Source organism: Catharus ustulatus, chromosome 4, assembly GCF_009819885.2.
Source record: "Catharus ustulatus isolate bCatUst1 chromosome 4, bCatUst1.pri.v2, whole genome shotgun sequence".
Taxonomy (NCBI): Eukaryota; Metazoa; Chordata; class Aves; order Passeriformes; family Turdidae; genus Catharus; species Catharus ustulatus.
In genome coordinates, this window is record NC_046224.1 from 1,407,675 (window position 1) to 1,532,306 (window position 124,632).

At 46.2% G+C, this 124,632-nt stretch overlaps 10 protein-coding genes across 18 annotated transcripts in view; 5 read left to right on the forward strand and 5 right to left on the reverse strand.

Annotated features, from left to right (window-relative positions):
* Positions 1–1,206, reverse strand: part of ZC3HC1 (zinc finger C3HC-type containing 1) — a 19,354-nt gene extending 18,148 nt beyond the window's left edge. For both annotated transcript variants that reach the window (XM_042779194.1, XM_042779193.1), the window contains exon 1: positions 857–1,206. In XM_042779194.1, coding sequence (XP_042635128.1) covers positions 857–996 — 140 coding nt within the window. In that variant the 5' untranslated portion in view covers positions 997–1,206. The remainder of the gene's footprint in view (positions 1–856) is intronic.
* Positions 1,207–1,391: 185 nt separating this feature from the next.
* Positions 1,392–17,270, forward strand: KLHDC10 (kelch domain containing 10). The gene is made up of 9 exons (XM_033058121.2): positions 1,392–1,521; positions 9,373–9,594; positions 10,296–10,450; positions 11,126–11,274; positions 11,777–11,861; positions 12,424–12,490; positions 12,976–13,023; positions 13,847–13,986; positions 15,832–17,270. Exons 1-9 carry the CDS (start codon positions 1,392–1,394, stop codon positions 16,039–16,041), a joined length of 1,206 nt encoding a protein of 401 aa, XP_032914012.2. The 3' UTR covers positions 16,042–17,270.
* A 570-nt stretch (positions 17,271–17,840) lies between these two features.
* LOC116995412 (low affinity vacuolar monovalent cation/H(+) antiporter-like) lies at positions 17,841–25,411 on the reverse strand. Of its 4 annotated transcripts, none has more exons than XR_004417720.2 (21): positions 25,292–25,411; positions 24,422–24,568; positions 24,223–24,344; positions 24,018–24,126; positions 23,821–23,937; positions 23,642–23,709; positions 23,456–23,569; positions 23,123–23,308; positions 22,946–23,048; positions 22,718–22,859; positions 22,458–22,641; positions 22,269–22,368; positions 22,073–22,191; positions 21,912–21,964; positions 21,285–21,397; positions 21,054–21,202; positions 20,849–20,943; positions 20,612–20,690; positions 20,254–20,362; positions 19,463–19,963; positions 17,841–17,886 (listed from the first exon to the last, which is right to left on the reverse strand). XR_004417720.2 is itself a non-coding variant. In XM_033058119.1 (21 exons), the coding sequence occupies exons 1-20, from the start codon at positions 25,350–25,352 to the stop codon at positions 19,890–19,892; spliced, it is 2,244 nt and encodes a 747-aa protein (XP_032914010.1). In that variant the 5' UTR covers positions 25,353–25,411; the 3' UTR covers positions 18,208–18,425; position 19,889. The 4 variants fall into 4 exon arrangements, 3 of the variants coding, with proteins under 3 accessions (XP_032914010.1, XP_032914011.1, XP_032914009.1); XM_033058119.1 differs by lacking the exon at positions 17,841–17,886 and adding an exon at positions 18,208–18,425 and having other exon boundaries at positions 19,889–19,963; XM_033058120.1 differs by lacking the exon at positions 17,841–17,886 and having other exon boundaries at positions 19,425–19,963; positions 21,912–21,949.
* A 4,355-nt stretch (positions 25,412–29,766) lies between these two features.
* TMEM209 (transmembrane protein 209) lies at positions 29,767–40,983 on the reverse strand. The gene is made up of 15 exons (XM_033059052.1): positions 40,889–40,983; positions 39,884–40,023; positions 39,720–39,778; positions 39,007–39,138; positions 37,274–37,509; positions 35,648–35,852; positions 33,660–33,835; positions 33,428–33,499; positions 32,923–33,019; positions 32,097–32,222; positions 31,375–31,472; positions 30,516–30,630; positions 30,337–30,434; positions 29,994–30,067; positions 29,767–29,889 (listed from the first exon to the last, which is right to left on the reverse strand). The coding sequence occupies exons 1-15, from the start codon at positions 40,976–40,978 to the stop codon at positions 29,835–29,837; spliced, it is 1,773 nt and encodes a 590-aa protein (XP_032914943.1). The 5' UTR covers positions 40,979–40,983; the 3' UTR covers positions 29,767–29,834.
* Positions 40,984–44,923: 3,940 nt separating this feature from the next.
* Positions 44,924–51,674, forward strand: LOC116995668 (carboxypeptidase A2-like). Its single transcript, XM_033058544.1, has 11 exons — positions 44,924–44,988; positions 45,818–45,899; positions 46,715–46,849; positions 47,248–47,343; positions 47,774–47,872; positions 47,984–48,085; positions 48,778–48,888; positions 49,159–49,249; positions 49,514–49,713; positions 51,171–51,255; positions 51,464–51,674. The coding sequence occupies exons 1-11, from the start codon at positions 44,924–44,926 to the stop codon at positions 51,649–51,651; spliced, it is 1,254 nt and encodes a 417-aa protein (XP_032914435.1). The 3' UTR covers positions 51,652–51,674.
* A 3,506-nt stretch (positions 51,675–55,180) lies between these two features.
* Positions 55,181–61,724, forward strand: LOC116995673 (carboxypeptidase A1-like). The gene is made up of 11 exons (XM_033058555.1): positions 55,181–55,245; positions 57,675–57,756; positions 58,067–58,201; positions 58,351–58,449; positions 58,901–59,002; positions 59,657–59,758; positions 59,862–59,972; positions 60,806–60,896; positions 60,972–61,171; positions 61,379–61,463; positions 61,537–61,724. Exons 1-11 carry the CDS (start codon positions 55,181–55,183, stop codon positions 61,722–61,724), a joined length of 1,260 nt encoding a protein of 419 aa, XP_032914446.1.
* Positions 61,725–62,503: 779 nt separating this feature from the next.
* LOC116995680 (carboxypeptidase A1-like) lies at positions 62,504–65,121 on the forward strand. The gene is made up of 11 exons (XM_033058566.1): positions 62,504–62,568; positions 62,733–62,814; positions 63,059–63,193; positions 63,267–63,368; positions 63,454–63,555; positions 63,637–63,738; positions 63,823–63,933; positions 64,077–64,176; positions 64,417–64,607; positions 64,729–64,813; positions 64,934–65,121. Exons 1-11 carry the CDS (start codon positions 62,504–62,506, stop codon positions 65,119–65,121), a joined length of 1,263 nt encoding a protein of 420 aa, XP_032914457.1.
* A 593-nt stretch (positions 65,122–65,714) lies between these two features.
* Positions 65,715–79,649, reverse strand: CEP41 (centrosomal protein 41). Of its 3 annotated transcripts, XM_033058969.1 has the most exons (12): positions 79,563–79,649; positions 79,207–79,270; positions 78,578–78,625; positions 74,848–74,909; positions 74,218–74,287; positions 73,793–73,890; positions 71,937–71,965; positions 70,761–70,912; positions 69,014–69,081; positions 68,778–68,892; positions 67,626–67,841; positions 65,715–67,208 (listed from the first exon to the last, which is right to left on the reverse strand). In XM_033058969.1, the coding sequence occupies exons 1-12, from the start codon at positions 79,593–79,595 to the stop codon at positions 67,060–67,062; spliced, it is 1,104 nt and encodes a 367-aa protein (XP_032914860.1). In that variant the 5' UTR covers positions 79,596–79,649; the 3' UTR covers positions 65,715–67,059. The 3 variants fall into 3 exon arrangements, with proteins under 3 accessions (XP_032914860.1, XP_032914861.1, XP_032914862.1); XM_033058970.1 differs by lacking the exon at positions 71,937–71,965 and having other exon boundaries at positions 73,764–73,890; XM_033058971.2 differs by lacking the exons at positions 78,578–78,625; positions 79,207–79,270; positions 79,563–79,649 and adding an exon at positions 76,515–76,904.
* Positions 79,650–79,822: 173 nt separating this feature from the next.
* On the forward strand, positions 79,823–89,903 carry MEST. Of its 3 annotated transcripts, none has more exons than XM_033058579.2 (12): positions 79,823–79,894; positions 81,661–81,815; positions 83,022–83,101; positions 83,474–83,551; positions 83,922–84,058; positions 84,278–84,336; positions 85,814–85,854; positions 85,995–86,065; positions 86,546–86,647; positions 87,794–87,870; positions 88,239–88,302; positions 89,296–89,903. In XM_033058579.2, exons 2-12 carry the CDS (start codon positions 81,662–81,664, stop codon positions 89,411–89,413), a joined length of 981 nt encoding a protein of 326 aa, XP_032914470.1. In that variant the 5' UTR covers positions 79,823–79,894; position 81,661; the 3' UTR covers positions 89,414–89,903. The 3 variants fall into 3 exon arrangements, with proteins under 3 accessions (XP_032914470.1, XP_032914471.1, XP_032914472.1); XM_033058580.2 differs by having other exon boundaries at positions 89,083–89,334; XM_033058581.2 differs by lacking the exon at positions 89,296–89,903 and adding an exon at positions 88,854–89,006.
* Positions 89,904–90,042: 139 nt separating this feature from the next.
* On the reverse strand, positions 90,043–121,470 carry COPG2 (COPI coat complex subunit gamma 2). The gene is made up of 24 exons (XM_033058578.1): positions 121,365–121,470; positions 119,999–120,051; positions 119,566–119,646; positions 119,279–119,350; positions 118,234–118,313; positions 117,327–117,402; positions 113,834–113,926; positions 113,096–113,182; positions 111,961–112,118; positions 109,289–109,422; positions 108,183–108,250; positions 107,586–107,774; positions 105,354–105,449; positions 104,028–104,271; positions 101,884–101,959; positions 101,134–101,237; positions 99,198–99,323; positions 98,633–98,695; positions 97,767–97,906; positions 97,471–97,642; positions 94,979–95,076; positions 92,860–92,998; positions 92,659–92,757; positions 90,043–90,434 (listed from the first exon to the last, which is right to left on the reverse strand). Exons 1-24 carry the CDS (start codon positions 121,399–121,401, stop codon positions 90,304–90,306), a joined length of 2,616 nt encoding a protein of 871 aa, XP_032914469.1. The 5' UTR covers positions 121,402–121,470; the 3' UTR covers positions 90,043–90,303.
* Positions 121,471–124,632: the final 3,162 nt, after the last annotated feature.

The following is a 124,632-nucleotide window of genomic DNA, read 5'->3' on the forward strand; positions in this document are numbered from 1 at the left end:
GTCCCCAGTGCCCTCCCAGTGTCCCCAGTGCCCTCAGTACCCTCCCAGTACTCTCCCAGTGCCCTCCCAGTGTCCTCAGTACCCTCCCAGTATCTCTAATACCCTCCCAGTATCCCCAGTGCCCTCCCAGTGCTCCCAGTGCCCTCAGTACCCTCCCAGTGTCTCCAGTACCCTCAGTACCCTCCCAGTATCCCCAGTGCCCTCCCAGTGTCCCCAGTACCCTCCCAGTATCCCCAGTGCCCCCCCAACGTCCCCAGTGCTCTCCCAGTGCCCTCAGTACACTCCCAGTATCTCTAATACCCTCCCAGTGCCCTCCCAGTGTCCCCAGTGCCCCCCAGTGCCCTAAGTACCCTCCCCGTGTCTCTAGTGCCCTCCCAGTGCTCCCAGTGCCCTCAGTATCCTCCCAGTGTCCCCAGTACTCTCCCAGCACCCCAAGTGCCCTCAGTGCCCTCCCAGTGCCCCCCCAATGTCCCCAGTGCTGCCCCAGTGTCCCACGATCTATTCCCACTGCTGCCTCCTTGTCCTTCCATTAATCCCAGTGCTTCCCAGTATTCCCAGTGCCCCTTAATCCCACCAGTGTCCCCTCCCAGCACCCGCCAGTTCCCAGCGCTCCCAGCGCTTCCCAGCCGCTCCCAGCCCTTCCCTCGCTCTCTTTTCCCGTTATCCTTCCCCAATAAAAATTCCCAGCACCTCCCAGTCCCCTCCAGCCGCGCTCCCGCTCCAACTCCCCCCGCAGGACCCCAAATAACACCGAGGGGTCCCCAATCCCCTCATGAGTCCCCTCCCCTCACACAGCTGGGCCTCCCCCCACCGCCAGCCCCGGTACCAGCGAGGCCCCCCCATCACTGCCCCTCACCCGCCGGGCCCGGGCCCCTCGGTGGCGATGCCGCCGTCGATGAGGTCGCGGATCTGCCGGGGGGTGACGGGGGGCGGCCTCCCTCGGTTCCCCCCCGCCGCCGCCGCCGCCACCGCTCCCCCGGCGCTGGGCGCCGCCATTTTGGTCCCTCCCACCCGTCACGGCCCGGGAAACGCGGGGCCCTCACGAACGTTCCGCTCGCGCACGATCGTTCCGCTCGCTCCGCGGGGTCGCTCATGGCCCCGCGCGACCCCCGCACGGCCTCCGGAACGTCGCGGAGGAATCGTGGGGGCGACGACACCCCCGTAAAAGCCCCCGCGAATGTCCCCATGAGTGCCCCCGGGAATATCCCCGCGGCCCCGCTCTCGGCGCTCTATTGCTCTAGCCTGGATCGATCGCTCAGCTCTCCCGACAGCGGCGCTCTCGCCGCTGCCTCCCCGCACCTGCCAACAAGCTCGCAGCTGATTGGCCGCTGCCCAAGAAGCTCGGCGCTGATTGGCTGCTCGCGCCGCGTCCCTCAGGCAGCGGACGGGCCATGTCGGCGGCGGCCGCGGCCCGGGACGGGCTCGGGGAGGGCGCGGGCGGCGCCGCGGGAGGCGGCGATGGCGGCGGGGGAGGGATCCTGAACCGCTTCGTGCAGCTGCCGGGCAGGCCGCGGGCGGCGGGTGAGTGGCGGCCGGCACCGGTGATGACCCCGACCCCAAGGCCCAGAAGGGATTCGGGACCGGGACAGCTCCAACCCTGAGGGGTGTGGGAGCAAAGCATCCCCATCCCAGGGGGAGCGGGACCGGGGCACCCCCATTTGTGAGGTTCTGAGGGATTCGGGTTTGGGCAGCCCTGGATCTGGGAGGTCGGGGACTGGACACCGCTGTCCTCATGGAGTGTGATCCCCCTCCCTGAGGATCAGGAGCTGGGACAGCTCCATTCCCTGGGATTGGGAATTAGCCATTCCCACAGTGCTCGGGACCGGGCCACCCCCATTCCTGGGGGTCTTTAATTGGGGCATCCCCATCCCCACCTCCAGAGAGGTCTGCTCACCCCATCCACGAGGTCCCAGGTGTCCGAGACGGGAACAGGGACACCCGAGGGGCAGGACAGGGACACCCGAGGGACAGGACAGCTGTCCCTGGCTGTGGGACATTCCTGGGGGAAGCTGGGGTACCCCAACAAGCCGGGAATAATGGGGTGACCCTGTCCCCAAAGCCCGGGAATGCTGTGAGGAGAGCTGGGATATGCAACCTGGAATCGGGGATTGGGGGTGAGTTATCCTTTTACAAATGGATTTAAGGTCACCGTGTCCTACAGCCACGTGGGTGGCAGCTCTTCCATCCCCATTCCAGTGTTTTCCAGGTGTTCCATCCCCATTCCAGTGTTTTCCAGCTCTTCCATCCCCATTCCAGGGTTTTCCAGCTCTTCCATCCCCATTCCAGTGTTTTCCAGGTGTTCCATCCCCATTCCAGTGTTTTCCAGGTGTTCCATCCCCATTCCAGTCTTTTCCAGCTCTTCCATCCCCATTCCAGTGTTTTCCAGGTGTTCCATCCCCATTCCAGTCTTTTCCAGCTCTTCCATCCCCATTCCAGTGTTTTCCAGCTCTTCCATCCCCATTCCAGGGTTTTCCAGCTCTTCCATCCCCATTCCAGTGTTTTCCAGGTGTTCTATCCCCATTCCAGTGTTTTCCAGCTCTTCCATCCCCATTCCAGTGTTTTCCAGCTCTTCCATCCCCATTCCAGTGTTTTCCAGCTCTTCCATCCCCATTCCAGGGTTTTCCAGGTGTTCCATCCCCATTCCAGTGTTTTCCAGGTGTTCCATCCCCATTCCAGTGTTTTCCAGCTCTTCCATCCCCATTCCAGGGTTTTCCAGGTGTTCCATCCCCATTCCAGTGTTTTCCAGGTGTTCCATTCCCATTCCAGGGTTTTCCAGGTGTTGGGAGATGCTTGGATGCTGTTCATCCCCATGGATGTGGGGATAGGGTTACCCCACAGGGATCAGCCCTGTTTGAGTCCTCCTGGAATCCTGGATAACCCCTGGGATAACCCCTGGTGATCCCCCCACTCTGCAATCCCAGTGTTTTGGGGTTTTTTGGGGCATCCCCACAATCCTGGGGTGGGGAGTCCTGGCTGGGATGTGAGATCTGCTGGGAAAGAACCACTTTTCCCTTTTCCACCTCTCTCCTAACAAGGTTCCTGAAGGATTTCTGGATGTTTGGGTCACCCCAACACCCCCCAGATATCCCAGGAGGAGGCTGAGGTTACCCCAGGATTGGGAAATTCTGTGATATTCCCACTTGCTGTGACAATATCCCATTTTTCCTTGTCTCTGTCACTCCTCACGACCTTGAGCTGGACATCCCAGGATCAGGAATCCTTTCCTGCCACTCACAGGGCTGGGAACACCAACAGCAGCTGGGAAGAGATTTTCAATCCACATTCCCACCTCTGAAATCTTCCTCATTCTGGAGTGCTGGGAATTTGCTGAGTGGCTCCACACCTTCTATTTTTGGGTAAAAGCTCATCCACATTTCCTTCCTCCCGTGGAAAGGCTCGTTTTTGGCAACACAGGCCCCTTCCTGAAGATTCTCTTCCCCTTCCTGAATTTTAATCATTGGGAATTTGCATCCTCCTGATCCTGCCTGGATTCTGGACCTGCACAGGAGCAGCCCAGAGTGAACCAGCCCTGTCCAGCTCAGCCTTGGCACTTAAACCAGCCTAAACAAACCCCAAAAAATGGAAAAATCCTGGATTTTTCTCCCAGATTTATACCTGTTAAAGTCCTATTTATAAAATTCCAGCAGCAGTTCTTACATAACCATTGAGAGAAGAATTTTCCTCCTCATTCCATTTTTTCCCAAGCTCCCAATTCTCTTCCAGAGTTTCCAGGTTTGTTTTTTTAGCTCTCAATTCTCCACCTCCCAGTTTTCCTGCAGAATTTCCAGGTTTTCTTTTCTCACTCCCAATTCTCTTCCAGAGTTTTTAGTTCCCTGTTCAATTTTCTTCCAAACTTTTCAGCTTTTCTTTTCTTACTCCCAATTCTCTTCCAGAGTTTCCATTCTCCCCCTGCTGTGTTTGTAAGGCTTGGAAAGATGAAAAAAAAAAAGTCAAATACAGGTGGTTTGTTCTTCTTTTTTCTGCCCACATTTTTTAATGTTTTTATCAGATTTGTGGGATTAAGGGAACAATCTGGACACTTAAATGGATTTTTTGTCTCTCCTGGCTCAGCATTCCTACTCTTACCTTCAGCTGTAATTTTCCCATCACAGAAGGGTTTGGGATTTTTAATATCTATTAAAAAAGAGCAGAAATTCCAGATATCCCAACCCCCTTTCATGTCATGGAGAATTTTGTATTTGTGTGATTCCTTCATGGGATTCCAGGGCTCAGGGGAACCTCCCTGGGGTTTTCCAGTCCTTAAACCAGAGAGGACAAGGAGCAGTGAGGACAGGAAAGTTCATTAAATGAGAAAAAAAAACATTTTTTTCCATTCCCTGGGTGTGGTGGAGTCCCTGGAGGATTTCAGGATTTGGTTTCTCAAGGTGCTGAACAACCTCATCCTGAATCCTTTCCCCACAGGACATTTTATGATTTTCATCCTCCAGAATTCCTTTCTTTTCCTTCATGCTTTTTGGAAACAACCAACCTGAGGATCACTCAGAGGTGTAAAAATCCTTTAAAACATGATTCTAAAGGTTTTAAAAATAAAACCTGGGAGAACCAGACCTGTTCTCAAGATGATCCATTCTGGAAACAATTTTTATTTTTGCTTTTCAGAAATCTCTTGGCTGACCTGCAGGTTGTGTTTGGATGGATCCTGTGGCTTTTCCTCTTGGGAATTTTTCCACTTGGGAATTTCTCAGCTGTGGGATCTGCAGGGGCTGAACAAACAGCTTTTAAACCTCACTCTCAGCCATTTCCAATTCCAAACATTCCTCAGGGGCTCCAGTTACTCCAATTTCCAAACTCACTTTGAAACTTTGAAGATGGCAAAGTCAATATTGACTTGTGTCCTTCTTGGGTTCAGCCCTTGACCTAAATGCCCTTCAGGATTCCTGAAATGGAAAGGGAGAGATTGAATCCTGCTGTTGTGGGTGTTGAAAAACCAGGCAGGAAGAAAAATAAAACCAAAATCATCTTCAGAAAGCTTTAAAAAGCAGAGAAAAGGACACACCATGGGATACTCACCATGGATGTGGCACTTGGAGCAGAGAGGATCCAAAGCCACACTGGATTTGTTGGTTTTACACCCTGTACTTATTCCATTTCTGTTCCCAAAAATAAAGATTTGAAGTAGAAGTTGTGCTGCTGGTGTAGCACACACCTCAAGGGATGGAAATCATGGATTGATGATTGGGGACACCCTGATGGGTGCTGTTCCAGGAATAATTTAAAGATTCTCAAAGTGCTCATAGATTAAATTAACTTGGGGAAAAAAAGGGAATTGATAAAGGAATGTACAATTGTGGGATCTCAAAGCCCATCCAGTGTCACCCCTGCCATGCTCAAGGGACACCTTCCACTGTCCCCAAGTGCTCCAAACCCCTCCAGCCTGGCCTTGGACATTCCAGGGGCAGCCCCAGCTTCTCTGTCAGTGCTCCATCATTCTCAAATTAGAATTTTTCCCTCACATCCAGCTGGAATTTCCTGAATTTCAGTTTGTGCCCATTGTCCCTTCTCCTGTCACTGAGCAGCCCAGCCCCATTCCTCTCCACACCCACCCCTGGGATATAAATGGATTTATTTGGGGTTTCTGGCACTCCTAAGGATGGTTTCAACTTCATATTTGTGGAATTATGGGATTGTTTAAGTTGGAAAAGGTCTCAGACCACTGAGCCCAACCTTTCCCAGCACTGCCCAATGTCCCCAAGTGCCACATCCCCAGGGCTCTGAAATCCCTGAAATCTGAAATCCAGCCTTGCCCTGAGCATTTCCAGTGCCTGACCCCAATTTCCATGAAGGAATTCTCCCTAAAACCCACCCTGAGGCTGTTCCCTCTCCTCCTGTCCCTGGAGAAAATCCCAAATCCCCCTCCTGGCAGGGCCACCAGGTCCCCCCTGAGCCTCTTTTTGTCCAGTGTCACATCTGGAAACCCCTTCCTGAGAGGAGTTCAGTCAGGAACAGCTTGGAATCATCATTCCAGCAGCTCCCAGAGCTCATGGGGTGAATCAATGTTCAGCAGGGAATTTAGCTCAGCCTCTTCATTTGGATTTTCCTTAATTATGTCCCTCTTGTGATGGTTCAGCCTGGAATCAATGAATCCACTGAGCTTGGAAAAGCTCTCCCAGCCCATCCAATCCCCACCTTGTCCCCAGAGTGCCACATCCAGGAATTCCTTGTGCTCCAAACCTCTCTGAGCAGTTTTTAACAATTCCTTCCATGAGGAAATTCCTGCTCATGTCCAACCTGAGCCTCCCCTGAAGCTGTTTCCTCTCATTCTGTTGTTGAATTTTATTCTGATTGTGGAATTTATTCCCTGAACATTTTCCTGTTCCCATTTTTCCCCTCAGGATTCAAGAAAATGAGTTTGTAAATTCACCTCCTCATCTTTCCTGCTTCTCTCTGCAATCTTAAACTGGGATCCATCCATTTTAAATCCATTTTAAACCCATTTTCCATAATTTTACAACCTCCTCCCCACAAAACCTGGTACCTTCCATATCCAGCATCAAGGAATTCACAGCAGGATTTGATGAATTCCAATTTTTCACAGGGGGTGAGGCCTTTTCTGAACACAGTGATGAAAAAAAAAAACTGATTTCTGGCAAATTCTGGTGCCTTCCCTATTTAATTTTAGATGGCAATAGTGTTTCTTCATTTATTTTCTTGGAGTGACTCCTCTCACCTTTAGTTTGTATAAAACTCAGCTTGAATTTCTTCTTTTCCCTCTGGAAAATTTTCATGGCAAGTGTGAGAACTAAAGGGAAATAAAATCTCTTTTAAATATAATATCTGAACTCATAATTCCTTAACACCTTTTAAATTAAAATAAGGAATATCCCCCTTTCCTGTGCCCCAAAATCCAGATTTTTTCCTTTAATTCCTTAACTTTTCCCCTCTTTTTTCATCCATTCCTTCTTAATTTTCCAAGTGGGAATTGCTGCAAGACACAAAATTCCTGGAAAACCCCAAATCTGTCAAAACTTTGTCTGAATTTTGGACCAGAGTTGGAAAGGATTAAACAAAGCTCCTTGTGTATTTGGTCTGGATAAATCAATTTTTTTTCACTTTTCCTGTAGGAAAAATGCTTCATACCTCCTTTTTTGGGGGGTTTTTGTTGGGGTTTTTTTTGGTTTTTTTTTTGTTTTTTTGATTTTGATTATTTTTTTGCAGTGTTTGATTCACTGCTGGTTTGTTTTGTCAGCCAAGACCTCAATTTCTGTTATCTAAGAATATTCCTGGTTAGTTTTTCCTTGGCTGAATCAATTTTTTAATTTATTCCATTTGAGAACTGAGCTGGATTTGTCCTCCCTGTTTTTATTCCCATTGATTGGGAATCTCAGCTGGATTCCCTGCTCCTGCCCAATAAATAAATTTATTTAGGAGATTTTCCCTGTTCTGTCAGACCTGTGACACTTTAAAATTTAAAATTCATCTTGAGATCCAAGGAACAAAAAAGGAAAAATCACAGCGAGGTTTTTGTAGCAGGCAAAACAAATTTTTAATTTCAATCTTTAATTTTAATCTTTAATTTTAATCTTTAATTTCAATCCTTAATTTTAATCTTTAATCTCTCTATTGGGCAGTGTTTTTCTGTGTTGTTTCTAGATTTTCCCTGTTCTGTCAGACCTGTGACACTTTAAAATTTAGTGACAAAATCATCTTGAGATCCAAGGAACAAAAAAGGGAAAAATCACAGCGAGGTTTTTGTAGCAGGCAAAGCAAATATTTAATTTTAATGTTTAATTTTAATCTTTAATTTTAATCTTTACTTTAATCTTTAATTTTAATCTTTGATTTTAATCTTTAATTTTAATCTTTAATTCTGATCTTTAATTTCAGTCTTTAATCTCTCTATTGGGCAGTGTTTTTCTGTGTTGTTTCTGGATTTTCCCTGCTCTGTCACACCTGTGACACTTTAAAATTTAGTGACAAAATCATCTTGAGATCCAAGGAACAAAAAAAGGAAAAATCACAGCGAGGTTTTTGCAGGAGGCAAAGCAAATCTTTAATTTTAATCTTTAATTTTAATCTTTAATTTTAATCTTTAATTTTAATCTTTAATTTTAATCTTTAATTTCAATCTTTAATTTTAATCTTTAATCTCTCTATTGGGCAGTGTTTTTCTGTGTTGTTTCTAGATTTTCCCTGCTCTGTCAGACCTGTGACACTTTAAAATTTAAAATTCATCTTGAGATCCAAGGAACAAAAAAGGAAAAATCACAGCGAGGTTTTTGTAGCAGGCAAAGCAAATCTTTAATTTTAATCTTTAATTTCAATCTTTAATTTCAATCTTTAATTTTAATCTTTAATCTCTCTATTGGGCAGTGTTTTTCTGTGTTGTTTCTAGATTTTCCCTGCTCTATCAGATGTGTGACACTTTAAAATTTAGTGACAAAATCATCTTGAGATCCAAGGAACAAAAAAAGGAAAAATCACAGCGAGGTTTTTGTAGCAGGCAAAACAAATTTTTAATTTCAGTCTTTAATTTTAACCTTTAATTTTGATCTTTAATTTTAATCTTTACTTTTAATCTTTAATTTTAATCTTTAATTTTGATCTTTAATTTTAATCTTTAATTTTAATCTTTAATTTCAATCTTTAATTTTAATCTTTAATTTTAATCTTTAATCTTTAATTTTGATCTTTAATTTTAATCTTTAATTTTGATCTTTAATTTTAATCTTTAATTTTAATCTTTAATCTCTCTATTGGGCAGTGTTTTTCTGTGTTGTTTCTAGATTTTCCCTGCTCTGTCAGACCTGTGACACTTTAAAATTTAAAATTCATCTTGAGATCCAAGGAACAAAAAAAGGGAAAAATCACAGCGAGGTTTTTGTAGCAGGCAAAACAAATTTTTAATTTCAATCTTTAATTTTAATCTTTAATTTCAATCCTTAATTTTAATCTTTAATCTCTCTATTGGGCAGTGTTTTTCTGTGTTGTTCCTGGATTTTCCCTGCTCTGTCAGACCTGTGACACTTTAAAATTTAAAATTCATCTTGAGATCCAAGGAACAAAAATGGGAAAAATCACAGCGAGGTTTTTGTAGCAGGCAAAGCAAATATTTAATTATTTTTTTTCTCTATTGGGCTGTGTTTTTCTGTGTTGTTTCTATTTAAAAACAAACATTTGGAAATTTCCTGAGTGAAAATAAAGAGGGATTTGATCCAACCCCTCAGAAATGTCCTGGAAGGATCGCCGCAACAACCCAGAGGGGTGGGAGATGGTGACACACAGATTTTCCAGCCATTCCCTCCTGCTGCACAGGAATTCTTTATGAATTCCCTATGGATTCCATACATCCAGGCTGCACTCCTGCCCCTGGAGTTTTTGTGGAATTGTTTTTTCTCCTTTTTTCTCCTGCAGGTCACCGCTGCCCCCCCGCCCGGAGCGGCCATCGCTGCGTGGCCGACAGTTCCAACCTCTACGTCTTTGGGGGCTACAATCCCGACTATGATGAGTCTGGAGGGCCAGAAAATGAAGATTATCCTCTCTTCAGAGAGCTCTGGAGGTACAACTTTGCCACAGACACCTGGCACCAGATGGGCACTGAAGGTTACATGCCCAGGGAACTGGCCTCCATGTCACGTACGTATGGAAATGCAGCTCCTTGTGTGCCAGCTCCTGCTATTTTCATCCTTTGCTATTTTAATCCTGGAATTCTGGATCCTGATTTTCCCACTTGTTGGGTTGAGTGGTTTTTCCTGAGGTTGGGTTGAGTGGTTTTTCCTGAGGTTGGGTTGGCTTTGGGATTTTTTTCTTTTTTTTTTGCTCAGTTGAGGTGGAGGGAATGAAAAAAAATGGGGAAGCAAGAGGTGTTTTCCAGGTGTTTTACCTTGCTGGCTGTGATTTCAGCAGGGTGCAGACATTTCAAAGCAGCCAAAAATAGCTGTCTTTGTTCACTTCTCGAAGCAGCCCTTTGGTTACCATGGTTTTGGTTGGGATCCTTTCTCTTTTAGAGCCTCTCAAAGCCGTCAGTGCACGGGGTGGGTTGTGGGGAATTGGAGCAGCACTGAGCACTGCAGAGCAGGAAAAGATGGAATGGTTTGGGTTGGAAGGAAGCTTAAAAATCATCCAAAAATTCCATGCCATGCACAAGCACTGAGCACTACAGAGCAGGAAAACATGGAATGATTTGGGTTGGGAGTTTAAAAATCATCCAAAAATTCCATTCCATGCACAGGAACACCTTCCCTAGAGCAGCTTCCTCCAAGCCTGGAAAAATCATTCAATTCTGGTCTCCCAGCAATAAACATCCCTGTTTTTCCTCTCTCTCTCTCTCCCCCCAGTTGTTTTACATGGCAACAACCTCCTGGTTTTTGGTGGCACTGGGATCCCCTTTGGAGAGAGCAACGGCAACGACGTCCACGTGTGCAACGTCAAGTACAAGAGATGGGCCCTGCTCAGCTGCCGTGGCAAAAAACCCAACCGCATCTACGGCCAGGTGGGGAGCTCAGGGCAGCCCTGAGGGGCTCACAGTGCCAGCAGAGCACCCAAATCTCTGCTCTGCTCCTCACCAGGGTTGTTGTTTCTGGGTGGAACCACGAGGAAAAGCGAGTGGTGTTGGTCGGGAAATAAAGCGGCTTCGGTTGTTTGGGATTTTAAAGGAGGGTTTTTTTTCTCCTGGTTAGAGAGGTCAGGGTTTGTTCAGTTTGCTCTCTGTTGAAGGGTGGAAGGAAATGCTGGATTGTATTTCCTAGGAGTGTTAATTGTGCCAGTAAAAGTAAGGCAGGAGCTGGGAGATGCTTCCAATCCACCAGCAGGATTTTACAACCGCTGAGTTGAGAACTTGGGCAAAGCTGGGGCTTAAAATCCCTGCAGCTGAATGAAAAAAATCTGATTTAAGGAGTAGGTTGGTAATCAAAAACATTCAAAACCCAAAACTCAAAATGAAAACTTAATTTAAGGAGTGGTTTGTAGTTAAAGCTTTCAAAACCTAAAACTTTAAATGAAAATGTGTAGAGTTCTTTTATATTAGAATTACACTTTCCATCAGGGAGACAAAGAGATGGATTCACCCTCCCAGCAGGACTGACCCTTTTTGCTTTAGAAGAGCAGGAAATTCCCTCTTTCCCAGCCCCAGGTGTCCCAAATCCTTTCTCACTGGTTTCTCTGGCAGGCCATGGCCATCATCAATGGCTGTCTCTACGTGTTTGGGGGAACAACTGGCTACATTTACAGCACTGACCTGCACAAGCTGGACCTCAACACCCGGGAATGGATCCAGCTGAAACCCAACAATATGTCCTGTGACATGCCAGAGGAGAGGTGAGCACCTGGGCAGCCTCTTTTGGGAAGGGGAAGCCTTGGGGTACCTTGTTCTTGTTGGAATTCCCAGCCCTCCTGTGCCTGGTGGCATTTTCATGTCTCTCATCCATGGCTTGGTGTCCATCTGAGAAGAGGGAATTGGGAATGGAAGAATTCCTGAATTGAGTTCTTAGGAATCTTCAAATAAATCCAAATCCACCCCCCTGCCATGGTCAGGGACATTTTCCACTATCCCAGGTTGCTCCAAGCCCTGTCCAGCCTGGCCTTTAGAAGGTTCTGGAATATTGATGGTGTTCAATAATCCTTGCACTTAATTATTTAACAAATCAGAAAATACCTTTCAGACTTTTGGGCTCAAGAAAACTCCACATTTCCTGAATGCTCCCAGCCTGAGGGAGCAGCAGAGCCAGGCTTGGGAGATTCTGCTCAAATCCCTGCAATCTGATGGTGATTTCCAGAAGGTTTTTTTGTTGTTGCTAATTGTGCTGCTTTGCACCTTCAGGTACAGACATGAAATTGCTCATGATGGTCAAAGGATTTATATCCTGGGAGGTGGAACTTCCTGGACAGCCTATTCCTTGGATAAGGTGAGCCATTGGAACCCTGGCCAGGAGATTTTCCACACTGAGGAATAACCAGCACAGCCTCCTCATCTGGGTGGTAAAAAAAAATAAAAAAGATAATTGGGAGCAGAGCAGATTGTTCTCCTATTTCTGTAAAACCTGCAATGTCCTGGTGATGAATCTGTGGTCACTTTAAATAGTGCTCTGCTCCCAAAAAAGTGGAGCCTGCAGCACTTAATGTGACATTTTGTCTCTCCATTGTCCCATTTTTCTCCCTTTGTGCAGCAGCAGAAAGGTATTTCTAAATCCTTCTGAGAACTCAAGGGTGTGGATTTTAATTGGTCCAGCTCTTTTAAAAAGCAATATTCTTTTCTTTGCTTTTTTTTTCAGCTGTGGGGCTGAAATAGCAAAGCTGGGATGGAGCTTGCAAGGTGATTTCAGACCTGCTTAGTCACTGCCTGGGATCAGCTATTTTTGGGTTTACACTTAATGGAAAAAAGGGATTTATTTCTAGAGGGTCAGAGCCTGCATCATCCTGGTGCTACAGTGCCAGGAGAATCTCATGGCTCCTCTTTTTTCCCTCCAGATCCATGCCTACAACCTGGAAACCAACACCTGGGAGGAGATCACCACAAAACCCCACGAGAAAGTCGGTGAGTTTGGAATTTCCCTTCTTTCCCTGCAACCCAGAGTGCTCCAGGTGCAGTTTTCTTGTTCAGTGTGTGACTTTATGCTGGGTTTGAGGTGCTGCTTGTGCTTCAGCACTGAGGATTAACCCATCCCAGGGAATTTGGCAGCCTGGCTTCCTTCTCTCCCTGCTTGGGAAAGGTGACAGTGCCTGGATCTGCTCCCAGAGGATCCAGCTCATCCCTGCTCCCTTTGGAATCTCACATCTTGCTTTTCACCAAGCCAGATTTGAGATTGGAGAACAAAATTCCAGCATTTTTCTTCCTTCTTTAATTAGGAATCAAACCTGAAACAGCTGCTTAAAGTGACATCTTTTATACTTGGGATTGCAGGCAAGCAGAACCTCTGAAAAATTAAACTCTGTGATTAAATGTTGAGACAAAATCAACACTTGCACAAGCACTTTGAAGCAATTATTGCTGATATTTGATATTAAATTTATTCTCCCCAGGCTTCCCAGCAGCCAGAAGATGCCACAGCTGTGTTCAGATAAAAAATGGTAAGATTTGCCTCTGGAAAATTGGTATATCTTGTACAGCCAAGAGTTGGAGAGAACTGCAGGGAACATGTGGCTTTTCTGGAAGAGGATTTTTCCCTCCCTGCCTAATTGTCACCACTCTGAAATAACAGTTACAACCTTGATCCCTCTTTTTCCAAACCCTTCAGGTTGGTGGCTGAATGCTCTCTGTTGAAGGGTGGAAGGAAATGCTGGATTGTATTTCCTAGGAGTGTTAATTGTGCCAGTAAAAGTAAGGGAATTGCCAGGCTGGAGAAGGGAAGGATGCAGGGAGAGCTTCCAGAACATTCCATGCCCTAAAGGAGCTCCAGGAGAGCTGCAGAGGGACTGGGGACAAGGGACAGGACACAGGGAATGGGGAAAGGGGAGATTGGGGAAGGAATTGCTGGAATTGCCAGAGAATCCCAGGATCCCTGCAGTGGCCAAGGAAGGATTGGAGCAGCCTGAGATGCTGGGAGGTGTCCCTGCCATGAGCTTGGAGCTCCCTGCCCAGGCAAGGCAGGCCAGGATTGTGGGATTCAGGACACTCAGAATCCATGCAGAGGGATTGGGATGGAAAGTGGGGATAGAAAAGAGAGGCCCAGGCAAGGGAGAGCCTTGATGGTTTGCTGAGATTGCAAGGGAAGGCCCTGGATGCATCAATTCCTTGGAGAGGAGATGGATCCAATGTCAGGTTCTGGAGAGCTGGGAATTGCCAGGCTGGAGAAGGGAAGGATGCAGGGAGAGCTTCCAGAACATTCCAGGAAGGGGATCCCTGACCTCTCTGCTGTGGTTCCTGGCACCTCCCCACTCTCCTCTCTTGCAGATGTGTTCGTGTGCGGAGGCTACAACGGGGAGGTGATCCTGGGGGACGTTTGGAAACTGAACCTGCAAACCTTCCAGTGGGTCAAGCTCCCAGCTGCAATGCCAGAGCCTGTGTACTTCCACTGTGCTGCTGTCACCCCAGTAAGTGACTCCTGACTCCTTTTGTTCCTCTGGAGCTGGGATCCTTCATCCAAGCACTCTGAGCTTGGTGATGCTCCCAAGGACGCTCCCTCCTCTGCATGCAGCAGATTTTGGGAGGCTCTTCCTCCTGCTGCTGTTTGAAGAGTGCTGCCACACCATAGATTTTGATTTCTGAAAGAAATGATGCACAATTTGAGCTTTTAAACTTCATGTGGGAACAGCAGTTCCTGCTTGTAAAAGAAAAAAAAAAGTACAAATACTCCCTGAGTAAAGTGATTTTATCCTCCTGAGAGCAGCCTGAGGTGAAAGATTTTGTGAGGTTGATTCCATCCCTTTGGAAAGCACTAAGGAATGTTGGAATTGCCACAGCTTTTGGCCATAAGTAGAAGGCTGGAGATTGATAATTAACAGGCAGCAAGAAATGCCTTTGGCTGTGCCTTCACCTCCTTCAGCTCATCTCCTTAGGGCAGAGATCACATTCCCTGCTGTCACTGCATTTGGGGAATGTTCTAAATGCAGCTTTTCCTGGGAAGCCTGATAAAGGTGTTTCCCAGGCAGCTCAGTGACTGCCTGGACAGCAGGAATGTCCTTTCTGTGCCAGCATATGGGGAAAAAGAAAAGGCACTCAGCAGCTGAGGTTTTCCCATCTCTCTGTGTTCCTGTCATCCCTGGAGCAGGGTTGTGCTGAGCCAAGGGAATGCAGGATGTCTGTGTGAGGTGGGTGTAGTTTAAAAATACAACATTTTCAGCTGAGACAGTTTGCCACGCTCCTAAAATGGATTTCTTGGGCTAGAAATCACCTAAAATTCAGAGCAGAGCATGCTGAGGCGGTGGATGGGTGGTAATTTCATGATTATAAGCTGCACCATTCTGACTAAAATTTTGGTCTGAACCTGAAGTGCGGCTTATAATCAGGTGTGGCTTATATATGGACAAAGAAGGAAAAGTTGCTGTTTTAGTTTGGAGGACAGGTGTCTGCTGAGAAAGGCAGGAGCTTCTCTTTGAAATGGAGAATGGAAACTCCCTCCCTCCAAATTATTATAATTTTGAAATCAAGGGGCTCTCAAGCAAAGATATGGGAATAGGAATAACAGTTCTTTACTAGGGAAATTAAAATAGAAATACAGCACTACAAAGAACAAACCCCAAACCCTGACACAGTCAGAGTACAGCCTGACACCCGTCAGGCAGGGTGTTGGCAGCAGTCCCATCCCATGGTGGCTGCATCCTCCTGCAGTGACAGATGTGGCTCAGCTGGAGCAGTGCTCCTGTACAAGGTGCAGTTTCCCTCTAAAGCTCCAGTGGGGATGTGGAGAAATCCGGTTTTTCCTCTGGAGTCCAGTGGAGAAAGGGGCTCCCTTAGTGTCCCAAAACCTCTGTTTTTATCTTGGTAAGAAATGTTGGGCTCTTCCCCCTGGCTGGAGCAACTCCCAATGGGATGCAGTAATTTTATCAGTGCCACAGTGGGACTCAATGGCCATGAGCAGAAAATGACTGGCTGGAGGAAGGATGGGTTGTGAAAAGATAAAGAACACTGCCCCAGCTGGTTTATAAACCATGGCCATGAACAGGAGATATCCCATGAGATAAAGAACACTGCCCCAGCTGGTTTATAAACCATGGCCATGAACAGGAGATATCCCATGAGATAAAGAACACTGCCCCAGCTGGTTTATAAACCATGGCCATGAACAGGAGATATCCCATGAGATAAAGAACACTGCCCCAGCTGGTTTCAATGGATGCCCATTAGCAGAATATCTCCCATGAGATCAGGATCACTGCCCCACCCTCACAGATGTTGATTTCCTGCCCCTGTGACTCCTCTCCCCTTTCTCCCCCCAGGCTGGCTGCATGTACGTCCACGGCGGCGTGGTCAACATCCACGAAAACAAACGGACTGGCTCCCTGTTCAAAATGTGGCTGGTGGTGCCCAGCCTGCTGGAACTGTGCTGGGAGAAGCTTCTGGAATCTTTCCCTCACCTAGCAACTCTCTCCAGATCCCAGCTTTTGCACCTTGGACTGACGCAGGGACTCGTGGAGCGACTAAAATGAGAACATTTCCCACTTGTGTCCAAGTCTCACCACCTTGAAGAATTCCCCCTCCCACCACCCCCCTATTTATGGATTCCATGGATGGTCTTGCTAAGAACATGGAGGAACCTGCTCAAGGCCTTACTCAGCAAATACATCAATGCCTTTCCAGACATTGTTACTTTTAGTCATTGGGGAAAAAGAAAAAAAAAAAAAAAAAAAAAAACCACAAAAAAATCCCCTTTTTATTTATGGAGCTAAAGTTACACCACGAATCCAAAAGTATTTTCTGAGACTTAAGCAGCCAACCAGCAACCTGTCATCAGCACATGCTTGCTAATTAATTGGGGAGCTTAATGAGGTGTTGAATGGCTGAGCCTGTGCTTACACCTGGCACCTTCACCTTGGTATTCCCACCCTTGTATCCAACATTTGCTGCAGAACAACCACCAAACCTTCTCTGGCTTTGGATAACCCCTCCCTCCCACCCATCTGAGCTGTCCCATGTCCAAATCCAGCCCAGTTCCTGCAGCCCTGCATGTGTTCCATGGAATGTCCCCAGCCCTGAGCTCCTGGAGACGGCTGGAACGTCCCCCTGCAGCTTCCCTGGTGCACTGCCTGTGTCCTCCCCTTTCCATTCTCACAGGTTTGCTTGCAACACTGGGAAAAAATTACCCCTTAAGGGATTGCTGTGTGGTTTGCTGGGGGTGGGGAGGGTTTTTTGAACCTTTTCAGCTCACTTTGCACCCAGAACAAGCTGCAGCAAACCCTCAGAGTTCTGAGTTCTCGGCATCTCCCAGCTTTTGGTTTTCCTTCCTTCTACATGTTCCAAATTGGCCTTTTTCTTCTTGTTTTGGGTGGTTTAAAGCTGGTTTGGGGAGTGGCTCTGTGGATTGCTCAGCCCAGGATATTCAGCATGCAAAAAAAAAGGGGAGAGGGAACATCTCTCCCTCCTGCTGGCAACAGGGATTGTCTCTGCACAGGAAAGGGGGACTCTGCTCCTCTTCTTGTGCTCTCTACACTGAATTTAAGTGTCCACTGAACTCAGCAGCTCCAGGCATGAGGTTTGTGCAAAATCCTTTTCAGTTGGAGCCCATTTTTAAGTGCCTTTTGTTTTTAAAATCAGCTTTTCTCAATGCTTTCCTCTTCATCAAAGGCAGAGGTTACACTCTGGGGTTTTAGTTTCTTTTTAAAAGATGGCATTTATGTTTAAATAAATCATAGCATTGTCTTCATGTTGTTAATCCAAAGGTGCTGCCTGCTGGAGTCACTGCCCTCCACTTAGGGAACCCAGCCCTAAGCTTCCCATGGTTTTGGGAATAGATTTTCCTTTTTTTCCAGCTGTTTTTGTTCCCCCCAAGGCTCAGAAAACAAAGGCTGGGCATCACAGCTGAGCCTCTCTCAGGTGTTTGGATCACAGGAACTGCTGGGAGCTGCTTGGAGCTCTGCTGTCTCCATCCCCTGTGTTGAATCTTCACAGGAATTGTGAATTTTAACCCCTCCCCAGCTGCTGAATCCAGATCCTGCTGTGGGCTGGGGAAGGGCTCCCTGCAGGAACATTTCTCCAGCTCCTTCTTCATCCCAAACAGGCTGAATATCCACACTTCCATCTTGGGACCTCGATCCTGGAGCAGCCTGGTCATCCCTGTGCTGGTTTTTGTCTCACCTGCTTTAAAGAACATCTCCCCTCATCCCCAAGGTGACACTGGAACCATCCAAGCCTGGATCTCTGAGGTTGCACAAAGCCTCTCTGGATTATTTTGGAGCAGTCTTGGGACTCTGGAGAGGTCTCAGAAAATGGGAAGCTGGTCCCAATTTTCAAGGAACAATGTTGGAAACCACAGGGATGTCAGTCTCACTAAAATCCTGAAAAAAATATTCTGGAAAGTATTGAAATAATAACAACACAGACATCAGTCACAGCTTCAGGAGAGGGAAGTCCTGGCTTGGCCACCCTGATTTCCAACAGCACAACCCACCTGGATGATCCAGGAAAGGCAGGAGATGGAATCTGCAGCAAAGTGCATCCAGGACAGGCTGGGGAGCAGCTGTGGGAGGGGACCTGGGGAGCTGGATGTGAGTCAGCAGTGCCCTGGAGCCAGGAGGGGACATCTGGGGACAGCAGGACAGCAGCAGGGGAGGGGATTGTCCTGCTCTGTCCTGCTCCCCAGGGAATGGGCACAGCCCCAGAGCTCCAGGAGCCAGGGGAGGGCTTGGGGTGTCCTGGATCCCTCCATCCCAGCCCACAGGAGCTGGGAAAGCATCTCCAAGAAAACCACAAAGGATTTAATTTTGGCTGATAAAATCCATACAAGCACCACCCACTGCTGGATTTGCCTCTTTTCCATCCCATCAGCTCCACTGGCTGCTCATGAGGGACACAACATCTTTGGGGGCTGCTCTTCCTAAAAAAAAAATCACTTGGTTTAATCACTGAGCTCACAGCTCCTGCTGAGGGGCTTTAAGTGCTGTCTGTGGATAAAAACTTTAATTACATTATTAAAGATAGATATGATTACATTCTAATTTAATTTAAGGGAGAGGGAAAGGATCTGCAGCAAGTGATGGAGAGGGGATAAGCATCCACAGTGGTGCCTGGGGTGGGGACAGGATGGAAGGAGACAGGGAAAGAGCAGAATTCCTGAGCTCAGAGCAGAATTCCTGAGCTCAGAGCAGAATTCCTGAGCATCCCTCACACCCCAGAAGTGGTGGTTTATTAAATCTCAGTAAAATTACAGCACTGGGCAGGTTCTCCTACAGCTCTCCCATCCCTTTTCCATCCTTCCCTCTCCTGCCATCAACAACTCCAGCTACTCACCCAGCAAAGCTCCCAGACTAATGACAGCAGGATTGGCAGTGCTGATGCCTCACCAGGAAAACAAAAAGGTTTAATGAAGCAGCTTCATTAATCCCTAACGAGCTGCTGCCTTCCCAGGCTGCTTCCTGCCTCTCCCAGGGCTGTCCATCCTTTCAGACTCTGCATTCCTGTGGCTGCACTCCCTGCTTTTGTGCTGAAGGAGATCCTGGTGGAACAGGGGAGGGGAAAGAGGCACCAGAGCCTCCTTGCCTTGTTAGTGGAGCTGTCAGTGTTTTGCTTTGGGGCTGTTTTTGTTTTTAAAAGAGAATAAATCAATCCAAGCCCCAACTTTGTACTCTTACCACATCCACCAGCATTTCCCTGCGTGGAGGGAGATGTCCACAGGGTGTGACAGGTTGGGGACAACACCAGGAGCATCCCTGGCCCTTCTCTCAGGCCTCAAAGCCAGCAGGACCAAGGACAGCCAGACAGGAGCAGGCTGGAAATGAGCTGGAGCTTTTTGGAGAGAGCTGGAGCCCAGAGCCACCCCCTCTGGTTCTGTCCCTGGGTGAGGGGACCAAGGCTCATTTAAGGAGAAACAAACTTGTTTCTGATTTGTACAAAACTGCTTTAATGACAAAATACCTTTGGGTGCATTGCTGGTGCCATCAAACATCCCATGTGCAGTTCCCAGGCCCCTCTCCCAGGCCTGGGAGGATGAGGGATTTCTCAGGCACCTCCTTCCAGTGCAGCACATCCCCAGGGAGGGCTCTGTCCTCCAGACACCAAAATCCCCTTCAGGACCCTCCACTAAGGACAGTTTTCCTTCCAGCCCCTCGAGTGTGGGCTCTGTGACGTGCTCTTGGCTTTGAGGCTCCTCATTTTGGGAACAATTCCATTGCCACCACCCTTCCCATCCCTGAAGCCCCACCAGGGGAGCCCAGCAGCAGGAGCTTCAGGAGACAGCACTTCCAGGCTGGAGCCAGCCCAGCCAAGTCCCTGAGACACTGGAAAAGGTCTTGATGGGTGTTGATCCCAACAAAGGGCTTGGAGGGAGGAGAAAATCCAAACCTCAGCAGCCGCTGGGCGAGGGAGCGAAGAAATACACGGCCAGCAGGATGAAGTAAACCATCACCAGCACCGTGCCTGGGGACACACAGGAGCAGGGAGTCACTCCCTGGAGCAGAGTTTGAGACCTGGTGTGGTCTGGGTGAGCCCCCTGTAGAGGGTTTTCTACAAAATATTCGTTAAAAGGGAGCTGAAAACCTTTTAAAGGGGGAAAGGGAGTGATCCCCCCCTGGAGCTGCTGCAGGGGATGGACCCCAGGATCACTCACACCCAACAAGCCCAGGCTGGGCTCAGGAGCTCCCCATCCCACATCCCAGGCAATGCAGGGATTCTCCAGGCCCCACAGCAGCCCTGAGGGAGGTGCTCACCTTGGAAATAGTCACATTTGCCATCCATGAAGATGTAGTTCATGAGCACCACGCTGAACATGCTGGCGTAGACGTGGAGGTCGCTGAAGACCAGGGTGAAGTTGGTTGGCTGCAAGGAGAAGAGGATTTGGGGTTTGTGGCAAGCCAGGACAACCCTGTGTGACAAATCAGGACTTGTGTGTCACCCCTTAAACCCCCTTGGCATCCCCAGGGTGGGGACAGTACCAGGAGACTTCTGACCCCACTTCCCCTGCCCTGAGCACAGGGAGGCACTGCCAGGCCAGGTGTCCTCCCATGTCCCCCAGAGTCCCCAGCCCTCCTCAGGAGGTCCCCAGGGCTGTCCCCTGGGGCTACTCACGTAGAAGATGGTGAAGAGCACCAGGATGGGGATCTGGAGCATGCAGACCTGCACTGCAATGCAGTTCCCAATCTCGATGCTGTGGAGGAAGGACAGCTTAGGGCTCAGTCTGTGGGTGAGAAAACCCCAAAGCACAGAGCCCAGCCCAGACACCATTTTTTGGGTGACCAAGTCTCCTTGAGGACAAGCTGACACAGATCTGACCCACCCCAGAACTCCTCCTTGGAGCCACCTCACCTCAAGCTGAGATTGTTCTGCAGGGCAAACTGGATTCCATTGACAATCTCTGGCAGCTCGGGCACCATCGCCAGCACGGTGACACCGATGAAATACTGCAGGGAAGAGGTGACATCAGCCTGGCCAGCTGTGCAGAGCATCTCAGCAGCTTTTACCCCTCACTGCAGCCAGGGGAGGGGACAGCTTGGGGACACAGCCAGCTCACCTGTGAGATGGTGGAGTTGGTGAGGATGGGGCTGATGTGCTCCGTGGCCAGGTCAGCACAGGCCGACATGCACAGGGTGGAGAGCAGGAGGATGAGCAGGGCCCGCCAACGAGACCAGTGCACCACGGCACTGTGGTGGTGGCCAGGCACTGAGGACAGAGCAGAGAGGTGTGGGACACTCCAGAGCAGTGCCACAGCCACCCTGCAGCCAGGACATTTGGGGACACTCACTGTGGCAGTCGCTGATGTGGATGTCGTAGATGTGGGTGTGGGTTTTGAGGGTGAAGAAGAGCCCGATGAGGTAGGCAGCAGGGAGCAGGATGGACACTGTGTACACCAGGGGTCTGTGGGACACAGGGGACACTGTCAGTGCCACCAGGAGACCCCAGGGGATGGAGGATGGCACTGTGTACACCAGGGGTCTGTGGGACATCATCAGTGCCACCAGGGTATGGCATGGAGACCCCAGAGGATGGAGGATGACACTGTGTGCACCAGGGGTCTGTGGGACACAGGGGACACTGTCAGTGCCACCAGGGTATGGCATGGAGACCCCAGGGGATGGAGGATGGACACTGTGTACACCAGGGGTCTGTGGGACACAGGGGACATCATCAGTGCCACCAGGGTATGGCATGGAGACCCCAAGGGATGGAGGATGACACTGTGTGCACCAGGGGTCTGTGGGACACAGGGGACACTGTCAGTGCCACCAGGAGACCCCAGGGGATGTCCCCTGAGGCACTGGATCATTGGGGGTGGAGAAGGACTCTGGGAGGGATGTAGGGACACTGCCAACCCCAGGAGGTGCCACCCCAATGTGGGGACAGCCCTGTCCCCCCCGCAGTGGACACTCACTGGACGTGGCTGTAGTAGAGGGTGCCGTTGTTGTCCATCTGCAGAGAGAGCACTTGTTAACAGGGATATGGGGACAAGGGACAGCCCTGCTGCCACCACCCAGCACCAGAGCCAGGGGGGCTCCCAAATCTCCCCTGTCAGGGCTCCAGGTCCCCACTCACCAGGTCAAAGTGACAGCTGTGGCACAGGTAGTGGCCCAGCGGGTTCTGGGTGACGTTGTGGCACTCGCCGCACACCAGCTTCCCGTACACCTTGGAGAAGAGCGTTGGGGCAAAGACACCTGCAGGGACAGGACATGGAGCACACAGCCACCCTGGGGGGACCCCCAGACAGGGGACAGCCCTGTCCCCAACTCACCTCCCACAGAGAGGAAGAGCAGGGCCGAGCTGACGCCGGCAGAGCGGCTGTTGAACCTCTGCTCCTGGTGCCGGATTCCCCCGATCACCATGCACAGACCCTTGGGGACAGAAAACCCCCCCCAGAACAAATCCCCCATCAGTGCTCCGCCCACAGCACCCTCCCAGCTCTCAGTGCCACCCATCTCACCGGCACAAACAGCACACAGCCCACCAGTGTCCCCGTCAAGGCCGACTTGACCACCTCGGCGTAGCAGCGGTTGCCCTCGCGCGAGCCCTTGATGAGCGCGGTGATGTAGAAGGTGAGCTCGGTGATGGAGCCGAACGTGGCGTTCACCACCGCCCCCACCGCAAAGTTACTCTGGGCTGAGATGCTGCAGAGCAGGATTGAGGTGTCAGCAGGGCTGCAGCGTCCCCACTTTGCCCCCAGGTGTCCCCAACGCCGCTCACCTGGCGATGGCCATGCCGATGTAGTAGGAGAGGGGCATGATGGAGAGCAGGGCCAAGGAGAACTTGACGGCAGAGCCCGTCAGGTGGTTGGGGCTGTCCACATAGCCCAGCACCAGCGTCACCAGCACCAGGGGCAGCAGGTCTGGGGTGCTCACAGTCAAGGACACAACAGAGGGGGTGGATTTGGGGTCACTCCCCACCCACCCCGCTCCAGCTCCCCGAGGATACTGACAGCAAAGACGTTGATGCCGTCCACGGCGTATTTGTAGTAGTAAGGGTTGGCAGCGCGGTAGCAGCAGAGAATCACCTCTCCCTCCAGAGGCACCTCTGTCTGCACAGGGACAAGAGGGTCACCCCCTCCCTGGAGCAGGGTTGGGGACCCTCACCCCGCCCAGAGTCACCCACCATCCTCAGGCGCCGGATGAGCACGCGCCGCGGGGGCAGCAGCAGCACGCGGGAGGCGGCGCGGGCGCTCAGCTTGGCCGCGGGGATCAGGACGATGAGGAGCCACGCGGTGACACACACCAGCCCGTGGGCCAGCAGCAGCACTGGGTAACCCAGGCACAGCCACGCTGCAGTGCTGGCATGGTGCTGGTGATGGGAGGGCAAAAACTGAGCCCAAAACTGAGCCCAGCGGAGGGGAGGAGCCCGTGGGCCCCTTCCCCACCAGGCTGGGGGCTCCAGGGAAGGGTCCCTTCCCCACCAGGGGTGATGGTTCTGGGTCCTGCAGGGGCTCACCCAGTATCCAGTGCCCAGCCAGCACCGTGGGCTCCAGCGGCGCGGCGCGGGACCCCCGAGCAGGGCTGAGCTCTCCCCCACGCCACCTTCACACACCTGCTGGGATTTGGGGACCTGGGGAGAGGAGGGACATCAGGGGGTGCACAGAGCACCCCAAGACCCCCCCCCACCCAGGAGCATCCCTACCTCCACTTTCTGGATCACTTTGCCAAAGGGCCAAAGGAAATACCCGGCCAGATCCCAGCAGAGCCGCCCTGTGGGGACACAACCATCAGTGTCCCTGCAGCTACAGGGACCCCAGCACCCATCAGTGCTGTTCTGAGCTCATCCAGCCCCCACACGGGGGTCCCACACTCAGCTCTCACCATAAGGAGCCCCCATGACAGTGAGGAACATCACAGCAGCCACCAGGACGTAGAGCAGCGAGAGCCACCAGCCGAAGAGCAGCAGGTAGAGGACATTGCCACACGTCAGCGTGGACCCTGCAGGAGGGAAGGCACCAGCTGGCACCACTGGCACCTGCAGCTGTCACCAACCAGCCCTGTCCCCAAGGCCACCCCACCTCCAGAGCCTCGGATGACGTTGAGGTCAGAGTAGAGCTCCTTGACAATCTCGGACCGATCCTCCCAGGGCCGCGCCGTCACGTGGCTCTTCCATTTCTTGAAGCCAAACTACAGAAAGAGGAATTTTTTTATTATGAGTAAAGAGGAAGAAAACTAAAACCCATTCGAGCCCTCCAGGAGCACCCATGGGTGCCCCCCACCCACCTTGTAGTTGTTGGAGAGTTTGTTGGCCTCCACGGCGTTCTCGGCCGTCAGGGTGGTTCTCAGCACGCAGCTCTCGCACACCTCCTCCGAGTGCTGCTGGCAGCACGGCGGGGTGCCCGTGCCTGCGGGTGACACACGGGTCACCGCGGGTGTGGCACCCCCAGGGCCCCGCGTCCAGCCCCTCCCACGGCCACCCTACCTGCGGGGACACGGGGACGGTGCAGGTGACAGCCCAGGTCGCCCAGGTCGCCCTGCGCGTTGTTGATCGCGGCGCAGTGCCGGTCACAGAGGGAGCCCCGGCGGGGACCGTCACTGTCACCGCGGGAATCCAGGACCTTGGGGACATCTGCGGGAGCTGCCGGAGTCACAGCGGGGCCACATCCCCACACCCAGCCACACGCTGGTGTCACCGCGGTCCCCAAACCCCGCAGGGAGGATACAGAGCTCCCAAGTGGTACCCAGGGATGCTCAGGAGGGGAGAACCTCAGTGCCGGTTCCAGGGCGGGGAAATCCCGCTCGGTTCTCGGGGTGTGGTCGGGAGGGTGACCCGGTGGTACCCAGGGATGGGGGGGAACACACAGAGCTCCCAAGTGGTACCCAAGGGATGCTCAGGAGGGGAGAATCCACCAGTGCCCGTTCCACGGCGGGGAAATCCCGCTCGGTTCTCGGGGTGTGGTCGGGAGGGTGACCCGGTGGTACCCAGGGGATGCTCAGGAGGGGAAACCCCCAGTGCCCGTTCCACGGCGGGGAAATCCCGCTCGGTTCTCGGGGTGTGGTCGGGAGGGTGACCCGGTGGTACCCAGGGATGGGGGGGAACACACAGAGCTCCCAGGGTGGTACCCAGGGGATGGTCAGGAGGGGAGAACCTCAGTGCCCGTTCCACGGCGGGGAAATCCCGCTCGGTTCTCGGGGTGTGGTCGGGAGGGTGACCCGGTGGTACCCAGGGATGGAGGGGGGAAACCTCCCCGGGGATGGAGGGGGGGAAACCTCCCCGGGGATGGAGGGGGGGAAACCTCCCCAGGGATGGATGGAACCTCTCCAGTGCCCACCCCCTCCCCAGCTCACCCACCGGGCGTGTCCTGCGCGCAGCAGCAGCGGCGGCGCCGCCCGGGCTCGGTGTCTGTGGCCATGGTGAGAGCTGCAGGTGCTGGCCCGGTGGTCCCGGCCCGGTCCGGCCCGCCGGAATTTAACGGGCGGGGCCGGACATGCGCGCCCCCGGGAGCCGCCCCCAATCCCGGCGGGAGGGGCCGGGCCGGGCCGGGCCGCGGGTGGGATGCACCTGGGAACGGTGCGGGATGGGAGCGGAGCGGGATGTGATTGGGATTGGGATGTGATTGGGATTGGGATGTGATTGGGATGTGATTGGGATGTGATTGGGATGTGATTGGGATGTGCGGGGATCGGGGTGTGTGATGTTTCGGGGTGCACAGATGAGAGGATGCAGAGATTGGGGTGTGCGGGGACCACGGTGCGGGGTGGAACGGGGTGTACAGAGAGCGGGGTGTGCGGTGTTTTGGGGTACACGGAGAGCAGGGTGCACAGAGTTTTGAGGTACAGAGAGTTTTGGGTGCACAGAGTTTTGGGGTGTAGAGAGAGCGGGGTGTGCGGTGTTTTGGGGTGCACAGAGTTTTTGGGTACAGAGAGATCAGAGTGCACAGAATTTTGGGGTGCAGAGGGACCGGAGTGCACAGAGTTTTGGGGTGCACAGAGACCAGACTGTGCGGTGTTTTAGGGTGCACAGCGTTTTGGGATGTACAGAGTTTTGGGGTGCAGAGAGAGCAGGCTGTGCTGTGTTTTGGGGTGTGCTGTGTTTTGGGGTGCAGAGAGTTTTGGGTGCACAGAGAGCGGGGTGTGCAGAGTTTGGGATGCAGAGAGTTTTGGGGTGCACAGAGTTTTGGGGTGCACAGAGAGCAGACTGTGCGGTGTTTTAGGGTGCACAGAGTTTTGGGTGCACAGAGTTTTGGGGTGCACAGAGAGCAGGCTGTGCGGTGTTTTGGGGTGCACAGAGTTTTGGGGTGCAGAGAGAGCAGGGTGCACGGTGTGTGGGTGTACACAGGGTGCAGATATTGGGGTGCTGTGGGAGCAGGGGGGTGTGCCCAGGAATTGGGGTGTGCCCAGGAATTGGGGTGCACGGGGTGGGGCTGAACAAGATCTGGGCTGTGCCGTGTGTTGGGGTGCAGGGGGATGTGGGGTGCAGTTAGGGGCTGCAGGAACAGGGGGGTGGGATGTGTTGGGGTGCACAGAGTGGGGTGTGGGATGTATTGGGGTGCACAGGGAACAGGGTGCACCAGGTATTGGGGTGCACAGAGACTGGGATGTGTGAGGTATTGGGGTGTGTGATACTTTGGGGTGCACAGGGTTTGGGATATGTGATATTGGGGTGTGTGATGTATTGGGGTGTGTGATGCACACAGGGACTGAGGGGTGTGATGCACAAGTTATTGGGGTGCCCAGGGACTGGGATGTGTGATGTATTGGGTTGTGTGATGTATTGGGGTGCACAGAGAGGGGTGTGGAATGTATTGAGGGGCACAGGTAGCACAGGTATTGGGGTGCCCAGGGACTGCGATGTGTGAGGTATTGGGGTGTGTGAGATATTGGGGTGTGTGATGTATTGGGGTGCACAGGGACTGAGGGGTGTGAAGTACAAGGTATTGGGGTACAGAGGAAAAGGGCTATGTGATCTGTTGGGGTGTGTGATGCTTTGGGGTGAACAAAGACTGGGATGTGTGGGATATTGGGGTACACAGGGACTGGGATGGGTGATGTATTGGGGTGTGTGAGGTATTGGGGTGCACAGGGACTGGGATGGGTGATGTATTGGGGTGTGTGATGCTTTGGGGTGTGTAAAGTATTGGGGTGTGTGATGCTTTAGGGTGCACAGGGACTGAGGGGTGTGATGCACAAGGTATTGGGGTACAGAGGGACAGGGATGTGTGATATATTGGGCTGTGTGATACTTTGGGGTGTGTAAAGTATTGGGGTGTGTGATGCACTGGGGTGCACAGGGTTTGGGGTGTGTGATGTATTGGGATATGTGATACTGGGGTGTGTGGTGCTTTGGGGTGCACAGAGTTTGGGGTGTGTGATATTCAGGTGTGTTATACTTTGGGATGTGTGATACTTTGGGCTGTGTGATGTATTGGGGTGCACAGGGTTTGGGGTATGATATTGGGGTGTGTGATGCTTTGGGGTGCACAAGGTTTGGGATGTGTGATATTTGGGGTACAGAGGGACTGGGATGTGTGAGGTATTGGGGTGTGTGATGCTTTGGGGTGTTGATGTTGGGCTGTGTGATGTATTGGGGTGCACAGGTACTGGGCTGGGTGATACTTTGGGGCTGTGTGATATTGGGGTGTGTGAGGTTTTGGGGTGTGTGATATTGGGGTGTGTGACGCTTTTGGCTGTGTGATGCTTTGGGGTGTGAGATATTGGGGTACACAGGGTTTGGGATATGTGATATTGGGCTGTGTGATGTATTGGGGTGTGTGATACTTTGGGGTGAGTGATGCTTTGGGGTGCACAGAGTTTGGGATGTGATATTGGGGTGTGTGATACTTTTGGCTGTGTGATATTGGGCTCTGTGATGCTTTGGGGTGCACAAGGTTTGGGGTGTGTGATATTTTGGGGTGTGTGATGCTTTGGGATGTGTAATGCTTTGGGGTGTGTGATATTGGGGTGCACAGGGACTGGGATGGGTGATACTTTGGGCTGTGTGATGCTTTGTGGTGCACAAGGTTTGGGATGTGTGATATTGGGGTGTGTGATACTTTGGGGTGTGTGATGTATTGGGGCGTGTGACACTTTTGGCTGTGTGATACTTTGGGGTGCACAGGGTTTGGGGTGTGTGATATTTTGGGGTGTGTGATATTGGGGTGCACAGGGACTGGGATGTGTGTGATACTGGGGTGTGTGAGGTACTAGGGTGTGTGATACTTTGGGCTGTGTGATATTGGGCTCTGTGATGCTTTGGGGTGCACAGGGTTTGGGATATGTGATATTGGGGTGTGTGATACTTTGGGGTGTGTGATATTGGGGTGCACAGTGTTTGGGATATGTGATATTGGGGTGTGTGATACTTTGGGCTGTGTGATATTGGGATGTGTGACACTTTTGGCTGTGTGATGCTTTGGGGTGCACAGGGTTTGGGATATGTGATATTTTGGGGTGTGTGATATTGGGGTGCACAGGGTTTGGGCTGTGTGACACTTTTGGCTGTTTGATGCTTTGGGGAGCACAAGGCTCCATCTGGGGGCTCTGTGGCAGAGGCTGTGCAGATCCTGGCAGCACAGAGGGAAATGGGGACCCCAAAAACCTGCAGGGTGTGGGGCTGCAGAGCCCAGGGGTCCCCAAGGGCTCCTCCTGAGGAGCCCCAGGATTGGGGAAAAAAGAAATTTCTGCACTTGCAGGTTTTTAAACTGAGCTCACAGGGCCATGCTGTCCTTGGAGGGGGAGTTTTGGGGTAAAACTCAGCTAAATCTGGTTCTTGGACTTTTGGATGTGGTGATGCTGAATGCCAAAAAATCCCCAAAACTCATTTAAAACAAACTCATTTAATACAAAAACCAAACGAGCCATTTTGTTCTTTGGAAAAACCCAGGTCCCCCAGGGAAGAGAGAGACAGAGTCACCAAAACCAGGCAGTTCTCACCAAAATTCCCAAAATTCCCAAAATTCCTTTCCCTCCCCTCAGTAAAAAATACAGTACAATGATTCCACATGTAATGGTCCTGGATACACTTCTAAAATTTTCATTTACCACAATTTACAACAAATTACAGAATTATAACAAATTCTGCCCCTCAGAGAAATTTGACAAATCTTGATTGATCCTTTCTTTGAAGGAAATCCAAGTGCTCTTAGCAAAAAAGGTACATTCCCAAAAACTGAATTCCCACCAAAGCTCCCAAATTGGGTGGTGAGGAGTGAAAAATGAAATTCCAAAGCAAAGGCAGGTGAGAGCTGGGGGTACCTGGGCAGTTCAGAGCTCCCCCTGAGAGGGGAGGCCACGTTGGTTTTGTACAAAATAATGAAAATAAAAATTGAAAAAAAATTGAAAATAAAAAAAAATTGAAATAAAAATTGGAAAAAAAAAAAAAATCAGTAAAATTCTTCTTTGCTGACCTCAGCAAGACAAAGGTGGGTTTGGGTTTCCTGTGCAGCTGCAGGAACATCCCAAGGGGGCAGAAATCACAATTAAATCAATAATCAGGGAGAAAATTAATTGGGTTTTATCAAGCAGAATAAAATGAAGCAAAACTGAGTCTGAGCTTCCAGACTTGGGATTTCTTGGATCCTGAACTTGTCCAAGTTGGTTTTTAATTTCCAATGTTCACAGCTGGGGGAGGCTGCTCCAGCTGCACCCTCAAAGGTTTGGTTTGGTTAAGTCTGAGATCAGCAAAGCTCAGTTTAAACAGGAATGCTTGAGGTGAGGAGCAGAGAAAATCCTGCCTGGAGTTTTTCCACAGTGCAGAGTTCTGTGGGATGCCTTGACCAAATCCACACTGCAATCATCACAGATCATCCTGTGGTCACAAAGATGATCCAGTTCTGCAGCAAATCCAAGTCCAAATTCACCCCTCAGAGCAGCCCTGTCCTCCAGAGCTGAGCCCATCACTCCCCAAAGATCCACAGGACGTTGACTCCTGACAACCCCAGATTGACACGTCTGCAAAAGAGAGAATTAATTAATTAATTAATGTCAATTAATTCCATTCCAGCACCATTAATCATCTCCTCACTGTGCTGGTGTCATTCCCATGGGATACCTACCCCAACATCCCAGACTCCTTGGTCTTTATGATGTACAGGAACATCAGCAAGGTGTGGAACATGTTGTTCCTGCCCTGGAGGCACAGAAAGAGACAAAGATTTAGAAATGAAAACAATCCAAAATCCAAAATTTGGATTTTAAGGGGTGACATCACCCAGCAGGGATTGTCATTTGGGGGTTCTACAATAAAATGGCAGAAAATTAAGAAGAAGAAGGAATTGCTGTCTCTTACATAGATAGCACCATGAGCTGGGCAAACCAGAAATGTGTGTGGGATTTAAAAAAACCCCAAATCAGGGCTGGGAAGGGTTGCTGAGGGCAGCAGGAGGACAAAGCTCTGACCTTGGGCAGGCTGTAGACGTGGCACTCATAGATCAGCTCGTAGTGGGGAGGGTTGATGCTGCTCTGGTAGATGCAGAACACGTTTTCATTTGTGGTGTCTGAATTCAAAATGAATTTTAAATGAATTAAAAGCAGATTTTAGAGGTGCTGGGCAGAGCAGCTGCAGGCCAGCTCAGTACCTGGTTTGTCTGGAGTCTGGATGAAGTGCTGGCAAGTGAAGGTTTTGCCATCAGGGTATTTGGGGTGAGGAGGGAGCCTGGAGTCCAGGTAGGTGCAGAACACGTGCATCAGGATCTGGCAAAACCAAAACCAAACCAAATCTCACTGCAGGGACCCCAAAACTCCCCAAATCCTCCTCCCCAGGGTCCCAGCAGTCAATCCCAGAACTTAACCCCAGCCTTAGGAGCAGCTTCATCCCTAAATTATCAATTTCAGATTTGGCTGAGAAAACAGAGAGCTCAAAACCAGCTCTGCAAGGAAACTTCTCCCTTTCCCTCATGGAAAAATCTGGGCTTAGCAATGACAAAATTGTGAAATAAAACCTCAGGATGAGCATCCAAAACCAGAGGGGAGCCTGAGGGTTGTTTCAACCCTTTCTGGAGAGTTCTCAATAAATTATCTGTGAGCTGGTGATTCTGTGCTGCTTGACAGGAAAAATGGAAAATTTGCTGGGAAGAAAATTCCACAAATCTTAAAAAAAATGTGAGAGGTGCACCTTGGAGCTCACAGCAATCAACAAAAATGTGAAATTGTTTATTTGGTTTTTTTTTAACTACTAGCCTTAAATTAATATCCAAACTTCTTTATTTGAGCTGTTCCTGTTTACAGGACACTCAGATTCTAAATATTCCAATTATTTAACCAAAGAGGAAAAATCAAATCCTATTTCAAGGTTGATTTTCTCCTCCCAGCAATGGAATCTCTTGAATTAAGCAGCAGAAAAGCTGCAAAGCTCCATTTTCTGATTTTTCCCACATTCCTTAAGGAGTTGGTGGCTCCTCCCCACAAAATCCATCCCAAAAAAAAGTGGGAACTCACCGAGGAGTCTGTGGGCAGGTCTGTGTCCCATTTCCTGCCCTTGAAATCTCCTCCCCCATTCCACCTGAAGGAGCTCATGCATCCTCCCTGGGAGAGTTCTGCAAACAACAAAATTATTCATTCCTGAGGGGTGGGAGTGCAGGAAAACAAAGGGGGGTGCTGTGGGAAAAGGGGAATTCAGATGGGGAAGAGATGGATTTAATTAGTGGTTTGTTGTTTGGTTGGTTTTATTTCTTAGAAATATGAAAGAAAATTTTTTTATCTTTGGCCTTGGTTGGTTATTAAATTTTATTTAAAGTACAGAGAGTTTTGGTGAGCAAAATGGAAATTAATTTAGCTAATGACAAGTTCTTTTAAATAATTCAATAAAGAACTAACACTTGGATTATTTCTATTTTTTACTGTATTGCAGCACTATTTAACCAAAAACTGCTGCTTGAAGTCATGAAGAAGAAAGAAAAAAAGAAGCAAGAAGCTCCATCTTGTTCCACACCTATCACTGTAGTTTAAAACTCAAAATGAAGTTACACATTTGTGATTTTAATTCTGTTTCTCAAATGTGGAAGCTCAAGCCACAAGCAGGGTTGTGCTGGGGGTCACAGAAAGTTCCAGACTCCCAGGGATCCAACAGGAGGAAAAGTTTTCAGGGACATTTGCAGGGATGCAGCCCCAGCTCCTCTGGTATCCCAAAAACTGTTTGGAAATGTTTGAAAATCACAAACCTCTGATCCTCTCCACCAAATATTCCTGGTTTGGGGTGAGATCCAGGTACTGCACCAGGGCATTGAGGGTGGGGATGAGAGGAGCTTTCACCAGGGCTGCCTGTTTGAGGCTGCTGATGCTGGCTTCTGTAAAACAGGATAAAATCAACACCAGCTCCACCCCAAACATTACAGAGTAACACTGAGAATAAATCCCAGCTCCACCCCAAACTCTACAGAGTAACACTGAGAATAAAACCACAGCTCCACCCCCAACATTACAGAGTAACACCGAGCTCCTCCAGCCAAGCAGGAGAGAAACAAAGTGAAAATAAAGGGCTTGGAGCACTTTGTAACACTCTAAGGACAGAGATTTAATTCAATGTAACACAGCAAATCCGCTCCTCAGTTAATTTGAAACAACAGGAGGAGAAGCTGCTACAAAATCCCAACTTGTGACAAACAGGACATGGGAATTTTAAAAACTCAGTTATTTCAGGAATTGGGTGATTTGAATGAAGAGCTCAGCAGGGCAGACTGAGAATTTACAGCATTAGGAAATTCTTTCTGACTGATTCATCATCAATTACTATTAATGATAATTTGAGCTGCAATATTAAATTCATGGGGGGTAAAATAGAAGCATTTAAGAATTTTACCCAATTATCCAAGTATTCATATTTATAGATATCAATATCATATTGTTATTATATTTATAGGAGTATTATGGAAAACCTTCCCAGCCTAACAAAATGCAGGAGGTGGAGCAAAGCCAACCCCAAAACAGAGCAGAAATGGGACACAAACATTTCCCAGCCCTAATTTGTGTAATTAACACCCATCCCACCTCCAATCTGCAGCTCTGGGCAGCCCATCCTCCTCAGCTGAGTGCTCACAGATTCCATCTCTTCCACAAGGGGCACCAGAATGGTGTCATTGATCCACTAGGAAGGGAAAAGGGGGGAAATCTGAGCTCAGAAACAACAGGGATGTTTGATAAACCTTAACAAATGGTTAATGTTAAATAAACTCTGCAATCATCCCCACCACAGCACATCAAGGAGGGAAATAATTTAATTTAATTATCAAGCCAGGTAGAATTGAAGCTTTAACAGCTTCTGAAAATGCAATGTGTAGGAGTTGGGCAAACTGATCTGCAGCAGGGAAAGATTTTTTTTAAAGGGGATTATGAATCACAGCCCTCCAAGGATAAACTGATCCAGGGAGATCCAGTCCAGGTGAAAAATTTGTGGGATTTGTGTGTGACAACCCTCAGACAGCAACTCAACCCTTCCCATCTGGGCTACAGAGATTTCCCCACTGCACTTGGGATTGCTCAGGGAGGGACTCACATTCCTGAATTTGGCTGTCCAGGAATCCATGTGATCCAGGAGCTGCCTGTTCATTGTCACCCGTGCCCAGACCTGTGGAAAGGTTTGTTAAATCCATCAGAACCCCACAGAACCCACAGAGTTTTTAGGCTCTGTGACAAACAAAGGAATTGAGTGAATGCTTCAGCCCCACCCAGCTCAAATCCAAACCTCTGCACATTTTAAAATGCCATTTCTCCCTCTTGGGATTCACCTCTTCTGCAGCCTGTTTGGAGCTGAGATCAGCCTCATCCTTGTGTGCAGAAGGAGCCTGGGACCTGCAGGCCAGCTGGTACTGGAATTTCCTCAGGATCTGGGCATGGTCTGCCATGGAGCGGCTGTAGTTCCAAAACGTGGGGCTGCTGGAGGGAGAGTTGGAATCTGAGCTCCCTGAAAAGATCAATGCATTAAAAAGTTCAGTTAATGCCAAACAGCACAGGGACAACACCTCAGGGTGGGTGAATACACTCTGCAGAAACACTGCATTCACCCTTGTCTTGATTGTCCCAATCCAGGAGAAAAAAAATCACTGAGTGCAGCTCATCTGATCTTGATTGTCCCAATCCAGGAATAAAAATTCACTGGGTGTAGCTCATCCCCTTTACCCTAATTCTGATTGTCCCAATCCAGGGGTGTAGCTCATCTAATCCTGATTGTCCCAATCCAGGAGAAAAAATTCACTGGGTGTAGCTCATCCCTTTTATCCTAATTCTGATTGTCCCAGTCCAGGAATAAAAATTACTGGGTGTAGCTCATCTAATCCTGATTGTGCCAATCCAGAAATAAAATTTACTGGGTGTAGCTCATCCCCTTTATCCTAATTCTGATTGTCCCAATCCAGGAGTGTAGCTCATCTAATCCTGATTGTGCCAATCCAGGAGAAAAAATTCACTGGGTGTAGCTCATCTAATCCTGATTGTGCCAATCCAGGAATAAAAATAATTGAGTGTAGCTCATCTAATCCTGATTGTGCCAATCCAGGAGAAAAATTTACTGGATTCAGCCCCTTTATCTGAAACCACCTGGACAAAATGCCCTTCTTATCAAGGTGATTTTATCTCAGTTCATTACAACCGCCAACTGCAGAGATAATCCATCAGCATTGCCAAGCTTAGATCCTGTTCCAAGGAATAACTGGAGGAAGGAGAACAATGTTCTACCTCACACCCCAATTCCTCACTAGGAACAAGCTCACAGGTGATCCATAAATGGCTTTTTTTTACTGCTACTACTCCCAATATTGGATAAAACCAACACCTCTTCCCTTCCAAGCTTTTCCCTGCAGCCTGCAGGAACAGAGACTGGGCAGAGCCAAAGAATAAAATATTTATTTATTTATTGAGAGGATTCACCTTGGGCAGTGCACACAAATCTAATCCCAGATGGATCCTGGGCAGAACCAAGGGAATAAAATATTTATTTATTTACTGAGAGGATTCACCTTGGGCAGTGCACACAAATCTAATCCCAGATGGATCCTGGGCAGAGCCAAAGAATAAAACAGGAATTTATTTATTGAGAGGATTCACCTTGGGGCTGCGCCCAGATCAAATCCCAGATGGATCCTGGGCAGAGCCAAAGAATAAAACAGGAATTTATTGAGAGGATTCACCTTGGGCAGTGCACACGAATCCAATCCCAGATGGATCCTGGGCAGAGCCAAAGGAATAAAATATTTATTTATTGAGAGGATTCACCTTGGGCAGTGCACACAAATCCAATCCCAGATGGATTCTGGGCAGAGCCAAAGAATAAAATATTGATTTATTTATTGAGAGGATTCACCTTGGGCAGTGCACACAAATCCAACCCCAGATGGATCCTGGGCAGAGCCAAAGGAATAAAACAGGAATTTACTAAGAGGATTCACCTTGGAGCTACACCCAGATCAAATCCCAGATGGATCCTGGGCAGAGCCAAAGGAATAAAATATTTATTTATTTATTGAGAGGATTCACCTTGGGCACTGCACACAAATCCAATCCCAGATGGATCCTGGCCATGAGTTTTATATTTTTATCAGTTTTGGTTCATTCACACTCTCAGTCCCTGCCTTGCCCCCTTTCCCTCACTGCTGTTTCTGCTTTTTGGGTTTTTGATTCCCCAGCTGTGAACAGAACTCACTGACACCTCACAGGAAGGTTCAGAGCAGAGATTCTGAAATACATAAAAGCTAAAAGGCAAGACATGAGCTCAGTTTACCTAACTGAACTCTGTGCTGCTTCTCCTCCTCACTCCTCAGGAAGGTGTCCAGGGATTTGACATCAGTTATGCACTCCTCCTTGGAGCTGGAGTTGTTGTAACGAATGGGGGAGAACCTGTAGTGAGGCCTGACCCCACTGCTGTCCCCAGCCCCCACCCCCATGGGGTAGGGAGATCCATTGGGGGAGGGGCTGAAGCTGGAAACCTGGGCACAAAACAAATTAAAAAAATTAATTTTTATTTCATTTCCAAGTGAAATCCTTTTGAAACACTAATATCAGGATATGTGTCCTGCTGAACTTTGCATAAATCAACAAGTATATTTATTGTCTTGAAAAATGTTCTTTGATCACACTGAGTTTGTCCAGAAAGATGTTGACACATCACTAGCCATGAGGTTCTGTTGTATTTGTGTTTAGATTTTATTTAATTGCATGCTCTTATTTTTATTTGGGATCTTCTGCTTTAACTGGGCTATTCCATCTTTGCATATGACTAGCAGAAAAATTTGAAATAGCATCCTTCATCTCAGTAATATTTTAAAAATGTTTTGGAAACCTATCTAGAGATGGTGGCCCTTTCATCACTAGCCATGAGGTTCTGTTGTATTTTAGAAAAAATTTGTGTTTAAACTTTATTTAATTGCATGCTCTAATTGTTTTATTTGGGATCTTCTGCTTTAACTGCACTATTCCATCTTTGCATATGACTAGTAGAAAAATTTGAAATAGCATCCTTCTTCTCAGTAAGGTTTCCAAACCATTTTTTAAAACATACCTAGACATGGTGGCCCTTCCATCACTAGCCATGAGGTTCTGTTGTACTTCAGAAAGAATTTGTGTTTAAACTTTATTTAATTCCATGCTCTAATTGTTTTATTTGGGATCTTCTGCTTTAACTGGAGTATTCTATCTTTGCACATGACTAGTAGAAAAATTTGAAACAGCATCCTTCTTCTCAATAAGGTTTCCAAAACATTTTTTATCCTTCTTCTTAGTAATATTTTATATAAGTTTTGGAAACCTATCTAGAGATGGTGGCCCTTTCATCACTAGTCATGAGGTTCTGTTGTACTTCAGAAAGAATTTGTGTTTAAACTTTATTTAATTCCATGCTCTAATTTTTATTTGGGATCTTCTGCTTTAACTGGACTATTCCATCTTTGCACATGACTAGTAGAAAAATTTGAAATAATATCCTCCTTCTTAGTAATATTTTATAAAAGTTTTGGAAACCTATCTAGAGATGGTGGCCATTTCATCACTAGCCATGAGGTTCTGTTGAAGGAATTTGTGTTTAGATTTTATTTAATTGCATGTTCTAATTGGTTTTTTTTTGGGATCTTCTGGTTTAACTGGGCTGTTCCATCTTTGCATATGACTAGTAGAAAAATTTGAAATAGCATCCTTCTTCTCAATAAGGTTTCCAAACCATTTTTTATCCTTCTTCTTAGTAATATTTTATAAAAGTTTTGGAAACCTATCTAGAGATGGTGGCCATTCCAGTAGATTTAAGTGTAACTTAGCAGCTTTATAACTAAAATTTAATAACTAAAAACCCCCAAGACAAACCAAACCCAGTAAGCTGAACCCAGGCTGTGCTTTCAGGATGCTCCCTGTGCATTACCTTGCTGTAGCTGCTGGGTGAGAAGGTGACAGAGGTGCTGAGGGAGGGGCTGGCCCCTGGCAGGGCCTGCAGCTGGGGGCTGTAACCGCTCAGGCAGCCCCCAGAGAACTTGGGGCTGGCGCTGGGAGAGCGGGAGGGGCTGTAGCTCAGCACACACTGGCCCTGGATGGGGGGAGAGGGGGTCAGGGACAGAACTCTCTTGGCTGCTGGCTCTCGTGGAGGGGTGATCTGTACAGCTGCAAGGCAAGCACAGGGTTAGAAGTGAGGATGCAGCAGCCCCAAAGTGCCTTTAACACATCTGTGTGTTTAGGTGAGCACTGAACAGCTGGTCCTTACAGAACTGAGATCTGGAATAAATCCTATGGGGCTCTCCAATATTCCATCAGCTCTTCCACCTGCCCACTGTTCTCATCTTTAGCACAATAATTAATGTGTCAATTATCTCAAACACAATCAGTTCCCCCTCAAACTGCCATAAATTAAAGCACAGCATGAGGAACAACATCCAACAATCCCAAACACCCAGCTCAGTTCAGAGCTCAGATAATTCAGAATAAAGAATCCAGAACTACAGAAAAAATAAAAAAACCCATTAAAAATGAACCACATTAATTAATGTGTCAATTATCTCAAACACAATCAGTTCCACCTCAAACTGCCATAAATTAAACCACAGATGAGGAACAACATCCAACAATCCCAAACACCCAGCTCAGCTCAGATAATTCAGAATAAAGAACCCAGAACTACAGAAACAATAAAAAAACCCATGAAAAATGAAACACACTAATTACTGTCTCAATTATCTCAAACACAATCAGTTCCACCTCAAACTGCCATAAATTAAAGCACAGATGAGGAACAACATCCAACTCCTGTAGGGGACAATCCCAACCACCCAGCTCAGAGCTCAGATAATTCAGAATAAATAATCCAGAACTACAGAAACAATAAAAAAAAACCATGAAAAATGAAACACACTAATTAATCTGTCAACTATCTAAAACACAATCAGTTCCATCTCAAACTGCCATAAATTAAACCACAGCATGAGGAACAACATCCAACAATCCCAAACACCCAGCTCAGCTCAGAGCTCAGATAATCCAGAATAAAGAACCCAGAACTACAGAAACAATAAAAAAACCCATGAAAAATGAAACACACTAATTAATGTCTCAATCATCTCAAACACAATCAGTTCCACCTCAAACTGCCATAAATTAAACCACAGCATGAGGATCAACATCCAACTCCTGCAGGGGACAATTCCAAACACCCAACTCAGCTCAGAGCTCAGATAATTCAGAATAAAGAACCCAGAACTACAGAAACAATAAAAAAACCCATGAAAAATGAAACACACTAATTAATGTCTCAATTATCTAAAACACAATCAGTTCCACCTGAATGGCCATAAATTAAACCTCAGATGAGGAACAACATCCAACAATCCCAACCACCCAGCTCAGAGCTCAGATAATTCAGAATAAACAATCCAGAACTACAGAAACAATAAAAAACCCCATGAAAAATGAAACACACTAATTAATGTGTCAATCATCTCAAACACAATCAGTTCCCCCTCAAACTGCCATAAATTAAACCACAGATGAGGAACAACATCCAACAATCCCAACCACCCAGCTCAGCTCAGAGCTCAGATAATTCAGAATAAATAATCCAGAACAATAAAAAAACATGAAAAATAAAACAGAGGGTTTATTCCCCACCTGCCTTGCGCAGCCAGCCCACGATCTGCTGGCTGGGACTGGTCACCAGGCTGGGAGGTGCTGCTGTGTAGGTGAAATATCTCCAGAAATCAAACAGGGCATTGAGGCTGAACAGGGCTGCCAGGGCAAATTCTGCAAGGAACACACGAGTTTCTGTCATGGCTTCAACAAAAATTGCTTTATTTGCAAGATCAGGTTGTGTCTGTTTATAAAAGATCATTATTAGTGCTGCCAATATTTTTTCACTTTCCAGGCAAAAAAAAAATTGGGAGATTATTTTCCTCATTGTTGAAATTAATTCATACATTTAAAAATGGGATTGTTGTTTTCCAAAAATAAAATCTCATGATTCTTGCTTCTTTTCTGACAGAGTCTCCTCTCTTCTGAAAGCAACTTGAATTGTTGTAAAATGCCCCCCACACCCAGAGCACAACAGGAAAATAAAGCTCATTCTAAAGCCTTAATTGGCACATTAAGGAACATTTAATGCATTAGATAACTCCTTCCTGCCCTTTCACCATCGAAAATAAAAGCTGTTAACACTTCTTATCTGCCACTAAAAGGTGGAATTCCAGCAGTTTCAAGGGAGATCAAGGAAAGCAAAACAAAGCTTTGGTTTAAAACTCAAACAGATAAAAAGAAACCTGCCTTAAAAATGAAAAAACGGGTAAAAAACAATCCTGAAATTCGATTTAAATGCTGCAACGACTCACCAATGTACCAGAGTGGAAAGCAGCTGATGTTGTAATATGTGCTTAGGAGTTTCCCAGTCCTAAAAAGCAAAACAAGGAGGGAGAATTTAGCAGAAATTCAATCCTGGGGGACATTTAGGGCCCCACACAGTGGGATCCTCGCTGGTTTGAATCAATGAACTCACATCTCAGTGTAGATCATGCCTGCTACAGATATATTGAGGAGTCCCCAGGCCAGCACCACCTTCCTGGTCTCAGCCTGTTTCCTCATCCTCACAGCCAGGTCGATCAGGGAAGTGTCTGGGCTCTTGTTTGGTGTCATTGTCTGCGAGGACAGAGGGGAAAAAACAAAATCAGGGAGATTTTACTCAGCAGGAATATTCTCAGCCAGGTTACTGAGGAGCAGCATCCATCTTCTCCCTCATTTTTGGATAATAATATCATTTAAAATGAGAAGGGAAAGCTCCTGATTCCTCCAAGCAAGACCAGTATTTTTATTGGGAATTCCCACTTATTTTCTGTCATAAGAAACCCACCGATTTTATCTCCTCCTTTGTGCCCAGTAATACTTTTTGTGAAGGAAATAACTCAGTCACATCTACCCCAGACCTCAATCCCTTCCCCAAACTTCTCCTCTCCTCAAACTCACCTTTCCTGCACTCTAAAGGTTTTCTTCCTCACAAATCTCCGATCCCCCTCTTCAAATTTAACCTCTCCTGTTCCTCAAACTTCCCCTTCCCACTCCCCAAACCTCTGCTCTTCCCTCTCCCCAAACCTCACTTCTGCCCTTCCTCACACTCCATCTCTCCACACCTCAAACTTCACCCTTTTCCCCTCCAAATTTCACCCAAACCTCACCGTTCTCCCCCCAAACCTCCATCCTCCTCTTTCCCCAGATTTCCCCTCAGCTCTCCTCAGAATTCTCCTCAGAATTCCCCTCAGCTCTCCCCACATTTCCCCTCAGAATTCCCCTCAGCTCTCCCCACATTTCCCCTCAGAATTCCCCTCAGCTCTCTCCACATTTCCCCTCAGCTCTCCCCACATTTCCCCTCAGAATTCCTCTCACCCCTCCCCAGAATCCCCCCCAGATTTCTCCACAGACTTCCCCTCACCTCTCCCCAGATTTCTCCCCAGACTTCCCCTCACCTCTCCCTAGAATTCCCCTCCTCTCTCCCCACATTTCCCCTCACCTCTCCCCTCAGGCCGGGCCCTTTTTTCCCCTTTTCCCGCCCGGTGTCTCCGCTCCCCTCACGCCGCCGGGCCTGGCGCTCTCTGCGCATGCGCGGGCGCGCGCGCCGCGTCACCGAGCGCGCCGCGGGGCGGGGCTAAGCGAAGAAGGCGTGGCCAATGGGTGAGGGGCGTGGCTAAGAAAAGGGTGCTCGTGACTGAGTTTTGGCGGGAAGGGCGTGAGGGGGCCGCCATGTTGGGGGGGGCAAGGAGCCCTCACGGGAACACAATTCATAGTTTCCTTTTTTTTTCCTTTTTTTTTTTTTTTTTGTCTTTATAATTAAACTGTTTAATTACACGTTGCCATGCGTGTCAGAACAACACGCTGCCACAGTCAGCTGGTAAAATTTTAAGGTGCAAGTGTAGTTTCATCTTTCTGTGTAGGTGTAACTTTGTATTTCTGTGCAAGCACAATTTCATATTTCTGTCACTGAAACCGTGGGGATGAATAAGACTCCTAACACTGTCTTTTTAAAAATATTAGCAAGTGTGATATTTATTCTTGGCCAAGGTTTGTGTGTGTGGCTGACGAAGTTCAGGCCTGCAATACAAAAGTTTTTCACGTGTTTATCTATTTTAACAAGCAAATTAATGTTCATTGGTTTTAAATTCAACAATCCTCTTCATTAATTAGTATTGTGTTCCCTATTAACTTCCTCATTTTTTTATACTGATCTGCTCCAAATTACTTAATAATTATATTATCTTTTTCTCAGATGTGGAGTCTCCAATATTTCAGGCCTTAATTTCCTCTGATTTTCTATTTTCTCCAATATCCTTGAAGTGCCATAAATTTAAAATCCCACATGCCCAGTCTTCAAATTCTTTGTGTCTGTTCATTGAAGTTTGTTTGGGTTAGTTTTCACAAATTCAATCAATGATTTAATAATCAAAGTAATAATAAATTCTGTGGATAAGCTTTACTAGTGCTGGTTAAAAGTGGGCACTGCTCATAAATAATTTAAATTACCAATTAGTAATTAGTCAGGAAAGTTATTTCATTTCCAACACATGCAGGATTTCAAATTTTTGTACAGATGTAACTTCATATTTCTGCTGTGAAATGCTGGAAATGGAAAGGATTGTGTGTCTGAGGATAAACCTTTAAATTTGAAGGTCTTGATTTCCTAATTTAAGGAAAACTGAGTTGGAAATACAAAATACAGGATTATTACACTGACATAAAACTGCAGATTTTCCACAAGCATCAAAAATATGGGTCCTGCTCCTAAAATTAATTCTAAGTGTCCGAGTGGTAAAGCACATACTGAAATCCCTGCTCATTCTTTATCCAGGGCATTTCCAAGGGGGATTAGGGACATGGAGGCAATCAATTATTTACAGAAATAATAATTCCCTCACCAGTAATCCAAAATAAATTGGCATTATGGCCAATTAACTCTGAATATCCAGGAGATGAGTTGCCAGTGGAACACTTTGCCACGTGAGTGAAATATTTCTGTCCAAAGGTGAGAAGTTTGTGGGGTTTTTTTTTCCTAAAAATGATGGGAATAGATACAACACTGGATCTTGGTTTGCATCATTTGAGGCAGCAACAACAGAGGGTCTGGATTTAATAAAAATTGAATTATTCCACTGAAATTTAATGATTTTTGAGGCTTTTCCAGGTTTTGCTGGGGGTTTGTGACCATTCAGTGACAGCACAGTGAAAATCTGTCAAACCAGCGTGGTGATTTCAGGCAAGGGGAGGGTTTGTCTGGCTGGGAATGAACTTTTCCCTGGCTCAGGTGTCCCCAGGGTGTCCCTGACTCACGGAGAGCCCTGCCTGCCCTCACCCACACACCTCCACCCACCCCAGGCTGCATTTAAGCTGAGCCCAATTAATTTGGGGTTTGCTTGAGCTGTGCTGGGTGCAGGGTGGGGTTTGGTGCTTGGTGACATCCTGGCTGCTCTGGGAGCTGTGTGAGGAGCTGCACCAGGACCAGGTCAGTGCCACCACACCTGTCTGCTCCTCTGGGCTGGGTCTGTGGGGCTCTGCTTGTGGTGAGATCCCTTCTCCCAGATTTGCTGGGTCTGCTTTGCCTCCCTGCTGCTCCCCTTTGGGCCCTGGGGTCAGCACTGTGCAGGGTTTCACCTCTTAAATCCCTGAAGGGTTTGGGTGGGAAGGGAATTTAAAGCTCATCCAGTTCCAACCCTCCCAATGTCCCGGGTGTTCCAATCCCCAAATTCCAGCTTGGGACATTGGAGGGATTCTCTGGGAATTCCAGGAATTCCTTTCCCCATTCCCTGGGTCCTGTCCCTTGTCCCCAGTCCCTCTGCAGCTCTCCTGGAGCCCCTCCAGGCTCTGGAATGTTCTGGAAGCTCTCCCTGCATCCTTCCCTTCTCCAGCCTGGCAATTCCCAGCTCTCCAGAACCTGACATTGGATCCATCTCCTCTCCAAGGAATTGATGCATCCAGGGCCTTCCCTTGCAATCTCAGCAAACCATCAAGGCTCTCCCTTCCCTGGGCCTCTCTTTTCTATCCCCACTTTCCATCCCAATCCCTCTGCATGGATTCTGAGTGTCCTGAATCCCACAATCCTGGCCTGCCTTGCCTGGGCAGGGAGCTCCAAGCTCATGGCAGGGACACCTCCCAGCATCCCAGGCTGCTCCAATCCTTCCTTGGACATTCCAGGGATTTTCTGGCAATTCCAGCAATTCCTTCCCCAATCTCCCCTTTCCCCATTCCCTGGGTCCTGTCCCTTGTCCCCAGTCCCTCTCCAGCTCTCCTGGAGCCCCTGGAATGTTCTGGAAGCTCTCCCTGTTGGATTCACTCCAATTTCACGGATATTTGTGGCTCAGGGATTATCTCCAGCCCCTTTAGCCCCTCATGGCTGCAGCAGCAGATCCTTGCTGGGTGCCCTGCAGCCCCTCCAGAGGATGAGAAGCCCAAGGTTTGATTAGAGGCAGCTCCTGAAATGCAGTGGGTGGAGGAGGATGCTGCTCAGAGCTCGTTGGGATACTTTGGATCCTGATGTCAGCTGTGGCAGCCCTGAAATCCATGTGGGATGCAGCATGAGTCATGAAAACAAGCTGTAATTTTGCTCCAGATTAAATCTCTCCTTCCTGTTTTCAAAGAGTGACCACGGCAGGTGCTGTGGACAGTCAGCTGATTCCTTGTGAAATATTGGAGTTTGGAAGCTGCAGTGGGATTGCTTCCAGGAGCAGGGAATTCCTGTGGTGGCTCCTCTCTCTTGGGATAAATTTTTGTTATTTGGTTGAGGTTGAGGGAGTGGAAATATTTTTGGTTGAACTCCTGGTGCCTCCAAGACACAATGACTCAATCCAAAAGACCAAAACTGGATTAATCCTTGCTTTTGTTCCCAAAAATGAGACAAGAACTTGCCTGGAACTGTGAACACAACTCCAGTGGAGGAGTGGGGTGGGAGTGGAGCTGAGAGGAGACCCCAGGAAGGTGCTGACAATTAAAATTTTCCTCTGGGATTTGCCAGGGAATTCCTTTCCTGCTGAACTTCTCCCCTGGAGCCCCAGATGTGACAGCAGGCTCAGCTCCAGCTTTTCCCTCAGCAACATTTCTATTTGGATAAACAAAAAAGTTTATCCAGCACTTCCACCTGCAATTGTGGGACAGGCACAGCTGGGTGAGATTATTCCCAAAGCTCCCCACCTGAATAACAACGACCCAAATATCCTCTGGAGCAAGAAATGGATAATTCAAAATTCCCCAAGAGCTGGGATGAGTTCTGCTTGTCCCCGTTTTCCTGAAAAACGTGTGAAAGGACACAACACACTCACATTTTTGTGGTCAGAGCTTTGGGACAGACTCCTCCCCACCCCACGGGCTGGATGTGTCAGTGGAAAATATTTTTTTTTTTGGAGGTGAAATCGGCCCCTTGCCTGCTGGTGGCCTTGAAGGCTGAGATAAATGTGAGAACTCGATCACATGGAGCGATAGCTTCTATCGGATGGGCTTTATCAGAAAAGCAAAGCTCTCTATAAATTCCCCTTTGCCAGCCCCAGCTGCACCTCCAGCAATCATGAAGCTGCTTTTGATCTTCAGCGCCCTCCTCGGGGCTTCCCTGTGCCTGGAAACCTTCATCGGGTGAGTCACAAAAATGGGAAAAAATTTTATTTAGGGCTGCTAGCTGCTTGGGGCACATTTTAAAAAATATTTTTATTTTTTTTAATTTTTTTTTTTGTTGTTGTTTGTTTTTGTGGCTGGTTGTTCTCGTTGCTTTGCTGCTCTGGTGTTTGAGGGAACTTCTCTTTACTTTTTTTTTTTTTTTTTTGGTTTTCTGTGGAGCTGAGATCGTCAATTCCTCTTCATCCAATTTTTGGTTTTGGAGCTGAACCTCACTCCAAAAGCAGAGCTGAAAGCTCAGAATCTGTCCCCAAATCAGAAAATTCACCCACTTTCCCTTTTTTCCCCCCTCCAAGTTTCTTATTTCTCTTTTTTCCTCTTCTTTCCGCCTTCCTAAGCGTTTCAAATCCAGATTTCCAACCATTAAATTCTAAATGTTCGTCTTTATGTTGCATTGCAAAAATTATCCCGTGGGGTTATTTCCTCACAGCCTAACTGATAATTTAAATAATTAAACATTACAAAATCCTACAGGATAAATCCGGACCTGCAGCACTAGATTCCAATCTACATATGGAGGTTTAAGAATAAAAAATAATATCCCAAAACTCAGGGATTTCTGAAGCTGTTTTGATCATTTAATGCTGAACTGAATTCTCATAAATCCATTTCTCATCCATTGTCTGGTTTAAACTCTTGGGTGACACCAAATCAAGTGATTAAATGAGCCATTAACGCTGAATTAACACTGAATTAACGCTGAATTAACACTGAATTAACACTGAATTAACGATCCCAGGCACAAAGCAGTTCACCCAACCCCCTTTCTTTATTTATTGATTTATTGCAGGCACCAGGTTCTCCGAATCAAGACCAAAAATGAGGAGCAGGTCAAGCAGCTGCAGCTTCTGGAATCGCTGGAGCACCTGGAGGTGGGTCATGGGCACAGAGGAATTTTGGATCTGCAAGGTTCTCCTCACCCTGGGGCAGCTGCCATAAATAAATTAAATTATAAATTAAATTATAAATAAATTATAAATAAATTATAAATAAATTATAAATAAATTTACTCTCTCAGCACTTCAAATTTGACCTGCAAGTTCAATTATCTGCTGAGTCTTCAGAAGAAATAAACTTTTTCTATTGGTATTTGAATTGTTAGATGTTAATCTCAGTGTTGAAAAACTTGTTTTTATAGTGGGAATGGCAATGTTTTGTCTCTCAGAGTTATGGAAGGAATTTATAAGTTGGTCTGCACTGTAAAATTCCAGGTTGTTGCTGTTCTTGTTGCTGTTGGTGAGAAGTTTTAACATCACTTTGTAAAATTATTGGGTTAAAAAATATAGAAACTAAAATTTAAAAAGTCCTAGCAAAAGAGAGATAAAAGGAGAAATGCAAACAATGGGTTTCATGTTATCTAAGATTGGAATATGGAGTTTTTCTTGAAATTTTTTCTAATAAAAGGGAGAATAATAAAATAATCATCAGAAACAACTAAAATTTCCTCTTATTTTTGTGACCAAAGCCTGGAATTCAATGAAAAAACTGACTCAAACCCTTGGTATTTGTTATTTGATTGAGTTTATCACCAGAAGTGATACAAGGCCACAGAGAACTGAGCATTCCAAGGAAATCAGCATTTCTAAAAGGGAGGAATCAGCATTTCTAAATTGAGAAATCAGCATTTCTAAAGCTCTGCAGGAGCTGTTTGCAGGACCCCCAAACCCATTTTCCTTTCTCTCCCCAGCTGGATTTCTGGATCAGCCCCTCTGCCCGCGCCCTCCCCGTGGATGTGAGGATTCCTGCTGTCAGTGTGCAGTCAGTGAAAGCTTTCCTGGAATCCCAGGGCATTGAATATTCCATCCTGATCGAGGACCTGCAGGTGGGCGCTGATTCCTGACACTTTTGGGAGCGCTGAGTGACAATTTGGCCTCGCTGCTGCTTTTCCATGCTTTGTATTCCCTGGGATCCTCCCCTTGTTGGATTATTTCTCCAAGACAATCCATGGATTGCTGGATTGTTCTCTGAGTAGTGACAGCAACAAACTCCACAGGGCTCTTGTGACAACCCCTGAGGAATTACACCTGGATTTTTGGCCATACCAGCATTGAAGTTATTTATAATTCATTAAACTCTGATAAAAATCACCCACTTCACTACCCTGACACTGAGCAGTAACCCCCAAAGGGCACCTGAACCAGCATTCACTCCCTGCTTTTGCATTTATTTCTCTTTTAGCAAGTGAAGCAGCCACTTCTCACCATTTGAATGTTATTTCAGGATGTTCTGGATCAAGAACAGCGGGACATGGCTGAGAGTGCCCAAAGGCAGCGCAGCAGCAGCTTTGACTTTGGTGCTTACCACACTCTGGATGATGTGAGTACCTCAGGGGAAGAGTATTCTCATTTTTTTTCTGGCTTTTTTGCATGCTGTCTTCAATTCAACATCCTGTATCAGGATCTAAAATGTCCTTGCAGCTTTTCCTGGCGCGTGGGTTTGGTTTTTGCAGCGTTCATTTTGTGCTCAGAACAATCAGCCAGCCAGTGTTGATCAAAATTCCATAAACTCTCCTGTCAAAACCTGTCCTTCAGAAGAAGAAAGAGAAATAAAGGGATCTTGAAATTGGGAAATAAAGAATTTTTTGCCCAGAAAAGCTTCCCCATCCTTAGGAGTGTCCAAGGCCATGTTGGAACAATTTGGGATGGTGGAATGGGATGAATCCAAGCTGAATCAGCCCATGACTCTCTGGGAGGAGTGGCAGAACACATAAATATGATTTTAACATCCTCATGACCTCTCACTGCAGATCAACGAGGAGCTGGACCACCTTGCATCCGAGTACAGCTTCGTGGAAAAAATCCAGATCGGCGAATCCTACGAGAAACGCCCTCTGTACGTCCTGAAGGTAACACCAAAAACCCCAGGAGGGGGATGGAGGACAAACAACACATCCCAGAGCACAGGATGGGCTGGAGGTGACAGAATTTGAGGTGCTGCTGTCTGTTTTTTCCCCCAGTTCAGCACGGGAGGCTCCAACCGCCCGGCCATCTGGCTCGACGCCGGCATCCATTCCCGCGAGTGGGTGACGCAGGCCAGCGCCCTGTGGATCGCCAACAAGGTTCCTGCAGCAGGGACACACCTGGGGGCTGTCCTGGCAGTGCCCCCTGGCATTTCAGAGGATGGCAGCCCTTGGTGTGTTTAGTTAACCCACCCCCCAAAAGCTCCCTGAGGATGCGGCGGCCGCCTCGACCTGGGATTGGAAAAGTTGGTTTGGGTTTAGGCAGAGCAATGGAGTGGTTCAGGTGGATTTGTTTCACAAAGAACCAAAGATTTTGAGATTATTTTGCTGCTTTAAAGTGCAGTGGGGTTGGTTTCCTTCCATCAAGATCTCCAGCTCTCTGTAAATGAGGATTTAAATCCTGCTGGAAATGATGGAGAAGTCACAGGATCGCAGAATGAGCTGAGTTGGAAGGGTCCAACTCCTGAACCATCCCTGTGCCCAAAAATGTTCTCCAAAATCTCCTTGGGCTCTGCCAGTGCAGCACAGTTGGGAATTCCCAACCTGGCTATTCCATCCCAGCCTTGGCCTGTCCTGTGGGACAGGGAGGAGAAAATTGTTGTCCTCTCCCATTTTATTCTAAATGAGAATAAAATACTAAACCAGATTCACTGCTCACTCCATGTATAACAAGGAACAGTTATGGCCAGCAGATAATGGATGTTCCTTGTTTCCCTGCCCCAAAATCCAGCTTTTCCTCTGTCCCAAACAGTGGGGGAAGGAATTTCTCTGTGTGCTCTGTCTCTGCCTAGATTGCCTCTGACTATGGAACAGATGATTCCGTCACCTCCCTCCTGGACAAGATGGATCTTTTCCTGCTGCCTGTGGCCAACCCTGATGGATTTGTGTACACTCACACCTCGGTGGGTCAGCTCTCTGAGCTCAGGGACATCCCAAGGAAATAATAAACATGAGGGAGGTGGGCTCTGAAAATCTGAATGCTGGGAGAGGAGTTCCCAAAGAGTTGGGCAAAAATCCTCGTTATTGTCTAACCCCCAGTTCTAGTAAATCCATTTGATTTCTGACCCTTGGCAGTTTGAAATGCTCCTGGGATCATTCCTGGGATCAATCCCTCAGCTCTTTCTGGTGCCAGCCCCAGCTTTGCTCCCTTGTGAGGAGTTTCTCTGTTGCAGAACCGCATGTGGAGGAAAACGCGCTCCAAGAACCCCGGCAGCGTCTGCGTCGGAGTGGATCCCAACAGGAACTGGGATGCAGGTTTTGGAGGTGGGGATCAAGCTTCTGCATCTTTCACAGACCCAGCAGCTGTTTTTATAAAATGGTGAATCACCCTGAGCACGGGAGGAGGCAGCATCATGGAACCACAGAATGGTTTGGGTTGGAAGGACCCAAAATATGATTTAGTTTCACTCCCTGCTATGGGCAAAGACACCTTCCTTTATCCCAGGTTTTGTTCCAAGCCTCATCCAACCACAGAATACCCCCAGAAATCCCACTCCTCACAGGTTTGTCCCCTCCTTGCACCCCCAGGTCCTGGAGCCAGCAGCAATCCCTGCTCCGAGTCCTACCGCGGGCCCAGCGCCAACTCCGAGGTGGAGGTGAAATCTGTGGTTGATTTCATCAAAAATCACGGGAACTTCAAGGCCTTCCTGACCCTCCACAGCTATTCCCAGCTCCTGATGTATCCCTATGGATACAAATGCACCAGGCCTGATGATTATGCTGAGCTGGTGAGACACAAGAATTTGGCTTCATCTCTTCTGCTTTTCTGTCCTTTCCATGCTCTTCCCTAAGGACAGCACCACAGCTGGAAAAATATCTGAGGCCATCACAACCCTAATTCCAAAGGGAAAGGCCTCTGGAGCTCTCTGTGCTGAAAAGGCTTTGGAGTCAGAGCCAGTTTCAGTCTGAGTTTGAATTAATTGTTTTGATATTTCTAAAGGAGCATCCCACAGCTTTTTCAAGTTTCCCAAATCTCATGGGGATTTTGTTTGGTCCTAACACCCAAATGCAGCTCCCCTGTGACAATTTGCTGCCTTTTTCCCTCCTTCACAAGGAACCAGCTCTGTTTTCCATCCAACCCCCATTGTGGAGTTGAAAAGAGCACAGAGCTGAGCTTGGGAGATCTCCAGAGCCTTGGGAATTCCTGGTGTCTCTTGACCCTTCCCTTGGGAAGATGAGCACTGACAGAAGCTGCAGTGGCAATGCTGTGAATCATCCCCAGAGCAGTTTGGAGATTTCTGGTGAAATCTCAGCATTTCATCTCAGCAAGTGTTGCTGCCTCCTGACCTTCCCTTCATTTTCCCCCCCAGGAATCTCTGGGAAGAGGCTTTGGAGTCAGAGCCAGTTTCAGTCTGAGCTTGAATTAATTGTTTTGATATTTCTAAAGGAGAATTCCACAGCTTTTTCAAGTTTCCCGAATCTCATGGGGATTTTGTTTGGTCCTAACACCCCAATGCAGCTTCCCTGTGGCAATTTGCTGCCTTTTTCCCTCCTTCACAAGGAACCCAGCTCTGTTTTCCATCCAACCCCCATTATGGAGTTGAAAAGAGCACAGAGCTGAGCTTGGAAGATCTCCAGAGCCTTGGGAATTTCTGGTGTCTCTTGACCCTTCCCTTGGCAAGATGAGCACTGACAGAAGCTGCAGTGGCAATGCTGTGAATCATTTCCAAAGCAGTTTGGAGATTTCTGGTGAAATCTCAGCATTTCATCTCAGGAAGTGTTGCTGCCTCCTGACCTTCCCCTCATCTTTTCCCCCCAGGAATCTCTGGGAAGAGGCTTTGGAGTCAGAGCCACTTTCAGTCTGAGCTTGAATTAATTGTTTTGATATTTCTAAAGGAGAATTCCACAGCTTTTTCAAGTTTCCCGAATCTCACGGGGATTTTGTTTTGTCCTAACACCCAAATGCAGCTTTTTCCCTCCTTCACAAGGAACCAGCTCTGTTTTCCATCCAGCCCCCATTGTGTAGTTGAAAAGAGCACAGAGCTGAGCTTGGGAGATCTTCAGACCCTTGGGAATTCCTGGTGTCTCTTGAGCCTTCCCTTGGCAAGATGAGCACTGACAGAAGCTGCAGTGGCAATGCTGTGAATCATCCTCAAAGCAGTTTGGAGATTTCTGGTGAAATCTCAGCATTTCATCTCAGGAACTGTTGCTGCCTCCTGACCTTCCCCTCATCTTTTCCCCCCAGGAATCTCTGGGAAGAGCTGCTGCCAGCTCCATCCGCTCCCTCTACGGCACCACCTTCCAAGTGGGCACCATTTGCAGCACCATCTGTGAGTATTTGGCCACTCTGAGCTTTTGGGGGCTGTCCCACAGAGATTGGGTCCCTTGGTTGTCACCAGACCCTCAGGGTGTGTCCCCTGTGAGGTGACACCACGGGATCTGAGCATTCCCCTCCAAACCCCAAAACACAAACAGCAGGACAACAAAACTCACCATTCCTGTGCTCACCTCTCTGAATCATCTCCCTTTTCCTTCCAGACCAGGCCAGTGGAGGCAGCATTGACTGGAGCTATGACAATGGCATCAAATATTCCTTTGCCTTCGAGCTGAGGGACACGGGGCGCTACGGATTCCTGCTGCCCGCCAACCAGATCCTCCCTGCTGCCAAGGAGACCTGGCTGGGGCTCAAGAGGATCATGGAGCACGTCAGGGACAAGTCCTCCTGAGAGCTGGGCTGGAGTCAGCTCTGCAGCACCAGATCATGGATGCTCCATGGTGGCTGCAGTGATGGAAATGGATAATGATGGAATTAATAATGGAATAAACACCCTGTGCACTCCCTGTGTCCTGGTCCTTGTGTGTGACACATCCAGGAGATTTTGGGGCATAGACCTCACTTGCTCACAGAGCCAGTGCCACCCTGCCATGACAGGGACACCCCCACTGTCCCCAGTGTCCCCAGCCTGGCCTTGGACATTGCAGGGATTCTCTGGCAATTCCAGGAATTCCTTTCCCCATTCCCTGTGTCCTGTCCCTTGTCCCCAGTCCCTCTCCAGCTCTCCTGGAGCCCCTCCAGGCCCTGGAATGTTCTGGAAGCTCTCCCTGCATCCTTCCCTTCTCCAGCCTGGCAATTCCCAGCTCTCCAGAACCTGACATTGGATCCATCTCCTCTCCAAGGAATTGATGCATCCAGGGCCTTCCCTTGCAATCTCAGCAAACCATCAAGGCTCTCCCTTCCCTGGGCCTCTCTTTTCTATCCCCACTTTCCATCCCAATCCCTCTGCATGGATTCTGAGTGTCCTGAATCCCACAATCCTGGCCTGCCTTGCCTGGGCAGGGAGCTCCAAGCTCATGGCAGGGACACCTCCCAGCATCCCAGGCTGCTCCAATCCTTCCTTGGCCACTGCAGGGATCCAGGGATTCTCTGGCAATTCCAGCAATTCCTTCCCCAATCTCCCCTTTCCCCATTCCCTGTGTCCTGTCCCTTGTTCCCAGTCCCTCTCCAGCTCTCCTGGAATGTTCTGGAAGCTCTCCCTGCATCCCTCTCCTCTCCAGACTGATGCAGAGGGGCTGTTGTTAATCAGCATAACCCAGGCTATGGAACTCATTAAATTAATTTAATTTCCCTTAACCAGCCCCCAACCACTGTCCTCAAATGTACCCCACACCTTTGGCTCCCCTTTTCTCCCTCCCACACATTCCCAATGATTGGAGGGAAGATGGAGATGGGAGGACACCTCAGGATCCCCTTGTTCCATTGTTAATCCCGCAAATTTCTCGGGGATTAAGAGCAGAGAGCTCAGGAGGCCCTGAAGGATCAGAGCTTAGCGCTGGCTGCTGCTGCTGTGGTGATTATCGAGTCTAACAGGTTTATCTTGGTGTCTTGTGACCCCCCAGCAGCTGCTGAGTTACTCACCCTGGCAGGAGAGCAAACAGCGCTGATGGGTCCGATAAAAACCCGATAAAAACCCGATAAAACCCTGCGGGCTCGGGGCATGCAGCTGGGCAGGAAGAGGGGAAGGCACAGGAAACACCCAGGGGGCTGCATTTGGGTTAAAAACAGCTGGTTTGGAAAGCAAACTCATGTTTGGGACCCTCAGTGCTACCCACTGTCCCTGTCCCCTCTGCTTTTCACACAGCCAAAGTGACCCAGCTCTCCAAAACCCCATCCCCAACTGCTGGTTAAAAACCAGGGTGTAAATCCCTGTCCCCTCTGATTTTCAACACCCAAAGTGACCCAGCTCTCCAAAACCCCATCTCCTGCCTGCTGGATAAAAACCAGGGTGGTGAATCCCTGTCCCCTCTGCTTTTCACACACCCAAAGTGACCCAGCTCTCCAAAACCCCATCCTCATCTACTGGGTAAAAACCAGGGTGGTGAATCCGTGTCCCCTCTGCTTTTCACACTCCCAAAGTGACCCAGCTCTCCAAAACCCCATCCTCATCTGCTGGTTAAAAACCAGGGTGGTGAATCCCTGTCTTCACACTCCCAAAGTGACCCAGCTCCCCAAAACCCCATCCCCACCTGCTGGTTTAAATTCTGGGTGGTGAATCCCTGTCCCCTCTGCTTTTCACACTCCCAAAGTGACCCAGATCCCCAAAATCCCCTCCTCACCTGCTGGATAAAAACCAGGGTGGTGAATCCCTGTCCCCTCTGCTTTTCACACTCCCAAAGTGACCCAGCTCTCCAAAATCCCATCCTCACCTGCTGGTTAAAAACCAGGGTGTAAACCCCAGGGGCAGGGCACACAGCTGGCTCCTGGAGCTCGGTTGGGGATGTGGAACTGGGATCTTCTCCTGGCTGGGGAGCTCATTCCAACCATCCAGGGTTTGAGTTTCCCTGTCCCCTCCTGTTTAATGTGGGGTCAGAGCAGTGGATGCCACCCAGAGGAGCAGGAGGGGGTGTGCCAGGGTGGGAGATGGGTTTGGGATGGCACAGGGACCTTCCCATGGCAAGGAAGGGGATGAGTGGGGGAACAGAGCCAAGCTCTTCACCACAGAGCGATGGGAGAGCCAGGAGGGACGTCAGGAGATGATTTTCAGCAGGAGCTGGTGCCAGGGGTGTGGAAATCTCCAAGATCCAGCAAGGAGGGAGCTGGTGGGACCCCAGAGCTTCATCTCAGCCACCCAGGAGGGTGCTGGAACCAGCTCACCAACAACCCCAGCTCTGCTCTGCAAACCCCAACAGCCCCCAGCACCTTCCCCACGGCACCTCCTGCTCTGGGTGCAGCCACAATCCCTGGATTTGGTGGAGAACAGGGGATGTCAGCTGTAAAAACCTGTCCTGGGAGGTGCTGCCAGGCTGGGAACACAGCCCAGAACCCGGAGCATCCCTGACAAGCTCGGTGGGAGCTCGGGGCTGCACAGATAAGAACCAACAAAGGCCCTGCTGTAACCTGTGGAACAAAGAGGCTGCTTTAACTGGGGAACAAAGGCACCTCTGACAAACTGACCTCCTGGGATAGCCCCAGTCGGTGACAGCTGCTCCAGAGCCACTGCTTGCACTGAAAACACAAAAATTATTCATTTTCTACCCAAAATGAGCCTTTCTGTCTGAGCATTACGTCCTTGTGCACCTCCGAACTCCACCACTTCCATCAGCTTTGAAGTGAGATTTCATCCACCATTCATCCTGGGAATGGTTTGATAAATAATTTCAATAATATATTTTACATTATATATAAATAATATATTTTACATTATATATAAATAATACATTTTACATTATATATAAATAATATATTTTACATTATATATTTATATATATACACATGTATGCATCAATTAATTAATCATAAATAAATTTAAATGCTTGTTTTTTTTCTGTGAGTAACTCTGTAGTAGCTTGCATCACACATTACTAATCATGATGATGATTGCCTTACTCATATGAAGAAAACTCATGGGTACAAAGAGGAGTTTCCTTGTGGTTTTGGGGCTCCTGTGGCCACGCCAGCCCCACGCCCGTGGGTGGGATCCACCTGCACCCAGGGCAGCTCGGGGCTGGGAGCAGAGCTGCTCATCCAGGACCCGCTCACCGAGGGAGACCTTATCAGATCCTCCCTAATTTGGCTGCTCTCGTGTTGACTTTGCCAAATAAAGCAAACATTTGGGCTGGCTGGAGCCCTTCCTGCCGGCTGTGTTTGCAGTGAGGAGCTGCGGGAGGGACCCCGAGGGGGTTCTGTCCATCCTGGGGGTTCTGTCCATCCCGGGGGCTCTGCCCATCCCGGGGGCTCTGACTCTGCCCCCACCCACCATGGAGACCCTCCTGCTCCTCCTCAGCCTCCTGGGGATCAGCAGCACCGAGCAGCTCTTCGTGGGGTGAGTCCTGCTGGAGCAGGGGGCTGGGATGGGGATCCAGGGGGGAGAGGAGCAGCTCCACAGTCAGGGTGACATCCCAAGGGATGGAAATCCAGCTGGGATGGGGATCCAGGGGGGAGAGGACATCCCAAGGGATGGAAATCCAGCTGGGATGGGGATCCAGGTGGGAGAGGAGCAGCTCCACCATCAGGGATGGAAATCCAGCTGGGATGGGGATCCAGGTGGGAGAGGACATCCCAAGGGATGGAAATCCAGCTGGGATGGGGATCCAGGTGGGAGAGGAGCAGTTCCACATTCAGGGGGACATCCCAAGGGATGGAAATCCAGCTGGGATGGGGATCCAGGTGGGAGAGGAGCAGCTCCACCATCAGAGTGACACTCCAAGGGATGGAAATCCAACTGGGATGGGGATCCAGGTGGGAGAGGAGCAGCTCCACTGTCAGGGGGACACCCCAAGGGATGGAAATCCAGCTGGGATGGGGATCCAGGTGGGAGAGGTGCAGCTCCACCATCAGGGATGGACATCCCAAGGGATGGAAATCCAGCCGGGATGGGGATCCAGGTGGGAGAAGAGCAGCTCCACCATCAGGGATGGACATCCCAAGGGATGGAAATCCAGCTGGGATGGGGATCCAGGTGGGAGAGGACATCCCAAGGGATGAAAATCCAGCTGGGATGGGGATCCAGGTGGGAGAAGTGCAGCTCCACCATCAGGGTGACATCCCAAGGGATGGAAATCCAGCTGGGATGGGGATCCAGGGGTGAGAGGAGCAGCTCCACTGTCAGGGATGGAAATCCAGCAGGGATGGGGATCCAGGGGGAAGAGGAGCAGCTCCATCATCAAGGGGACACTCCAAGGGATGGAAATCCAGCTGGGATGGGGATCCAGGTGGGAGAGGACATCCCAAGGGATGGAAATCCAGCTGGGATGGGGATCCAGGGGGGAGAGGACATCCCAAGGGATGGAAATCCAGCTGGGATGGGATCCAGGGGGGAGAGGAGCAGCTCCACCATCAGGGATGGAAATCCAGCAGGGATTGCTCCCAGCTGGGAAAGGTTTGGTTTCAGCCCAGCTTTGGAGCGTGCAGCAGGTGGAAATGAGGGGATGCTGAACCCTGAGGGCAGCCAAGCTTTGCCAGGGTGTGGAATCCCAGAGGATCAGGGGTGGTGATGGGTGTGGAACAATCCAGGGATTGCTGGGGATAATAAATAAGGATTTCTGGGAATAACAACCAAGGATTTCTGGGAATAACAACCAAGGATTGTCAGGACAAAACCCAAGGATTGTCAGGAATAAAACCCAAGGATTGCTGGGAATAATAAATAAGGATTTCTGGGAATAACAACCAAGGATTGTCAGGAATAAAGCCCAAGAATTGCTGGGGATAAAACCCAAGGATTACTGGGAATAACAGCCAAGGAATGTCAGGAATAAAACCCAAGGATTGCTGGGAATAATAGACAAGGATTGCTGGGAATAATAGACAAGGATTGCTGGGAATAATAGACAAGGATTGTCAGGAATAAACCCAAGGATTTCTGGGGATAAACCCCAAGGATTGCTGGGAATAAACCCCAAGGATTACTGGGAATAATAAATAAGGATTTCTGGGAATAACAGCCAAGGATTTCTGGGAATACCAGGCCGTGGGAAAGAACAAGATGTGGCTGGAGCAGGGGCCCTGAGGAGGGAGGGCAGCACATTTTCCAGGATGAACATCCTGGTTGTGGCTCCTGGAAATAAGAACAACGCTCTCAAGGGTAGGGTGGGATTTCTGGGGTGTCTGGAGTTGGATTTGATCCTTGTGGGCCCCTTCCAGCTCAGGATATTCTGTGATGTGACCAACCCACCTTCCTTCCTGCTTTCCATCCGGGTTCTCATCACTCTCTTGGATGCTGGGAGGGATCCAGGATTGGCCAGGGAATGTCAGAGCTGCTCCCTGATTTTGGCAAAAATCACAAGGATTTAATTCCTGCCTCAGTCCCCCAGGGAGGAAATGGGCACTTGGGAATTGTTATCACCTGGGGAGGGGGTTAAACTGATAAAGGAGGAGTTAAGAGGATGAAAAACACAAAAGGGGAAAGGTGAAGGAATTTTGTGCCATTTTAGGAGGGGCTTTAAGCCCTGCCCAACAGGAGAGGTTGGAGGATTGATCTGAGATGCCAAAAACACTCCTATAAAACATTTCCTCCTCTCCAGGGGCTGTGCCTGTCCTTGGGAACGCCAGCCAGGCTGGACTGGACCCTCTGCTAGGAAATACAGAAAATATCCATGAGAGATATCCCCCAAACAAAACTGGAGATCATCTCAGGCTGCTCTAAACCCTCATTTTTTTTTCTCTCATCACCAACAACTGATTCATTTTCTGACCCTGTGGAGCTTCCCCAGCTCAGAGCCCCCTCCCTGTGACCCCTGTGCCTCCCTGCAGGGACCAGGTGCTGCGTGTCACGGCCAGGAGCGAGGAGCAGATGGTTCTGCTGGGGGTGCTGGGCGAGCAGGAGGAGCTGCAGGTGAGCTCTGAGGGGTCCTCAGTGAATCCTGGTGAATCCTTTTGCCATCCCAGCCTTTTGGAGATTTTAGAACCACATAAATATGAATTTAACTTAGAACTGGGAACATCTCCCAAATACTCCAACAGCTTGGGCTGAAACATTTCTGTAGGGCACTATCCAGAAATCCATCTGTGGCCCAAAATTTGTCCAAAAAACCTTTTTAGATCCTTCCTGGAAGTCCTGAGAGAGCCCTGGAGGTGCTGGGGAGCTCAGTGGAGCTGAGGATGGGGGCTGAGCTCTCCCTCTCAGCTCAACTTCTTTTTCCCAGGTGGATTTTTGGCGTCACCCCAACAGCCCTGGCCACCCTGTGGACCTGAGGGTGCCCTTCCCCAACCTCCAAACAGTCAAAAAATTCCTGGATTCCCAGAATTTTTCCTACAGCATCATGATTGAGGACGTGCAGGTAACGGCTATGATGGGATCAAAACAAGCTCAGCCCTGAGAGAAAGCCCAAAAAGTTGGAAATCAAGAAATGGAAGAAAAATCCAACCCCCTGCTCCTTTTAACCTGTTTGATTTGGGGTTTTGAGGTTTTCTTTTTCCTCCTAACCAGAAATTATTGGACGAAGAAAAGGAAAGCATGAGGAGGGCTAGGAGGATAAAGAGAAGCTCCAGGATGTTTGATTTCACCTCCTACCACACCTTAGATGAGGTACCTCATTGGCTTTGTCCTGCTGGGGTCATTTCCATGTGGGGAAGGTCATGGGGAGTTCTCTGGGAAAGCTGAGACACTTTTCTCCTCCTTGGTGGAGCTTTTAGCTGAGATGGGAGACTGGGAAACCTTCCACCTCCAGCCTGGAATCTCCCAGCCCTGTGGAAGACATTTCCAGCTTCATTGTGGGGGTTCTTGGAGCCCAGTTTGGGCTGTGATGGTGTTGAGGGAAAGTTCTCTGAGCTTTTTTCCTTCTACTTTCCCCCAAAAACTTGTGGTGTGCTCACACAGAGCCCCAACCACCTCCAGGGAATCCTGAGCTCTTCTCCAGGTGACTCCCAGGTCTCCAGGGAAGCACCAGATCTTCCCCAGGGAAAATTTTGTGGCACCCAGTGCTGGAAACCCTCCAAACCAAAAGGTGACAACCTGAATCAACAGCTCCTCCTTGCAGATCTACGACTGGATGGATGTGCTGGTGGAGGATCACCCCAAGCTGGTCAGCAAGATCCAGATCGGGCAGAGCTACGAGAACAGACCCCTGTACGTGCTGAAGGTGGGTCCTGGGGCTGGAAAATCACCTGGAAATCCTCCCTCAGGGTGAGAGGTTGTGCCAAGGGAGGGGCTGGGGGGACAGCAGCAGGAATTTCTCCGTGGAAAGGGTGGGCAGGGGGTGTGCAGCAAGGTTTGGTGTCCCAGGAATTGCTGGGCTCTGGGGATGGGATGATCCTGGAGGGTTTTCCAGCCTCAGTGATGCTGTGAGGTGGTTTTCTTTTTTGGTCCCTGATGGTATTTGCCAGGACCAGAGAGTGCTAACATGTAGCTATCTCTCAGAAAACTCACATTTTCATCAGCAGAGAAAGACTGGAGACCCCACTTGATGATTTCCACAAGAGTCTTCATTTCATGCCAAGGGTGGTCAAGCAGGATTCTCTCAGAATCATATTTATAGGTTCAGGGAGGATTCAAACTACAACCAATAAAAGTTTATCCAAAGAACAGCATCCAGTCTAAGTGAGAAGTTCTAAAGGTGAACTGACCAATCACATAAACTAATTTTTAACCAATTATCTTCCAAGGTGTTAGAGAGTGACCAAATTCTTAAGGAATTTGGCTCAACCTTGGTATCTAGGATACTTTATTTATTCTAGCAAGTTCCAGGGGAAGGTGGCTTTGGGGGAATTGTGTCACCCACACTGTGATCCCACAGTTCAGCAGCGGGGGCTGGAAGCGCCCGGCAGTCTGGCTGGACACCGGCATCCACTCGCGGGAATGGATCACCCAAGCCACCGGGCTCTGGATGGCCAACAAGGTGACCTTGGGACATCCCCTGGGATGTGGGACCCCCAATTCTGACCCTGCACCCCTCATTTCTGAGGGGCACTGGGGCAGCTGCTGCTCCTCTGCACTCACAGATCGCCACGGAGTACGGGCAGGACGCCTCCGTCACGGCCGTCCTGGACAGCATGGACATCTTCCTGGAGATTGTCACCAACCCTGATGGCTTTGCCTTCACCCACAGCTCTGTGAGTGCAGGGACATCATGGGGGATCTCATCCTCAGCCATGTCCATCTGTGGTTTTTGGGTCCTGTGAGTGGAGATCCCTGGGCAGGGGCTGGGATTCACAGAGGGATCTTGTCCCAGTGATGTCTCCAAAGATGTCCATCCATGGTTTTTGGGTCCCATGAGTGGAGATCCCTGGAGATCCCTGGTCAGGGGTTGGGATTCACAGAGGGATCTTGTCCCAGTGATGTCCCCAGATGTGTCTGTCCATGGTTCTTGGGTCCCATGAGTGGAGATCTCTGGGCAGGGGTTGGGATTCCCAGAGGGATCTTGTCCCAGCAATGTCCCCAACCACAGCTGTCCATGGTTTTTGGGTCCCATGTGGGATGCTGAGTGGAGATCCCTAGGGATGCTTGGGCAGGAGTTGGGATTCCCAGGGGGATCTTGTCCCAGTGATGTCCCCAAACACATCTATCCATGGTTTTTGGGTCCTGTGAGTGGAGATCTCTGGGAATGCTCGGGCAGGAGTTGGAATTCCCAGGGGAAACTTGTCCCAGTGATGTCCCCAAAGACGTCCATCCATGGTTTTTGGGTCCTGTGAGTGGAGATCTCTGGGCAGGGTTTGGGATTCCCAGGGGAATCTTGTCCCAGCAATGTCCCCAACCACAGCTGTCCATGGTTTTTGGGTCCCATGAGTGCAGATCCCTGGGCAGTGGCTGGGATTCCCAGGGGATCTTGTCCCAGTGATGTCCTCAGATGCGTCCATCCATGGTTTTTGGGTCCCATGAGTGGAGATCCCTGGGCAGGGGCTGGGATTCACCTCCCTGTCCCCATCCCCTCTCCGTGTGCTCCCAGAACCGCCTGTGGCGCAAGACCAGGTCCATCAACGCCGGATCCCGCTGCGTCGGAGTGGATCCCAACCGAAACTGGGATGCTGGGTTTGGAGGTGAGACCTTGGGCACAGCCAGGGATGGAAACCTTTCCTGAAGGATCCTCTGTGCATCTCCTGCTCCTGCTCCAGGTGCTGGCTCCAGCAGCAATCCCTGCTCTGAGACCTATCGCGGTCCTCACGCCCACTCCGAGCGGGAAGTGAGAGCCATCGTGGATTTCATCCGCGCCCACGGGAACGTCAAATCCGTCATCTCCATCCACAGCTACTCCCAGATGCTGCTCTTCCCCTATGGCTACAGGAGGGAACCCACACCTGACCACCAGGAAATGGTGAGATGGCCCCAAAATGTGGGGCTGGGGAAATCAAGCAGAGATTCCCTGCTCCTCTCACAGACACAACCCAAATATTGAACGCTGGTGGTTGTGATATGGATCTCAAACAGCAAAAATTAAAGTTTTTTTGGGGAAAACCTAGAGCTCTTGATCTCCCTGCCTTTGATCCACCAGATCCCATCAATTTTGGTGGTTCCTTTGCAGAATGAACTGGCCAAGAAGGCCGTGAGCGACTTGGCCGCCGTGTTCGGGACTAAATACACCTACGGCAGCATCGCCACCACCATCTGTGAGTGCCCCTCCCTCCACCCCCCAGCAAATCCCTCAGGGATGGGCTCCCACCTGAGCTCCTCTCCCTGCAGACATGGCAGGAGGCACCACCATCGACTGGGCCTACGACAACGGGGTGAAATATTCCTTCAGCTTGGAGCTGAGGGACTCGGGGCGTTACGGATTCCTCCTGCCCAGCTCCCAGATCGTCCCCACCGCCACCGAGACGTGGCCAGCGCTCCTGGACATCATGGTCCACGTCCTGGAGCACCCCTACTGACCCCAGCACCCCCCCAGCATTCCCTCCTCTCAATAAATCCTCGTGGAGATTCAGTGCTTTTAGGCACTCTCATTTTTTTTTCATGCTAAACTCCCCCGCAAAAAAAAAAAAAAGGGTGGAAAAGACTCCCAGCCCTGCAGGTGTTGATTTTCCCCTTGTGACTTTGGTTCAAATTTCCCTCCCAGCATGGGAGGAGATGGGGTTTTTTGGGTGATCAACCCCAAATCTGTGGGGTTTTGAGCAGTTGTGCTTCATCATCCTTCCCTGGGGGCTACAAGGAGGGACATGGGGCACCCTCAGGGCCATTGCTGGCTGCAAGGTGCTTCCAGCATTTGCTGTTTATTTCTGGCTCCTGGGACAACTGTCACCTGCTCTGACCTCTGTTGTGAGCCAAGATTTACACCCCTTCCCTCAGCCAAATTTCAAATTTCAATTTTCCCCACCACTGTGGTTTTAGGGACTCAGCTCACCAAGTGAAAATCTCCATTTTGCACATTCTTAACCCAAACTGATCCTTTCCCTCCCCTCAGCCAGCGCTGGGGGCTCTGGGATTTGGGCACCTCCAGGTCTCACCTTGCTGGCAGCTGCCTCACCACGGTCCCAGCAGGTTCCTGGGACAGGTTTGGCCAGGATGGGGACAGCAGGGCCTGACCTTGGCTGGTGGCAGCCAGAGCCTTCCCAGGGCCCTGGGAAAAGGGACAGCTGGAGGGGCTGGGGCCACCATCCCATGGGATTTAAGAGGCCCCAGGGCACTGTTGGGATGACTCTCCCTGCTGACCATGAGGCTCCCCGTGCTCCTGGCTGCCCTGGTGGCAGTGGCCACCTGCACCGAGACCTTCGTGGGGTAGGGAGGGATGGCAGGGGCTTGGTGGCACCAGGTGGGACAGAAAGAGCTGGTTCAGCCCTGAGGGAGCACAGGGAAAAGGCTCAGGGGAGATCCCAGGAATGGGGTGGGTTTAGGTTGGACTAACAGGGCTGGAGCTCGTCCCACACCTCCCAACCCCACAGGCACCAAGTGCTGCGCGTGCTCCCCCGGAGCGATGAGGAACTGCAGAAGGTGAAGGAGCTGCAGGACCTGGAGCATCTGCAGGTATTGAGATGGATTTTGGGGACATCTCCTTTGTTTTACACCCCCCAAGCAAAGCAGGGATGGGGCTGGGTGTGGGATGATGGGTGAAAAGCAGGACAGGCTGGTGCTGGGGCAGGAGCTGACCGTCATCTCTATTTTTCTCCACCCAGCTGGATTTCTGGCTGGGTGAAAAGCAGGACAGGCTGGTGCTGGGGGTGCATCCTGAAGCAGGTGCTGACCCTCATCTCCATTTTTCTCCATCCAGCTGGATTTCTGGCTGGCTCCCCGTGGGCTCGGGCTGCCCGTGGACATCCGCGTGCCCTTCCCCAACCTGCAGGCGGTCAAAGTGCACCTGGAGGCTGCTGGGCTCTCCTACTCCATCATGATTGAGGATGTGCAGGTCAGTGGTGCCTCAGGGGATGGGGGGATCCCAGCCAGGGGGAATGAGGCTCATCCCAGCCCCTGTCCCCCAGGCCCTGCTGGATGAAGAGCAGAGGGAGATGCTCCGCAGCAGCCGCCAGCTGCCGCTCGACACCAACACCTTCAACTACGAGGCCTACCACACCATAGATGAGGTGGGAAAGCACAAGATTTGGGGCATTTTGGGCATGTTGGGCAGGGGGTGAGCTAGGAGTGACCCCCCACATCCCTCACTGCCAGATCTACAACTTCATGGACCTGCTGGTGGCCGAGAACCCCAACCTGGTGAGCAAGCTGGAGATCGGCCGCTCGACCGAGAACCGTCCCCTCTACGTGCTCAAGGTGAGGATTTAGGGATTGTGATCCAGAGGGGGGAAGTGGTGATGGGGACAAAGCCAACCCCACCTCTCTCTGCTCTCCCAGTTCAGCACAGGGGGCACGAACCGGCCGGCCGTGTGGATCGACACCGGGATCCACTCCCGCGAGTGGGTGACACAGGCCAGCGGGGTCTGGTTTGCCAAGAAGGTACTGACCCATCCCAAAGGGCCACCCCATCCTCAGCAGCTCTGGGTGATCCCACAGGGAGCCCCACATCTCCATCCTGTCTAGATTGTCGAGGATCATGCCAATAATGAAGGTGTGGCCTCCATCCTGGAGACAATGGACATCTTCCTGGAGATTGTCACCAACCCCGACGGCTTCGCCTACACCCAGACCACGGTACCACCCTGCCTTCCCTCCTCTGCTTCCTACAGCAGTTCTGGGCTGTTCCATATCCCTGAGAGGGCAAAGCCTCCTCATCCCCATTCCCATGGGATGGGAAGAGCAGCACCAGGAGCGCTGAGGTGGCTCTGCCCTTCCAGAACCGCCTGTGGCGCAAGACCAGGTCCAAGCACGCGGGTGCCCTCTGCGTCGGAGTGGATCCCAACCGCAACTGGGACGCAGGTTTTGGAGGTCAGAGCTGTCCCCTTGTCCCTGGGGAGTGTTTTCACAAAGCTGTTTGTGGCTCAGAGATGCAGTGATGGCCCCTTGGGAAGAGGTGGGGTTTGCTGAGTGGCAGGGCTGAGGGTTTGGGATCGATCGTGAAAATCACGATCAAATCTCGAGGAGGAACCCCAGGAGCATTCCTTCATCACTGAGGGGTGGGAAAAACCTCAAATTGCCACTGTGTTGTCACCATGCTGTTGTCCCCAGAGGCTGGAGCCAGCTCATACTCCTGCTCAGAGACGTACCACGGCCCCTACGCCAACTCGGAGCCCGAGGTGAAATCCATCGTGGATTTTGTCAAGAGCCACGGCAACATCAAGGCCTTCGTGTCCATCCACAGCTACTCCCAGCTCCTGCTCTACCCCTATGGCTACACCTACACTGCAGTGCCAGACCAGCAGGAACTGGTAAAACCCCTGTGGTTTGAGGGGTTGGGATGGGGTGGGGCTCTGGCATCAAAGAAAAGATGTATTCCACCGGTTTTTCCTCTTTTTTTGGCTCATTTTTCTCTCTTCTGTGTATTCCCAGCATGAGGTTTCTGCCAAGGCTGTGGCAGCTCTGTCCTCCCTGTATGGCACCCAGTACACATATGGCAGCATCATCACCACCATCTGTAAGTGCTGGGGCAACCCCAAAATCCCCAAAAACCCCAAACCCATCCCTCAATTATCCCACAGAATTCCTGTCCAAAGAGACCAAGGCTCTGAACCTCTCATATTTTTGTTTCCTTCAGACAGAGCTAGTGGAGGAACCATTGACTGGACCTACAACCAGGGGATTAAATATTCCTTCACCTTTGAGCTGAGGGACACGGGGCGTTACGGGTTCCTGCTGCCCGCCAGTCAGATCGTTCCCACTGCTGAGGAGACCTGGCTGGCACTCAAGGTCATCATGGAGCACACCAGGGACAACTTGTACTGAGCTGGGATCAGGGCTGGAGCAGCTGGAGAGGAGGAAAAAGGCAATTAATTAATCAATAAATGGAAAGAAGAATGAGAAAAGATTTGTGGTTGTGTAAATTGGGTGGAAAAGTTTTTTCAGAGATGGGGATGGTGCCAGAACAAGCAGGGTGTGCTGGGGCAGTGGTGTGGAAAAGGAATTGATTGAAAGGGCATGAAAATAGCAGGGATAAAAGGAAGGAAGGGGATGGTTTTGCTTTTGTTCTGGCAGAGGATGGAGAGGTCAGCAGGATTTATTGGGGCTCCAGGAGAGCTGGAGAGGGACTGAGGACAAGGGACAGGACACAGGGAATGGGGAAAGGAATTCCTGGAATTGCCAGAGAATCCCTGCAGTGCCCAAAGCCAGGCTGGAGCACCCTGGGATAAGGGAAAATGTTCAGGAATTGAAATTTTCTGAGCTTTAAGATCCCTTCCCACCCCATCCTTTCTGATTTTTGATCCCTCCTCACCTGCTGCAATCCCTAGGGAATGGGGAGCTGAGCCCCTGCCCACTCCCAGCTTTGCCAGGCTCTCTCAAAGCTGCAAAACAAACAACAAAAAAATCACCCCAGCAGATGGTGTATTTTACATTTTATTAAATTAAACAATCAAACCTCTCAGCCTCTGCACAATTTGTCTCTGCTCCAAACAACACCAAGAGTCCAAATCCACACAAATCCATGAGATGGTGGGAAAGTACATCCAGTCCTTGATTGATTCCTTGGATTTGGAGGATTTCAAACAGCTCAGGCCAGTTTTGTTTCACCAGGAGGTTTTCACAGAGCAGCCAGAGGTTCTGGATCTGTCCCCCACAGCTGGATAGCAAAATCAGGATTTTATCCAATGCAATGAGACTTCCAAGAGCTCATGGAGCTGGAAAATTCTATTCCCACAGCAGCAGGATCTTACCAGACTGATCCTGCCAGTCCTGAATTCACACTCAGAGACACAATAAATGATAAAAGTGCTCAGGGATGTCCAGTCCTAAGCTGCCAATCTGGAAATTATGTGCCATTTCTCCTACTTTTAGTCTTTTCACCAGAATGATCCCAAAATCCCCAGGGAGTTTTGGGATGTGTTGAAGATTTTCAGCTTCAAAAAGGGGAAAAAAAACCCCAGAGTCCAAAAATCCACACAAAGATCATGATAAAAAAGCAGGATCAGCAATGCCAGATGGAAAAACTGAATCCCTCCAAAGTGTCTCACAGGCAGCTCAGGAAAATCAGAATTCCCAGGTTATCCAGAAGCATCAACTCAAGGAAAATTGTGCTACTCATTTTCCAGGAAATCTTCACCCTCTGTTCAGTTCCACATTCCCTGCTGGAGTTTAGGGATCCTGGTGAGGCAATAGCAGCAAATTTTTCCTTCAGCCACCCTGAACCTTCAAGAAGCTTCTAAAAAACCTCTGGAAAAAGAAGTTACTGGGAAAAAAAATTCCAGTTATTCTCCTTGAAAAAGACACAACTACTCACAAAGTGTCCACGAGCACCAAGTGGGCAATAAAAACATCTTCATTACAAATATTTCTGGTCATTATCATAATTTATTTTTATAAACCAACAAAAAACTCTTTCAGGATCTTCTCTCACTTTTGGCAAGATGCTGAATGTCTTTATTTATTTCTGCTGTGCTCACAGATGATCTGTGATCTGTTCACTCTCACAGCTCCAGGCTGGCAATGTTAGGGACACAAATTCCTCCAGCTGGACTAAAAATTCTTTGGGACAGTTTTCTACTGGTCCCAGTTTGTTCCCTCCCCTACAAAACCAGTTCTAGCAGCTCTGTCCTGCACCATCCCTGCTTGGAGGAAACATCAGTGCAGCTTCCCAGCCTCACCCCAGCTCAGAATTCTCACTGTGGCTGCTTTTCCCTGCCCATTCCTAAAAGCAGTGCCCAGAATTCCCAAAACCTGGCTGTTTCTTTATTTCCAGGGTCTGTTCTGGGTGCTGCTCCTGCTGTGGGAGTGGCTGCTCAGGGAGGATGTGGTGCCAGCAGTGATGGGGAGGCTGGGGCTGCTCCTCACCGATGAGGATTTGGAATCGTGGCCTGAGCCGCCCCGGCTGAGGCGACCTGTGGGACAAAAAACAACAAAAAAAAACCAAACCCAAATCAGAAATTGGCTGTGCACAAATGGCTGCTCCATCCCTGGGTGTGTCCAAGGCCAGGCTGGAGGGGTTTGGAGCAGTCTGGGATAGGGGAAGGTGTCCCTGCTCATGGAGGTTTAAGGTATTTCCCACCCAACCATTCCATGATGAGGTTGAAGAACATTCTGGCAATGCCTTGGAATTTTAGCTTTTATATTTTTCAGATATACTGCATTGGTGCATGATTCTAAATTCCATATAAAGTGTTAGTTAAATATATTGAATTAAGGGCAGATGAAGTTAATTACATTGAAGGCCCTTCATTAAATTAATTAAATATATCCCGGTTTATTCTTTTGTCTGGACTCTGTTTTAGGCAAACCCACAAAAGTATCACTCTTACTGGCAGTGTCTGAAGGGATCTGCTCCTCAGCCAGGTATTGCCTTAACTTCTGCAGATCATCAGCAGAAAATCTCCATTTGTTCTCTGCAGGGATGGGGGGCACTCTGGGAGCTGCTCTCCTGCGGGCGCTTCCCGTGGGGGCCGGCACCTGGCAGGACAAGGGGAGGGTGCCCGTGATCAACCCCTCTGGAATCTTCTGGGCAAGGACCTTGAGGCCTGCAGGGACACAGAGAATCTGTCAGCACAGCTGCAGGGCTCAGGAGGGAGCAGCTGGAGGGGTTGGTGGAGAGATGGAGAAGTGTGGGCAGTGGGAGAGGGGAATTCTGGGTCCTGCTCAGGTGAGATCCCACATGGAATAACTCTGGGAATAAAAACAGGAGGATTTGGAGATGCTGGAGAGGGTCCAGAGATGGGCCTGGAGCTGTTCCCAGAGTTGGGAATGTTCCCATGGAGAAGGGAAGGATGCAGGGAGAGCTTCCAGAACATTCCATGCCCTAAAAGGGCTCCAGGAGAGCTGGAATTTGGGAAAGCCACAGAGGGACAGGACACAGAGAAAGGGGAAAGGGGAGATTGGGGAAGGAATTGCTGGAATTGCCAGAGAATCCTTGGATCCCAAGGAAGGATTGGAGCAGCCTCGGATGCTGGGAGGTGTCCCTGCCATGAGCTTGGAGCTCCCTGCCCAGGCAAGGCAGGCCAGGATTGTGGGATTCAGGACACTCAGAATCCATGCAGAGGGATTGGGATGGAAAGTGGGGATAGAAAAGAGAGGCCCAGGGAAGGGAGAGCCTTGATGGTTTGCTGAGATTGCAAGGGAAGGCCCTGGATGCATCAATTCCTTGGAGAGGAGATGGATCCAATGTCAGGTTCTGGAGAGCTGGAGAAGGGAAGGATGCAGGGAGAGCTTCCAGAACATTCCAGGGCCTGGAGGGGCTCCAGGAGAGCTGCAGAGGGACTGGGGACAAGGGACAGCACACAGGGAATGGGGAAGGAATTCCTGGAATTGCCAGAGAATCCCTGGATCACCCAAGGCCAGGTTGGCACAGTGGGAGAGTTGGAACTGGACAATTCTTCAACCCAACCCCTCCCATGAGTGCACAACCCAGATATTTCCCATCCCCAGCTCCCACCCCGAGGCAGAGGCAGCTCTCTCACCCCCAGACAACATGAAGAGGTTCTCAAAGCCCCTCTCACACATGGTGGTGGCTGCCTGGCTGGCCAGGCGCTCGTCGTTGTCGTAGACGATGATGATTTTCCCATGGGCGTTTTTCTGCCGTGGCACAGCTGTTAAGGAGTCACTGCTCAGCTTCAGAGGGGGTTGAATCATTTTAGGAAGGAAAAAACTTCATACTCATTTTGGGAGCCCCCTCATGTTTCCATGGAAAGGATACATATTCCAGAATATTATTTGTGTATGGATTCATGGTTCTGGATAACGTTGCAATGGGGTAGGAATAAGCTGCAGAAATGGAAAAAAAAAAAGGAAAAATTATCCAGAGGATGAACAGCAACAAGATTGTTAATTCTGTGTTTTGTGGGGCTGGGTGAGCTCTGAGAACACCCAGAGAGGTCCCAGCTGGGCACAAAATGTGGCCCAGAGCTGAAATCCATGCCCAGGTGCCTGTGGCTGCTTGGTGGGAACTGAGAATTTGGGATTTTCTGTGCTGACCCCCAGGAGAACACCCCAAAAATGAAATTACAGAGCTGGGATTGTGGGTGTGGGGTTTGAGTAGAAGTGTGGGATACCACAGGGTGGAAAAGATGGAATTTGAGGTTTTAGAATGTGGTAATAGATAAAAAACAAGATGGGAGTTTGTCTCTTTTGCTTCATGGGGTTTTGGAATTGGACAGAAAAATCCACATTGCAGACCACAGGGGGGTGGGTATTGGGTTAAAAGTAAAAATAATTTAGGTGGCTTTTCTTAATTGGACAATTTATCCTTAAAAGGCTTTGTAGACAGAGATACATCTCTATTTTTAGCTTGAAGTGCTGCAGCACTCACTGTAGCTTAGATAAGAATTAAAAGATCTGAGGCTGAACTAGAAATATCGAATCGAGCATTTAATTTGAAAAGGAAATAAAAATAAAATAAAATAAAAAATAAAATAAAAATAATAAAAATATAAAATAAAAATAAAATAAAAATAATAAAAAATAAATAAAAATATTTAAAAATAATAAAAATAATAAAAAATAAAAATAAAATAAAAATAATAAAAAATTAAAAAATAAAAATAATAAAAAATAAAATTAAAATAATAAAAATAAAATTAAAATAATAATAAAAAAATAAAAAAATAAAAAAATAATAAAAAATAAAATAAAAATAATAAAAATATTTAAAAATAATAAAATAAAAATAAAATGAAAAGAATAAAAAATAAAAATAATAAAAAATAAAAAGAATAACAATTAAAATAAAAATAATAAAATAAACATAAAAATACTAAAAAATAAAATAAAAATAATAAAATAAACATAAAAATAATAAAAATAAAATAAAAATAATAAAAAATCAAATAAAAATAATAATAAAATCAAATAAAAATAAAAAATAATAAAAAATAAAATTAAAATAAAAATATTTAAAAATAAAATAAAAATAAGAAAAAATAAAAATAATAAAAATTAAAATAAAAATAATAAGATAAACATAAAAATAAAAAATAAAATAAAAATAATAAAAAAGAAAATAAAAATAATAAAAAGAAAAAAATAATAAAATAAAAATAAAAATAATAAAAAATAAAAAATAAAATAAAAATAAAAAATAAAAATAATAAAAAAATAAAATAAAAATAAGAAAAAATAAAATAAAATAATAAAAAATAAAATAAAAATAATAAATATAAAAATAATAAAAATAAAAATAATAAAATAAACATAAAAATAATAAAATAAACATAAAAATAATAAAAATAAAATTAAAATAATAAAAATTCAAATAATAAAAAATCAAATAAAAATAATAAAAAATAAAAATAACAAAAAATAAAAATAATAAAATAAACATAAAAATACTAAAAAATAAAATAAAAATAATAAAAAATAAAATAAAAATACTAAAAAATAAACATAAAAATAAGAAAATAAAATGAGATAGATGAAAAAAGAACCCAAGCTCAGTGGCAGCTGACCTCCCACGATGTGACACTGCTCGTAGGCGTCGCGGTCCCGCACGTCCAGCAGCAGGAAGGGGCAGTCAGGGTAAGGCCTCTCCCTGCCTTGCCTGTCCTCTTTTTTGGGAGAATCCTTCTCCATGTCCAGCTCCCCAACCCCACTGATCACACTGCAAAGGGATAAGGAATGGTTTTGTGGTTTTGTCTCCAAGTTTGGGAAGAGCTGGGATAAAGATTTCTCTCCCTGGGATCCCTTCTCGTGGTGGGGATGGAATTTTCCTCAATGCCAGAATGGTTTGGGTGGGATGGGAGCTAAAAAATCTCACTGCACCCCCTGCCATGGGCAGGGACATCTCCCACTATCCCAGGCTGCTCCCAGCCCAGTCCAACCTTGGATATTTCCAGGGAATTCTATTCCAGCCTCCCCTAATATCCCTGTGTGACTCTGAGATCATTCCCTGTGTCTGTCCCTCCATATCCACACAAAAATCACCAACAGGAATGCACATGGCAGAGCTGAACACTGTTACCCCAGAATCCAGGAATGTGGAAACCCCACAAACACATTTCCCTGTCAGAGCATCATAGGTGACAACCAAACCCAACAGGAAAGAAAACAGGAAGAAAATTCTGTTTTTTGAGGCACCTCTGCAGGGTGGAGCGCTGGGATTCCTCCAAAACAGGACTGGGCTGAGGAAATCCTGCCAATCCCAAACCCAGGTTTAACCATGAGAAATAAGGATAAAACCACTTTGGCAGCAGTTTAAAACCAGCTTTGAGCTGGGCTCAAAGATAAAACAGGAAGAAAATTCTGTTTTTGTGAGGCACCTCTGCAGCGTGGAGCGATGGGATTGCCCAGAACAGGACTGGGCTGAGGAAATCCTGCCAATCCCTCCCTCTCACCTACAAACCCATGAGAAATAAGGATAAAACCACTCAGCAGTAGTTTAAAAACCAGCTTTGAGCTGGGCACAAAGATAAAACAGGAAGAAAATTCTGTTTTTTGAGGCACCTCTGCAGGGTGGAGTGATGGGATTCCCCAGAACAGGACTGGGCTGAGGAAATCCTGCCAATCCCAAACCCAGCCTTTAACCATGAGGAATAAGGATAAAACCACTCAGCAGCAATTTAAAAACCAGTTTTGAGCTGGGCTCAAAGATAAAACAGGAAGAAAATTCTGTTTTTTTGAGGTACCTCTGCAGGGTGGAGCGCTGGGATTCCCCGGAACAGGACTGGGCTGAGGAAATCCTGCCAATCCCAAACCCAGCCTTTAACCATGAGAAATAAGGATAAAACCACTCAGCAGCAATTTAAAAACCAGCTTTGAGCTGGGCTCAAAGATAAAGCAAGAAGAAAATTCTGTTTTTGAGGCACCTCTGCAGGGTGGAGCACTGGGATTGCCCAGGACAGGACTGGGCTGAGGAAATCCTGCCAATCCCTACAAACCCAGGCTTTAACCATGAGAAATAAGGATAAAACCACTCAGCAGCAATTTAAAAACCAGCTTTGAGCTGGGCTCAAAGATAAAACAGGTAGAAAATGAAGTTTTTTGAGGCACCTCTGCAGCATGGAGTGTAGGGATTCTCCAGAACAGGACTGGGCTGAGGAAATCCTGCCAATCCCAAACCCAGCTTTAACCATGAGAAATAAGGATAAAACCACTCAACAGCAATTTAAAAACCAGCAGTTGGGCTCAAGGAATCACCAGCTAAGATAAGGCAGAAGAAAATTTTGTTTTTTGAGGCACCTCTGCAGCGTGGAGCGCTGGGATTCCCCAGAACAGGACTGGGCTGAGGAAATCCTGCCAATCCCAAACCCAGCCTTTAACCATGAGAAATAAGGATAAAACCACTCAGCAGCAACTTAAAAACCAACTTTGAGCTGGGCTCAAAGATAAAACAGGAAGAAAATGAAGTTTTTTGAGGCACCTCTGCAGGGTGGGAGTTGTTCAGGAACAGGACTGGGCTGAGGAAATCCTGCCAATCCCTCCCTCTCACCTACAAACCCATGAGAAATAAGGATAAAACCACTCAGCAGTAGTTTAAAAACCAGCTTTGAGCTGGGCACAAAGATAAAACAGGAAGAAAATTCTGTTTTTTGAGGCACCTCTGCAGGGTGGAGTGATGGGATTCCCCAGAACAGGACTGGGCTGAGGAAATCCTGCCAATCCCAAACCCAGCCTTTAACCATGAGGAATAAGGATAAAACCACTCAGCAGCAATTTAAAAACCAGTTTTGAGCTGGGCTCAAAGATAAAACAGGAAGAAAATTCTGTTTTTTTGAGGTACCTCTGCAGGGTGGAGCGCTGGGATTCCCCGGAACAGGACTGGGCTGAGGAAATCCTGCCAATCCCAAACCCAGCCTTTAACCATGAGAAATAAGGATAAAACCACTCAGCAGCAATTTAAAAACCAGCTTTGAGCTGGGCTCAAAGATAAAGCAAGAAGAAAATTCTGTTTTTGAGGCACCTCTGCAGGGTGGAGCACTGGGATTGCCCAGGACAGGACTGGGCTGAGGAAATCCTGCCAATCCCTACAAACCCAGGCTTTAACCATGAGAAATAAGGATAAAACCACTCAGCAGCAATTTAAAAACCAGCTTTGAGCTGGGCTCAAAGATAAAACAGGTAGAAAATGAAGTTTTTTGAGGCACCTCTGCAGCATGGAGTGTAGGGATTCTCCAGAACAGGACTGGGCTGAGGAAATCCTGCCAATCCCAAACCCAGCTTTAACCATGAGAAATAAGGATAAAACCACTCAACAGCAATTTAAAAACCAGCAGTTGGGCTCAAGGAATCACCAGCTAAGATAAGGCAGAAGAAAATTTTGTTTTTTGAGGCACCTCTGCAGCGTGGAGCGCTGGGATTCCCCAGAACAGGACTGGGCTGAGGAAATCCTGCCAATCCCAAACCCAGCCTTTAACCATGAGAAATAAGGATAAAACCACTCAGCAGCAACTTAAAAACCAGCTTTGAGCTGGGCTCAAAGATAAAGCAGGAAGAAAATTCTGTTTTTGAGGCACCTCTGCAGTGTGGAGCGCTGGGACTCCCCAGCTCCTGAGTTGCTCAGGAACAGGACTGGGCTGGGTGTCCCCTCTGGGCTCCCTTTGCCATTTGTCCCCTCTTCATTGTCACCTGCAGCATCAGAATCTGGGGAGAGAAGAGGACACAGGAGGTAAACAAGCAGGTTTTAAGGGCAGTTTCTATTCCTGGAAAGAAAAGTGTGACAGCTTGATCTTCATCCTCTTAATGAGAATTTAACCAGAGCCTCCTATTTAAAATAATAAAGAGCCAACAAATTTTTTTTTAGGGTTTGACATCTCATTTGAAGAATAAAATAGAATTTTTGATGTGGGTTATCTGCCAGCATGAGGCTTTTCCTACTTGCAAATTTTTTATTTTTTTTTTCCCAGTCTGGAATTGCAGCAGGCCACAGGTGAAATTTTATTTTGGTTTTTTTTTTTTCCCTTTTGTCACCTGGCAGTTTGTGCAGCTCCTCCTTTGTCACTTCTGAGGTTTCATTGGACAGGGAGGCGACCTGGAGAACCTGCAGGGCACAAAAGCACAGAGACACTGATCCCTCACACCCACAGCTCAAGGAAAACAATCTAGGAAAACAAAAAAATAAAAATCCCAAATCTGCAGAATCCAACATCTCCAAGTTCAACCTTCCCCCACTGAGAAGACAATTTTTTTGTTTTTTTTTTCTAGTTTGAAGCATTTTTTTTAACCAGCTCTTTGTTTTCTGAGCAATTTTTAATTTATTTAAATATTATTATTTACTGCTTTTAAATAAAAATGCACAGAAAGCCTTGAAATTCCAAATGCCCAACTTCTCCAGATAAACCTGGGCTGTGACTGCTCCACACAAAATTCACATTTAGTGCTGATTTTTCTTGCAAGATGCTTGAAGATCCTTCAAATAAAAGGAATAAATTTCAAAAGTGGACTCACCACAAATTTTAATTTGTAATTAAAGGCATTTGGCCACTGTGGAAATGAATGATTTGTTTTTATTAAAGGCAGGGAGAAGCCAAGACAGAATAATTACAGTTAAAGCTAAATAATTAGAGAGGAATTTTTATTTCTGGAAGATTTTGTACTCACCAACTGAGCAAAAGTTGTCACCTTCAGCCTTTTGAACAGCTCATCCTTTTTATACCTGTAATCTTCAAAACAAAAAAAAAAAAAAGAACAAGGTTAATTTTCAGTTCATTCCCAGATTTTTTTTTAGACACCAGGTCATGGCTTAAACACAATTTTTCTCTGAGATTCTTCTACAGCCACATAGGAATTCTAATTAATACCAGTTATAAAGAGAAGTTCTAATTAATACCAGTTAGAAATTCTAATTAACACCAGTTATAAAGAGAGATCTTGTCCAGATATGATGAAGTGGAAGAAGCAGATTTAGCTGCTTTTAAACTCAAATGTGAATTTATTTTTATTTTCCATGGAATTTTCTCCTTTCCCTGCTGGTTTTTGGAGCCCACTGGAGTCACAAAGCTCCTTAAACCAAAATATTCATTTGCATTAATTTTTAATTTGTGTAAATTACAGCACAATCAGAGCATGTCTTTGGAAATACCAAGCTAAACAGGCAGGTTTTATCTTAATTTAATAAAAAAATCTGACATTTTATACTTTATCTGACAATTAAATTGGATTTTTTTTGATACAGGTCCCTCAAGGAAGGGATAGCTGACACAAGAAACTGGACTAATTGAGTCTTAATGGGTAATTAACACAAGAAACTGCACTAATTGAATTTTAATCCTGAAGGCAGCTTAGGGAGGAAGAAAACTGAGCAGGGCAGTTGGAAAAAATCCAGAGCAGAGATTCCCAGATCCTGGAGATGCAGAGGAAGGGAAAAATTCCTGGAGGGGAAAAGAAAAAACTCCTGGAGGGGAAAACAAAAAAAGCTCCAGGAAGGGAAAACAAAAAGCTCCTGGGTATCTGTAGGAACATCTTGCTATGGAATAAACTCTCCTGGGAAGTTTTGTCCTTTGGGAAATGCAGGGTTGGTCCCTCTCCAGCTGTCCCAGCTCAGGATCTTTGGCAAATCCACTCAGTTCAAGGATTTTAAATCCTCTAAAACCATCTGTTGAATGTTGTATTAGCTTAGGGGAGATGAGGGAGAAGGGGGAAGGGATCCTGAGCACATTCCTGTAGTCATCACACACACAAAAAATAAAATTTCCCTGTGGGATTTGCTTCTGGAAATTCTCAAGCTGTGTTTAAAGAGCTACAAGAGGTCAAGACATTTAACATCCTACCCCAAATCATTTTGATTAGGCTGCAAAATAAGCACCTCAAAAGTTGTCTTAGGGAAAAAAAAATATCCACTGTGCATCCAAAGCACAGGAGGAGCAGAAATTGGATTGGAGGATGAGGAGATGCAGAATCTGAATTTCAGGATGTCAATTCACTCGTGGTTTGTGTAAAACCACCTGGTTTCAACTCCAAAAAAAGCCAGCAACAATTATCTCCTGTCATTATTTCCCTTTTCATCTGCTCAAGGATTAAAATTGTCCAGCCAAGAGCCTTTCTGTCATGGCAAATAAAGTTAATTTAGAAGGAGAAATAAAAGCAGCAAAGCTTGGACGGATAAAAACAGCGGTGTAGTAAAAAAATGCAGCACCTGGATGGTTCCTTCTCACCTCAAATAAGGAATTTTTACCCCAATTAAATCCTGGATTTTGCCTTTTCCACCCAAAATGCCTTCCCTGAGAGCTCAGAATTGCTGCTGCAGCTCCAAAACCAACCCCACGTACCCGGTCCGGTCCTGGCGGATCCGTTGGAATTTTCTGACATGGTTTTGTTGGGATGGTTCTGTTTTCCAAGGATGGGTTTTGGAGAGGAGGGAAACAAGAGCAGAGAGAAGGAAGGGAGCTCCTGTGTGTCCTCAAGTCAATCCTCCAAAGGATGGATGATGGTGGGTGCAGCTCTTTAATTTTTGATGGGGCGGATTTAAATCGCTCAGGTTACATAAGGGACAGAGAGGAGCCTGTGCTGGGGATTTCAATCTCAATCCAAAGGGTGTCATCTATCCCTGAGAAACCACAGAGGAAAATTTCCTCCACTCCCTGGGAACAAACACAACGTGGCCATTCAGCCTGTAGAGAATGAGAAAGTTCCTCCCCTCCAAATTTAAAAAGGAGGGAATAAAAGAAGTGCGTGGAAAAGATCTGAAGGGAGATTGGAAAAGCACACACACAAAAAAAAATAAATCAAGATTTTCAACAGAAATAAAAAGCAAAGCAGTGTCCAGCAGTGAAATCTCAGTCATTTTGGAAAGCTCAAGGTCATTCCTCTTTTTATTTTCTACAGAAATAAAAAGAAAAGCAGTGTCCAGCAGTGAAATCTCAGTCATTTTGGAAAGCTCAAGGTCGTTCCTCTTTTTATTTTCCCCCTCCCCAAAGACCTGCAGTGTTTGGGAAATAAAAGCCCAAACCTGACAAACACAGCACAAACAAAGAGCTGGTTTGGATAAATAAATTCCTTCACAAAGTGGGGCTGAGAACTAAACCTAAATCCTAATTAATCCTCCTTCATGGAGGTTTCTGTTCAATTCAATTTTTTTTTTTTACCTCCATAAATGGAGCTTTGAGGTTGCTGCTTGTGTGAGAATAGTCTGGGAATAAAATCATAAATCAGCAATTTATTGGGAAAAATGATTTGAAAAGAATATTTTCTCACCAAAACCAGAGAAATAAAAAGAATTTAGGCCTTCATGAGCCTGAACAGTGTTCAAAATATCAGAGTTTAGTGCTGGTGAAATCAATGAAAATACAAGGAATGAGCTTGGATTTTTCCTGTCTTGGAGAATTGATGGGAATTTAATTGATAGGAATTTAAATTATGTAAAGAAAAATTATAAATTTATAGGAATTGAAAATGTATAAGGATAAAAGGTAGCTTGACAGGAATTTAAATTGAATAAAAAGATAAACTGATAGGAATTTAAACTGTATAAAAGATAAATTGATAGGAATTTAAATTGAATAAAAAAATAAATTGATAGGAATTTAAATTGTATAAAGATAAATGATAAATTGATAGGAATTGAAAATGTATAAAGATAAAAAATGACAGGAATTTTAATTGAATAAAAAGATAAATTGATAGGAATTGAAATATTATAAAAATAAAAGATAAATTGATAGGAATTGAAAATGTATAAGGATAAAAGACAACCTGACAGGAATTTAAATTGAATAAAAAGATAAATTGATAGGAATTTAAATTGTATAAAAGATAAATTGATAGGAATTTAAATTGAATAAAAGTATAAATTGATAAGAATTTAAATTGTATAAAAGATAAATTGATAGGAATTGAAAATGTATAAGGGTAAAAGATAACCTGACAGGAATTTAAATTGAATAAAAAGATAAACTGATAGGAATTTAAATTGTATAAAGATAAATTGATAGGAATTGAAAATGTATAAGGATAAAAAATAACTTGGCAGGAATTAAAACTGAATAAAGATAAATTGATAGGAATTTAAAAATAAAAGATAAATGGATAGGGATTTAAATAGTATAAAAAGATAAATTGATAAGCATTTAAATGACATAAAGATAAAAGAGCTCAAGTTGTGACCTAAAAGTGAAATAAAGTCTCAGAAATGATCCATTAATCTTCCCAGCCTGGATTTCTCAGCTCAGAGAACTTCCAAGAACAAAATCCAATAACAAAACTGCACAAAGAAGATTTCCTGCTTGGATTGTGAAATTAAATCTGGGGAGATTTCCAAGGAAAAGCTGCTGGAATTCATCTCCTGCTCCCTGAGTTTTGAGCCAACCCATCCTGCTCCTCCCCAGGTACTCACTTCTTTTGATCTCTTCCATTTTTTCCATGTATTTTGATAAACTATTTCCTGTAAGAACAACCAAAAAAAATCAATTTATTGCAATTATTTATTTAAGTAAATCCATGGACAGGAATTCCAAGATCAGTAATTTCTACAACAGAGCCTGACCCGGTTTAAATCTATTTAACCTCTAAAATTTTATTTAAAAATTAATTAAAAATTTTAATTAAAAATAAAATTTAAAATTATTTTTTTTTTAAAAAAAGAAGAGTAGAAAAAATAAATTAAAAGTCTTAAGACAACAAAAATTTTAAACATGTGGTCATTACACACAGAGCGTTTAATCTCAATTTTCAGGTGATGTGTGAAGATAAACACACTCTAAAAAATATATACATTAAATACACATTAGAAAAATATATAAATACACATAAAATTGTATATTTTGTGCTTGTTTAAATTCCAGCTTTGAGGGAAAATTGTAAATAGGAAATTTTTATAAGCTGCAAGCAAATCATAACCACAATAAGGATTCTGCAGTGATGGGATAAATTAGCTCAGGACAGAAGGAATTAAGACATTAATTATATTTTTTTTGCATTTTACACCCATTTTGGGCAGTTTTACCCCACAACAATTTCACTTACCGGTATCCAGCCGAGTTTTTACATGTTGGTACTTGGGATTCGAGGGGATGCGCCGGGTTAGAAGCTGAAAACGGAAAAGATGAGAAGCCAAAATTAAAAAAAATAAAATAATAATAATTTAAAATGCAGCACAGAACAGAAAATGCGATTTGAAGCGGTTTAAGAGACATGAAAGAAAAACTTTTGAACCCCCATGTCGCTATTAAACCCCGCTGATTTAAAGCCTTAAAAGGAGAATTTCTACCGTTATCTCCCCACACGGAGCTCTCCCAGCTCCGGGACCCGCACGAACCATTCCCCCCGCTCTCCCCCGCGTTCCCCGCTGGATTCTGAGAAGGAAAAACCCCTCACGGCACCTGAGGGTCGCCGAACCCGCCCCGAGCCGACATCTCCCCTCACGGCCGCTCCGCTCCGCCCGTCCCTCACGCGCGGCCGCGCTCCCGCCTCCCGCCCACCCCCCAACTACGCGCGCTGCCATTGGCTGCCCGCCGCGCCCTCAGCCAATCAGAGGCGGCGCAGCGAGCAGCGCGCGCGTTGCCCGGCAACGGGAAGGACGCGGCGGGGACGGGGGGAGGAGGGAGGAGCTGCGCATGCGCGGAACGGAGGCCACGCCCCCTCTCCCTCCGTGGCCCCGCCCCGCCGGGAGAGCGCGATGGCGGCGCGCGCCCGCGGCAGCACCTGAGCGCAGGTGAGAGCGGCGCGCGCGCGGGGCCGAGGCCACGCCCCGCGCGTGAGGGAGGGGGCGTGGCCTGAGGGGGAAGGGGGAGCCACGGGTTGGGTTGTGGGCGGGGCTTAAAGGGGTGTGGCGACGGGGCGGGGCTTTGGTGGGTGTGCCGTCAGGTGGGTGTGTCCCCCCGGTGGGTGTGTCCCGTCTGGTGGGTGTGTCCCCTCCCTTTGACTTCCATTGGCTCCCTGAACCACGTTGGGGTCATGACCTCCCAGACCCCAATAGGCTCCTGACCCCCCCCATTGACCCCATAACCCCCCCAGTGACCCCATGGCCCCACTGAACCCCCCTAATGACCCCATAACCCCACCAGTGACCCCATGGCCCCACTGAACCCCCCTAATGACCCCATAACCCCCCCAGTGACCCCATAACCCCCCCAGTGATCCCATGGTCTTACTGAGCTCCACTAATGACCCCATAACCCCTCAAGTCCCCCTAGTGACCCCATAACCCCCTCATACCTCCCAATTAGCTCATGGCCCCACTGAGCCCCTCTAATGACCCCATAACCCCCCAGTGACCCCATGGCCCCACTGAACCCCCCCCCAGTGACCCCATAACCCCTCAGTGACCCCATGGCCCCACTGAACCCCCCCTAGTGACCCCATAACCCCCCAGTGACCCCATGGCCCCCTGTGGACTCTTAGTGGGGTCATGCCCCCCTAGAACCCCATGAATTCACAACTCCCCTTCAGACCCCTCATGGATCCACATCTCCCCCCACAGCATCCCAATGACCCCATACTCCCCCTCAAACCCCAAATGGCCCCACAATTCCCCTCAGACCCCAAATGACATCGATGTTCCCTCTCAAACCCCAAACCTTCGCTGGACCTGCCACCCTGGGGAAATGAAGGTTATAGGAATGGGACAGTTTTGGGACATTCAGGTTATAGGAATGGGGCAGTTTTGGGGACATGCAGGTTATAGGAATGGGGCAGTTTTGGGCACATGCAGGTTATAGGAATGGGGCAGTTTTGGGATATGCAGTTATAGGAATGGGGCAGTTTTGGGTCATGCAGGTTTATAGGACTGGGGCAGTTTTGGGGACATGCAGTCAGAGGAATGGGGGAGTTTTGGGACATGGACAGGTTTGTAGGAATGGGGAAGTTTTGGGGACCCAGAGCTGGGTTCTGGGGACCTGGGAATGCAGCAATCCCGCAGTGATCCCACAGTGATCGCACAGCGATCCCGTAGTGATCCCTCAGTGATCCCACAGCGATCCCGTAGTGATCCCTCAGTGATCCCACAGCGATCCCGCAGTGATCATACAGTGATCCCGCAGCAATCCCACTGTGATCACTCAGCAATCCCTCAGTGATCCCTCAGTGATCTTGCTGTGTCCCGCAGTGATCCCTCACTGATCCCACAGTGATCCCACAGCAATCCTGCAGTGATCCCACAGTGATCCCACAGTGATCCTGCAGTGATCCCACAGTGATCCTGCAGTGATCCCACAGTGATCCCACAGCGATCCTGCAGTGATCCCACAGCGATCCTGCAGTGATCCCACCGTGATCCCACAGTGATCCCGCAGCAATCCCAGTGATCCCACAGCGATCCTGTAGTGATCCTGTAGTGATCCCGCAGTGATCCCGCAGTGATCCCGCAGTGATCCCTCACTGATCCCGCAGCGATCCCTCACTGATCCCGCAGTGACCCCGTGTGCTGTCCCACAGTGATCCCTCACTGATCCCTCACTGACCCCGTGTGCTGTCCCGCAGGATGAAGGAGTGGTGGCTGCAGCTGGGGCTGCTGGCCGTGCCCCTCCTCGCCGTCTACCTGCACATCCCGCCCCCGCAGCTGTCCCCGGCGCTGCGCTCCTGGAGATCCTCGGGGAGCTTCTTCACCTACAAGGACCTGCACATCTTCTACAGAGGTGACAAAGGGGTGGCCTCGGGGACACTCCTACAACTGGTCAAGGTGGTGACACATCCCTCCTGGATCTGCTGTGGGATCCAGCAGGGATGGATCACTGGGGAAAATGGGATCTTGTACCTCGGTGGGAGGGATCCCAAGAGATTCTGATGGATGCCAGCATGGAAAAGACACTGGAAACCTTTTCTGCAGCAGCACAGAGGCTGCTGGAATTAATTTGGATAATTAAATCCCTTGATTGATTAGGGTGAGGTTTCCAAAGGGAAGCTGCAGTGGGAATCAAACCCATCCTTGGTTTTGGGATGGATTCCCAGTGGGATGAGCAGCAATTCCCATCCTAGAAGGGAGGAATTCTGGGAAAAGCTCACACTGAGGTGTCCCATTCTCCCCACAGGCTGCTGGAATTAATTTGGACAATTAAATCCCTTAACTGATCATGGTGAGGTTTCCAAAGGGGAGCTGCAGTGGGAATCAAACCCATCCTTGGTTTTGGGGAGCACAGGGAGAGGCAAATTCCCAATGGAATTCCTGTTCTAGAAGGGAGGAATTTTGGGAAAAGCTCACTCTGAGGTGTCCCATTCTCCCCACAAGTTGCAGGAATTAATTTGGATAATTAAATCCCTTGATTGATCATGGTGAGGTTTCCAAAGGGAAGCTGCAGTTGGAATCAAACCCATCCCTGGTTTTGGGGAGCACAGGGAGAGGTGAATTCCCAGTGGAATTCATGTCCTAGAAGGGAGGAATTTTGGGAAAAGCTGACTTTGAGGTGTCCAGATCTCACAGGCCACTGGAATTAATTTGGATAATTAAATCCCTTGATTGATCATGGTGAGGTTTCCAAAGGGAAGCTGCAGTGGGAATCAAACCCATCCTTGGATTTGGGGTGGATTCCCAGTGGGATGAGCAGCAATTCCTGTTCTAAAAGGGAGGAATTTTGGGAAGAGCTCACTCTGAGGTGTCCTGATCTCCTCACAGTGAGATCCATCCTTGATTTTGGGGTGGATTCCCAGTGGGATGAGCAGCAATTCCTGTCCTAGAAGGGAGGAATTTTGGGAAGAGCTCACTCTGAGGTGTCCTGATCTCCTCACAGGAGAGAATTCTCCCCATCCTTGGTTTTGGGATGGATTCCCAGTGGGATGAGCAGCAATTCCCATCCTAGAAGGGAGGAATTTTGGGAAAAGCTCTGAGGTGTGCTGTTCTCCCCCAGATTCCAGCGGCGCCGTGGGCAGCTCCGATGTCGTGGTGCTCCTGCACGGATTCCCAACGTCCAGCTACGACTGGAGCAAGGTGAGGGCTTGGAATCTCAGCAAATCCCAGGATTTTCAGCTCCTGGGTTTGAGCAGGCAGCACAGCAGGGCTGGAGGATATCACCTTGTTCCTCTCCCAGTGTGAAATCCAAGCTCTTTCCACATCCCACAGTCCAGGAAAACAAGCCACAACAATTCCTTGGCTTTTTTTTAGGGAGGATAATCTGGATTTATTGGGAGATTTTGGCCTCCTGCTGTTTTCTTGGAGCAGGAAGGTTCTCCTGGGATGGAGATGTTTCCATCCTCTGCTCCCTCTGGATGCTTTTTAAATGCACTTTAATGCATCCCATTGCTTTTTAAATGCATTTTAATGCACCCCACTGCTTTTTTAATGCATTTCTCCTCTTCCCAGATCTGGGAAGGGCTGACCCAGCGCTTTCACCGGGTGATTGCCCTGGATTTCCTGGGATTTGGATTCAGTGACAAGCCTGTGAGTACCCTGCCACGAGGATTTTCGTGGTTGCTTTCGGCCCAGCACTCCGGAAAATTGGTTTTTGCTATCCAGGAGACAAATTGGATTTTCTCCTCCCATTTACCTCTGGACAAGGGGAAAGTGGAAGGGATGGGGAAGGGTTGTGGTGGAGCTTCAGCTGGGTTTGATGGGACTCCAAAATGCACTTTGGAGCACAGACAGTGGCCTTGTGGACACCACAGGACATCCCAAACACACAGTCCAGGCTTACAAGCTGCTCCTTTCCATATTCCCAATTCCCACCTTCCTCCCCTGGGGTGTTTATTCTGGAATGTGCAGGCTCCTGCTGGCTCAGGCTCTCACTGGGACCCCTCTCCCACTTTTGCAGAGGCCCCATGGCTACTCCATCTTCGAGCAGGCCACCATCGTGGAGGGGCTGCTGCGGCACCTCGGGCTGCGGCACCAGAGGATCAACCTGCTGTCCCACGACTACGGGGACACGGTGGCCCAGGAGCTGCTCCACAGGTCCCTGCCACCCCTCCTGCCCTCTCTTGTCTCCTCCAAGATGATTTCCAGCAGATAAGTGGAAGGACATGGTGCTGGATCCCCTTGTCCTTGTGCCTGAGGTGTCTCAGGGCACATTCCATCTGTCCAGTTCCCCAAGGATGATCCCACACGATTTGGGTCATTTCTGGAGCCTGGGGAGCTTTGGTTGTGTTTCAGCTTCTTCTCTGCTGTCCCCAGGTATGAGCACAACAAAACTGGAAGCATCCTGATCAACAGCCTCTGTTTGTCCAATGGAGGTAAGGGTTGGGATGGGATCCGTGGGATGGAATCTGTGGGATGGGATCCATGGAATGGGATGGGGATCCATGGGATGGGATGGGATTAATGAGATGGGCATCCATGGGATGGGATCTTTGGGATGGGGATCCATGGGATGGGATCTATAGGATGGCATTCATGAGATGGGGATCCATGGGATGGGATCTATGGGATGGGGATGCATGGGATGGGACAGGATCCATGAGATGGGGATCCGTGGGAGGGGATCCATGGGATGGGATCCATGGGATGGGATGGGATGGGATCTGTGGGATGGGGATCCATGGGATCAGATCCATGGGATGGCATCCATGAGATGGGGAATCCATGAGATGGGATCCATGGGATGGGATCTATGGGATGGGGATCCATGGGATAGAATCCATGGGATCCATGTGATGGGGATCTATGGGATGGAATCCATGGGATGGGATGGGATCAGTGGGATGGGATGGAATCCATGAGATGGGATCCATGGAATGGGATCCCTAAGATGGGGATCCCTAAGATGGGGATCCGTGGGATGGGATTGATGGGATAGGATGGAATGGGGAACCATGGGATGGGGTGGGATCTATGGGATCCATGGGATGAGGATCCATGAGATGGGAATTCATGGAATGGGATCCATGAGATGGGATCCGTGGGATGGAGATCCATGGGATGGGATCTTTGGAATGGGGATGGGATGGGGATGGGATGGGGATGGGGATGGGGATGGGGATGGGATGTGATTGATGGGATGGGGATCCATGGGTTGGGGTGGGATCCATGGGATCCATGAGATGGGAATTCATGGGATGGAGATCCATGGGATGGGATTGATGGGATGGGTTCCATGGAGTGGGGATCCATGGGAGGGGGATCCATGGGATGGGGATCCATGGGATGGGATGGGATCTATGGGATCCATGAGATGGGAATTCATGGGATGAGGATCCATGCGATGGGATAGAATGGGATCCATGGGATAGGGACCCATGGGATGGGATTGATGGGATGGGGATCCATGGGATGGGGTGGGATCCATGGGATCCATGGAATGGGAATTCATGCGATGGAGATCCATGGGATGGGATTGATGGGTTCCATGGAGTGGGGATCCATGGGAGGGGGATCCATGGGATGGGGTTCCATGGGATGGGATCCATGGAATGGGATGGGGATCCATGGGATGGGATCCATGGGATGGAGATCCATGGGGTGGGGATCCCTGAGATGGGGATGGGGATCCATGGGATGGGATCCATGGGGTGGGATCCATGGGTTGGGTTGGCCTTCCCACCTCCAGCACCCAAACCCCAAGGATTGCAATCAAGGTGCTCTAATTAACCAGGAGCATCAATCCTGGGGCTGTCTGGGCCACGTTCACATTCCCATGAGGGGGGCACAAACTGGTAATTGTGGAACAAAACCCTTCCAGCCTTACAGCTCCATTCTGTGATGTCCTTGCAGGGATTTTTCCAGAAACCCACTACCCCCGCTTCATCCAGACGGTGAGCTGCTCCCCTCTCTGCTATCCCTGAACCCCAAAATCCCAAATAATCACCTCTTGGAGGCCCCTCAGGGCTCTGAGGGTGGCAGAAGCTTTATCCATGCTGAGCTGTGCTCTCCCCTTCATTCCCTTCCTCCCCAGCTCCTCAAGGATGGGGGGTTGCTGTCCCCCATCATCCTACGGCTCATGAACTTCTTCTTCTTCTCTGGAGGGTGAGTTGGGTGCTCATCCCAGGGGGAAAATGCAAAAATGAGAAGGGATTCTTGGCTAGGAGGGTGGGGAGACCCTGGGATAGAATTCCCTGCATGCCTGGAAGTGTCCAAGGCTGGGTTGGAGCACCCTGGATAATGGGAGTGAATGATCCTTAAATTCCCTTCCAAGCCAAAGCATTCCATGATCCCATAAATCAGGGTTTAGCAGGGAACAAATTCCCTGGCACTGTCCCCAGAGAGGACACTGAAATCCTCCCTCTGCCACAAGTGTTGGAATTACACATTTCAGAGGCAACAAAACCCCTGCACCATCAGATTTTGTATTTTTAGCAGTGTTTAAAACCCTTTTTTTTCCCCAAAAAAAGCCCTTTGAGGCTGGGGGACATCTCAGCACTTGAACTGAAGTGCTGGAATTTAATTTTTGAGTGATTCCCTGACACAGCTGCTGCTGTGTGTCTCTAAATTCCATTTTTTTTTCAGGCTTGGAGCAGTTTTTGGGCCCTACACTCAGCCCTCCCAGGCAGAATTCTGGGATATGTGGACAGCAGTGCGGAATAACGATGGGAATCTGGTTATGGACAGGTACCTGGGCATGAATTCCTGCTTGAGCTTCATGTCACACCTCTCTGAGCTTCCCAGAGCTCTGCCAGGCTCTCTCTCTTCTTTTGGAGTCTGGGATCAACATTACATCCCAAAAAACAGCTGGTGGTGGAAGGGAGGTGATGTTGGATGATGCAAGGCAGGGAAATCTGAGATGTGGAACCTGGGGATTTTTTAATTTGGAATCCAGTTTGGATTTGAGGTGGTTTTGGTGATGATTGGAGCTCAGTCTGGTTTTGTCCCAGAAGAGATTTAACTCTGGATTTGAACTTTCTGGGCCATTCCCAGAACTCTCAATCCCTAATCCTCAACTTGGGAATTTTGGGAGGAAACATTTCTTCCACTTTGTGCCTTTGAGAAGGATCTTGGGCTGATGATTGAGTTCAGTTCTTTGTCACTTTGTCCCTTTGAGAAGGATCTTGGGTTGAGTTCAGTTCCTTGTCCCTTTCAGAAGGATCTTGGGCTGATGATTGAGTTCAGCTCCTTGTCCCTTTGTGCCTTTGAGAAGGATCTTGGGTTGATGATTGAGTTCAGTTCCTTGTCACTTTGTGCTTTGAGAAGGATCTTGGGCCTGGTGATTGAGTTAATTCCTTGTCACTTTGAGAAGGATCTTGGGTTGATAATTTAAATTCAGTTCTTTGTCACTCTGTCCCTTTGAGAAGGATCTTGGGCTGGTGATTGAGTTCAGTTCCTTGTCCCTTTCAGAAGGATCTTGGATTGAGTTCAGTTCCTTGTCACTTTGAGAAGGATCTTGGGCTGATGATTGAGTTAATTCCTTGTCCCTTTGAGAAGGATCTTGGGCTGATGATTGAGTTAATTCCTTGTCACTTTCAGAAGGATCTTGGGTTGATGATTGAGTTAATTCCTTGTCCCTTTGAGAAGGATCTTGGGCTGATGATTGAGTTAATTCCTTGTCCCTTTGAGAAGGATCTTGGGTTGATGATTGAGTTAATTCCTTGTCACTTTGGGAAGGATCTTGGGCTGTTGACTGAGTTAATTCCCTTCCCCCAGAGGGAGAACACTGAGCCCAGGGGTGATGGAAATGCAGATCCCACCTGGATCTCGTTGTGTCCACACCCCCAGGAACAAATTCCAGCATCCAGTGCCTAACACCAACTCTTCCTTCAGTGTCTTGCAGTACATAAACCAGAGAAAGAAGCACAGAGAGCGCTGGGTTGGGGCTCTGATGTCTACCTCAGTCCCATGTGAGTAGCAATCCATTCCTTTCCTGGCTGGCATTTTTGGGATTTGCCCCCTTTTCCCTTCCAGCCTCTCCTTCCACTCATCAACCTCTGGTTAATTCTGAGCTCAACTCCAGATTTTCAGCAGGGATAACATTCCCTGCCTCAGAGCTGGTTCTCCAGGGAAGCTGAGGAGCTTTTCAATCCCAAAAAGTTGCAAGAAGATAAAAAATTTTGGGTTGGAGGCTGAACTTGACTCCAAGGCAGAGCAAAATTCAGAGCTGGAAGCTTCCCAAGCTTTGTGTGAGGAGGGAATAACCCCTGGGGATGTTCTAATTAATGAATCAATTAATTTACAGAATAAAAAAGCTCTGTCTGTGTTTCCCTTGCAGTGCATCTCATCTATGGGCCCCTGGACCCTGTGAATCCACACCCAGAGTTCCTCCAGCTTTACAAGTAAGAAATGGGAATGTGCAACTGGGCCTTCATTCCAAGTTTTTTTGGCTGGCTCTTCCTTCACTTCCATCCTCACAGAGGCTGTTTTTAATTCCCTCTGTCACCTGCACACCCAGGTGATTCAGTCAGAGCAGTTTGGAAATTGGTTCTGCATTTTAATCACCAAAAAATCAGGATTTTCTGTCCCTCCCATGATCCATTTTAAAACCACACAGGGAAGATTTGTGATTTTGTCTTCCAAACTAACTTGGCTCAGATAGAGCTGGGTTTATTTTTTTTTAAATCCCAAAAAATGGGCAGAATCCTGCAAGAGGGCTGAGGTTTTTTTTCCAGGAAGGCGCTTCCCATGTCCACACTGTCTGCATTTTAAACCAAAATCAGAATTTTCTGTCCCTCCCATGATCCATTTTAAAACCACACAGGGAGGAAGATTTGTGATTTCCAAACTAACCTGGGGCAGATAGAGCTGGGTTTTTTGTTTTTTTTATCCCAAAAAATGAGCAGAATCCTGGCTGTGAGTCTGCCTTGCTCTGTTTTTTTTTTTTTTCCAGGAAGGTGCTCCCCATGTCCACAATGTCTGCATTTTAAACCAAAATCAGGATTTTCAGTCCCTCCCATGATCCATTTTAAAACCACACAGGGAAGATTTGTGATTTTCTCTTCCAAACTAACCTGGGTCAGATAGAGCTGATTTTTTTTTTTTTTTTTTTTTAAATCCCAAAAAATGAGCAGAATCCTGGCTGTGAGTCTGCCTTACTGTGTTTTGTTTTTTTTTTCCAGGAAGGTGCTTCCCATGTCCACAGTGTCTGGATTTTAAACCAAAATCAGGATTTTCTGTCCCTCCCATGATCCATTTTAAAACCACACAGGGAAGAGTTGGGATTTCCAAACTAACCTGGGTCAGATAGAGCTGGGTTTTTATTTTTAATCCCAAACAATGAGCAGAATCCTGGCTGTGAGTCTGCCTTACTCTGTTTTTTTTTTTTTTTCCAGGAAGGTGCTTCCCATGTCCACAGTGTCTGTGCTGGATGATCACATCAGCCACTACCCCCAGCTGGAGGATCCCACAGGATTCCTGAATGCCTACCTGAACTTCATCAACTCCTTCTGAGCTGCTGCAGCTCAATTTTCACTTTTTTTTCAGAAAAAAAAAAAGATTTTTCTCTTCCACATGCAGCACTGTGCTCACACCCTCATCCTGGGCTGCCAAACTGAGTGAAATTCTTGGAGAATTGGAAAAATGAGGGGAAAAAAAAGCAGGATGCTGGCAGCTCCTCCAGCCCTGCACTCCCCTTCTTGCTCAGCTAAACTCTCTAAATAGAGAAGCAGAGGTTTAAATTAACATGAAATCAGAATTTCTTCCTTGTTCCCTCACACAATCCCTCCCATCCCAGTTTTCCATGTGGGATTTTTCCCAATTTTACCCAGGAAAAGGCTGCCCTGAGCTTTGGTTGTTACCTGACATAAAGCTCAGAGAATTGAATCTGCCTCAAGAGATGGAGTTGAATCTCTCTCTCTCTCTCTCTGTACATTGATTTTTCTGTGTGGAAGAAGAGACAGTCACAAAAATGTTGCAAAGGTGGAGGTTTGAGGTGGTTTTTAATTGTTGATGTTGGGATTTAATAGCATCCCTTTAGCAATAAGGGATTTTGAATAAACAGCCATTCTGGGCTATTTTTTCTGTACTGGAGCAGACAGAACAACAAAAAAAAAATTCTATTTTATTAACAGTGATTCATATGAATTCCACCACTTGAACCAGTGTTTATTTTCTGTTAATAAAAAGCAATTTTGACAAAAAATCTGATTCTGTTTCCTCCCAGCTTGAGATGCCATAAGTTAGGTGGGAATGGGTGACAACGAGGGAATGGCTCAGCCACTAATGCAACATCATACAAAAGATTTTTTTTTTCCCAAACTGAGGGATAAAAACTACATGCAGAGAAGGAAAAAAAAAAAGAAAAATAAAGAGGGATTGCAGGAAGGGCAGTGCTGGAAGTGTCAGCCCACAGAAGCCAGGATGACATCGACCGACGTCTCGTCCTTGCTCCTGACTGTCACCTGCATGGTCACACCGTCCCCAAGTGCCAGCCTGGACCTGACCAGCACGTCACAGCCACCTCTGTACACACCTGGGACAAAGCAACAGGCACAGGTCACTCTGGAGAGGCTCAGGGATGCAGCTCAGGTTGAGTTTTTGGTCACAACCCCATGGAATTCTCCAGGCTGCAAAGCTGGGAAAGGCCCTGGGGGTGCTGGGACAGCAGCTGGATGTGAATCCAGATGTGCCCAGGATGGCACCTGGATTTTAGCAGGAATGGAGTGGCCAGCAGGGTTAGGGAAGTGACTGTGCCCTGTGCTGGGATTTGGGGTCAGTTCTGAGCTCCTCAGCTCAGGAAGGACCTGGAGGGGATGGAGAGTGGCCAGGGAATGGAGCTGGGAAGGGGCTGGGAAGGGGCTCAGCCTGGAGAAAAGGAGCAAAGGCCCTGAGGGACACCCTGGAACCCTGGGGACAGCCCTGGAGGGGCTGGAGTGTGTCCAGGGCAGGGAACAGAGCTGGGAAGGGGCTGGGAGCCAGGAAAAGCTGAGGGAGCTGGGAAGGGTTTGGAGAACCAGGAAAAGCTGAGGGAGATGGAAAGGGGCTCAGCCTGGAGAAAAGGAGGCTCAGGGAGGACCTTCTGGGATCACTGAGGGGGATTTGGGATCTGCTCCAGGCACAGGGACAGGAGCAGAGGGATCCAGCCCTGATCCAGGACTGAGGGCAGCTCAGGTTTAGTTTTTGGTCACAACCCCATGGAATTCTCCAGGCTGCAAAGCTGGGAAAGGCCCTGGGGGTGCTGGGACAGCAGCTGGATGTGAATCCAGATGTGCCCAGGATGGCACCTGGATTTTAGCAGGAATGGAGTGGCCAGCAGGGTTAGGGAAGTGACTGTGCCCTGTGCTGGGATTTGGGGTCAGTTCTGAGCTCCTCAGCTCAGGAAGGACCTGCAGGGGATGGAGAGTGGTCAGGGAATGGAGCTGGGAAGGGGCTGGAGGGGCTGGGAAGGGGCTCAGCCTGGAGAAAAGGAGGCTCAGGGGGGTCCTGGTGGCTCTGCACAAGTCCCTGAAGAAGAATTTGGGATTTTGGTGCCAGCCTGGTGCTGCACAAAGGGGAAATGTGGGAATGAATTCCTTAAAAACAGGGAATGAAGAATTTGGGATTGTCCCAGCTCATCCTGGGGTTGCACAAGGGGCAAAAGTGGGAAGGAATTCCATGGAATCAGGGAATGAAGAAGAATTTGGGATTTTGGTGCCAGCCTGGTGCTGCACAAAGGGCAAAAGTGGGAATGAATTCCATGGAAATTGGGGAATGAGGAAGAATTTGGGGAATTTGGGATTTTGGTCCCAGCTTGGCCTGGGGCTGCACAAAAGGGAAAAGTGGGAATGAATTCCATGAAAATCAAGGAATGAGGAATTTGGGATTGTCCCAGCTCATCCTGGAGTTGCACAAGGGGGAAAAGTGGGAAGGAATTCCATGAAAATCAGGGAATGAAGAATTTGGGATTTTGGTGCTGCACAAAAAAAAAAATCAATTGGCAATAAAATCATGGAATCCTGGTCTCTACATCAGGCAGGGCAGGACAATTCCAGCCCTTTTCCACCTTCCCAGATTTCATCCTGTGCCTGCACATTCCTTGGAATCAGGGGATCAGCTTTGGGCTTGGGAGTGGAGCTGGGGAACCTGGAAAAGCTGAGGGAGCTGGGAAAGGGTTTGGAGAACAAGGAAAAGCTGAGGGAGCTGGGAAAGGTTTGGAGAACCAGGAAAAGCTGGTTCAGCAACAGAAACTCGAGGAGCAGACACTGCCAGGATCACCCTGCTGCCATGAGCTCAGCAAGGGATTTCATGATGCAATTTCTGCTCTGCAAGCTCTCAAATCAGAGATTCTCCACCAGTGCCACAGGTGGAATTCCCCCATCCCAAGAGCTCGGCCTGAGCACATCCAAGGCAGAGCTCTCCAAGTTAGGACCAGCTGCATTCAACACACCAGGTCACTCCAGAGAAAAAAAACCAAACCAACTCTTTCTACAGAGAAAAAACTCCCAAAATAACAGCAGGATCTGCTAAACTATTTATCTTCATTTAGAAAAATCTACAGAGAAAAAAATCCCAAAATAACAGCAGGATCTCCTAAACTATTTATCTTCATTTAGAAAAATCTCCCAAAATAACAGCAGGATCTCCTAAACTATCTTAATTTAGAAAAATCTACGGAGAAAAAACTCCCAAAATTATTTAGGATTTCCTAAACTATTTCTCTTCATTTAGAAAAATGTGTGTGGAAAGGAAACATGAAATCCAGCAGCAGGAACACTTACCTGCCAAGTAGAGGGTGTGAGAGTTTTTGTTTTCTGGCACTTTGTCTGACCTCTCACAGGGCTGCATGCCCAGGAACTTGATGATGTTATTGACAGCTTCTGCATTCAGAGATTGAAAAAGAAAATTATTCAATGATTTATTAGACTGAATAAATCCCCAGCATGGCAGGTGGGTGATCAGGAAATGAGGGATTAGCTCACCATCCAGGGTTTTGATGGAACTGAGTGCAAAGGTTTCTTCTTTCTCAAAATCATCTCCCACCTCTTCCCAGGCAGCTGCAAAGTTGGGCTTTAAAACCTTCTGGAGATGATCAGACACTGTCACCTCCAAATCTTCCAGCTGGGAGAAAAAAAGAAAAAAAAATTGGAAATTTTCAGGCCAGTTATGAGATGATCCTTACATTGAAAGGGAAAAAGAGCCCACAGCAACCAAGACAATGTTTGGTTTTATTTCCAGGAGAACCATTTGGAACTCCTCTATTTATGGTGTCATTTGTAAACCTTGAAAATATTTACACAAAATATCTGTGAGATTAAAGGAGAGCAGAAAATGAGGCCATCACTGGATGGGTCACAGCCCTTTGCAGCCCCTGCTGAGCTTCCATGGAGAGATTTCCTGAGAATCCATGGGGAGATTTCCTGAGAATCCATGGGGAGATTTCCTGAGAATCCATGGGGAGATCTCCTCACAATCCATGGAGACATTTCCTGAGAATCCATGGAGACATTTCCTCAGGATCCATGGAGACATTTCCTCAGTATCCATGGAGAGATCTCCTCAGGATCCATGGAGACATTTCCTCAGGATCCATGGAGACATTTCCTGAGACTCCATGGAGAGATTTCCTCAGCATCCATGGAGACATTTCCTCAGCATCCATGGAGACATTTCCTCACAATCCATGGAGAGATCTCCTCAAGATCCATGAAGAGATTTCCTCACGATCCATGGAGAGATTTCCTCACGATCCATGGAGACATTTCCTCACGATCCATGGAGACATTTCCTCAGAATCCATGGAGAGACTTCCTGAGAATCCATGGAGACATTTCCTGAGAATCCATGGAGACATTTCCTGAGAATCCATGGAGACATTTCCTGAGAATCCATGGAGACATTTCCTGAGAATCCATGGAGAGATCTCCTCACAATCCATGGAGACATTTCCTCACAATCCATGGAGACATTTCCTGAGAATCCATGGAGACATTTCCTGAGAATCCATGGAGACATCTCCTCACAATCCATGGAGACATTTCCTCACAGTCCATGGAGACATTTCCTCACGATCCATGGAGACATTTCCTCACGATCCATGGAGACATTTCCCCAGCATCCATGGAGACATTTCCTCACAATCCATGGAGACATCTCCTCACAATCCATGGAGACATTTCCTCACAGTCCATGGAGACATTTCCTCACGATCCATGGAGACATTTCCCCAGCATCCATGGAGAGATCTCCTCACAATCCATGGAGACATCTCCTCACAGTCCATGGAGAGATTTCCTCAGAGTCCATGGAGAGATTTCCTCAGGATCCATGGAGACATTTCCTGAGAATCCATGGAGAGATTTCCTCACGATCCATGGAGACATTTCCTCACAATCCATGGAGACATTTCCTCACAATCCATGGAGACATTTCCTCACAATCCATGGAGACATTTCCTGAGAATCCATGGAGACATTTCCTCACAATCCATGGAGACATCTCCTCAGCATCCATGGAATCCCAGCATGGTTTGGGTTGGAAGGATCTTTAAGATAATTCAGTTCCAACCCTCCCAACATCCCAGGGGCTCCAACCTGGCTTTAGAAATTCCAGGGATCCAGGGATTCTCTGGCAATTCCAGGAATTCCTTCCCCAATCTCCCCTTTCCCCATTCCCTGTGTCCTGTCCCTTGTCCCCAGTCCCTCTCCAGCTCTCCCTGGAATGTTCTGGAAGCTCTCCCTGCATCCTTCCCTTCTCCAGGATAACATTCCCAGCTCTCCCAGCCTGGCTACAGAAGGAATCTTTATTTCTTCCTGAATTCTGACTGCATCCCCATCATTAACCACACAATTCCCAAATATTCCAATGTTTAGGGTGCAAATCTGAAAACAGAAATTAGAAATTATTTCTTCCTTCCCTCCTCTCTGTCCTTACAAATTCAATTCCACAGGACATTAAAACTTTGGACAGAAATGCAAATTTTGTGGAAGGATCTAAAAATGAAATTTTGGTGTTTCAGGCAGATTGATTTCAGGATTGACCCAATGGCCACATTTATCCCAAATTAATGATAAGGGAATAGGGAATAAATCCTGGACTCACCACATACTCATCCTCATAGCCATCCTCTTCTGGCACCCCCGTGCTGGGGTCACAGTCCCTCACCAGGAACTTCATGGTGCAGCTGAAGCTACAAGTGACTGGGAAAAGACAAAAATCCTGGATCACTGGGGAAGAATCCCAAAAAAAAAGCTGGAATATCCATCAGGTTTATCCCAAATGTGGCTGGGATATATTTAATAATATCATTTTTCCTTTGATTTTGAAATAAAAAGCAAAGGAGGAGCTCAGAAAAAATCACTAATTGCAAATGCTGCCATGAAATTCAGCAGTAGACATCAGGAAAAAAATCCACAAGGATTTCTGATAAATGGAATATGATCCAAACTCACAGTTCAGCAAATTCAGATTAGTTCTAATCTTCCCTGATATTAAAATCACTTAAAAATCCACTCCACTGATAAGTCACATTAAATATCTGCAAACTCAGTGGTGTTTAAGTGAGACAAAAAAACAGAAAGGGAAGTTTCATGTCCAAGAAAATCTCCTTCCTATATTTTATAAGTTTCTGATTCTCTAAAGAGATGAAAAATTTAATTAGTCCATTAAATAAACCCTCCAATTAGGAATATTTTTATTTTATTTGCATTTTTGTTTCACTGTTCTTGAACACTAAACATCCATGCTTTTAAATGTGCTCATTTCTTTGATTCCAGGCAATAAATCCAAATTTCAATCACCTGCATGTTCTGCAATTCTCTCTAACACCCATTTATAAAAATGGGGATTCCTAAAAAAAATGGGGATTTCCTTAAAAATGGAAATTTCCTTAAAAATGGAAATTTCCTTAAAAATGGAAATTTCCTTAAAAATGGAAATTTCCTTAAAAATGGAAATTTCCTTAAAAATGGAAATTTCCTTAAAAATGGAAATTTCCTTAAAAATGGAAATTTCCTTAAAAATGGAAATTTCCTTAAAAATGGAAATTTCCTTAAAAATGGAAATTTCCTTAAAAATGGAAATTTCCTTAAAAATGGAAATTTCCTTAAAAATGGAAATTTCCTTAAAAATGGAAATTTCCTTAAAAATGGAAATTTCCTTAAAAATGGAAATTTCCTTAAAAATGGAAATTTCCTTAAAAATGGAAATTTCCTTAAAAATGGAAATTTCCTTAAAAATGGAAATTTCCTTAAAAATGGAAATTTCCTTAAAAATGGAAATTTCCTTAAAAATGGAAATTTCCTTAAAAATGGAAATTTCCTTAAAAATGGAAATTTCCTTAAAAATGGAAATTTCCTTAAAAATGGAAATTTCCTTAAAAATGGAAATTTCCTTAAAAATGGAGATTCCCTAAAATGGGGATCCCTAAAAATGGAGATTCCCTAAAAAATGGAGATTTCCTAAAAAATGGGGATTTCCTAAAAAATGGGGATTCCTAAAAAATGGGGATTTCCTAAAAATGGGGATTCCTAAAAAATGGGGATTCCTAAAAAATGGGGATTTCCTAAAAATGGAGATTCCCTAAAAATGGAAATTTCCTAAAAATGGAGATTCCCTAAAAGTGGAAATTCCCTAAAAAGGGAAATTCCCTAAAAAGGGAAATTCCCTAAAAATGGAGATTCCCTAAAAATGGAGATTCCCTAAAAAATGGAGATTCCCTAAAAAATGGAGATTCCCTAAAAAATGGAGATTCCTAAAAATGGGCATTCCTAAAAAATGGGGATTCCCAAAAATGGAGATTTCCTAAAAATGGAGATTTCCTAAAAGTGGGGATTTCCTAAAAATGGAGATTCCTAAAAATGGAGATTCCTAAAAAATGGAGATTCCTAAAAAATGGAGATTCCTAAAAAATGGAGATTCCCTAAAAATGGAGATTTCCAAAAATGAGGATTCCTAAAAATGGGGATTTCCTAAAAATGGGGATTCCTAAAAAATGGGCATTCCTAAAAAATGGGCATTCCTAAAAAATGGGCATTCCTAAAAAATGGGGATTCCTAAAAAAATGGGGATTCCTAAAAAATGGGGATTTCCTAAAAATGGGGATTCCTAAAAAATGGGCATTCCTAAAAAATGGGCATTCCTAAAAAAATGGGGATTCCTAAAAAATGGGGATTTCCTAAAAATGGAGATTCCCCAAAAATGGGGATTCCCCAAAAATGGGGATTCCCTAAAATGGGGATTCCCTAAAATGGGGATTCCCTAAAAATGGAGATTCCCTAAAAAAGGGGATTTCCTAAAAAGGAGGATTTCCTAAAAATAGGCATTCCTAAAAATGGAGATTTCCTAAAAATGGGGATTTCCAAAAATGAGGATTCCTAAAAATGGGGGATTCCTAAAAATGGAGATTTCCTAAAAATGGAGATCTCTAAAAATGGAGATTTCTAAAAATCACTAATAAAAATTATTTTGCTATAAACCAGCACTTGTGACACAGAAAATAAACACCCAAGGATGTGAGGATGAACCAAACCCCACACACCCAACTCTTAGCTCTCCCCAAAACTTTGATTTGATGGAATTTTGGGATTTCTCACCTGCAGTGGGATCATCCTGGGGGATCCTGACCAGGGTGTAGCACATGCCAGGCTGGTTGTAGGCCAGGCTGGGAGCTGGGATGCAGCAAATCACATCATAAGCATCAGAGGGCTCCATCTGCACTGTCACCCTCTCCAGGAGCTGATCATTCAAGGTGTTGGTGCAATCAAACTGCAGCAGCAAACAGGGAAAAGGATTTGGAAACCTTCCCTCACCCAGAGGTTTTTTGCTAAAATCCTCCAAGCATGCAGCAAATTTCTTCTGTCAAAAGGGAAAAAGGGGGGGATTCTCTCACCTGGAAAACAATGTGGTTTGGGAAGATGTGTTTGATGCAGCAAACAAAATATTCTGTCTCTGCTTCTGTGAGCTGCACTGGCTCTGAGGACTTGAACAAAGGACCCAGGCCCTTAAATTCTGGGATGGCTGCCAGTTGTTCTGGGCAGGGAGGAAAAGGAGATCAGCAGGGACAGGTTGTGATGCTGCCATCACCCCAAACACTTCAGAGAATCCCAGAAGGGTTTGGATTAAGGATAATTCAGTTCCACACCCTGGACACTTCCCACTGTCCCAGGGGCTCCAGCCTGGCCTTGGACACTCCAGGGATTCTCTGGCAATTCCAGGAATTCCTTCCCCATTCCCTGTGTCCTGTCCCTTGTCCCCAGTCCCTCTCCAGCTCTCCTGGAGCCCCTCCAGGCCCTGGAATGTTCTGGAAGCTCTCCCTGCATCCTTCCCTTCTCCAGCCTGGCAATTCCCAGCTCTCCAGAACCTGACATTGGATCCATCTCCTCTCCAAGGAATTGATGCATCCAGGGCCTTCCCTTGCAATCTCAGCAAACCATCAAGGCTCTCCCTTCCCTGGGCCTCTCTTTTCTATCCCCACTTTCCATCCCAATCCCTCTGCATGGATTCTGAGTGTCCTGAATCCCACAATCCTGGCCTGCCTTGCCTGGCCAGGGAGCTCCAAGCTCATGGCAGGGACACCTCCCAGCATCCCAGGCTGCTCCAATCCTTCCTTGGCCACTGCAGGGATCCAGGGATTCTCTGGCAATTCCAGCAATTCCTTCCCCAATCTCCCCTTTCCCCATTCCCTGGGTCCTGTCCCTTGTCCCCAGTCCCTCTCCAGCTCTCCTGGAATTCTGGGCAGTCCCTGATCTCTCCTACCTTGAAATATATCCTGGCGTGAAGGAGCCACCTTCTCAGGTTTGGGGGTCACCAGGGCAATCTCTGTGGAGAGAAAAAAAAAAAAAACAAAACAAAGATTTGGTGCTCTGTCTCAACTAAGCCATGCCTGAGGTTTAAATGCCTTTAAATCTCCACTAAATATTCCTTAAATATTCCTTACATTGTGCTCTCTATATGTTTCACACATTCTGCTCCAAACATTGCCAGCCTGGCTCTTCCCACACTGAAATTTATTTTTTTTAATTAAAAGTAGAGGAAATAAGTCTGAGTTATGAGGAATAAACCACACCTTAGTCCTGAAGAGCCAGGAAAAAAAATAAGAAAGGAGAAGGGAGACAAAAAAACAACCCAAAGCTGGCTGTGCTAAGTGAAAATGCTCAAAAATTGTGCAAGGACATGGCAGAAAGCCAGAGAAGTGACTGAGAGCTCCTGGAATGGCCTTTTCCCAAGGGCTGGGGACCAATAAATTGTGATTTGAACAGACTTGTCCCTGTTATGAGATGAGAACAAGGCTCTGAGCCCCTGCCATGAGCCTGGCTGTTACCTGCTTTCTGCTCAAAGATGGGGGCTGTAGCCAGGGGAACTGTTTTCATGTCAAAAGGTTTCTCTGAAGGCTCCAGTGTGTATTGGTGCAGAGCTTTCTCCATGCCAGGAACAGAGACTGTCAGCCCTGCACAGGGGAAAGCAGAAAAATTCAATTTTAAGAGCTGGAGGCATTGCTGATACACAAAACACAGAACAAGTAAAATAGGAAAAAAAGCTGCTCTGAAGATAACAATCCAAACAGTTCACTCCCAAGAATCTTACATGGATTAATTAATCCTCTGCTCAGGTGAGGTTTCAATCACAGACATAAAATGCTTTTATAACCAACCCCCATCATTGTTTCAGATTGGAAAAGATGGAGCAAAAAATTCAAATTTGTGTCAATTGAAGGAGGAGTCAATGAGAAATGCCCAGCTCATACTCCTGATTTTCCATTTTCCAGATTTACACTGGCTGGAATTCCCAGATTTAGAATGTTTAAATTCCCAGATTCAGACTGTCCAGAATTCCCAGATTCAGACTGTCCAGAATTCCCAGACTGTTTAAATTCCCAGATTCAGACTGTTTAAATTCCCAGATTTACACTGTCTAGAATTCCCAGATTCAGACTGCCCAGAATTCCCAGATTCAGACTGTTAAAATTTCCAGATTCAGACTGTTTAAATTCCCAGACTGTTTAAATTCCCAGACTCAGACTGTCCAGAATTCCCAGATTTAGACTGTCTGGAATTCCCAGATTCAGACTGCCCAGAATTCCCAAACTGTTAAAATTTCCAGATTCAGACTGTCCAGAATTCCCAGATTTAGACTGTTTAAATTCCCAGATTCAGACTGCCTAGAATTCCCAGATTCAGACTGTTTAAATTCCCAGATTTAGACTGTCTGGAATTTCCAGATTTAGACTGTTTCAATTCCCAGATATAGACTGACTAGAATTCCCAGGTTCAGACTGCCCAGAATTCCCAGATTCAGACTGTTTAAATTCCCAGACATAGACTGACTAGAATTCCCAGATTCAGACTGCTTAAATTCCCAGATTCAGACAGTCTGGAATTCCCAGATTTAAGACTGTCCAGGATTCCCAGATTCAGACTGTTTGAATTCCCAGATTCAGACTGTTTAAATTCCCAGACTGTTTAAATTCCCAGATTCAGACCGTCCAGAATTCCCAGATTCAGACTGTCCAGAATTCCCAAATCTAGACTGTTTAAATTCCCAGATTTAGACTGCCTAGAACTCCCAGATTCAGACTGTCCAGAATTCCCAGATCCAGACTGTTTAAATTCCCAGATCCAGACTGTCCAGAATTCCCAGATTCAGACTGCCTAGAATTCCCAGATTTAGAGTATACAGAATTCCCAGATTCAGACTGTTAAAATTTCCAGATTTAGACTGCCTAGAATTCCCAGATTCAGACTGTTTAAATTCCCAGATTTAGACTGTTTAAATTCCCAGATTCACACTGGCTAGAATTCCCATATTCAGACTGTTTAAATTCCCAGATGCAGACTGTTTAAATTCCCAGATTTAAGACTATCCAGAATTCCCACATTTAGACTGTCCAGAATTCCCAGATTCAGACTGTTTAAATTCCCAGATTTAGACTGTCTGGAATTCCCAGATTCAGACTATCCGGAATTCCCAGATTCAGACTGTTTAAATTCCCAGACTGTCCAGAACTCCCAGATCCAGACTGTTTAAATTCCCATATTCAGACTGCCTAGAATTCCCAGATTTAACTGTCCAGAATCCCCAGATCCAGACTGTTTAAATTCCCAGAGCAGCTGTGGCTGCCCCTGGATCCCTGCGAGTGTCCCAGCCCAGCTTTAAATCACTAAATCTTCCACTCTCAGCACAAGCACTTTGCATGGACGTGCCAAGGCCAGCAAAGCCATGAGAATGAAGAGCTCAGAGTGCTTTCCTCTCTCACTGACCATTAAAAATGTAGGCAGCATTCAGGGCCAGCTGTCTCTGCTGCAGCACATTCAGGTAGAACGTCGCCCTGTCCCGCACCTCGTCGTCGCTGTCCATCATGCACCTTTTTGGGGACAAAAGGACAAGGTCAGCCAGCATCAGAAATAGCTAAAAATGGCACTGACCCAACTGCAGTGACAGTCAGAGATGTTCAAATTGTGCAGAAATGTGTTTGCACAAAGGGGAGTTGGTTTAATTTCAATGAAATCATTCGCATGTCTTAACAAGAAACGTGAACACCCAACTCTGGGAACACAAATGTTATTTATGAGTCACCTGCACAGGAATTTTCTTGCTCCAAGGGGTGTTAAAATGTTCACAGGGGGCAGATATTGATAGGACAAGGGGGAACAGCTTTAATCAAAAAGAAATTCTGTCTGTGAGGATGGGGAGATCCAAGGTTGGATGGGGCTTGGAGCAACCTGGGACAGTGGAAGGAGCTTCTGTCATGGCAGGGGTGGCACTGGATGAGCTTTTCCAGCCTAAAGCAGTCACTGACTCAGTGATTTCTCATCCCTGAGCAATGTTCTCAGCCCAAATTACCATCACAAGTCTCCATGAGTAATCCCATCCCTCACTTCCTTGTGATCCTTCCTTCCATGCAGGAAAGGTGGGAGAAGTTTTTCCCCACTCCCCAAACTGGGATTGACAACTTTAGGGTGGTGTGAGCTGGAATCAGAATTTGCAGGGGATCACATTTCCCCACTCACCTCTGCAGCAGCACCAGGATGCTGGGGAGCAGATTCTCATTCTGTGCCCCAAACTTTGCCAAAGCACTGACAGCAGCTGCAGAGAGAACAGGGAGTGTCAGAGGAGTCCAAGCTCTGCACAAACACATTCTCACAGCCCTCAATTCTCAATTTACACCATAAACCTCTCAGTGATATGGAAAGATTGAATTATTCCTGGAAATAGTTTTGTGATCAAGGCTCTGAAAATCTCTTCTGAGGGAATTCTCCATCAGGTATTTGCTGGAGTTCTGTGGAATATTCCAGTTGCCATTTGCAGCAGCTCCCACTGCAGATAAATCTGTTTTCCACACAAAAATCCAGGTGGATCAGGGCCAGGTTACAGCAACCACTTGGGGTTAACTCTCCAAAATAATCAAATTTCAGCTCGGAGAAAATCCCCACTCACAAAGAAGAGGAAGCAGTTTGAGGAAGTACAGACTTGTGACAATGACATTAAACAGGGAAGTCACAGTGTCCCCTCCTCCTGTGTTACACCTTGAATTCCAGCAGGCTCCAGAACAATCTGATTTATGTTCTGAAGCAGGAGGTCAAGATGATCTGAGGATAAAAAAAAAACTCAAGATAAAACCACATCCACAGCTCTGCACAGGGACTGGGAAAGAACCACTCCAAATCCAGTTTCAGTCTGATGCCATTTTGGTTTTGCCTTTACTTTGAATTTTTTTTTAATTGTGTGAATATACATTTATACCTCTATGGTTTATTATATTAGAGGCTATTTTTTTTTTTAGTAATTTTTCTCTAAGTAAAAAGACAAAACAATTCTAGAATACAAAACTCCAATGCTTTTTTGGTTTTTCCTGGGAACCAAAGTTAGTAACAACTCTTTGAAATACATTCTTAAGAACAAAACACAAAGAGAAAACTCCAGATAAAAAAACTTGACCTGGTGGAAAATTCCATCACCATTTGTCCTCTGTCTTAGTTTGCAATGCAAGATGTGACCAGTTCTGGAATCCAACATCTCCCTCTTCTTTTTAAATTCTGAATATTGTGTTAGCTTTGCTAATTTTTGGGTGGATATATTGAAGCAGATAAGATATAAATATTATAATTATTAGGATGATAAATTGTATATATATATGTATTTTATAATGGTGTGAGATTTAGTTAATTAAATAGATTATTTACCTATAATTTTTTTTTTAAAGTGTGGATTTTATTATCAGGTGGGGCAGTAATCCTGATCTCTGTGGGATATCTCCTGTTAATGGGTCATCTGTCAGGGTTTGGGCTTTGTTTCTTTGTAATTCTGTATTTCTATTTTAATTTCCCTAGTACAGAACTGTTATTCCTATTCCCATATCTTTGCCTGAGAGCCCCTTGATTTCAAAATTATAATAATTTGGAGGGAGGGGGTTTACATTCTCCATTTCTCTGTCTTACAAAACAAGACATCCTCTTAATTGGTGCTTTTAATCAATTCTACTCATTTCTAAAAAACCTTTAAAATATACTCACCCCTGTACATATATATACATACACACCCTGTGAGTAATCTTTTGTAGTCTACTACAAAACTTCCCCTGAAAACCTCCAAATAAAAACCTGCTCTTACATGACCTAAAATAATCTCAGATTTCATTTCCTTTTTGAGAAAAAATGCAAGGAGGCAGAATTGCAAGTCTGGAGCTGCACTTGACAGTGTAGAGTTAAAATCTTTCTAGAATCATCAAAACAGATTCAGGGGGTGGAAAGGAAGGTTGGGTTTGGTAGGGCTGGGAAAGGGAACCAATGTTGAGCTTTGTCTTTATTGGATCATGTGAAACTGCACCTGTGGAATCATCATGTGATAAATAATATGATTGTTAAATGTGATCATTGTTTGGTAAATTGAATATATTACTGTTTAATCATGATAAGAATTATGAGAAAGGATGTTTGGGGATCTGATGAAAATCACAGGAATATCCATGTTTGGATAAAATCAATGTACAGAATAGAACAATATGGGTTTAATAATTATTCTACAGTTACAGGGTATAAAAACCTGTCCCTTGGAACCCATGTGGAGTCAGATTTGGGTTTGTACCCCAATTCCCAGAGCTCTACAATAAAAACACCTGCACACAATCATCCTGTGATGGTGTTTCCACACTCACCAGCCCTCACAGCCTCGTTCTCCAGCACCACCCTGTTGAAGATGAAGCGGATGTACTTGGAGGGGGACGGGGTCCTGGGGCCCTCCTTGCCCAGCAGGTGCAGGATTTTGGTGGCCAGCACAGTGTGCTCACAGTCCTCAATGAACTCACACAGGTGAGCCAAGCCTGACTCTTTGCTCTCAGGGTTCTCCTCGATGATGCTGATGATGCAGTCCACAATGGCTCTCTTGTACTCAAAGCCACCCTGGAGAAGGGAAATTGGGGACAGTGAGGCTCTGATTGGAGCTCCCTCATGGAGAAAACAACCATGGGGGGTAAAAAAAAAAAGGGGAATTCCCAGCACTCTGAGCATCCTCAGCTCCAATGATGCCTTAAGATTTCAGCTTTTATATTTTTCAAATCCTGTACTGCTTTAGGATTTTACTTTGTGGTCACACAGAACAATCCCTCTAGGCCTGAAATTCAAGGACACCCAACAGCTTCAGCCCCTGAAAATACAAACAAAAGTGACTTAGAGGGGGAGCAAATTGACTTCATTAATGACTTCAAAATACTTCATTACCTGAAGCTGTAATTGGAGGATTAACCCCTGATATGTAAATGGACCAAGCTTATAATTGTCTGAAAAACTTGTGACTGTTACCCATCTAGGGTGGCAGGATTCTGGTGTGATGCCTTCAGTTTTAGCTTTTGTATTTTCCACATTCTGCACTGCATTGGTGTATAACTCTGAATTTCATAGAAATTTTAGCAAGTTCACCTCACAGCTCAGTCACACAAAACAATCCTTTTCCATCCCTACAACCAAGGACTGTTACAGCTTTGGGTATAAAAAGTGTAATTTATACAAAAATTATAAATAACAGCAAATAGAGGAGAGCAGTCTGGTGGGATGGGACTGCAGAACCTGGAACTGGACAATTAACCCCAAAATGGAAATGAACCAAAACTTATAAAAGTGTGAAAATTTGTGACATCTTGAGTGTAACCTCTGCCAGGCTCTTGTGCTGCCCAAGGTGAATCCTTTGAAGGCCTTTTAATAAATATCCACTTTTTTCTCTTAATTTTGTCTAACCTCTGTTCCAGGAAGCCTCTCAAGGCATCAGGAGGGTGCCTTGAATAAATATCCACTTTTTTCTTTTAATTTTGTTTAGTCTCTGTTGCAGGCAGCCACTCCAGGGCATCACTAATTCCTGAGCACTTTGCACAGCTCTGACCCACCAGGTTTTGCAACCCCCCATTTTTCTGACAGGAAAAACCTTTCCCATCACCAAGCAGTTCCAAATATGACAAAAAATGGCTCTTCAGAGTGAGTGTGACACGTACATCATCCCTGAGCATGTTGGAGAGGAAGGTCATCATCACGCTGTGCTTCCGAGGGTACTTCTGGCACAGGGCACTGATGGCCTGCACCACCACAACCTGCAGAGAACACACAAAAAGTGTTTATTTCTCTAGGAAAAAAAAGCAGTTTTCTATCTCAGGTTGTCACCTTGACTGGTTAAATTCATGTACAGTAATTTCACCATTATAAGCTGCACCATTTTGACTAAAATTTTGGTCCAAACCCAAAATGTGGCTTATAATCAGGTGTGGTTTATATATGGACAAAGAAGGAAAAGTTGCTGTTTTAGTTTGGAGGACAGGTGTGTGCTGAGAAAGGCAGGAGCTTCTCTTTGAAATGGAGAATGGAAACCCCCTCCCTCCAAATTACTGTAATTTTGAAATCAAGGGGCTCTCAGGCAAAGATATGGGAATAGGAATAACAGTTCTTTACTAGGGAAATTAAAATAGAAATACAGCACTACAAAGAACAAACCCCAAACCCTGACACAGTCAGAGTACAGCCTGACACCCGTCAGGCAGGGTGTTGGCAGCAGTCCCATCCCATGGTGGCTGCATCCTCCTGCAGTGACAGATGTGGCTCAGTTGGAGCAGTGCTCCTGTACAAGGTGCAGTTTCCCTCTAAAGCTCCAGTGGGGATGTGGAGAAATCCGGTTTTCCTCTGGAGTCCAGTGGAGAAAGGGGCTCCCTTAGTGTCCCAAACCCTCTGTTTTTATCTTGGTAAGAAATGTTGGGCTCTTCCCCCTGGCTGGAGCAACTCCCAATGGGATGCAGTAATTTTATCAGTGCCACAGTGGGACTCAATGGCCATGAGCAGAAAATGACTGGCTGGAGGAAGGATGGGTTGTGAAAAGATAAAGAACACTGCCCCAGCTGGTTTATAAACCATGGCCATGAACAGGAGATATCCCATGAGATAAAGAACACTGCCCCAGCTGGTTTATAAACCATGGCCATGAACAGGAGATATCCCATGAGATAAAGAACACTGCCCCAGTTGGTTTATAAACCATGGCCATGAACAGGAGATATCCCATGAGATAAAGAACACTGCCCCAGCTGGTTTATAAACCATGGCCATGAACAGGAGATATCCCATGAGATAAAGAACACTGCCCCAGCTGGTTTATAAACCATGGCCATGAACAGGAGATATCCCATGAGATAAAGAACACTGCCCCAGCTGGTTTATAAACCATGGCCATGAACAGGAGATATCCCATGAGATAAAGAACACTGCCCCAGCTGGTTTATAAACCATGGCCATGAACAGGAGATATCCCATGAGATAAAGAACACTGCCCCAGCTGGTTTATAAACCATGGCCATGAACAGGAGATATCCCATGAGATAAAGAACACTGCCCCAGCTGGTTTATAAACCATGGCCATGAACAGGAGATATCCCATGAGATAAAGAACACTGCCCCAGCTGGTTTCAATGGATGCCCATTAGCAGAATATCTCCCACAGAGATCAGGATCACTGCCCCACCCTCAACAGATGGTGACAGAACAGATACCTTTGATCACACTCTGTATTGTAAAGTGTGGTTTATAATTGTGAAATCACTGTACAAGGATAAAAAGTCAGGGGTGGATACTCAGGATGGAATAGCTTTGTGTCAGGGTGCTGCAAGGCCTGGCAATGCTAAAAAAAAATTCAATGAAAAAAGATTTAGGATGGAATGTGGTAACTCAAAGGTCTCTCCTCCTTCCTTCCTTCTTTCCAGGCATGACCATGATCCAATTTTAACTTGTCACTCTTTAAAACTCTTTGCAATTTTAAACTGATCTAATAATTATTTTTGTCATAAAAACAAGAACTAAAGACACTTTAAGCAGATTGATTTTACAGAGCTGTGCTCCTCATGGTACAACTGAAACAATTCATTACCAGTTTAGTCACTATAAAACTTAGAAATTAGGCAAAAATTTATAATTAACAGTTTCCTAACTATGCATCAAGAAAAGAACACTTAAAATCCTTCCTCTGTAAAACACCCAGAAGGAAATACAGGATATTACACAGGAGCCAGCAATCCACCAAATGATATTTTTTCCTCTCTTGGAGTGGTGGGAGGAAAGCACACAGGATACTTAAGCTGGAAAACACCTTCTGAACTTTACCCTGCCAGCATTGACAAACAGGAAAAGCTCCATAAAAAAAATGAAAAATGGGAGAAAAAGCTGCAGGAAAGAGCAGAGGCCTCCACCTTAAACTCATCTGAGATTTCTGACACGAAGGAGGAGATCTGTTTCATGAGCCTGTCCACGCTGCTCTCGCTGCCTGTCTTCAGCAGAGTGGTGATGGCCAGGGTGGCAATGCTCCTGTTGGAGTCTGTGATGAGGTTTTCCAGGTCCAGGTTGCAGGCAGTGACTGCAGATGGATGTTTCATGGCTACCTGCAAGGAACAGAATTCCAAAATTATGTGGGAGCATCCTGCAGTTCAAAGCATTGGATGCAGTCAGAGCTCAGGGGTTTTGCTTGCAGTGTTTTAAATAAATTTTAAGTTGTGGGTTTGACAGTCAAAATTTTGCTGCAGTTCTGAAATCAGAACATTTCCTTCATGTGGATTTTGTGATTTTAAATATCCACAGATCATCAAACTACAGCTGTTACATCCCCATGGTCCAGAAATGAGCAACTGAATGCAGGAAAGATTTCTGTCCCATGGAAAAGCCAATGGAATAATTCCAAATAAATTCATCATGAGGGAAGTGCTCTGTTTGAGCTAACACATCACTAGGCACTGCTGGCTGGCTCTGATCTCAGAAAATCAAGATTTTTTTGGAGGTTTTGAAGCACTCACTTTATTGAGGGTCCGGACGGCTGCGTAGCGCAGGACAGGTTTGGGAGAACTGCAGAAAAGCTGCAACACTGGGGGAAAAAAAAAACAAAAATCAACCAAAAAAATCAACCAAAAAAATCAACCAAAAAAATCAACCAAAAAAATCAACCAAAAAAATCAACCAAAAAAATCAACCAAAAAAATCAACCAAAAAAATCAACCAAAAAAATCAACCAAAAAAATCAACCAAAAAAATCAACCAAAAAAATCAACCAAAAAAATCAACCAAAAAAATCAACCAAAAAAATCAACCAAAAAAATCAACCAAAAAAATCAACCAAAAAAATCAACCAAAAAAATCAACCAAAAAAATCAACCAAAAAAATCAACCAAAAAAATCAACCAAAAAAATCAACCAAAAAAATCAACCAAAAAAATCAACCAAAAAAATCAACCAAAAAAATCAACCAAAAAAATCAACCAAAAAAATTCAACCAAAAAAATCAACCAAAAAAAATCAACCAAAAAAAATCAACCAAAAAATCAAAGATATGGGCTCTTTCAAAGAAAGGGAATAAAGTCTAATAAATCTCCACTCAACTACACACTGCTAAATATTCATGCAGCTCTGTGCATAATTTTCACACAGGTTAGAAAGAAAACTTCTGGTTTTTTTATCCATGACCAAGAAGAGGAGATTGGCACAATTGTCTCTACATTCCAGTTCTATATCCAGGTGGAGGAGAGTTTTCCCAGGTTTTTTGGTGGTTGTTTCATCCTTAGGAATGTCCAAGGTCAGGTTGGACAAGGTTTGGAGCACCCTGGGATAGTGGGAATCCTTCCCCATGGAACTGGATGATTTTTAAGGTCATTTCCAAAAAAATTATTCCAGAATTCCCTCCCATCCCAAATTTCTGCAGCTGCATAAAGACAAGCACCTCTACTGCAATTTATCTAAACCTCTGGCTGAAAAAGGGATCTCATCCAAAAGCTTTTAAATTTAGAGTTAAAGATCTTTGAACCCCAAGTTATCAGAAAATTCAGGGTTTGGGGGTTCTAATTCTGCTGGATTTTCTCTGCATTTCTTTATTTCAGCTGTTCCAGGGGTCCAAAGGGCTGTGACCAACCTGACACAGCAGGTGCCAGCTCCCTGGCAGTGCAGTTGGGCAGGTGGATGATGGCAGAGGCAGCCTCATAAATCACCATCTCGTGTTTGTTCCTCAGGCAGCTCTCAATGAAGTCAAACAGGGGACTGTCATGGCTAAAAACACAAAAAACATCAAATCCAAGATTTTCATGGCTAAAAACACAGAATCCCAGGATCTTTTAGCTTGGAAAGACCCTTCAAGATCAAGTCCAAGAATTTCATGGCTGCAAACACAACCCCAGGATTTTAGGTTGGAAAAACCCCTAAGTTCAAATCCAAGATTTTTATGGTTACAAACCAAACAGTTCCAGGATTTCAAGTTGGAAAAACCCCTTAAGATCAAATCCAAGATTTCAAGGCTACAAACACAGAATCCCAGGATATTTTAGCTTGGAAAAACCCTTCAAGATCCAAGTCCAAGACTTTCATGGCCACAAACACAACAATCCCAGGATTTTAGATTGGAAAAACCCCTTTAAATTCAAATCCAAGACCTTCATGGCCACAAACACAACAACCCCAGGATTTTAGATTGCAAAAACCCTTTAAGGCCAAGTCCAAGACTTTCATGGTTACAAATAAAACAGCCCCAGGATTTTAGGCTGGAAAAATCCTAAATTCAAATCCAAGACTTTCATGGCTACAAACACAGAATTCCAGGATCTATTCGGTTGGAAAAAACCCCTTTAGACAGAGTCCAAGATTTTTATGGCTGCAACCACAACAATTCCAGGATTTTAGGCAGGAAAAAACCCCTTAAGTTCAAGTCCAAGACTTTCATGGTTACAAACACAACAATCCCAGGATCTTTTAGCTTGGAAAAACCCCTTAAGATCAAATCCAAGACCTTCATGGCTACAAATAAAAACATCTCAGAACCTTTTAGGCAGGAAAAACCCTTTAAGTGCAAATCCAAGACTTTCATGGCCACAAACACAACAACACAACAATCCCAGGATTTTAGATTGGAAAAACCCTTTAAGATCAAATCCAAGATTTTTATGGCCACAAACACAACAACCCCAGGATTTTAGATTGGAAAAACCCCTTAAGGTCAAGTCCAGTATTTTCATGGCTAAAAACACAGAATCCCAGGATCTTTTAGCTTGGAAAAACCACTTCACATCAAGTCCAGGAATTTCATGGCCACAAACACAGCAATCCAAAGATCTTTTAGCTTGGAAAAATCCCTGGAGATCAAATCCAAGACATTCATGGCTGCAGACACAACAATTCCAGGATTTTAGGCAGGAAAAACCCTTCAAGACCAAGTCCAAGACTTTCATGGTTACAAATACAACAACCTCAGAACCTTTTAGGCAGGAAAAACCCTTTAAGTTCAAATCCAAGATTTTCATGGACACAAGCAAAGAATCCCAGGATCTTTCAGCTTGGAAAAACCCCTTAAATTCAAATCCAAGACTTTCATGGCTACAAACACAACAACCCCAGGATTTTAGCTTGGAAAAACCCCTTAAGATCAAGTCCAGTATTTTCAAGGCTAAGAACACAGAATCCCAGGATCTTTTAGTTTGGAAAAACCCTTTAAGATCAAGTCCAAGAGTTTCATGGCTACAAATAAAAAAATCTCAGAACCTTTTAGGCAGGAAAAACCCTTTAAGTTCAAGATTTTTATGTCTACAAACACAACAACCCAAGAATCTTTTAGCTTGGAAAAACCCCTTAAGATGAAGTCCAGGAATTTCATGGCCACAGCAATCCCAGGATTTTAGGCTGGAAAAACCCCTTAAGATCAAGTCCAATATTTTCAAGGCTACAAACACAGAATCCCAGGATCTTTTAGCTTGGAAAAACCCTTCAAGATCAAGTCCAAGACCTTCATGGTTACAAATAAAAAAATCTCAGAACCTTTTAGGCTGGAAAAACCCTTTAAGTTCAAATCCAAGACTTTCATGGCCACAAACACAACAACACAACAATCCCAGGATTTTAGATTGGAAAAACCCTTTAAGATCAAATCCAAGATTTTTATGGCCACAAACACAACAACCCCAGGGTTTTAGCTTGGAAAAACCCCTTAAGGTCAAGTCCAGTATTTTCAAGGCTAAAAACACAGAATCCCAGGATCTTTTAGTTTGGAAAAACCCTCCAAGATCAAGTCCAAGACTTTCATGGCTACAAATACAAAAATCTCAGAACCTTTTAGGCAGGAAAAACCCTTTAAGTTCAAATCCAAGATTTTTATGGCTACAAACACAACAAACCCAGGATTTTAGCTTGGAAAAACCCCTTAAGGTCAAGTCCAGTATTTTCAAGGCTAAAAACACAGAATCCCAGGATCTTTTAGCTTGGAAAATCCCCTGGAGATCAAGTCCAAGACTTTCATGGTTACAAATACAAAAATCTCAGAACCTTTTAGGCTGGAAAAACCCCTTAAGTTCAAATCCAAGACCTTCATGGCTGCAAACACAACAATTCCAGGATTTTAGGTTGGAAAAACCCTTTAAATTCAAATCCAAGACTTTCACAGCTCCAAACACAACAATTTAAACTGAATAAATCCCTTTAAGACCAAGTCCATGCATTATCCCACCACTCCAATTCCGTCTCTGTGGCAATTCCCACAAATGCTGCTGCTTCCCAACCCTTAATTAATTAATTATCATAATTTAAACCCTGCCTGCTCCTTACCCCTCCTCAGACTCCTTGAGCAGTTTGCTGGCAATCCTGATCAGCATGCAGTAGGCAAACTGGGATTTCAGGCCGGATTTGGTGAATTTATTCAACATCTTGGAGACAGCCAGGCGGTCGTTTTTCCTAAGGTGATAGAGCAGCCCCAAAGCATGATACTATGGGATGGGAAACAGAGGGGCACAGCTGTAAAATCCACATTTCAGCATCAAAAAGAAGGGTGATTATTGCTGTTTCCTGGTAGAAATACCTTCTAACCTCAACTGAGCCAAGTTGTAAAGATCTGCAACATTTCCTTGCCCTTTCTGTCCACTCTCAACTATTCCTGAAGATCCAAAGAGCCACAAAGTTAATTTATTTCCTTTTTTTTTTTAAATTAAATATCATAACTTCAAAGGTTTCAGCTTTGCACAGCCCTGAAATGACCTCACAAAAATCCTTTTTGATGGGATATTTCCAGTTCCTTGCCAAGTTATTTTGTTTTTTTTCCCCTCCCCATAAAAATGATTTACTGCAAGGTTTCATGTGAAGTTGTTAAGTAGGAAATAACAAAACTGATTTTACAGAATATTTCTGATCATGAGTCTGCAACAGACAGAATAATTCCATATTCTGAACAGACAGAATAATTTCATTTTCACAGAAGTCTGGAACATCTGCAAAAATGCAGAATTTTTTGCAAAAATGCCAAAATTTGTGGAGATCTTATTGATATTTGTGCTCATCTTTTATATCTGGTAAATTTTCTGAAAGCCAAGAGCTGCTCATTGGGAGGCAGTGAGAGAATTTCCTGAGGTTTTTGAGTACTCAGATTGAAATTCCCTCTGCAAAAAACCCCTGTGGGACAGGCAGCAGCATTCCAGCTACCAGAAATTGAGCAGGAAAAAAGGAAGAGAATTCCAGAGCAAGCTATTAATTAACAATCTTGTGCTGGCATCATTAATTTTTTTAAAATATTTTTTAATTTTTAATATTTTTAATTTTTTTTAAATTTTTTTAAGCTGTTTCCCACAAATCACAATTCTTGCTTTTAAAACATTGAAGAAAAATAAGATTTTTTTTTTCTGAAGTTTTCTAAAGAACTCCCAGAAATGCCACTACAGCATTTTTGGGGGACAGCCACCCTCAAACACACCTGTACCATGATGTTGTCACTGGAAGCAGCTTCCTGAGCTTCATTAATCCACCTTTTGACCACATCATAGCTGATCTTCATCATGTGCTGAAAAAAAAAAAATAAAAAAATTAAATTGGAGAGAAGCTTTTTATCTTACAGCTCCATAAACTGTGGATTTCCTTCCATCTCAGTCTCAAATTATTCCACTTCTAGTCATAAAAATATTAATTAATGAGATTTTTCCAGCTTTTTCTCCCCAAAAAAGGGGAGATTTCTTCATCTTGCCCTTCTGGTGTCTATTAGCAGAAATAATCCTGAATTGTAATTTCAGCAGGTGATTTCATGATAAATTCATGTTTTACACTGCAGAAATATGAGCATTTTGCACTAAAAATTATGATGATTGATGCACTCAAATGGTAAGAAAGGAATTTGAGGAGAGAAAGGAAATTCTGCTTTTTTCTTATTTTCCAGTGAGATGAAGAGAAAAAAAAACCAGAACAAACAGAGCAGATTCACCTTGCCAGCAACACAGATTTATAAAATTTTACTTTTTTCTTATTTTCCAGTGAGATTAAGAGATGTTTCTGATAAAAAAAACAGAACAAACAGAGCAGATTCACCCTGCCAGTAACACAGATTTACAAAATTTTGCTTTTTTCTTATTTTCCAGTGAGATGAAGAGAAAAAAAAAACCAGAACAGAGCAGATTCACCCTGCCAGCAACACAGATTTATAAAATTCTGTTTTTCTTACCAAGGAAGACACCAGAGCAGAGCTGGACACGCTGGGGACTTTGTCCACAATGGCCTGTTTCATGTACCTCTCAATGGCCTGCAGCATTGTACCCTGGGAGGGGGAAAAAAAAGGGAAAAAGGGAAGGGTGAGTGCTGGGCAGAGAGAGCAAAAAGCAGCAAAAATCCACATTCAAAATTCAGCAAAAATCTGGAGTTAATTCTGCAAGGTGGAGTTTGAGCTGCCTGGTTCTGAAAGGTCAGTGGTAAAGTGAGCAGGAGAGAAATCCCAGATGGAAATTGGAGCTTCCAAATATTGCAGCTGCACATTCCCAGTGCTGCAGCTCCACAGAGCTCATGGAAATTGTACAGGGCATCAAGAAGAGCAATCCCAGATGGAAACTGGAGCTCCTAAATTGCACATTTCCAGAGCTCCAGCCCCACAGAGCTCCTGGAAATTGCTCAGGGCATTGAGTGGAGCAATCCCAGATACAAACTGGAGTTTCCCAATCCTCCACCTGCACATTCTCAGTGCTCCAGCTCCACAGAGCTCCTGGAAGTAGCACAGGACACTGAGCAGAACAATTTCAGATTAGAAAGGAGCTTCCAAATCTTCCAGCTGCACATTCCCAGTGCTGTAGTCCCACAGAGCTGCTGGAATTTGCAGAGGACATTGAGCAGAACAATCCCAGACAGAAACTGGAGCTCCTAAATTGCACATTCCCAGTGCTCCAGCAACAGAAAGCTCATGGAAATTGCACAGGGAATTGAGCGGAGCAATCCCAGATGGAAACTGGAACTCCCAAACATTCCAGCTTCACATTCCCAGTGCTCCAGCCCCACAGAGCTGCTGGGAATTGCACAGGGCATTGAGTGGAGCAATCCCAGACAGAAACTGGAGGTCCCAAATTGCACATTCCCAGTGCTCCAGCCCCATAGAGTAGCTGGGAATTGCTCAGGGCATTGAGTGGAGCAATCCCAGATACAAACTAGGGCTCCCAAATTGCACATTCCCAGAGCTCCAGCCCCACAGAGTTCATGGAAATTGCACAGAGAGGATAGAGCAGAGCAATTTCAGATTAGAAAAGAGCTTCCAAATCTTCCAGCTGCACATTCCCAGTGCTGTAGTCCCACAGAGCTGCTGGAATTTGCAGAGGACATTGAGTGGAGCAATCCCAGACAGAAACTGGAGCTCCTAAATTGCACATTGCCAGTGCTCCAGCCCCACAGAGTTGCTGGAAATTGCACAGAGCATTGATCACAGCAATCCCAGATGGAAACTGGAGCTCCCAAATCTTTCAGCTGCACATTCCCAGTGCTGCAGTCCCACAGAGATCATGGAAATTGCAGAGGAGATTGAGTGGAGCAATCCCAGATGGAAACTGGAGCTCCCAAATTGCACATTCCCAGTGCTCCAGTCCCACAGAACTCCTGGGAATTGCACAGGGCACTGATCAGAGCAATCCCAGACACAAACTGGAGCTCCTAAATTTCATCTTCTCACAGCTCCAGCCCCACAGAGTTCCTGGAAATTGCTCAGGGCATTGAGTGGAGCAATCCCAGATACAAACTGGAGTTTCCCAATCCTCCACCTGCACATTCTCAGTGCTCCAGCTCCACAGAGTTCCTGGAAGTAGCACAGGACACCGAGCAGAACAATTTCAGATTACAAAGGAGCATCCAAATCTTCCAGCTGCACATTCCCAGAGCTGTAGCCCCACAGAGCTTCTGGAATTTGCAGAGGACATTGAGTGGAGCAATCCCAGACAGAAATTGGAGCTCCTAAATTGCACATTCCCAGTGCTCCAGCAACAGAAAGCTCATGGAAATTGCACAGAGCATTGAGTGGAGCAATCCCAGATAGAAACTGGAGCTCCCAAATCTTTCAGCTGCACATTCCCAGTCCCACAGAGCCCATGGAAATCGCACAGGGCACTGATCAGAGCAATCCCAGATGGAAACTGGAGCTCCCAAATTGCACATTCCCAGTGCTCCAGCAACACAGAGCTGCTGGGAATTGTACAGGGCATCAAATAGAGCAATCTCAGACAGAAACTGGAGCTTCCAAATCTTCCAGCTGCACATTCCCAGTGCTCCAGCAACACAGAGCAGCTGGGAATTGCTCAGGGCATTGAGTGGAGCAATCCCAGATACAAACTGGAGTTTCCAAATCCTCCACCTGCACATCCTCAGTGCTCCTGCTCCACAGAGCTCCTGGAAATTGCACAGGGCATCGAGTGGAGCAAACCCAGATACAAACTGGAGCTCCCAAATCTTCCAACTGCACATTCCCAGTGCTGCAGCCCCACAGAGTTCCTGGAAATTGCAGAGGACATTGAGTAGAGCAATCCCAGACAGAAACTGGAATTTCCAAACCCTCCTCTGCACATTCCCAGTGCTCCAGCTCCACAGAGATCATGGAAATTGCAGAGGACATTGAGTGGAGCAATCCCAGATGGAAACTGGAGCTCCCAAATCTTCCACCTGCACATTCCCAGTGTTCCTGACAACTGCAGAGGGCACTGATCAGAGAACCCTAGACAGAAACTGGAGCTCCTAAACATTCCAGCTGCACATTCCCAGTGCTCCAGCACCACAGGGATCATGGAAATTGCAGAGGACATTGAGTGGAGCAATCCCAGACAGAAACTGGAGCTCCTAAACATTCCAGTTGCACATTCCCAGTCCCACAGAGCCCATGGAAATTGCACAGAGCATTGAGCAGAGCAATTTCAGATCAGAAACTGGAATTTCCAAACATTCCAGCTGCACATTCCCAGTGCTCCAGTCCCACTGAGCTCCTGTGAATTGCACAGGGCACTGAGCAGAGCAATTTCAGATTAGAAAAGAGCTCCCAAATCTTCCAGCTACACATTCCCAGTGCTCCAGCAACACAGAGCTCATGGAAATTGCACAGGGCATTGAGTGGAGCAATCCCAGACACAAACTGGAGCTCCCAAACATTCCAGCTGCACATTCTCAGTGCTCCAGCCCCACAGAGTTGCTGGGAATTGCACAGGGCACTGATCAGAGCAATCCCAGATACAAACTGAGCTCCCAAATTGCACATTCCCAGTGCTCCAGCTCCACAGAGCTGCTGGAAATTGCAGAGGACATGGAGCAGAACAATCCCAGACAGAAACTGGAGCTCCCAAATTGCACATTCCCAGTGCTCCAGCCTCACAGAGCTGCTGGGAATTGCACAGGCCATGCAGCAGAGCAATTTAAGATTAGAAAAGAGCTTCCAAATCTTCCAGCTGCACATTCCCAGTGCTCCAGCCCCACAGAGCTCCTGTGAATTGCACAGAGCATAGAGCAGAGCAATTTCAGATTAGAAAGGAGCTCCCAAATCTTCCAGCTGCACATTCCCAGTGCTCCAGCCCCACAGAGCTGCTGGGAATTGCACAGGCCATGCAGCAGCTCTCCACAAAGCAGCAGCCTCACTCCTGCTGTAAATGCAGCTGCAGCAGAGCAGCTTTGGGATTTTCAGGGCACCCATCCCCATCTGTACTCACATCAGTGATCCTGCACAGGGCTCGGATGGCAGGGCCTCTGTACACATCCTCCTTGCCTGTCATGTCTTTGGTCAAGCTGCAATCATCAAAAACATCCTTTAACACTTCTGGGACATCCCCACAGCTCAGGTTTCATGTGACATTCACCTCATTTAGCTGCTGCAATTCTGGTTAGGAACAGCTTTGTAATAATCTGTTTAATTTGAGAGTTATCAACATTAAAATCTGGGGAAATGCAGAGTTGGAAAATGCACATTTTGTATTGTTTTACCATTTTTGTTTAGTTCATTCTCCTTGGTGGTGCTGTTTGTCCCACATGGAATTTTGAATTTAGAAATAGTGACCAAAGTTCAGTTTGGATTATTTCATATATTTCTAAAGCAATCCAACAAATCCAGATTTTGCTCTTGCAACAGCTGCAATGTCTGTTTCTGTAGTCAAAAAAATGGAGAATTCAGCTGGCAGAGCTGGAAAATGCACATTTTGTATTGTTTTGCCATGTTTTGTTTAATTAATTCTCCTTCTTGGTGGTGCTGTTTGTCCCACATGGAATTTTGAATTTAGAAATAGTGACCAAAGTTCAGTTGGGATTATTTTATATATTTCTAAAGCAATCCAACAAATCCAGATTTTGCTCTTGCAACAGCTGCAATGTCTATTTTTGTAGTCAATAAAATGGAGAATTCAGTTGGGAGAACGAGCTGAGCTTTGCTCTGCTTTTTTAAATTATGAGACAGCAAAGTCACAGCTTAAATTCTGACAACACAACAATTAAAAAAAACAGAAAGAACAAAGCAACAACCATTTGATAAACTGAATTCTCCCAGAGAGTGGCAGGAAAATAACATTTTAGGGGGTGGCTCATGCTGTGTGTCCCCTCTTGCAGGGGCTCTGGAAGGGCTCCCACCTGCTGGTGACAATGATGACATCCTCAGAGATATTGGCCATCTCCTTGATTGTGAGGTAACACATTCTTCTGAGGGTTTGCTGTGGAAATGTGGGGCAGAAAAAGATGAAAAACGATGGTAAACAGAAGTTTTCAAAGGGAAATAAAACATAAAAATTAAATATTTCATTTTAAAAGAAAAACAAGGTTTTAAATAAAACATTTTTTATTTTCAATTCCAAGTTAACATTTTCTTTTCAACTCCAAGTTAACACTTTCCTTTCTACTCCAAGTTAAGTGTAAAACTACATTTGGTAAGTCACTCCCTGATATCAAACAAATCAGAAGAGTAAGACATCAATATTTTGTAAAATAAGAACTAATACAAAAAATCCATGTTAATTATCAAGGAATTGATGTAGCCCACTCAGAAATCCCCCAAAATTATCAATTAAAAGCTTTGAAAATAACTTGGTTATTGTAAAAAAAAAAATAGAAACACATGTGGAGTGTTGACATTAAGTCTGAAAATAATTGATTTTATATTTTAAAAAATCCTCTACTTTTTAAAATGTGGGTATGAGAAAAATCCCAAACCCTCTGTATTTCCAAAAATATTATTACATCTTTGAACAGCTATGCCTTCCTTGGAGAAATCTCTAACAAGCAAACCCTTTTTAATTAAAATTAAATTTAATTAAAATGAGCCCCAGCACATGAGACACACTCAGAATGTTTTTACATTGTGCTGAGCCCAAAGCTGAATTTCCAAATCCAATTTCCAAACCATTCCATGATTTTTAGGGCGTTTGCCTCAATGAGATCAGTGCTGAGGAACAACACTGCTGTAAGGAACAGCAGCTTTGGATCTGCAGGCACTTTTCAAATTCTATTTTGAATGAAGCAGATGGTGATTTGTAAATTCAGTAATTAAGTCAGAAGCCACCTCCACCCCCAGCCAACCCACAGAATAACCACATGTCATTATCCAGCCCTTTATTTCCAAAGCAGGAATTGCTCCTCCTGTGCACATCAGGGAGAGGTGAAACACCAGGTCCTTACTTACATCATTAGACTGAAACAACCTGGTCATGGCAAAAAAAGCTTCTGTGGCTTCTGTGGTTCCAAAATGTTCACCCTGCAATGAGCAGAGAGGAAATTCAGGAATTATCCAGCTCCTTTTTTTTAATCCTTCCCACACACCCAGCAATTTTTCCTTGGAGGAAAAAAAATCTTTTGCCCTAAATGCACTCCACAAGGATGGAATTTTTTCCCAAAGAGATTTCCCTGAAAAACTTCTTTCCCACTAAAATAAAATATTCATTCTGGATGGAGAGAAATCCTAAAAGTTACCTGGTTGAGCAGGTAGAGGATCTTGGTGAGGATGTGAAGGCATCTCCGTGGGTTTATGGGGGTCTCATTGAAGAGCCGTGCCTGGGAACCAAACAGAAATTCTGCCTGAATAAATCCCACCAAAAATTCACTCTCTGTCAAACAGCAAAAGGAAATTAATCTGGAATTTTTATTTGTATTAAATATGTGCCTCAGAGAATGTGTTGTTGCATCTTTAGCTCAAAAATGCCTCAAAATAAAACATTTTTTTTCCTCAGGAAGAGCCCCCTGAGATGCCACATGTTAAAAATCCCCTCATTAATTGTAGATAAAATTAATTTATTTACACTCTCTCTGATTTTAAATTAATTCTATGAATTTAGCCATCCACATTTCACCACAATGGAAAAGAGAATTAATTAAACAGCATGAATTACCCTGGGATTATTCCTACCTCCTGAAGCACAGCACTCTTCTCCAGATGCTGGAAAGGATTGGAGCCACTGCCTGAGGAAAAAAAAAAAGATCTTTCAGCTGAGGAACTCCTCACACACCCCAAAAACATGCAGAACAGCCCCAAAATTTCCTCAAACCACCTCAAAACAGTGACATTCCTCTTTGGTATCAACAGCTTTAAATTCACTTTTATTAAGAGGTATATTCAGAGTTAGAGAAAGAACAAAGGGAAAATAAAAAGAGGAAGAAGAAAATTGTTTGCTATTTAATTTGCCTTCACTAATAAAATTACTTCCTTTTTCTACTTCCCTAATTCAACTATTTTTAGACCTTCAAGGACTGGAGGCATCACTGCTGATCAGGATGTGAAAAAAGAACTTTCCAGACACACAAATCCCTCCCCAGCCTCACTTCTGCTCCTGCTCCTCTCCTCCCCAGCCAGAATTCCTCATTTCCAGTCCATTTATTCCTCACTTCTCACATCCCAAGCAGAAAGAAATCGAAAATGAAACGAACTCAACCCCAGCTGAGCACATTCAGAGCTCAGAGCAGCAGCACAGAAAATTCCAGGCAGCATCAGGGATTGCAGGGAACATGGATTTAAATTTGCAGAGATTTTCCAGGGATGCTTTTCCACTGTCCCAGGGTGCTCCAAGCTTCATCCAACCTTGGACAATTCCAGGGATCCAGGAGCAGCCCCAGCTTCTCTGCACACCAAGATTTTACCTCCCCCGGGTGCTACTTGCTTAAATTTCCTTTTGGAAATTTGGAAAATTCCTTTTAGGAATTCCAGATATGCACCCACAGCCCAGACAGAGAAGAGCTGGAAAGGCTTGTCTGAAAAGTTTATTTTCTTTACGTATATAACCACATCGTTCAGGTAGTCATATAAATAAAAATACAGGTAATCAATGCTCTCTTTTTTTTTTTTTTTTTGATGGATGAAACATCTGCACTGAGCAGAGAAAATCCTCTCTAGAAAACAGAGCCCAGTTCTTTGGATTTAGCACCATAAAGGAGAAATATTCTGGCATTAATTTCTTCCAGCTGAAGCACAAATTCCCCATGAGCTGTGAGAGATGAGAGATCACAGAGCCATGGCTGGAAGGAGATTTAAGGATAATTTTTATCACCTTCCACCATCCCAGCGTGCTCCAAGCTGGCCTTGGACACTTCCAGGTCTCCAGAATGCAGAGTTTGTTTGGGAATTCCATCACCTCCGCATCTCTGTCCCCTCAGCATCCCCTCAGCCCGCTCACCTCCACCCCGCGCTCCCCTCAGCACCCCCTCACCTCCAACCCCGCTGTCAGCCCAGCCCTCTCCGCTCCCCAGCGCCCTTCCCCTCACCCCCAGCCCTTCCATACCGGACTCCTCGTCCTTTTTATCGAACTTCTTGATCATGGCGGCCCCGCTCCCGCTCTCCCCGAGCGCCGCCACCTGAGCTAGTCAGCCGGAAGTCCCGCCCTCCTCATCAGCTCTCTGCGCTCTGATTGGACAGAGGTGCTGTCAATCAACAGCAATTTCCGTTCTATAAGCCACGCCCCCACCCGCGCGCTGAAGGGGCGGGGCCAGCGTGAGGGAGGCTCTTAAAGGAGCCGCGGCGTTATTTGTGAGGGGGAGTGAGGGTATTCTGAACAGAGAGAAATAAATAGATCAATAAATAGATCAATAAATAGATAAATAATCCATCCGAGCTCCTGGCGAAGAAACGCGAACTCCTATGGAGTTCACGTGGAATTTACGTGACAATCCCACCCTCTGGGGCCTGTGGCAAAAGCTGAGGTAAGTCACAAGTAGCTCCTATGTAACTCTTACGTAATTCACATTTAACTTCTGTGACAAACCAACCACTGAGCCCCTTGGCAAAAAAACACATTAATTCCAATGTAACTCGTATGTTAACAAGTTAATTTTCACATAACTTTCCAGAGGAAACAACCACTTGAACCCACTGGCAAATAAAGATTCCCATTAATCTCCCATGTAACTCGCAAGTAACTCTCATGTAACTCTCCAGATGAAACAACCATTTAAACCCATTACATTTTTTAAAAAGGAATTTTAACAAAGGCAAAAAAAAGGGGATTCCCATTAATCTCCCAAGTGACTCCCAGGTGTAAATCCCAAGTAATTCCCATGTAATTCTTATTTAATTCACACATAACTCCCATGTAAATCTCATAACACAACAAGCATTGAGCCCCTTGGCAAAAAACCAAATTAATTCCCATGTAACTCATATTTTAACAAGTTAATAGAGTTAACTTTCACATAACTCTCCAGAGAAAACAACCACTTGAACCCACTGGCAAATAAAGATTCCCATTAATCTCCCCATGTAACTCGCAAGTAACTCTCATGTAACTCTCCAGATGAAACAACCATTTAAACCCATTACATTTTAAAATAAAGGAATTTTAACAAAGGCAAAAAATTGACTCCCATTAATCTCCCAAGTGACTCCCAGGTGTAAATCCCAAGTAATTCCCGTGTAATTCTTATTTAATTCACACATAACTCCCATGTAAATCTCATAACACAGCAACCATCGAGCACCTTGGCAAAAAACCAAATTAATTCCCATGTAACTCATATTTTAACCAGTTAATAGAGTTAACTTTCACATAACTCTCCAGAGAAAACAACCACTTGAACCCACTGGCAAAAAAAAGGATTCCATTAACCTCCTGTATAACTCACAAGTTCACAAGATGACACGACCATTTAAACCCATAAAATTTTTTAAAAAAGGATTTTAACAAAGACCAAAAAAAAGGGGATTCCCATTAATCTCCCAAGTAACTCCCATGTAACTCATGTGTAACCCTCATCAAGCATTTGAGCCCCTTGGCAACAACAACAAAAAAAAAAGCCTAAAAACCCAAAAAACAAAACTGCCTCAAGTTGTGAGTTACACGGGAATTAATTTGGTTTTTTTACCAAGGTCCTCGATGGTTGCTGCGTTATGAGATTTACATGGGAGTTTTGTGTGAGTTAAACATGAATTACACGGGAATTACTTGGGATTTACATCTGGGAGTTACTTGGGAGATTAATGGGAATCCTTTTTTTTTGCCTTTGTTAAAATCCTTTTTTAAAAAATGTAATGGGTTTAAATGGTTGTTTCATCTGGAGAGTTACATGAGAGTTACTTGCAGGTCACTTAGGAGTTACTTAGGGAGATATTCTGCTAATGGGCATCCATTGAAACCAGCTGGGGCAGTGTTCTTTATCTCATGGGATATCTCCTGTTCATGGCCATGGTTTATAAACCAGCTGGGGCAGTGTTCTTTATCTCATGGGATATCTCCTGTTCATGGCCATGGTTTATAAACCAGCTGGGGCAGTGTTCTTTATCTCATGGGTGTCAGGGTTTGGGGTTTGTTCTTTGTAGTGCTGTATTTCTATTTTAATTTCCCTAGTACAGAACTGTTATTCCTATTCCCATATCTTTGCCTGAGAGCCCCTTGATTTCAAAATTCTAATAATTTGGAGGGAGGGGGTTTCCATTCTCCATTTCAAAGAGAAGCTCCTGCCTTTCTCAGCACACACCTGTCCTCCAAACTAAAACAGCAACTTTTCCTTCTTTGTCCATATATAAACCACACCTGATTATAAGCTGCACTTTGGGTTCAGACCAAAATTTTAGTCAAAATGGTGCGGCTTATAATCATGAAATTACTGTAATTTAGGAACCTAATGGTGAAAAACTGAATTCCATCCCATTTCCCCAAATTCTCCTGTTTGTAATCCACAACTCAGGGGTAATTCACAAGTTTTTAAACTTAATCCTGGTTTTTACTGTGCTGCTGAGCCAGGTTTAACAGCCCAGACAATGTTTTGGACATCAAGAGCAGAATGAGTTTTCCTGCTGGAGTGGGAACTCATCCAACTCCTGCCACAATTCCCTTGTTCCTGAATAATTAGGAAACCAATTAAGATAAACTCATGGTTTAGGCTGGAGTTATGAATTTCCTTCAGCCTTTCCTCCTTAAAGTGAGAATTAAAAAAAAATCAACCTAAAAATGTCACAGGATTATTTCAAATTTCTGTTTTCCCTCCAGCATTTTTGGAGTCTCCAGTGCAGAGAATTATTTCCCATTCCACTGGGAAAAAAGATTGTGGATGCTGCAAGGATCTCAGGTAGGATTTTATGGAATGATTGAGGGATTGAGGAACATTTAGGAAAAAAAGCTGCAATTTTTATCTTTGTTTTTCCAAGTGGGAATTCTTCCAAACCTGAGGGACAGGGAAATTCAGAGCAAACTGGGATTTTTATATAAATATATAAATTATATAAATATAAAATATATTATTCCTTTTTAAAATACATTGCATATACTATTTTATTTTACTTTATTTTATATGTTTTTGTTATATATTACATATATTTAAGATAACAAACTAAATTATATCTTATTTTATATATTATATATGTATTATATATTACATATATAACACTTATGCATTATTATAATTTGTAATATCTATTCTATATTACAATAAATTACATACTGTTGTCATTATTCTATTGCTTAGCAAATTATAATTTTATTCTATTTATTATTTCTTTGTATAATTATTTAATTATGTAGTATTATATATTAAATATGTTGTATACTGTGTATAACA

What these genes read in the sequence shown, in the direction of transcription:
- KLHDC10 (XM_033058121.2), top strand. Translation starts at nt 1,392, where the DNA reads ATGTCGGCGGCGGCCGCGGCCCGGGACGGGCTCGGGGAGGGCGCGGGC. An exon ending in CAGCCTATTCCTTGGATAAG is followed by an intron (nt 11,862 to 12,423) that starts GTGAGCCATTGG and finishes TTTTCCCTCCAG; the next exon opens with ATCCATGCCTACAACCTGGA. An exon ending in CTGTGTTCAGATAAAAAATG is followed by an intron (nt 13,024 to 13,846) that starts GTAAGATTTGCC and finishes CCTCTCTTGCAG; the next exon opens with ATGTGTTCGTGTGCGGAGGC.
- LOC116995412 (XM_033058119.1), bottom strand. Translation starts at nt 25,352, where the DNA reads ATGGCCACAGACACCGAGCCCGGGCGGCGCCGCCGCTGCTGCTGCGCG. An exon ending in CTCTACTACAGCCACGTCCA is followed by an intron (nt 21,398 to 21,911) that starts GTGAGTGTCCAC and finishes TGTGTCCCACAG; the next exon opens with ACCCCTGGTGTACACAGTGT. An exon ending in CAAATGTGACTATTTCCAAG is followed by an intron (nt 19,964 to 20,253) that starts GTGAGCACCTCC and finishes GTGTGTCCCCAG; the next exon opens with GCACGGTGCTGGTGATGGTT.
- TMEM209 (XM_033059052.1), bottom strand. Translation starts at nt 40,978, where the DNA reads ATGCGCAGAGAGCGCCAGGCCCGGCGGCGTGAGGGGAGCGGAGACACC. An exon ending in GGACAGCCAAATTCAGGAAT is followed by an intron (nt 33,020 to 33,427) that starts GTGAGTCCCTCC and finishes TTCCCTTCCTAG; the next exon opens with TGGATCAATGACACCATTCT. An exon ending in ACGTCTACAGCCTGCCCAAG is followed by an intron (nt 30,068 to 30,336) that starts GTCAGAGCTTTG and finishes CTGTGCCTCCAG; the next exon opens with GGCAGGAACAACATGTTCCA.
- LOC116995668 (XM_033058544.1), top strand. Translation starts at nt 44,924, where the DNA reads ATGAAGCTGCTTTTGATCTTCAGCGCCCTCCTCGGGGCTTCCCTGTGC. An exon ending in TCCTGATCGAGGACCTGCAG is followed by an intron (nt 46,850 to 47,247) that starts GTGGGCGCTGAT and finishes ATGTTATTTCAG; the next exon opens with GATGTTCTGGATCAAGAACA. An exon ending in CCCTGTGGATCGCCAACAAG is followed by an intron (nt 48,086 to 48,777) that starts GTTCCTGCAGCA and finishes GTCTCTGCCTAG; the next exon opens with ATTGCCTCTGACTATGGAAC.
- LOC116995673 (XM_033058555.1), top strand. Translation starts at nt 55,181, where the DNA reads ATGGAGACCCTCCTGCTCCTCCTCAGCCTCCTGGGGATCAGCAGCACC. An exon ending in GGCTCTGGATGGCCAACAAG is followed by an intron (nt 59,759 to 59,861) that starts GTGACCTTGGGA and finishes CTGCACTCACAG; the next exon opens with ATCGCCACGGAGTACGGGCA. An exon ending in CACCTGACCACCAGGAAATG is followed by an intron (nt 61,172 to 61,378) that starts GTGAGATGGCCC and finishes GTTCCTTTGCAG; the next exon opens with AATGAACTGGCCAAGAAGGC.
- LOC116995680 (XM_033058566.1), top strand. Translation starts at nt 62,504, where the DNA reads ATGAGGCTCCCCGTGCTCCTGGCTGCCCTGGTGGCAGTGGCCACCTGC. An exon ending in CCTACCACACCATAGATGAG is followed by an intron (nt 63,369 to 63,453) that starts GTGGGAAAGCAC and finishes CCTCACTGCCAG; the next exon opens with ATCTACAACTTCATGGACCT. An exon ending in CAGCATCATCACCACCATCT is followed by an intron (nt 64,814 to 64,933) that starts GTAAGTGCTGGG and finishes TGTTTCCTTCAG; the next exon opens with ACAGAGCTAGTGGAGGAACC.
- CEP41 (XM_033058969.1), bottom strand. Translation starts at nt 79,595, where the DNA reads ATGTCGGCTCGGGGCGGGTTCGGCGACCCTCAG. An exon ending in AAAAACTCGGCTGGATACCG is followed by an intron (nt 78,626 to 79,206) that starts GTAAGTGAAATT and finishes TTGTTCTTACAG; the next exon opens with GAAATAGTTTATCAAAATAC. An exon ending in GGAGCTGCACAAACTGCCAG is followed by an intron (nt 73,891 to 74,217) that starts GTGACAAAAGGG and finishes TTCTCTCCCCAG; the next exon opens with ATTCTGATGCTGCAGGTGAC.
- MEST (XM_033058579.2), top strand. Translation starts at nt 81,662, where the DNA reads ATGAAGGAGTGGTGGCTGCAGCTGGGGCTGCTGGCCGTGCCCCTCCTC. An exon ending in TTCTTCTTCTTCTCTGGAGG is followed by an intron (nt 86,066 to 86,545) that starts GTGAGTTGGGTG and finishes TTTTTTTTTCAG; the next exon opens with GCTTGGAGCAGTTTTTGGGC. An exon ending in GAGTTCCTCCAGCTTTACAA is followed by an intron (nt 88,303 to 89,295) that starts GTAAGAAATGGG and finishes TTTTTTTTCCAG; the next exon opens with GAAGGTGCTTCCCATGTCCA.
- COPG2 (XM_033058578.1), bottom strand. Translation starts at nt 121,401, where the DNA reads ATGATCAAGAAGTTCGATAAAAAGGACGAGGAGTCCG. An exon ending in AGAGTGCTGTGCTTCAGGAG is followed by an intron (nt 119,647 to 119,998) that starts GTAGGAATAATC and finishes TTTGGTTCCCAG; the next exon opens with GCACGGCTCTTCAATGAGAC. An exon ending in ACGCCAGGATATATTTCAAG is followed by an intron (nt 97,907 to 98,632) that starts GTAGGAGAGATC and finishes CTCCCTGCCCAG; the next exon opens with AACAACTGGCAGCCATCCCA.